Genomic DNA, 144,179 nt, shown 5'->3' on the forward strand with positions numbered 1-144,179 from the left:
AGGATTACTAGAATCTAGTTTCCTAACAAAGCAAAACTCTAAAGAAGGAAATAAAATCGCGCAGAAAACACTAGACACGGACCCCGTGCAGACCTCCGTGTCCGGGTCCGTGTACATACTGTAAATAATCTTCAATCGGAAACAAGGGACACGGACCCCGTGCCTGGGTCTGTCTTCAGGTCCGTGCAGGCACTGGAAAAGCTCATCTCAGGTTGTAAAGGACACGGACCCCGTGTGTAGGTCCGTGTGCAGGTCCGTCCAGACTCGGTCAGCTCTCTCAATGCTTGAATGACATTCCGTTGGCCTCCAAACGTACTCCCATGCATCACGACCCCTTCAGGCTTGCTCATGACTCCTAGTAGTGCCTCCTTGAATCTCTTTAGTCGACCCCTCGTGATTGGTCCCTCCGGCAACTGCAAAGGATCCCATGCTTTCCTTGAGACGTCCACGTTCGCATCACATATTGTTAGGAAATAACTTCCTACAGATGTTCAAATCCTATACTCAAGAAAATGAGACTAGAAGATTAGTGTTCACAACACCCTGTGATCACAAAATAATAGTTTAGAGACTACGAGAGGCATTTTACAGAAAATTAGCCGATCCAGTTTCGCAGTAAGCGTGGTGATTCAGGACAACTTCTGAACTTAAAAATGAAGGATTCTAGACGGTTTGGAACAATGCTCCAGTTAAGAGCAGATCAAGTACTCCTACCAGAAGATATAGAATGCCTTAAGATAACTCTACAAACAAATGAAGTAGAGTTCGAATCTAAGGTATCATTGGAAGATGTCAAAAGGAGGATCACAGAAAATTACAATGAAGATCCCTTGGCATGGTGGGACAGAAATCAACTCAAAGCTTGCCTCAAGATTAAGGAAGGCAAAGAATATGAATTTGTCTGTTGCAAGCCTATCCCAATGAATATCATTGATCAAAGCGATATGCAGATTATAATCAAGAAACATTTGGACCTTGGCTTGATCAAAGCAGGTATGTCACCATATAGCAGTCCAGGTTTCCTTGTAAGAAACCATGGTGAGATAAAACGAGGAAAACCCAGATTGGTTATTAATTATCTAGAAATTAATAAAATTCTGGAGTTTGATGGGTATTTTATACCAAGCAGAGAACATCTAATCAGTTGCATACACAATGCAAAGGTATTCTCTAAATTTGATTGTAAGTCCGGATTTTATCAGATTCGGATGGAGGAAAGAAGCAAGAAATTCACAGCTTTCTCCACACCTCAAGGACATTATATTTGGGAAGTGTTACCAATGGGATTGGCTAACTCACCCCAGATATTTCAAAGAAAAATGAATAATCTTTTTAAAGATTATTTTAAGTTTATGTTTGTTTACATTGATGATGTTTTAATAGCATCTAAAGATATGAATGAACTTGTTAAGCATTTGGAGATTTTCTCTAATGTTTACTAGAAAGAAGGACTGATTTTATCTTAAAAGAAAGCAATCATTGCTACAAGGAAAATTGAATTCATCGGAATTGAAATCGATGAGTCAGGAATAATTCTGCAAGAACACATAGTAGAAAAGGTGCAGAATTTTCCAGAAAATCTCAAAGAGAAGAAACAACTTCAAAGTTTCTTAGGAGTTGTTAATTTTGCTGGGATGTTTATCAAAAACCTAGCAAAACACAAGAAAGTGTTCAGTCTCTATTGAAAAAAGATGCAAGGCTTATATGGACAAAAGAACACACAGAAGGACTTATCCATTTAAAGGAGGTTTGTAAAAATCTTCCAAAAATGGCTATTCCTCAAGACGAAGATGATCTGATATTATATACCGATGCTAGTGATAATTGGTGGGCAGCAGTTCTTACTAAGCTCACACCAGATGGAGAACAACCATGCTGATATTGCAGTGGGTTATTCTCAGAGGCAGAAGCCATCAGATGACATATCAATGAAAAGAAATTTTATGCAGTAAAAAGAGCTTTTGAAAAATGTTCATTATTTTTACTTGCAAATAAATTTACTTTAAAAGTTGATAACACACAGGTAAAAGCTTTCTTAAGGAATAGAATTGAGTCTAAACCTGAGAAGTACAAGATTATTAAGATGGCAGGCACTATGTCAGAATTATATTTTTGATATTGTGATAATAAAATCTCATGAAAATATTCTTGCAGATTTTTTAACAAGAGATGGACAGCGGTGATATCGATTCCATCATCAAGATACAGAGGCATTTGAGGGAACACTTGAAATGCTTCAAAACGAGTTTAACAAGCTAGTCGTAAACGCAGAAGTTGCGGGAAGACTACAACAAGCCGATAAAAGAGTTGTCTCTGATCGAATTACATGATGTTTACAGGCATATACTTAGTTATGGTCTGTAATGCAAAGGCCTATCCTCCAAGGCATTGAGAAGCCATTGGTTTCCCAAATGGAGAGTTTTCGAGTACATGACTCTATACCTGTAGCGGGGGAATCAAATACCCCTTGCACAAGTGTTAAGTCGGGATAATCACCAGATGAGTCGGCTGAAACAAAAATTGAGACTCCTGATCCTTATCTTGAGTCATCAAGTCAACCCTTCACCTCGGGGATTGAAGAGGAAGAGATCAACCTTAGGCCTCGTATTGACAAAGACAAATCTAAGGTTGGTATTAATGAAGTTACAATTTCTCCATTTCAGGTTTACCAACAGAACTAGGAGAAATTAAAAACAAGAATTGGTATTAACTCAGCCACCAATAGGGTTGATGTTTCAGGGAAATATCCTAGGGTATGGATGAAACCTAATTCCTATCCTAAGGAGGTCAAAGCTTTGTATGAATCCGGGGCTCTCGCCTCAGTTTATACTACATCACCCAGCTTTCCGGAAATCTCAGGTTTACCAAAGTGGATCCAGGAAGCTATTCACGAGACTTGGGCGAATAATGATTATTTGTCCAGAGGAGATGTTTTGGAGCTATACTTTTTCAGTGCAGCACCAGAATCGACAGGGAAAGGTTCTCACGAAGCCTTTCATTTCATCAAGTTAAGGAGGCCAGATTCAAATATTCAAAAATTTATCAAGGATCCTCCAACAGAAGAAACACCCCTGGTTGCTTCAATTACTGAAGATGATATTTCTACCAGAAGAGCTTGGGGTTTATAGGTCTGTCTCACTGAGATGGACAAAGTCAAGTTTCGTTCAAATTTTATAATCATTCAGTGAACGGATCATTCCTGTTAAATACCATGATAGGAAAAACAACAAGTTTTGCAGAAGATTTTTTCGAGAAAAAGAGAAATCTTTTGTGGAACAGCAAGCTGTCGGCCAGTAAAGAAACTCGCCGAAAATTCTGTAACATGGTACACATAGGAAGATGGTCAGAAAACATCTGCCTTGAATGCCAAAACCAGAAGGAACCTGAATTCGGTAAAGGATTCAAACCGAGATCTGATCGGAAACACTTTACCGACACAAGCACAAGTGGGGATGAACCACATTCACGTTTTCCTCGAGGACTCCGAAAGCCAAAGATTCCTCGACAAAGTTAAAAGAACAGGTGAGCATCCCACCAAGAAAAGAAGGACCACGATGTGAAAAATCATGTGAGTGGAATTCAAGGACCACCAATAATAGGTGGAAAAGGACAATGAACATTGAATACCTAATTTAAAAAGGAAATCCAATGAATAAAAGCAAGACAACTGGTCCCAAAATTTTATCTATAAATAAGAACGAATGGAACCAGTAAAACACACTCAAACAAAACTTGAAGATGTATCGGCTATATCTAAAAGTTTTGAAAAAGAGAATCAGTTATAAGAGAAAAGAAGCAGAGGCTCTTAAATGGCTGGTTCAGCGGTTTCAGGAGAAAGAAGATCAGATCACCGCAGATCTCCTACATACTCATCGACACTGGTTTCTCAAAGAAATAAAAGAAGATGAGAAGCTAATTTCTAAACTAATAATCTAGAAGAAGACAAGTCAAAAAGGGACCACTCAACCACTACATGGTCCATATGCAAGCTGTAAAGGCTTATAAAGATTTGAAGTCCGAGTTTCAAATCCGAAGAAGCCTTCTATAAATAAGAAAGCAAAAGGAAGATGAAGGCATCGATCAACCTCTTCATTTTGCTTCAAAACATTTGTAATATTTCTCTTTCAAGTTTATGTGTGTAGTGAATTCAGCTAGTGTAAGTAGCTAAACAAGTTTCTCCTCCTCTACAGGAGGTTACTATGTATTAATAAATGTTATGTGTTTGAATAAAGAGATCTTTGTTCTTAGCCTCTCTCATGTATTATTTTTAAAATTTTATCTTTTACTGTACACTCTAAGGTAGGAAGCGAATTAGAGTTGTACCAAGTACTGCTGAAGGAATCTGCTTAGGAACCATCGGTTGCGATCGCAGTGGTTGGACTGTGAGGAGCAGTTCATAAAATCCGGTGGATATAACCCGGTGGTACTCTGGTCAAAAAGATATAAGATTTAGTTTATTTTACGGAAGCATGATGGGCCATTATTTAAAATAAAATCAATTATTTAAAATAAAGAATAAGGATATTTGGGGAAATGGGGAGTAAAAAGAAAGATGGTGGGGCTTTAGGTATTGAACCACAATTTCCCCTTAAAACATTTCTTTGCTCGCGAAAGACAAATATAATTTTATTTTATATCTTAATAGATAAATTATAATAATACCAAATATAGTATATTTTAAGATATTTATCAATAAATAGTAAAATAATATTATGTTTTTCTATCTATATCATTATGCTTCCGTAATATAAACTAAACATTGTATCTCTTTGATCAAGTATCCATCTGGTTTTATAGATTGCTCCTCACAACCTAACCATGCAGTCACAAAAAATGACTCCTGAAATAGATCCATTCAACAATGCTTCGTACAACCATATATCATTTACTACATCATGATATATAGTAAATAAGATTGATTTGAAAATAATATATGATAGAGACAGAAAGTCATGATTATTTTATTCAAACAAAAAAAATATTATTAAATAGTAACTTCTTGTAGAGGAAGATAAATGTGTTTAGCTAGTTATTGTAGTTGTAATTACAATACACATAAACTGAAAAGAAATATTATAAATTATATTTTGAAAGAAAATGAAGATGTTGAATGATTCCTTCGTCTTCTTTCTGCTTTGATATTTGTAGAAGCTCTTTCGAATATGAAACACTTACTTCAAATTTGTGAATTATTTTGTTTGACAGTTGTGACCGACAACATTTTGTGATATGTGGTCCTCTCAAACCACTAGTCAGTGGTTCGTTGTTTTGTGATGGTTGAGTGGATCATTCTCTACTACTGGAGTTGATGGATCACATGTCTTCTTTATTTTGTCGGGGAATATTTTGCTTTTGTATTGTCTCCGAGGAAAACATGACTCGTGTGGTATTTTGCTACTTGGACTTGTCTCCGCATTATGTTTTGGTCAAATCTGGGCCGAATATCATTCCCGAATTTCGGTTCTTTCTGGTCCGAATTTCGGACATATTTCATGTGACCATCTATCTTTTCACATGTGTCATGATACAGAATTTTGGGTGAGTTTCTTTACTCCCCGATAGTTTGCTATTCCACATAAGATTTTATTTCTTTTCAAGAGATACTATGTTATCATATGTCCAAAACAAGCTTAATCGTCATTTTATTTTTTTAAAATCTGATACTAATTTATTGATAATTAGGAAAAATGTTCAGAACAAAAGTTGTATATCATGAAAAAGACAAATCTCTAGTAAAAAATGGCTGTTTCTTATAGATTTATTTTTACAATTAATGCTTTAGTTTATGTGCATATTCATACCTTTTACTTTAAAAAAAGGAAATAAAAGAAGAAATTTTCTCATCTTCTTACTCAAATAAAATTGAAAAAATTAATCCCTAAAAAATTAAATAAAAGATATTATTTAAGCCAATTTGAATATATTCATTTAATGCTTAAAGAATGCAAATCATAAATGGTCATTGCATATATGGGGACTCTTCCTAAAACATTGCAGCAAAATCCCCTTTCGGCTACAGATGAAACCACCTCATTCTTGGGTGCAATCTTATTTATGTTTTCACTCATATATACAAAGAAATGCCAAAAAAATTGAAAAAAATAAAATCCTACTCTAAACTTGATGATCTACTCCATCTTTACTTCAAATATTCACCAACTGAATGAGGACTGCTTTGATCCAGACTGCTGAATGAAGTTGAGTAGTCATTCACATCAAGAAATGCAAGACTTAAATGGGATTCTGCACTTGAATCTGGATAAACTTCATCATCGTCGTGATTTTCTGAATAATCGTGCAGTTTTAGCCCGTTCATACATTCTTCGTCTCCTTTGAGGATCTTTAGTATCTGAAATAATCAACAAAGAATAAGGACAATAATCTTAAGACTGACTGAACAGTGGATCCAAAAATTCTTGTACTGGCGGCAACATGGAGAAGACAGAAAATGGATTCTGAGAATGAAGTTTACAGTTCAAAAAATCTGCACATCGAATTAAAAATTTTATTATTTGAGGAGGGCGTTTTCCCTCCAATGGATCTGAACCTGATGGTAGAGATGCCAAAGAGTACCATACCTGACACATTTTGGGACGCAGGCGTGCTGCTTGAGTTAGGCATAAGGTTGCTGTCAGAGCCATTCTTTGCATTTGAATCTCATTGATATTGCCATCCAAATTTGGGTCCAATATGCTCTTGAAATCGCCATTTTCTAGTTTGGGTTTTGCCTAAAAGCGAAAAAGTAATTTATATAATGCTCAGAAAAACTTAAAAACAGAGCAAATTTCAGTAAGATATCTATGCGTGTTCTTGGTTCTTACCCACATCACCAAGCTTTCTTGATCCTTTGAAATCTCAAGTCCAATAGGTTTCCTTCCGGATAACAATTCTAGTAGAACGACACCGAAAGCATATACATCAATCTTGTCACTTACTTTGCCATACATAAAATACTCCGGAGCAAGATAGCCAAATGTTCCGACTACATCACTATCTGTCAAGAAAGATGCCTTTGTAGGTCCCCAAATAGCCAATCCAAAGTCACTCAACTATTGGAAAAACAAAATATTGGCGCTAATAAACTTTTTAATTACTTGTAAAAATGAAAAGTTTTCTACACCAAGTTATGCCGGAGTACCTGTGGTTCTAATTCTTCGGTGAGAAGAATATTCGATGATTTAACATCTCTGTGAATAACGGGCCTTTGACATTCATTGTGCAAGTAATTTAGTGCTTCAGCAATTCCAAAAGCTATTTTAAATCTTACTGCCCATGAGAGTACTGAACCTCTCGTTCCATCAATACCTGATCCAAATCTCAGATATTAGTTGGAGTTCATGTAATTTTTTTTAGAATCAAGTTCCCCATTCACGTTTAACTTACCATGTAGATTCTCTTCCAAATTCCCTTTGGACAAAAGATCATAAATAGATACGAGATTGCTACTGCTTTCTACGCATATACCAAGCAAAGGTGTGATTCTTTCGTGCTTCACTGTGGTCATTATGTCAAACTCCAGTATAAAATCCTTCCACGCCTCTTCTGAAGATTGCAATACCTTTATTGCAACAGGTTTACCTTCAGGAAGAACCCCTTTATACACACTGTTACTTCCACCTTTACCAATCAAATTTTCTGTATTTATCCATACAAACATAGAAAAAGTGAGCCCAAAATGCAAAAGACATTAAAAGAAGAAGAAGAACTTCTGTTTTAAAAAAGCTACCTAAGGAGAATCCCGAAGTAGATTTCTGGATAAAATCATGGCTGAAAACTTTGCAGGACGCTGAATTTCGGTCGAGTATAAGTACCAAATCTCTCGGCAGCTCTTGCTGATGTGCTAATTGGTCCGGAGATCGGTGAGGTAAGTTCATTACCCACTGCACTACTGACATTTCTCTTGCTTCAAGTGCTGGTTGAGTTACTGAACTAGCTGTTTGGAGCAGAGGCCAACCAGGTCTTTCTTTCGTAAAATCCTCCACCGGCAAAGAAATTAAACTCAAGGAGCTTCTCCTTAGTTTTGAAACAGCGCTAACAATATCATCCTCTTTTCCATCATAACTAAGCCTGCTCGTTTCCGACATCTCAGATTCTCCAAACTCTGACAGATAATCTTGGAATGTATGGCAGCTTTTTTTAAAATAAAAACTTGGTTTTGGATCGTCACCAGGACCTGCAGAACAATCATAATATGTTCAGATTCCTGTTTAAAGCCAAACTGAATTGCATTCAATTTTGAAGAAAACAACAGACCTTCAAGGTGACCCATTGAACACCTGTTGAACACAACTTTACCATTGTGTATTGCCATAACCTCTGTGCTTTGAGGCAGCCGTTTTGCACAATATTTAGCAATTGAATTCCACCCCCTTAAAAAAAAGAGAAAAAAAACAGATATACTTTTAACACAGAATTACATGGAAAATACAAAGAATAAAAAAAGAAAGAAAGAAACATAGCAAAAAACCCAAAACTACTCACCCCAAAGCATTGTGCTTAGTTATCCCCACTATTACAGCAGTTGCAGCAAGTTTCTTAGCTTCTCTCACCAAAACTTTCCTGATTGAATTCCCTTTAACTACGTCAGAACACAGAGAAACCTGATACAGAATCACCATACAATATGAAGAATTAGTAAAAGGTGGAAAGAAACATCACAACACGGAATCAGTGTCGGCCCTTTTGCTTTATCCTCCCAATGAAGTTATCAATATCCAATAAAATGAAATATTATACAAAACAATGTGCTGCAAACATTAGAAAACTGAAACTAACCTGCCTTCTATCGCACAGACCTCGATAGTCTTCCAAATAATCATCCACCGCAGCTTTCTGTTTCGAAATGCAATCTGAAACCAAGAATTCGGTTCAGTTATCACACAAATCCTACACTGTACTGAAACACGAAAAGTTTCACAAAGACATGCTGTTTAGCTCCATTGTTGTTACCAGAATTTCTGCAGACATGAACAGCAACAACGTTATCTCCAGAATCAGCCACTTTCACAACTGCCCAATCCAGCAATTCTTGAGTATGTTCATCACATCGAATTCCCACAACCACATTCTTCCTCCCCAAATTCAACCGCATTTCTCCTTTAGTTTCTTGATCAAAGAGTACTAACAAAACATCCCCAAGCTCTTTCTCTCATTCAAACATGTGCTATAAACATGGAATACTTTAGGCCTTCTTTGAATGGCACACACTCCAGACGACGGAGAAAAAAAGGTATTGCTGTTCAAGTGGAAAGGGCTCTCATTTCTTGAAATCATGAAGCATACCCGTCATTATAAACCATCCCCAGTAACATAAAAAACAAATAACATAATCCAAAACTCCAGTTCTAAAGCCACGCATTGAAAAAATAAAATTGTAAATTAAAACCCAGCAAGAAACCTACTCGCCCTTTTAAAATACAAGTTGAATTTTCGCAAAAATCAAGAATAACCCGACAACAGGAGCTTACCTAAAGCCATCACCAATTATATTAAAAATCAAGAAAAGACCGCCAAAGATCAAAGATGGACCTACTTTTAACTAACAAACAATTTAAAATTCAAAGGTGGCGGATTAGGTGGTAAAAAATAATAAAAAAATCCTTCGTAAACACGTAAATTTTACGTATGCTCCGGAAAAATAACAAAGTAAAATAAAGGCCATTGTAAGATAACACGAAGGATCCTGGGAGCCAAGGGGTTTATGTATGTGAGTGGTCTCATATGATATGTCTCATTACGTGAGATCGATCAACTCTACTCGTATTTGAGATAAAAAGTTATACTCTTAGCATAAAAAATAATATTTTTTCATGAGTGACTCAAATAAAAGATCTTCTCACAAATACAACATGTGAGACCGTCTCAAACAAATTTTTGCTTATGTCCTGTACAGTAAATTCGATTTGCGGGAAACCCATGATATCCTGTCACATGTAACCACCGACAACAGAGGCGGAGAACTCTGAACCGGCTATTGCGGGGTTGCTTCACACCAACGACCTACGACGTCTTATGAAAAAGCGTAAAATTTCTGAAAAGACGGAATTGCCACTTCATATCCCTTAGTGCAAAGTCTACCATTTTGGGTAAAATTATATGGGCGACTTTTACATAGTTCAAAATAATTTCTTTTGTCCGAATGGACAAAAATATTACGCAATTATGGTACACATACAATTTGCCTCACAAACACATAAACTAGTATAACATCGAAATCCATATGCAAATTGTTGAATAAATTTAAAATTTAATGAATGAAAATTAATATAAAAAGTATATGAAATTCGAAACTATTGTTCCATGTGTTAGGAAAGAGCCACTTGGACTGGCGCTTTGCCCCTACGCGGCCCGGAACATGAGGGAGGCGTTTGGCAGCTCTGTTTGATAAGAGTTGCAAATATTCATATATCTTTGTCATCAAAAGATGTCATTTGGTCACATTTTCATAATTTGTAACTTAAATATCAATCCATCTAAATGAACTAACACAACATTAATTTTAGAGGATTAAACAAAAGAAAAACATTTACATTAATTTTGAAATTCCTTATCTTCATACTTCTTAAAACAGAGTTTGCTTCATTTTCTTGTTATAAAACTTGTTATTTGTAGTGTTACTTGTTACTGTAAGAAGTTGGAATTCATTGTATCTCAGAAGATGATTGTCATATCTCGTAAATACTATGTGAGAGACAAATTCGTCTTAAAGATAAAAAGTTATCTCTTGGCTCGACTTCTAATTTGCTAACATAGTGTTTTGAGTCTTGTTTTCTTCAAATTACAGATAACGCGAAGGAGTTCCGAAGAAATCCCTACTAACATAAATATTAACGACAAGTAGTGCAATCCATCTTGAATTCGATTATAGAAATCGATGAAACATAGAATTTGGTCGTTAAATTAACATCAGACGCTTATATAGCAAAAGTATGTCAGCAAATATTCTACTACAACGATTAACAGATGGACCAAAATACGTCGTTAAATAAACTTTTGATGTTGTCAGAGTAACTAAAACAACCATTACTATTTCGTTTCTTAAAGCAATTTGAAGCCGCCTTGATTGAGAAAAGTCTATATTGGATTCTTCAGTCAATGGAAAATAACTTTTCCTTTGGTTTTTCGAAATACCACAAAAAGAAAGATATTTCAATAAAAGGACTCGAAGTTGACAGAATATATAATAGAACTTCCATATATTTTGAAAAACGATTTTTATTATCATGAAGAAGTAAAACTTTTTGTTTTATTATCATGAATTATGTGTCTTGGTGTTGATATGAAATTCATCACTGACAAGTTTGTTATTACGAAGAATCGCAACTTAAATATGATTCAAACATATTTTTATTGTATATTTTAGTATACAATAAAAATTGCTGTTACGTCTCTGGCATATACGCAACTTTTTTGGGGTCAATAGCATTATTGCCCCGCTAGTATATTTATAGATTAAACAGGGTGAGCAATTTATAAAGTTTTGAGAAGTTCACTACTAGAATCATGTTTAGTGTTCTTTCCATTCGACAATTTGAAGGCTAAAATTGACTATTCGAAGAGACTTTCAATTGCAAATTTATAAACTCATATTTGAATTTTAGGAGAATCGCAATTGTACTGATATATTTAATTGTCTGGCATGGTTTTTTTTTTTAATAAAATTCTTATGACTTAATCGAAGTTTGTCAACTTAGAAACAAATATAAAATGTTTTTTTTTATGTATAATTAATTTGAAATTAAATTTTGTTGATTGAAAGAATGGTGTGTTGCAATTATATTATACCTATGAGTTAATCGAAGTTTGTCAATTATCTTTAGTCAGAGTCAGATTCAGAAATTTGAGTTTGGGGGGTTTGAACTTAATATAAAATGTTATATATAATTACCAAAACATTTTATATTATATTATTCAACGAATTTGTGTCATACAAGATTTTGAAACATAATTTCATCTATACAATAATCCGCATCTATATGTTTAGCTAAATTTCATTTGATATAGAGTGATAAACAATCGGCAAAAAAATTATCCTATATTTTATTGCGAAGAACCTTCTTCGCATGCTTCATTGCTAGAAAAGCTGGCTTAGTAGTGACGGTAGACATATGTAATATCAAAAAAGATTAATCAATCTAATCAACATAACTTAAACATTTGACCACCCACTCTTAGTCATTTGCTGACACAACTCAACAAGTGTATAAACCTTCGCATTCTGAATTACATAAAGTTTATAATATATTAATTCATACTCAAAGCAACGATGTCTTGATATGTGAAATATTCAAGATAAAACTTCGTTTCAAGCTTGAAAATTTCATCTATGTTAAATAAGTCAAATGAATTTTTATGATCTAAAGTTGTACTAAGAAAAAGAAGCTTCATTGATGACTTATTGAACAAAACATTTAACTCCATCAAGATGAAATCTATTCATGCATTAAAAACATCAAAGTGGTGATAATTCTAAGTTGTAATTTTCAGATAGAAACGACCGATCTTATATAGAAAATCAAGGCCATAGACATCAATTTCATTTCTCGAATGGAAAACTTTCACTTCATGAAGAAAATATTCCCATCCATATTCTCTATGTTCTTGAAGGATATTTTTGTTAATAGAGACAAATGTAATAGCAATCAAAATATATTAAGTTTTTTTTGAATAAATAGACAAAGAGTATTTTTTGTCTCATAATTTTATTCATTAAGTGAAAAAGAACACAATTTCAGAGCTTGTCATGTTTATGTAAATCCCTCAAGCTTCAGCCTTAGCTCTTCCGGTTGGAGAATGGTCACTAAGAACTTCAAAAAATTTGCAAGTTGCAGTATACATACCTATAAAGATTTTTGTTGAATTATAGTGAAAACTCCAATTAGTAGCTTCCCTCGCTACAAATTACCAATCTGATTGGCCCCATTTTCCATAATCAAATTATCCAATTGGTAACATATGCCCATTTTTATTTCTTTGTGCATTATGTAACTAAAAAATGCTCTTAGCAGAGGAAGTGACAATATTTACAATATTATCCAAATGAGAAAAGAATTTCAAAATAACACTGACATTCTTTACTTAAAAAAACCATTGTTAGTTGTAATTGATGGGAAACACAGTGGGCATAGTATGCATAGAGACAATATATGATGTCTGAAATCCACTCCAAGCACCACACATATTGCTAGCACCATCATATTATTGGCCTCTAATTTTCTTAATTTGGAGGTCATGATAAAAAAAACATTCGATATCTCTTTTATTAGATTGAATGAAGTAGTGTCACCAACATTTTTTATGACAAAAAATCTTTCTAAATCCCATGAATATTCACAAACCTCAAGATAATGATCATATTCTTCCGCTTAGATACATCACGTGCTTTTTCAACAAGAATACAGAAGCATTTAACTACAACTTCACGAATCATCCGTCGTACTCTATTGGTCATAATATGTAAAATCACTTTATGAATTCTGGAGTGATATTGGACATTTTTAGAGTATTTTCATGTACAACATCATTATTTCTGTACTCATTTTTTGCAAAACCTTAACCAATTCAAGAAAACTTCTACTATTAGATGAAAATAGAGCCAGTGAACAACTACAATTGAGATCCTCAAACGCAAACGATTTTTCTCTTTTTCTTCTTTAAATCGTGCACACATTACTTATCAATATATCATGAGAGCCTCATCAAATTTTTAGCTTTTCTCTCACATAAAATATGAGGTCAAGAAGCTGCAAAACCAATATGAGCAAGAAAAACACATTTTTTCGTTTACCCTTTTTCAGTTGTCAACTTCATCATCAACCAGCTCCGATATATTAGACGAATTAATGTCATTTAGGAAAAAAACAATAAAAACAATTTTTTATTTGTTGAAGGCGAATACTACAACCAATGAAATTTTAAAAATCATTTTTTCTGAAACCCACGATTCTGATTTCCAAATTTTGATACTCCAACATATCCGATTGATTAAGTCTCATATTTAGATATGAACATATTATCTCATATTGTACATTAACATGAGATTCACATGTATGTTTTTTTTCTCTCAGATATCGTTCAATACAAATAGAGGATGACCGATGATTGTCCCGAGGAGAGAAAATCGAAGGAATTTGGTTATTGTGAATTTGAGAACTTTCATGGATTGATGTTGTATTGTAGATCCCGTAGGAATTGAAGTGCTTTCATTAGCTTGACTATCTCGCTACTAAAAAAAAGAGAGGATATCTATGTCTTTCTTTTCTTTACAACATATGTATGTTCTATTTTTAAAATAGTTCAAGTTATATCTTTAAACAAGTAATAAAATAGTGATCAAATAACTAATAATCAATCAATGACTCGACAACAAATAATCAAGATTCAAGAATCAATGACTCATCAACAAATAGTCAAGCAATAATCAATCAATTATTCATCAACAAAGATTCAAGCAATAACAAACAAGCAATCTAAATCGTTTTCAATACAATATATTTTAAAACTCATCTGAGAATTTCATGACTTTAGATTAATACAACAATAAAGAACGACTTGAAGTTTTCGTTTTTCCCAAACACTTATAAATTATAATATAATTTAGTTTGATCAAACAATGAATAATTGAGGAGAAATAAAAAATTAAAATTTCATTGTTCAAGAAATAGCTAGCAAGCTCTACGAATATATACCATCCAAGCAAATTGACAGCATATTACTATTAGGTTTAGAGACCAAGTTTCTTTTAATAAATGAAATTAAAGCACTTCGTTCTTCCAACAAAACCTACTATTGCAAAACCTGCATGCATTAATATTCAGAAAATAGGCCTTGATCGGCTGGAATCTAAGCAACATCAACTAATACACTTGAGAAAATATTCAGAAAAAATTTCAAAATATTTGTGAAGTGATTGTGCCAAAACAAGATAGAAAATAATTAATGTATTTAGGTCTATCCACCAGAACGCTTCAACCCAAGTACCAATCGAACAAATAAGCGATTTTTTGTGTCTACTGTCTTTGATTGCTATTCGGCTGAATTCTGAATCGCATAAAATGAGAAACAACGTATGCAAGAGGCAAGGCCTGAGATTGGCTTTCTTAGGTAGAGATGAGCAAGATTTCGGTTAAACCGAATTAACCCACCGAACCAAACCAATTCAAAAATTCGGTTCAGTTATTCGGTTTTCAAATTAAAAAATTCGGTTATATCGGTTAATTCAGTTCGGTACGGTTTTCAAAATTTTGAAATCGGTTATTAACCTATATAATAAATACTATTATTTAATAAGTTTTTATTATTTATCAAATTTTATATGTATTTAAATTTTTATTTTTAAAATCAACCTTAATTCTAATCTAATTCTAAACGTCTTGGCTTTCTCGTTCTCACTTCTCTATTCTTCGCTCTTGACTTCATCCGCCACCCACCCATCTCTCGTCACCGGTCGAGACGCCGCCCGCCTATGTTATGTTATTTTATAAAAAAACATGCAGTATTAACTGTATTCAAAAAAACTTATACATTTGTGATGTGTGTGATTTTATGTTTTTATGCATTTGTGTAGAATGTAGTGTTAAAGAAAAATTACATATATAATTAAAGTTAAATAACAAATTTTTTTAAAGCTAATCGGTTTCGAACCGAATTAATCGATTTTAGTTCGGTTCGGTTTTCATCGGTTATGAAAATTAATTCGGTCGGTTCGGTAATGGATAAATATTTCTTCGGTTCGGTTTGGTCGGTAATCGAACCGACCGAATGTTCACCCCTATACTTAGGTAATGAAAGAAAAAAAAGAGATTAGACTACAACCCAGTATAGCCCTTGAGTACGTCCATATCTAGGCCAAATCATGACGACAAACTGGTTAGAGAAGGTTGATAGAGGGAATCGAACTCTTGACTACTGCCAACTCGAACACTCTCTTGAGGAAATTATGATGCACACTTCAATATAATAACAGTTGGAGGTTCATGGTAGAAAACAGTACGTGGTTTTGGACAACATTAATTAGTGCTTATATTTAGAATACTCTCATTAGTAGATTGAATCGATGCCAAAATGATTTTCGTGGGTCTTCTTGTATCTTACAAGGCCAGAATCTAAGCCCCGTCGAGCTAACATCTTCACACTTGGAAAACATAAGTTCATTCGATTATACCTCAACAGGCACTGCCTGAATCCATTTATATTGCGACACGTGGCACTTACTTTTATTATAAAAAATGTTTTTAAACCATATCAATCTGGAAGCTTCATCATGTCGATACTTTCTAATTTTCAGAAAATCAATACAAATAACTCTCAAACCCAAATCATTCCATGGTTAATTGAAATCTACCCCATGGTGGGAAATAAAGATCAGATCTAATTTTGTTCCCTCAACACCACACAATCGATGTTCCTTCGTAGATCTGAAGCTTATCTACTTTTGTTCTTCTTCGCTTTTTCCATCGGACGCCGCCTCTTCCACCATGCGCAGCCAGCAACGCTTCCACTGTGTGTCGCCTCTTCCTCGCCTACCCCGCTAGTTGTTTTCCATGGCTTCCACCGTGCTCCGCCATTAGCAACGCTTCCACCCTGCTCCGCCGTTAGCAACGCTTCTTCCTCGCAACGCTTCCACCTTGCTGCAGGTACAATGAAAACACAACTTTGGATCCCTTTATCTATCTGAAAACCTTGACTTAAATGATGATTACACATTTTGGCTTCATAAAGATGACCAAGAATATATTCATGACTTGGTACATGACCCATGCTCACAAACATTGAATATGTGCTTGTTAAAAATTTTCATTACATAATACTGTTCGATTCTATGTCATTGATGTTTTAATGTCTTCGATTATTGCTGGTGCAGGTGGACCTTTAGATTTGTACAATGATCACCATATTTGCACCAACTTTAGAATGTTTATTGATGAAGATAAAGATCAATGTGTGAATTCTCAGAGTTTTTCCAGATTTCTTGGTTTGCTAAAATATAAGGAGTGAACTGGTACTTGTTGATATGATCATAAGATTGTTTAAGAAGTGCATAGGGAGCTATGATTTAAATTGTTTTCATGTCTTTGTGGTTTGGAAGCCCTATGTGCAGAACCTTTCTTCAAACCGATAATTTGCCTCAAATTACTAGGACTCAATCTGATTTAATCCTTGTAGAGTATGGAAAATAAAGAAAGGGACAGTTTAATCCTTTTAGGAAATACTCATATTTACCATATCGCACATGCTGCTTTCATGATTGAGTCGAAAAGATTTGTTTATAGCAAAGCTAACTTGCTAAGATGGTAAATTTTTTTTTTTCGTGTTTTACATTACTCTACTGCAAAACTTTAAATTTATTCATGCTTAGTATTTACTTTATCTGAAAATGTTTTTAAAATTTAGGTGAAAACGTATGTTGTTTTTGCTGGAAAAAACCTGGTGTTTATGATAGTTGGGAAGAGGCACAAGTGCAAGTAAATGGATTTCGTGGGGCTTCCTACAAGGGATATTACAGTAAAGCAGAGGCATTGAGAGCATTTGATGAATATATGGAAAAACATTATGCCGCTTCAAGTTCGACGTCCACTGAAAGTTCGACGTCCACTGAAATTTCAACGTCCACCAAAAATTCTAGTAGAAAAGCCAAACATAACGAAAGAATTGCTAAATTGATAGCTGCTCAGGCAGACCTAGCCCGTGAGCATTAGAAAAATGCCTTAAAAATGATTGAGATTTCTGAAGAGCTCAAAGCAATACTTGAATCTATGAAAATTAGTGATGATGTCTAGTGTTTATTGCTTTTGATATGTTGGCTTAGTTTCTTAATGTACTAATGAGATTTTTATTATGTTGTTTCTTAGTTGTTTCTCAATGTACTAATGAGATGTTTTTTATGTTATTTCTTATGTTGTTTCTTAGTTGTTTCTTGATCTGTAAATGCATCATGTGGTACAGTTCTGAAAATGGTGTTTTATCGCATCTGAAAATGTGAGAATTTTTCATCATGTTGTTTCTCCTTTTTGAAAATGTGAGAATTTTCAATTGACATGAACATGTTTGGATAACTTCGTGGTGGTCATTGTTACAAAGTAGCGAATTAAGAAAATATTCAGGGAAAATAAACTTTGCAACAAAAAAAATTACAGACAATAAGGAACAATTGTGAAACAGAAGGCAATCTCTGATGTCCTTTATAACTCGGCCACGGCTTTGGATTCTTTTCAAACTATTTGCTTTTGGATTCCACCCAATCTTCCTTCAATTCTCATGACCAAATCCCTAAACAACGTAAATTTAATTTAATCAAATATAAAATTTTAAAAAATACCTATTTGATATTTATAACAATCCTAACTTTATGTCCTTGTGATGTAGGAGGAGCCCCAAACGGATAAGAATGTAAATTCATTTGAGAAGCTTCAAAAAAATTAGTATAACCTTCCTGCATTTTCATGACAAAATCTCTAAACATCGTAAATTTAATTTAACCAAATATAAATTTGTAAAAAATACGTATTTGATATTTACAACAGTTCTTACTTGATGTCCTTTTGATGTAGGAGGAGCCCCAAACGGATAAGATGGTAAATTCATTTGAGAAGCTTCAAAAAACCTACCTGGATTTTAAATATAAAAAAATATGTAATACAAATATGCATATAATTATGGAAAAAAACTAAGTTACCGTTTGACTTGAATATTGTATTTGGTCATTGTGCCCAGATACAGATGAAAATTGCGGGGATGCAAACTGATTTTGCGATAGTGAGTGTATGAAGTTTATTTCCCGTGTTTTGTTGCCATCTTCTGAACATTGCCCTCTTTTTTTTATGTTATTTCATGTAGCACATTCAAACCAATATAAACATCAACTAGTAGATAAAGTGTATAATATGATCATGTAGATGAATACCTTTTTTGCTCGTATGATCCTAGTGTCGTGTAATATTTGCATTTGTAATCCCTTTCGCTTTTGCGGTAAGAGGGTTACGAATGCATACTTCGCCTATTTGATCTTCACTCGGATCATCATCACACCGCTCGTTTATACTCAAATTCTGTACAAGGTTGGAGATTTCATCTTTTGCGGTGTCAACCAATGTATGTAATGTTTTTCTCGCACACTCATAGGGTTTGCTCAATGGACTTAGATCATATACCGATCTCATTATTTGGTTGACAAATTCCATCTGAGAAACATGAGCACCACCATCACCATCAATGCCACTTTCTTGCAAATCGGTGTTAACTCGACTTTTTATATTCTTCATCCATCTCCTCAAAATATAGCACTTGGGTATAACAGTAACATCCATGCAATTAAACACCATCAAAACATGTTTACACAAAATCCTCATTGTCTCAAACTTACAATAACTACACTTTATTTCACGACTTTGCTTATTGAATAACACATGCCTAACCATTGAGTTTTCATCATGAGATTTTACTTTGATCTGAATCTAATTCCAATAATTGCCAAAACAGGCTGGTGGTTCAAGAGATTTACAATTCAAAGAATTCACCATTCAATTTCAAATAACTGATAAATAGAAATTGTATAAACATCAGCAACATGAATCAACAAAGGATTGTTTTTCAAAATCTGTGGAGGCTTACCGTGACGACAACGATTATCCTCTGTCTTCTCTTTCGACTGCCAATTTTTCTGAATCTTTGTATAATTAAGCACAAATTCATACAAAGAACTCATCTTATTGCCTGTTTTTTTTAAAACCATATTCGTGACTTCGCTCCTGGAAGTAGCCAATAGTCTCGCACTGAACTTACCATTACTAAAATCAGTCGCCTATTTTTTCCTTATTATGTACATCTCATTCAACCTACTTATGACCATCCAAATTATATGTATCAATCATGTATTTCCATGTTGCCTCAAATTCATATTCAGATTCACAACAATTCATACATTTATACCACAACTTCTTGAAATTTGAATCACCATTTAAACTACCAAAGTGTGAAGGAGCATTCTGATTTATATGTCATTGACATAACCGGTGATGTGAATCTGGGAAAACCGTTTCAATGGCATTCATCATGGCTTGACAATGATATGAAAAGATAGTTTGCGGTTGGTTTCCATTCATAGAATCAAGAAATATTGTAAACAACCATTCAAAAGAGCTTTCGGTCTCATGTGACATAAATGCCAAACCAAACATAACATTTTGCATATGGTGATTGATACCAAAAATGGAGCACAAATCAAATTATACTTATTTGTTTTGTAGGTTGTATCAATCGACAATATATCACCAAAAAAATCATAATCAACAGCACATCTATAATCCCTAAAGAAAAAGTTCATCAATCTATCGTCCTCATCCAACTGAACGTTCCAGTAAAAGTAATTCTCCTTATTCTCCTTATCTATAAAATATTTAATAAGCGCAGTGGCATCTCCATTCTCAACTTTTGTATGTTTTTTCAGTCGACTCATATGATCATATGCATAATTTCTGATAAAACCTAAATTTTCTATCCCACATGCTTCATGTTCCATAAAAGAAACAACATTGGAGACAAATATTCCAGCATTTACCATGGCTTCTAAAGTCGATTTTTTTTGCATGTGATATATTGTGTGCCGATCTTAACTAGTGATTTTGATCAGATGCAAACATTTCATGGTTATGCTCCTCCACAAATCTACTCACCCGCTATTCACTTTCTTTTTCCCTTGCGATCTTCAATTTCGCTTTACAGTTAGTTTTAGTGATCAACTTTTGATAAACTAGAATCCTTTTACTAGAATTTCTTTTGTCTTTTGAACATTCACATGAACAGATAAATTCTTTGGACTGAAGTTCATTAGTATGAGAAAAACATCGTTGGTCACCCTTCCTCACATTAAAACCTTTGGCATGTGCATATTGACAATATAATAAATAGGCATCTTCCAAACTATTCACAACCGTATCCACTAGTAGTTTACTCTTCAAAACATCAACAACCGAATTTTCATTTTGTACCTCGAAGTTTTCAACCACGTGTTGTTCAGTTTGCTCGTCATCTTCTTGATCATAGTTTCCGTCCAACTCCTCAAGTGAAATTGGCTTGTTATCTTCCATATTCCAACTATGCAATCTGAAAAAACAAAAGGAAATAAAAAATAATGAATAATACCAGTTATTTATACAATGAACGATTTCAATAAAACAACACATTGCAACCACTTCTATAAAATCATCTACTACATCTTCTCAATGCCTTAAATATGCTGTCCCAAAATAAAAATAATTTATTCGCTGATTCCAATCACAGACACTTCTTAGTTTACTTTTATACAAAATATATAGTCAAAATTTGAAGTTTGAGTATTTAAAAAAATATTCACAGCCGACTCCCCTTTTTCTATGCACAAAGAAGCGTAAACAATGTACAGTCACAAAGAAGCGTAAACAAAAAAAATCAGTCTGATGGCGAATCGGAATGCCATGAACATTAATCCGTAAAAAAAAACTCACCTTTAATAGAAGCTGACGTCGTAACCGGTGGGAGGGAAATGGCGGCGAACGATGGATGCTTTTAGAGGAGACAAACGTTGAGGGAGAAATGTCTGGGAACGAGGAAGAAGTGTCCGTAAAAATTGTCGCACACTCCTTGTAGGAATTCTCGCACACTCATTGTAAAAAAACCCACCTTTAAAGGAAGTTGATGTCCCAATTTTTAATCAATTGAGCAACGTTGGAGGTGTCGACTAATCTTTGCCAAGAGACTTCCGTTGAGGAAGAAGTGTCATGGAGGGGTACATTATGTGTATTAAGGAGGTGAACGGCAGAAGAAGAACAAAGGAGAAACATGGTAGTCTACAATTCCAAAATAAAAGATGTACGTGGGAAGTGAAATTTTGAATTATTGGGCCAAACCCTAACCATAGTTATGACTTTTGTAATTTATTTATTTTTTTTGGTTATTTTTTGTTTAAAAATAAAAAGGAAGAAAAATTCCACGTGGCACAATTTGTGTAATGCCCGAGAATTAATCACTGTCAATCAAAGATTATTTACTTATAATTTAACGTGATTATGAAAGGGCCAACTGAGACATGATTTAAGATAATGTGCGGCCATTTATTCTGAATTTTAGAATGTGTTGCCGAAGCAACACCGCACCCGCGCCTCAAATTACACCGCACCCGCGGTGAGGAGGCAGTAGGGTATGCTATTTTTACAGAATGATCACCGCACCCGCGGTAAGAAACATAGCGCACCCGCGGTCGTGCTTCGGGAAATTTTATGTATTGGTACAGTAGGGTCACCGCACCCGCGGTCCTGAAGTTACCGCACCCGCGGTGCAACGTGTTTTGCAAAAATCGTGCCACCTCGCTGTATGCATGCCTTGATATATATATATATATATATATATATATATATATATATATATATATATATATATATATGTATCATTCCTTCGAATTTAGAAGGAAAGAAAGAAAAAAGAACGAGAAAGGCTTGTAAAATCCTTACGCCTTTATATTTTGATCCGTCCGTTCGATTTGAAATCTGACTGCAGTATTGTGCTCCTATCAACGTAGGCTACAACTGGACGTAAGTTTTACTACGTTTTGACATGTTTTGGAATTATGCTATAGTCAGAATTGAATGGAATTCATATATGATGTTCTTGACATGTTAGACATCGTAGAATCGAAGTCGGATTGAGAAACGGACTGTTTATGGAATTGTTATGAATTTTTAGGGTATATTGATTTATACCAGACAGATTTGAATTGTGATTGGATTACAGATTGTATTGGATATGGGTTATGGATTGCAACTGTGATTTGAGGATATTGTATTGACGGGGATATTGAAATTGTACCGTTATGCCGTTGATTTTGAATTAAATCCAGATTGATCAGATTGTTAGTGATTTGAAAGGTATATTGACATGAGATTATTGATATTGTCATTGCCAGACAGACTGTGAATTCAGGACTTCGACTGAGCCAGAAACCGACGAAAGAAAGGTATAAGTCAATGTGGTATTGGGAGATCGACTGAGTCGGTTTAGACTTGAGTTTACCTAAATCACATACTTTAATTTATTGCATTGATATTTGCATTGATTTGACTGATATACTTGTTCTCTTGAGTTATAGATAACAGGTATTAGACGAGTAATCTTGTGACAGAAGTGCCTGATAGTGGTGGGATCGCCACGGGCACATTGCACGATGTCACATGATAGTATAGAAATCTTGGGACGGAAGTACCTGACAGTGGCGGGATCGCCACGGACACATTGCACGATGTCTCAAGATGAGATATTAGCGATAGAGCTACAGTCCATGACGGTTAGGTCAGGACACCGGATGTTTGGTTATATCGAGTAAATAGTTTGGAATTCTTCTATTACGGAATTCGATATAGGAACACCATATTTGGTTATATCGAGTAATGGAATTACTGTTCCTTCTATTACGGAATTCGATATAGGAACACCACATCTGGAAACCGGGATCCCTAGACTAGGATTGAGTCTAGTCTGAATGATAGAGTTATGAACATTGTCGACAGTCTATGATTGTTTATGTTTCAGATTTTGATACATATATTTGTTACCTGATTACATGCTTTATATTTGTTGATATGATTGCATGTTTCGTTGATTTATACTAAGATTTATTCTCACCGGAGTTATCCGGCTGTTGTCTTGTCTGTATGTGTACATGACAACAGATGGGACAGGATCAGGGTCCAGGAGATGAGGAAAGATCGTGATTAGAGTGGAGGCTCCGGACTTGGATTAGAGATAGGGTTGGACACTTGATATTAGCTGTTTAAACCTTAGTTGAATAAATGTATGTGGTACAGAATTTGTACTTTTATATACTGAGAAGTATATATGTATGTTTTATGTCACTACGTTCCACATTTAAAAGAAAAAAATTTAGACCATGTTTTATAATTGATTAATTAGTCCCAATGATGATTAAGAACTTGATTAGCGTCCGGGTCCCCACAACATGTGGTATCAGAGCTGATAGATCTTTGAGACTGAGATAGGAACTAGTGAGCGAGGTAGTAATGTGTTTTCTTTCCTGCTTTTGATTGCTAGCATGATTTACTGCTTTATAATGCATGTTTATCTGTTTATCTGACTTGATTTGAAAACATGTATTATTGAGAAGGAATCAGAGCCGATTCTGGATCAGCAGTAAGATGATCAGAGGAGCACTGAAATAGAACTTTGGTTTGGGGTTACTAATCCTTTTGATTTCATATATGCCTCCGAGAAGAATGCCAGAACAGGGGAGTACCTCGAATCCTCCCATGGATGTGACTCCTACACCAATGGAGAAACTGTTGAAAAGGTTTCAGTCATTTCATCCACCGAATTTGAAAGGTACGGAGAATTCCGTGGAATGTGAAAGTTGGTTGGACGATATTGAAATGATGTTCGAATCGTTGGAGTATACTGATGAGAAGAGGGTGAAACTGATCGGACACCAACTGCATGACGTTGCTAAAAATTGGTGGATTACGACGAAACGGGCATTGGAACAACGAGGTACGGCCATTACCTGGAATGTGTTTAAGTCTGAATTTTATCTGCGGTTCTTTCCAGTATCTTATAGGAAGGACAACGGAGCCGAGTTTGCAAACTTGAGACAAGGCCAGTTAAACATTGAGGATTATATGTCTAAGTTCTCTACACTGCTCCGATTTGCTCCCCACGTAGCTGAACATGAGGAGGCCGTTGCGGACCAGTTCATAAATGGCCTGAATCCTGAAATCTTTACCTTGGTGAATACCGGGAGGCCAAACAATTTCACCGATGCCTTGAACAGAGCCAAGGGAGCCGAAGCAGGTTTGATGAGACAGAGAGAGGCTTCGTTTGTGCTTCCAGTACCGGGACAACAACAACCACATCCTCGATTTGAAGGTGGCAGCAGCAGTAGCAGGAAGAAGGATTTCTTGAAGGCTAGAGGGAAGCAATTCAAGAAATCGGGAACTAGCTCGTCCAGTTCAAGCGGCTCGAGACAGATTAGTCAGGGCCAGAGTTATACAGGACCGTACTGTAGCACTTGTGGAGGGAGGCATTCCACAGAGCAGTGCCGAGGACTGGTTGGCAGCTGTCGTATTTGTAGACAGCAAGGACACTTTGCCCGAGTGTGTCCCCAGAGGAGTGCCCAGGGATCACAGGCAGCTGAGTCATCAGGATCAGTAGCTCAGGCAGGTAGACGACCATTTGCCGTGCATACTTTTCAGCCAGCACCGTCTTCCCAGTCACAGCAGAGGCCAGGAGGGGGCCAGACAGTGAGCCAGCCTCCGAGACAGCAGGCCAGAGTTTTTCCTTTGACCGAGGAGGATGCACTAGATGCACCTGACGATGTAGTTGCAGGTAACTGTTTTATTTATGGTTATCCTGCATATGTATTGATTGATACTGGTGCATCTCATACCTTTATTTTGGAGAGATTTGCATTAATGCACACATTGCCTGTTGAGTCATTAGCCACTGTAGTATCGGTCACGTCTCCGTTAGGAACAGGTTTGATATCAGTAAAATCTGTTAAATCGTGTATACTGCAGTACGATGGGCATACGATTGAGTTAGACTGTATTGTGCTTGGTTTATCTGATTTTGACTGTATTGTCGGTATCGATATGTTGACCAAGTATCGAGCTACAGTCGATTGCTTCCATAAGATAGTTCGATTCAGACCTGAGATGGCTGAGGAGTGGAAATTTTATGGTAAGGGTTCTCGTGCTAGAATTCCTTTGATATCTGCAATGAATATGACTCGATTATTGCAGAAGGGAGCGGATGGATTCCTGGTATATTCAGTTGATTTACTGAAATCGAGCCCATCATTGGCGGATTTGCCAGTGGTATGTGAGTTTGCTGATGTCTTTCCAGATGAGATTCCTGGATTGCCTCCGATTCGAGAGATAGACTTCAGCATTGAGTTAATGCCAGGAACAGTTCCGATCTCGAGGGATCCTTACAGGATGGCACCGATCGAATTGAAAGAATTGAAAGAACAGTTGGAGGATTTACTGGCCAAGGGGTATATCAGACCGAGTGTATCTCCTTGGGGTGCTCCAGTACTGTTCGTAAGGAAGAAAGACGGGTCGATGAGACTTTGTATCGACTACCGGCAGCAGAACAAGGCAACAGTAAAGAATAAATATACATTGCCTCATATTGATGATTTGTTTGATAAGTTGCAGGGTTCATCTGTATATTCCAAGATCGATCTGAGATCTGGATACCATCAACTGAGAGTCAAGGACTCTGATATATCTAAGACAGCATTCAGAACCAGGTATGGACACTATGAATTTATTGTCATGCCATTTGATTTGACGAATGCACCGGCGATATTTATGAGATGGATGAACCGCGTCTTTCAGAAATATTTGGATGATTTTGTTATCATATTCATTGATGATATATTGATTTATTCAAAGAATATGATTGAGCATGCTGATCATCTGAGGACTGTGTTGAGAATTTTGAGGGCAGAGAAACTGTATGCTAAATTGACGAAATGCGAGCTTTGGCTGAAACAGGTTGTGTTTTTGGGTCACATTATATCGGGAGACGGTATATCAGTTGATCCCAGTAAGGTTTAAGCCGTGATTAGTTGGCCGAAACCTATATCTGTGCCAGAGATTCGCAGTTTTATGGGTTTGGCAGAATATTATCGTCGATTCATTAAAGATTTTTCGAGTATTGCCAAACCGATTACACAGTTGACTCAGAAAAATGCTCCGTTTGTTTGGTCTGAGGAGTGTGAGACCAGTTTTCTTGAATTAAAGAAAAGACTAACCAGTGCACCCGTATTGATTATCCCATCGGGTACTGGTGACTTTGTTGTTTATTGTGATGCATCTCACCGAGGATTGGGTTGTGTTTTGATGCAGCGGGGGCATGTGATTGCTTATGCCTCGAGACAGCTGAAACCCCATGAAACTCGTTACCCAATTCATGATCTTGAATTGACAGCCATTGTCTTTGCATTAAAGATATGGCGGCATTATTTATACGGTGAGAAATTCGAAATCTATTTTGATCATAAAAGCTTGAAATATCTGTTTTCGCAATCAGAGCTGAATATGAGACAGCGGAGATGGCTGGATTTACTGAAAGACTTTGATTGTGAAATCAACTACTATCCGGGGAAGTCCAATGCAGCAGCAGATGCGCTGAGTCGAAAGGTATGTGCACTATCCTTATCGACGATAGGTGTCTCGAATTTGATACAAGACTGCTGTTTGTCTGGATTAGTTTTTGAAACATATTGTCAGCCTCTGAGATTACATACGATTCAAGTTGAACCAAAGTTGATATTGAAAATCAAAGAGGCACAGAAAGTTGATCAGAACGTACAGAATTTGATTGCAATGGTCAGAGCTGGTCATCAATCGGAATATCAGGTTCGGAATAGTGTTTTGTATGTGAATAATCGTATTGTTATGCCCAATGTTTCAGATTTGAGACAGCGAATACTTTCAGAAGCGCACAACAGTCGTTTTAGCATTCATCCTGGTGGCAGGAAAATGTACAATGATTTAACGGCACAGTATTGGTGGAAACAAATGAAATCTGATGTGACTGAATTTGTAGCCAAATGTCTGAATTGCCAACAGGTGAAAGCTGAAAGAAAGAAACCAGAAGGATTGTTACAGAGTTTGTCCATTCCTGAATGGAAATGAGATCACATTTCCATGGATTTTGTGACGCACTTACTGTAATGCCCGGAAATTTAATCCTAGTAATCTAGAATTATTGATTTATAATTTGATATGATTGTGAAAGGATTAATCGGGACATGAAATAAGATTAAATATGACGGGTGCAAGTGTTGGACAGAAATAGTGGCGCCCGAGCGGTAAGAAATGACCGCCCGAGCGCCAAATGTGTAATCCGGAAGAATTGGACAGAAGATGCCGCGCTCGAGCGGTAGTTTATCACCGCCCGAGCGCCAGTGCGCGACATGCCGAGTGCTTGGACAGAATGTTCGGCGCCCGAGCGGTAGTTTTTGACCGCTCGAGCGCCGCCTGAATTGTATGGAAATGAGCCACGTTTCTTTAACCGAGCAACTTGTAATATATATACGTTTATCCTTCACTTTGAAGATTCAGAAGCAAGAATAATCGAGAAAAGGGTTCTGTTTTTGTGTTGAAAATCCTTACGTCTTTTCTGAGAAATCCGTCCGTCAGAATTTGAATCCGACTTCAGTACTGTAATCCTATCGACGTAGGCTACACTTTGACGTAAGTTTTGCTACGTTTTGACATGCTTTGAAATTATGTCATTGTCAGAATTGAATAGGATTCATATATGATGTTCTTGACATATTAGACATCATAGAATCGAAGTCAGATTTAGAAACGGATTGATTCTGGAATTGTTATAAATTCTTAGGGTATATTGATTTATACCAGACAGATTTGAATCGTGAATCGATTACAGTTTATATTGGATATGGGTTATAGATTGTAATCGATAGATGTTGAGATGGTATTGACGGGAATAGTGAAATGATACTGTTATGCCGTTGATTTTGAATTAAATTCAGATTGATCAGATTGTTATCGATTTGGGAGGTATATTGATATGAGATTATTGATATTGTGATTACCAGACAGACTGTGAATTCAGGACTTCGACTGAGCAGGAAACCGAGACTGCAACGAAAGGTATAAGTCAATGTGGTATTGGGAGATGGACTTGAGTCGGTTTAGACTTGGGTTTCCCTAAATCACATACTTTATTTTATTGCATGGATATTTGCATTACATTGATTAATGTACTTGTTCTCTTGTATTTAGATGACAGGTATTAGACAAGTTATCTTGGGACAGAAGTGCCGGATAGTGGTGGTATCGCCACGGCACATTGCACTATGTCTCAAGATAGGATGCTAGCGATAGAGCTACAGTCCTTGACGGTTAGGTTAGGACACTGGATGTTTGGTTATATCGAGTAATGGAATATATTACGGAATTCGATATAGGAACACCATATTTGGTTATATCGAGTAAAGGGTATTGGAATTCTTCTATTACGGAATTCGATATAGGAATACCAGGGCACTGGTTATATCGAGTAATAGAGATTATGGTTCCATCCTTTACGGAATTCGATATAGGAATACCACATCTGGAAACCGGGATCCCTAGACTAGGATTGAGTCTAGTCTGAATTATGATTGATGTCGACAGTTTGATTTGATATTGTTTATGTTTCAGATTTTGATACATATTCATGTTACCTGATTACATGCTTTATATTGTTTATATGATTGCATGTTTCATTGATTTATACTGGAGATTATATTCTCACCGGTATATCCGGCTGTTGTCTTGTCTGTATGTGTACTTGACAACAGGTGGGACAGGTCCAGGGTCGAGGAGATGAAGAGCTAGATCGTGATTAGAGTGGTGGCACCGGACTTGGACTAGATGTAGGGTTAAACACTTGACTTTAGTTTTAAACCCTAGTTTGAATAAATGTTGAAATACAGGATTTGTATTTTATATACTGATATGTATATATGTTGTATGTCACTACGTTCCGCATTTTAAAAAAAAAATTTAGACCCTGTTTTAATTGATTAATTAGTCCCAATGATGATTAAGAACTTGATTAGCGTCCGGGTCCCCACAGTTACCGAGATCCTCCCGAGGTTGTGATGCCATTTGGGTCGTGATTGATCGATTGACCAAATCTGCATGTTTTATTCCATACAAAATGACATATAGATATGATCAGATGGCCGATATTTATGTCAAAGAAGTTGTTAGATTGCATGGAGTGCCGAAGTCAATTGTTTCAGACCGTGATCCTCGGTTTACTTCACACTTTTGGCAGAGTTTGCAGCAAGCTCTTGGTACGAAGTTACATCTGAGTACCGCATATCATCCTTAGACTGATGGACAGTCAGAACGAACGATTCAGACATTGGAAGATATGCTGAGAGCTGTAGTGCTTGATTTTAGCACTAACTGGCAAGATGCATTGCCACTTTGCGAATTTTCGTACAACAATAGCTCTCAAACGAGTATTGAAATGGCTCCATTCGAAGCGTTGTACGGAAAGAAATGCAGATCCCCTCTTTATTGGGATGATATCTCTGAAGTTCCTGAGACTGGACCTGATATGATCAGAGATATGACTGAGAAAGTGAAATTGATTCAAAAGAAAATGAAGGCAGCCCAGGACAGACAAGCCAAATATGTCAACCTCCGAAGACGACCGTTGGTATTTGAGGTAGGAGACCGAGTATTCCTGAAGATTTCTCCTTTCAGAGGTGTTTTCAGATTTGGCAAGAAAGAAAATTGTCTCCAAGATATGTAGGTCCTTATGCAATTCTCGAAAAGATAGGAGATCGTGCCTATCGACTTGCCTTGTCGCCTTCATTATCAGGAATACATGATGTTTTTCATGTATCTATGCTGCGGAAGTATCTTCCTGATGATTCTCACGTGATTCAGCCAGACGAGACCGAACTAGATGAGACATTGAGTTATGTTGAAAAACCGATCCGGATTATCGATCGTAAAGAAAAACAGCTCAGAACAAAGACGATTCCTCTTGTGAAAGTTCAATGGACTCGTCATGGTACTGAAGAAGCAACTTGGGAGACTGAATCAGATATGAGACAAGAATTCCCAGAGTTGTTTCTATAATGTAAATTCTTATACAGTTCTGTATATACTCCTTATTGATACGAATGAAATGCCTGTGATTTCGAGGACGAAATCGTATCTTATGGGGGGGAGAAATGTAATGCCCGAGAATTAATCACTGTCAATCAAAGATTATTGACTTATAATTAACGTGATTATGAAAGGGCCAACTGAGACATGATTTAAGATAATGTGCGGCCATTTATTCTGAATTTTAGAATGTGTTGCCGAAGCAACACCGCACCCGCGCCTCAAATTACACCGCACCCGCAGTGAGGAGGCAGTAGGGTATGCTATTTTTACAGAATGATCACCACACCCGCGGTAGAAAATGGAGCTCACCCGCGGTGTTTGAGCGCACCCGCGGTAAGAAACATAGTGCACCCGCGGTCGTGCTTCGGGAAATTTTATGTATTGGTACAGTAGGGTCACCGCACCCGCGTCAGAAACGGGACCGCACCCGCGGTCCTGAAGTTACCGCACCCGCGGTGCAACGTGTTTTGCAAAAATCGTGCCACCTCGCTGTATGCATGCCTTGATATATATATATATATATATATATATATATATATATATATATATATATATATATATATCATTCCTTCGAATTCAGAAGGAAAGAAAGAAAAAGGAACGAGAAAGGCTTGTAAAATCCTTACGCCTTTATATTTTGATCCGTCCGTTCGATTTGAAATCTGACTGCAGTATTGTGCTCCTATCAACGTAGGCTACAACTGGACGTAAGTTTTACTACGTTTTGACATGTTTTGGAATTATGCTATTGTCAGAATTGAATGGAATTCATATATGATGTTCTTGACATGTTAGACATCGTAGAATCGAAGTCGAATTGAGAAACAGGACTGTTTATGGAATTGTTATGAATTTTTAGGGTATATTGATTTATACCAGACAGATTTGAATTGTGATTGGATTACGGATTGTATTGGATATGAGTTGTGGGATTGTAACTGTGATTTGAGGATATTGTATTGACGGAGATATTGAAATTGTACCGTTATGCCGTTGATTTTGAATTAAATCCAGATTGATCAGATTGTTATTGATTTGAAAGGTATATTGACATGAGATTATTGAAATTGTCATTGCCAGACAGACTGTGAATTCAGGACTTCGACTGAGCCAGAAACCGACGAAAGAAATGTATAAGTCAATGTGGTATTGGGAGATCGACTGAGTCGGTTTAGACTTGAGTTTCCCTAAATCACATACTTTACTTTATTGCATTGATATTTGCATTGATTTGACTGATATACTTGTTCTCTTGAGTTATAGATAGCAGGTATTAGAAGAGTAATCTTGTAACAGAAGTGCCTGATAGTGGTGGGATCGCCACGGGCACATTACACGATGTCACATGATAGTATAGAAATCTTGGGACGGAAGTACCTGACAGTGGTGGGATCGCCACGGGCACATTGCACGATGTCTCAAGATGGGATATTAGCGATAGAGCTACAGTCCATGACAGGTTAGGTCAGGACACCGGATGTTTGGTTATATCGAGTAAATAGGATTGTAATTCTTCTATTACGGAATTCGATATAGGAACACCATATTTGGTTATATCGAGTAATGGAATTATTGTTCCTTCTATTACAGAATTCGATATAGGAACACCACATCTGGAAACCGAGATCCCTAGACTAGGATTGAGTCTAGTCTGAATGATAGAGTTATGAACATTGTCGACAGTCTATGATTGTTTATGTTTCAGATTTTGATACATATATCTGTTACCTGATTACATGCTTTATATTTGTTGATATGATTGCATGTTTCTTTAATTTATACTGGGATTTATTCTTACCGGAGTTATCCGGCTGTTGTCTTGTTTGTATATGTACATGACAACAGGTGGGACATGATCAGGGTCCAGGAGATGAGTAAAGATCGTGATTAGAGTGGAGGCTCCGGACTTGGATTAGAGATAGGGTTGGACACTTGATATTAGCTGTTTAAACCTTAGTTGAATAAATGTATGTGGTACAGAATTTGTACTTTTATATACTGAGAAGCATATATGTATGTTTTATGTCATTACGTTTCGTATTTAAAAGAAAAAAATTTAGACCCTGTTTTATAATTGATTAATTAGTCTCAATGATGATTAAGAACTTGATTAGCGTCCGGGTCCCCAAAATTTGAGTGTATTCAGGCAGTGCCTGTTGATGTACAATCGAATTCCGAAAACATATAACGAAAAAGATGATTTGGACTAAACTTTCTGGTACCAAAATACAATCCCAAGAAATGGAAAAGCAAACACAGAACACTAAAGTCTTTACTAATTCTTTATTTGTTATGTAACCAATTTGTACCAAGATACGTTGGCCAAATCTTCAAGTTTTGACTCGAACTTTCATCAGATCAAGAAAAAATCTAAAACAAAATCTTCGATCATAGCAATTGAGTGTTGATGAACTCTCAAAGATTTGACTCCATTTTTCTTATAGAAGTTTCCAATTCTCTAAACACTTGCCGCAGCTATCTTTGAGCTTGAGGGATCATAGTTTCAGGTTCATCATGCTCGAGTCCAAAACTGAGAAGTTCAAATTTTGGACAGCTAAAAAATTAATAACTGAGTTATTTTCATTCATCTCTTTTTTATTTTACTTATTTAAAACTGAAGTAAAAAATATAGAATGTCAAAAAAAAAAAGTAAGTGTGAAATACTTGATGACGTGATTAATGTAAAGTAATCATTAATAATTTGACAACTTTTCTGACATAACCAGCAAAATAAGGTTAATAATGAGGATTTTGAACTTTGTAATTCATTTTCAGAATGATTTTTTCTGTTGGATTTGACAAGGAAATATTTTTTAAAATATCTTTCAAAACATAATTGTTTTATCTTTTTTTATTTTTTTTCATTAACTATGAATGAAGATTATATTAATAATCAATCAATTAATTAATAATAGTAATGAAATTATCTATTTTAATTAAAAAGCCAAAAGGAACCAATGATCACTCTATAACCCGCACAAAGAAAAACTTCAACATTGTGCTTGAATGCATAAAAAATAATGTTTGTACTTTAAATAAATGGAATTGGAATTTCAATATTGTAATGCCCGATAATTAGTCACTGTAATTAATGAGGATTGATTTATATTCTCATTTGATTATGAAGGGATTAATCGAGATACCGAGAAACGTATTTGAAAATGGAATTATGAAAAAATATGGCATGGAGTACCGCACCCGCGCTCAGGAAGACACCGCACCCGCGGTTCATGGACAGAAACTTGGGGCAAATTCCAGTAGCCTCACCGCACCCGCGGTAAGAAACACGACCGCACCCGCGGTGCAGGACCGCACCCGTGGTCGTCGAATTTCAGAAAATGAAAGTGCTGCCGAAGCATGAGCGCACCCGCGGTCTTGAAGCTACCGCACCCGCGGTGCAACGTGTTTTGCGAAAATTGTGACACCTCATGACATGCATGCATTGATATATATAAACTGAAATTCCTTCGAAATTATTCAGCAAAAATCAGAGAAGAAGAGGGAAGTTTCTGAAAATCCTTACGCCTTCTACGAGAAATCCGTCCGTCTGATTTTGAATCCGACTTCGGTATTGAGTTCCTATCGACGTAGGCCTGATAGTGGTGGGATCGCCACGGGAACATTGCACGATGTCACAAAATAGTATAGAAATCTTGGGACGGAAGTGCCTGATAGTGGCGGGATCGCCACGGCACATTGCACGATGTCTCAAGATAAGGATATTAGCGATAGAGCTACAGTCCATGACGGTTAGGTCAGGACTCCGGATGTTTGGTTATATCGAGTAAATAGGATTGGAATTCTTCTATTACGGATTTCGATATAGGAACACCATATTTGGTTATATCGAGTAATAGGATCAGAGTTCCTTCTATTACGGAATTCGATATAGGAACACCACATTTGGAAACCGGGATCCCTAGACTAGGATTGAGTCTAGTCTGAATTGTAGAATTGTAATTATGTTTCAGATTTTGATACATATTACTATTACCTGATTACATGCATTATATTTGTTTATATGATTGCATGTTTCGTTGATTTATACTGGGATTATATTCTCACCGGAGTTATCCGGCTGTTGTCTTGTATGTATGTGTACATGACAACAGGTGGGACAGGATCAGGGTCCAGGAGATGAGGAAAGATCGTGATTAGAGTGGAAGCTCCGGACTTGGATTATGATGTATAATAGGGTTGAAACACTTGACATTAGTTGTTAAACCTTAGTTTAGTTGAATGCATACAGTACAGGACTTGTATTGTATTTTATACTGATATGTATATGAGTTTGATTTCACTACGTTCCGCAATTTTAAGAAAAAAATTTAGACCATGTTTTATAATTGATTAATTAGTCCCAATGATGATGAAGAACTTGATTAGCGTCCGGGTCCCCACAACAAGTGGTATCAGAGCGATAGATCCTTGAGATTGAGATAGGAGTTAGTGAGCGGGGATAGAATGTGTTTTCTTTCCTGCTTTTGATTGCTAGCATGATTTACTGCTTTATAATACATGGTTGTCTATTTATCTGATTTGATTTGAAAACATGTATTATTGAGAAGGAATCAGAGCCGATTCTGGATCAGCAGTAAGATGATCAGAGGAGGACTGAAATAGAACTTTGGTTTGGGGTTACTAATCCTTTTGATTTCAGATATACCTCCGAGAAGAATGCCAGAACAGGGGAGTACCTCGAATCCTCCCATGGATGTGACTCCTACACCAATGGAGAAACTGTTGAAAAGGTTTCCGTCATTTCATCCACCGACTTTGAAAGGTACGGAGAATTCCGTGGATTGTGAAAGTTGGTTGGACGATATTGAAGCGATGTTTGAATCTTTGGAATATACTGAGGAAAAGAGGGTGAAACTGATAGAACTCCAACTGCATGATGTGGCTAAACACTGGCGGATCACGACGAAACGGGCATTGGAACAACGAGGTACGGCCATTACCTGGAGTGTGTTTAAGTCTGAGTTTTATCTACGGTTCTTTCCAGTATCTTATAGGAAGGATAAGAGAGACGAGTTTGCAAACTTGAGACAAGGCCAGTTAAACATTGAGGACTATGTGGGTAAGTTCTCTACACTGCTCCGATTTGCTCCCCATGTAGCTGAACATGACGAGGCCGTTGCGGATCAGTTCATAAATGGCCTAAATCCTGAAATCTTTACTTGGTGAATACCGGGAGGCCAAACAATTTTACCGATGCCTTGAACAGAGCTGAGGGAGCCGAAGCAGGACTGATGAGGCAGAGAGAGGCTTCGTTTGTGCTTTCAGTATCGGGACAGCAACAACCACCTCCTCGATTTGAAGGTGGCAGGAGCAGTAGCAGGAAGAAGGATTTCTTGAAGGCTAGAGGGAAGCAATTCAAGAAATCAGGAACTAGCTCGTCCAGTTCGAGTGGCTCTAGACAGACCGGTCAGGGCCAGAGTTATACAGGACCGTACTGTGGTACTTGTGGAGGGAGGCATTCCACAGATCAGTGCCGAGGAGTGGTGGGCAGCTGTCGTATTTGTAGACAGCAAGGACACTTTGCCCGAGTGTGTCCCCAGAGGAGTGCCCAGGGATCGCAGGCAGGTGAGTCATCGGGATCAGTGGCTCAGACAGGTAGACGACCATCTGCCGTGCATACTTTTCAGCCAGCACCGTCTTCCCAGTCACACCAGAGGCCAGGAGGGGGCCAGACAGTGAGCTAGCCTCCGAGACAGCAGGCCAGAGTTTTTGCTTTGACCGAGGAGCAGGCACTGGATGCACCTGACGATGTAGTTGCAGGTAACTGTTTTATTTATGGTTATCCTGCATATGTATTGATTGATACTGGTGCATCTCTCCAAAATAATCTCATACCTTTATTTTGGAGAGATGCACACATTGCATGTTGAGTCATTAGCCACTGTAGTATCTGTCACGTCTCCGTTAGGAACATGTTTGATATCAGTAAAATCTGTTAAATCGTGTATACTGCAGTACGATGGGCATACGATTGAGTTAGACTGTATTGTGCTTGGTTTATCTGATTTTGATTGTATTGTCGGTATCGATATGTTGACCAAGTACCGAGCTACAGTCGATTGCTTCCACAAGATAGTTCGATTCAGACCTGAGATGGCTGAGGAGTGGAAATTTTATGGTAAGGGTTCTCGTGCTAGAATTCCTTTGATATCTGCAATGAATATGACTCGATTATTGCAGAAGGCAGCGGATGGATTCCTGATATATTCAGTTGATTTACTGAAATCGAGCCCAGCATTGGCGGATTTGCCAGTGGTGTGTGAGTTTGCTGATGTCTTTCCATATGAGATTCCTGGATTACCTCCGATTCGAGAAATAGACTTCAGCATCGAATTGATGCCAGGAAGAGTTCTGATCTCGAGGGCTCCTTACAGGATGACACCGATCGAGTTGAAAGAACAGTTGGAGGATTTACTGGCCAAGGGGTATATCAGACCGAGTGTATCTCCTTGGGGTGCTCCAGTACTGTTTGTGAGGAAGAAAGACGGGTCGATGAGACTTTGTATCGACTATTGGGTGCTAAACAAGGCAACGGTAAAGAATAAATATCCATTGCCTCGGATTGATGATTTATTTGATCAGTTGCAGGGTTCATCTGTATATTCCAAGATCGATCTGAGATCTGGATACCATCAACTGAGAGTCAGGGACTCTGATATCTCTAAGACAACATTCAGAACCAGGTATAGACACTATGAATTTATTGTCATGCCATTTGGTTCGACGAATGCACCGGCGGTATTTATGGGATTGATGAACCGCGTCTTTCAGAAATATTTGGATGTTTTTGTTATGATATTCATTGATGATATTTGATTTATTCAAAGAATATGATTGAGCATGCTAATCATCTGAGGACTGTGTTGAGAATTTTGAGGACGGAGAAACTGTATGCTAAACTGTCGAAATGTGAGTTTTGGTTGAGACAGGTGGTATTTCTGGGACATATTATATCCGGAGATGGGATATCAGTTGATCCCAGTAAGGTTGAAGCCGTGATTAGTTGGCCAATACCTACATCTGTGCCAGAGATTCGCAGTTTTATGGGTTTGGCAGGATATTATCGTCGATTCATTAAATATTTTTCAAGTATTGCCAAACCTATTACTCAGCTGACTCAGAAGAATGCTCTGTTTGTTTGGTCAGAAGACTGTGAATCCAGTTTTCTGGAATTGAAAAAGAGATTGACCAGTGCGCCTGTGTTAACGATTCCTTCAGGTACTGATGACTTTGTCGTGTATTGTGATGCATCTCACCGAGGATTGGGTTGTGTTTTGATGCAGCGGGGGCATGTGATTGCTTATGCCTCGAGACAGCTGAAACCCCATGAAACTCGCTACCCAATTAATGATCTTGAATTTGCAGCAATTGTCTTTGCTTTGAAGATATGGCGACATTACCTCTACGGTGAGAAATTCGAAATATATTCTGATCATAAAAGCTTGAAATATCTGTTTTCGCAATCAGAGCTGAATATGAGACAGCGGAGATGGCTGGATTTACTGAAAGACTTTGATTGTGAAATCAAATACTATCCGGGGAAATCCAACGCAGCAGCAGATGCGCTGAGTCGAAAGGTCTGTGCACTATCCTTATCGATGATAGGTGTCTCGAATTTGATAGAAGACTGCTGTTTGTCTGGATTAGCTTTTAAAACAGATTGTCAGCCTCTGAGATTGTATACAATTCAAGTTGAACCAGAATTGATATTGAGAATCAAAGAGGCACAGAGGGTTGATCAGAACGTGCAGAATTCGATTGAAATGGTTAGAGCTGGACATCGATCGGAATACCAGGTTCAAAATGGTATTTTGTATGTGAATAATCATCTTGTTGTGCCGAATGTTTCAGAATTGAGACAGCGGATACTGACAGAGGCACACAACAGCCGATTTAGCATTCATCTGGTGGCAGGAAAATGTATAATGACTTGAAGACACAATACTGGTGGAAACAAATAAAAGAGGATATTGCTACATTTGTATCGAAGTGTCTAAATTGCCAACAGGTGAAGGCTGAAAGAAAGAAACCAGGAGGATTGTTGCAGAGTTTGTCCATTCCTGAATGGAAATGAGATAACATTTCCATGGATTTTGTGACTCAATTACCGAGATCCTCCCGAGGTTGTGATGCGATTTGGGTCGTGATTGACCGATTAACCAAATCTGCATGTTTCATTCCCTACAAAATGACGTACAGATATGATCAGATGGCCGATATCTATGTCAAGGAAGTGGTTAGATTGCACGGAAGTGCCGAAGTCGATTGTTTCAGACCGTTATCCTCGGTTTACTTCGCACTTCTGGCAGAGTTTGCAGCAAGCTCTTGGTACGAAATTACATTTGAGTACCGCATATCATCCACAGACTGACGGACAGTCAGAGCGTACGATCCAGACATTGGAGGATATGCTGAGAGCTGTAGTGCTTGATTTTAGCACTAATTGGCAAGATGCATTGCCACTTTGCGAATTTTCGTACAACAACAGCTATCAAACGAGTATTGAGATGGCTCCTTTCGAAGCGTTGTACGGAAAGAGATGCAGATCCCCTCTTTATTGGGATGATATCTCTGAAGTTCCTGAGACTGGACCTGATATGATTAGAGATATGACCGAGAAAGTGAAATTGATTCAGAAGAAAATGAAGGCAGCTCAAGACCGACAAGCCAAATATGCCAACCTCAGACGACGACCGTTGGTATTTGAGGTGGGAGACCGAGTATTCCTGAAGATTTCTCCTTTCAGAGGAGTTGTCAGATTTGGCAAGAAAGAGAAACTCTCTCCACGATACGTTGGTCCGTATGAGATTCTTGGAAAGATAGGAGATCGTGCCTATCGACTCACCTTGCCGCCTTCATTATCTGGAATACATAATGTCTTTCATGTATCAATGCTGCGAAAATATCTCCCTGATGATTCTCATGTGATTCAGCCAGACGAGATCGAGCTGGATGAGACATTGAGTTATGTCGAGAAACCGATCCGGATTATCGATCGTAAAGAAAAACAGCTCAGAACAAAAACGATTCCTCTTGTGAAAGTTCAATGGACTGGTCATGGCATTGAAGAAGCTACTTGGGAAACTGAATCTGATATGAGACAAGAATTCCCAGCATTATTTCACTGATGTAAATTTTATTCGACTTTTAATTACATTCTCTCTTAATGATATGATTTGACTATCTGTGATTTCGATGACGAAATCGTATCTTAGGGAGGGAGAAATGTAATGCCCGATAATTAGTCACTGTAATTAATGAGGATTGATTTATATTCTCATTTGATTATGAAGGGATTAATCGGGATACCGAGAAACGTATTTGAAAATGGAATTATGAAAAAATATGGCATGGAGTACCGCACCCGCGCTCAGGAAGACACCGCACCCGCAGTTCATGGACAGAAACTTGGGGCAAATTCCAGTAGCCTCACCGCACCCGTGGTAAGAAACACGACCGTACCCGCGGTGCAGGACCACACCCGCGGTGCAAACAAGACCGCACCCGCGGTCGTCGAATTTCAGAAAATGAAAGTGCTGCCGAAGCATGAGCGCACCCGCGGTCTTGAAACTACCGCACCCGCGGTGCAACGTGTTTTGCGAAAATTGTGACACCTCATGACATGCATGCATTGATATATATAAACTGAAATTCCTTCGAAATTATTCAGCAAAAATCAGAGAAGAAGAGGGAAGTTTCTGAAAATCCTTACGCCTTCTACGAGAAATCCGTCCGTCTGATTTTGAATCCGACTTCGGTATTGAGTTCCTATCGACGTAGGCTACAACTGGACGTAAGTTTTACTACGTTTTGACATGTTTTGGAATTATGATATTGCCAGAATTGAATGGAACTCATATATGTTGTTCTTGATATATTAGACATCATAGAATCGAAGTCAGATTATGAAACGGACTGATTATGGAATTGTTATGAATTTTTAGGGTATATTGATTTATACCAGACAGATTTGAATTGTGATTGGATTACGGATTGTATTGGATATGGGTTATGGATTGTAACTGTGATTTGAGGATTTTGTATTGACGGGGATATTGAAATTGTACCGTTATGCCGTTGATTTTGAATTAAATCAAGATTGATCAGATTGTTATTGATTTGAAAGGTATATTGACATGAGATTATTGATATTGTCATTGCCAGACAGACTGTGAATTTAGGACTTCGACTGAGCCAGAAACCGACGAAAGAAAGGTATAAGTCATTGTGGTATTGGGAGATCGACTTGAGTCGGTTTAGACTTGAGTTTTCCTAAATCACATACTTTACTTTATTGCATTGATATTTGCATTGATTTGATTGATGTCATTGTTCTCTTGAATTATAGACAACAGGTAGTAGATGAGTAATCTTGTGACAGAAGTTCCTGATAGTGGTGGGATCGCCACGAGAACATTGCACGATGTCACAAGATAGTATAGAAATCTTGGGACGGAAGTGCCTGATAGTGGCGGGATCGCCACGGCACATTGCACGATGTCTCAAGATAAGGATATTAGCGATAGAGCTACAGTCCATGACGGTTAGGTCAGGACTCCGGATGTTTGGTTATATCGAGTAAATAGGATTGGAATTCTTCTATTACGGAATTCGATATAGGAACACCATATTTGGTTATATCGAGTAATAGGATCAGAGTTCCTTCTATTACGGAATTCGATATAGGAACACCACATTTGGAAACCGGGATCCCTAGACTAGGATTGAGTCTAGTCTGAATTGTAGAATTGTAATTATGTTTCAGATTTTGATACATATTACTATTACCTGATTACATGCATTATATTTGTTTATATGATTGCATGTTTCGTTTATTTATACTGGGATTATATTCTCACCGGAGTTATCCGGCTGTTGTCTTGTCTGTATGTGTACATGACAACAGGTGGGACAGGATCAGGGTCCAGGAGATGAGGAAAGATCGTGATTAGAGTGGAGGCTCCGGACTTGGATTATGATGTATAATAGGGTTGGAACACTTGACATTAGTTGTTAAACCTTAGTTTAGTTGAATGCATGCAGTACAGGACTTGTATTGTATTTTATACTGATATGTATATGAGTTTGATTTCACTACGTTCCGCATTTTAAAAAAAAATTTTAGACCCTGTTTTATAATTGATTAATTAGTCCCAATGATGATTAAAAACTTGACTAGCGTCCGGGTCCCCACAAATATGGTGTTTGGAAAAAAATTAAATGTAATTTGGATTTTTATTTGATAATTAAAAATAATATTATTTATATTAAAAAAATTGTATCGCTTATATTTAAAATTATTATTTTTATAATAATATTTAAATAAATATTCATAATTTTTTTTATCAAGGAAAAAAATTATTTTGAGCATAAAAAAAATTATTAAATATTTTTTTATGAAATGGAAAATATAAAATTTATTAAGATGAAATTAAAATAAAGTTCCTAAATTTGATAAACTAGGTTTTTTAGTATTAAAAAATAATTTTTTTTAAAAGAAACTTAATAATTCGTTCAGACCATAAATACTTGTCGAAATTTGATTCCAGGCAAAAACTTGTGTGAGACGGTCTCACGGGTCGTATTTGTGAGACGGATATCTTATTTGGGTCATCAATGAAAAAGTATTACTTTTTATGCTAAGAGTATTACTTTTTATTGTGAATATGAGTAGGGTTAACCCGTCTAACAGATTATGATCCGTGAGACGGTCTCACATGAGACTCACTCTTGATACCAATACTTTATGTATTTAATATACTATAATCGTGTGAACTAATAACATAAATTCGGGATAAATGATATTTTACAAAAATTTTGAAGAAGATTTAAAATTTACGAATAAGTTATCTAAATTTAAGGAAAATTTATATTTTTAGTTATATAATTTTATTATATTTTATTCATATAATATTATTTTAGTCATGTATGATACGAATTTCAATTACAATTTGATTTTTTAAATTTTTGACAATTTTAATGTTTTTATTTGAAAATAATTACAGTACCTTTCAACGTCACATTCCCATTGCGCCTCAGTTCTATCAAAGGGACAATTAAAAAAGTAGGAGTGAGAAAGAAGTTATTTAAAAAATGAGGACTCTGACTTTTTTTTTAAGAAACAAGGAGTTGACTCCTGATTATAATATTAGTCGTAATTAAATTTTTAACTTAATCAATTAATTGTCTTTTTCTCTTTCTTCTCGGTCGACACACATATTTCTCAATTAAAATTTACGAACCATCTATCATTCACCCAGAAAAATTGGTCGATCAAAATTAAATTGGTCGACCAAGAAGACTCTTCTTGGTCGACCAAGAAGAAATTTCTTCTTGGTAGACCAAAGGACCAACATCTTGGTCGACCAAGAAGAAATTGGTGTTGGTCGACCAAGAAGAAAATTTCTTCTTGGTAGACCAAATGGTGGTATTCTTCTTGGTAGAAAGGACCACCATTTGATCTACCAAAATTTCTTCTTGGTCGACCAACAAAATTTTTGGTCGATCAATAAAATTTTGGGTCGACCCAAAAGATTGAAATTTTGGGTATGCTCAAAAGGCTAGAACTTTGGGTCGACCCAAGTTTGTACATAAATGCTACTTTGTCGACCCAAGTTAAATATGTGTTTCATATGTTAAATCATGTAATATTATGTAATGAAATTGTGATTCATATGTTAAAATATGCAATATAGTTGTGAAATTATGATCTATATGTTAAAGCATGTAATTGTTATTTTTATGTTAAAACATGTGATTCAATTGAAATTGTGATAACATATAATTGTGATTTTTATGTTAAAACATATAATTCAATTGAAATTGTGATTCATACGTTAAAATAGTAACATAGTTGTGAAATTGAGATTTATATGTCAAAACATGTAACATAATAAGTTAAAACATATTACATTATAGAACATACTATACTGTTGATTATGTAATTGTGATTTATATATTCAAAAATGTAACATAATTGTGAAATTGTGATCCATATGTTAAAACATGTAACATACTTGTGAAATTGTGATTCATATGTTAAAACATGCAACAAAGTTATGAAATTGTGATTCATATGTTAAAACATATAACATAATTGTGAAATTTGTGAAATTGTCATTCATATGTTAAAACATGGAACATAGTTGTGAAATTGTGATTCATATGTTAAAACATGGAATATAATTGTGAAATTGTGATTCATATTTTAAAATATGGAACATAGTTGTGAAATTGTGATTCATATATTAAAACATATAACATAATTGTGAAATTATGATTTATATGTTATAACATGTAACATAGTTGTGATTCATATGTTAAAACACTGATTCATATGTTAAAACATGTAACATAGTCGTTAAATTGCGATTCATATGGTAAAACATATAACATAATTGTGAAATTGTGGCTCATATGTCAAAACATATGTCACATACTTGTGAAATTATGACTCATATGTCATAATATGTAACATTATAGAACATGCTTGTGAAATTATGATTCATATGTCATAATATGTAACATTATAGAACATGCTTGTGAAATTATGTGATTCATATGTTAAAAACATGCAACATTGGTCAAAATTGTGTAACTATCCGTCAAAATTAAGTAATTATCGGTCATATTTTTCTTTTAATTATGGATTCATGTGTTAAAAAAAAGGTCGACCCAAAACAACCTTGATCAACCCAAAATCAACATGGGTCGACCCAGAGATCAATATGGTCGACCCAATAACAACATGGATCAACAAGGTCGACCTAGAAATCACCAGGGTCGACCCAAAACTGACCAACAACAAAATTCCACCATAAATACTTAAATCAAAATAAAAAAGATCAAGACATTGTCCAATAATTAAAAGATCAATACAATGTCGAATGATTATCTAACATATTACAATGTCCAATAATTATAAAAATCAATACAATGTCCAACAATCAACAACGATCGACCATTAACGATCGATCAACTTTGATCTTTGACCAAGCTTTTGATCGACCAATTCTTCAAAGAATTGGTCGACCAAAACATTGGTCTTTGACAAGCTTTTGGTCGACAAAAGCTTGTCAAAGACTAATGCTTTGGTCGACCAATTCAAGCAATGGTCGACCATTGTTTGATCGACCAAAATTTTGGTGGACCATTGTTTGGTCGACAACATGATAGACTACTGTTCCGATCAAAATGTGATCGAATTTTTTTTTCAACCAGTCGATCGACGAACAAAAATAAACAATAAATCGAAATAAACATTAATATTATCAGATTATATATAATCAAATTTAATGATATATTTATACTTAAAACACAAAGATATTTAAATAAATTGACTTATGAATCTTTTTTTTTTTTTATACTTCTTGTCCCAATCCCTTTTCCTTGAATTTCCCTCTATCAAATTGCATGTTATGCAGGCTAAAACCCTTGCCCAGACAGTCGTCACTTACTCAACGGCTGTATATCCACCCGCCGCCGCCGCCTTCCCAATGGGTGATTCCGCGGCCGACCCTAAATTCAAGCCTAACTCAAGCCCTGCGCCACCTACTTTCATGAGGGATGAAGCATATCTCCAAACTGTCATCAACAGGCGCATCGACCTTTTCCAAGCCATCCAAAATCAGCAAAACATCAATCGCCTCACCCTTTCTTCCGACCTTATCCGGTAAAACCCATCCCTGGATTTTCATTTCTTGATCATTTTCCTGAATTCTTTTTAATTTTTTGTTCTTGGCTTCAATTAGAATTACATTACCGGATGGAAAAGTGAAAGAAGGGAAGAAGTGGAGTACGACGCCTCACGATGTTGCCAAGGAGATATCGAAGAGCTTGGCGTCCAGTGCACTGATTGCGAAAGTGGATGGGGTTTTGTGGGATATGAGCCGGCCGTTGGAAGGGGATTGTAAGCTTGGGCTCTTCACCTTTGACAGTGACGAAGGCCGGGATACTTTCTGGCATTCGAGTGCTCATATTCTCGGCGAGGTAGGATTTGCTATTTCTCCTATGTGATCTTGTCAATCCTTTGAAATGAATACTTTGTATGTTTGATTGTTTTTACTCGTGATTGTAATAATGATTCATTGATGGTTTCTTTTGTAGTCTTTGGAACAGACGTATGGGTGTAGATTATGCATAGGACCATGTACAACGAGAGGCGAGGTGATACCTTTATTCTTGGATATCTTAACTTGATCGTTGAATCTGAAGTTTTTAGAAAGAAATGGTCTTTTGAGAGTTTTTTTGTTTAACTTTTCCTCACACGCCTTATTGAATATGATATACGGTTACAAAAGTCTCTGCTTTGATTGGTTCTGCTTTATATTTGACGGACTCCTCTTGGAGTCTTTATTCAAAACCAAATGATTTTGCTAATTAAGGGACCAACAGTACATGTTTATTCATGCTCATGTACAAATTTAAGCTGTGTGTGACCACCTCCATTGGTCACCCCTGGCTCCACCTGTGGCTTCCTTGCTCTCAAATATCATACAAACAAACTATTAGTAAATTGTCTTGAATCGGTTGTATGACTTGCAGGGTTTTTATTATGATGCGTTTTATGGTGATCTTGGCTTGAATGAAGATCACTTTAAGCAGATTGAAGCTGCGGCAAAGAAAGCAGTTGATGTATGTTTCTTTTTATTTTTTGAAATCGGGTATAGTTTAATCTTAGTGCCTATGTGGTTGTAATCACACCTGGCTTCTCTTAAAGGTAACACAGAAAGTTTTATGTTACCTTCAGCTCTCTATCTGCATGTGTGTGTGACCGTGTTTGTGAGTTATATTTAATTCTGCTCTACCTAAAAATTACCTGTTTTCATCACTTGTTCGTGGTATTTTAAATGTTCTATACTGTTCCTTGTGCATTAGGAAAAACAACCGTTTGAACGAATTGAAGTTACAAGGGATCAAGCTCTTGACATGTTTTCAGACAATCTATTCAAGGTCTATAAACTTGCAAGTTGTCATAGATTGTGCCAATGTTTTAGTTTTTGATTCAATATTTATTTGGAAATACGCCTTATATCTTCTCTCATTTTTTATCAGGTTGAAATTATCAAGGATTTACCTGAGGATAAAACTATCACCGTATACCGATGTGGTCCCTTGGTTGATCTATGTCGTGGACCGCACATACCCAACACATCTTTTGTGAAAGCGTTTAGTTGTTTGAAGGTGAGATCTGACAATATTCGCTAGGAGAATATCCACATTCATCAAGATTAAAGTTAATCTTTTTTATTTTTATATTAGGCATCATCTGCATATTGGCGTGGAAATAAAGATCGCGAAAGCTTGCAAAGAGTTTATGGAATATCTTATCCAGACCAAAAACGTTTGAAGGTGACATTTTCCTCTGTCTCTTAATGGCTAGCATACAAGATACCTGTTACTTGCATTAGACCATCATCCGTTCAGTGATTTTCTTATTGTCAATTCTTGCAGGAGTACAAAGCCATGCTGGAAGAAGCTAAGAAATATGACCATCGAGAGCTCACCAAGAAGCAAGAGCTTTTCTTTTTTCACCCTCTCAGGTAAGAATTTGAGACACCTAGCTTACTGCAAATATGCAGGCGAGTAAGTTCATGACTTCTATTAGATATTTGTTTTCTGCTATTTAGCCCTGGAAGTTGTTTCTTCCTACCTCATGGTGCTCGAGTTTGCAACAAGTTACTGGAATTTATAAGAAGTCAATATTGGAAGCGAGGTTATGAAGAGGTAAATAATGCAATTGTCCCTGAAACTACGAGGAACTATGCATGCTTATCATTTTGTCGCAACTTGTTTCCTTATTTTGATAGGTATGGTCTCCAAACATGTATAATATGCAACTCTGGGAAACATCAGGTCATGCTGCAAACTACAAGGAGAATATGTTTGTGTTTGAGGTTGGACTTTTGCCTTTGGTCTCTGCAAATCTTTGATATTTTTTTTATCTTTTTGAGGGAATAAGGTGATTGAGTTATCTTTCTTTTCACATTCACAATATTTTATGAATGTCTGGTTAATTAACTTCTTGTATTGAAATAGATTGATCACTTAATCAGTGATAGTTTATGATGTTTTGAGAAAAATAAGTTCAATTAGGTTACCTTTCCTATTACGATCTACTATTTTTATGCGTGCCAACATTAAATTTGAAGGGCCCTGCTACTTCTTAAGCAAGAGTGCAAGTGTTCTCTTTCTCGTGTAGTAAGTTAGAGTTCGATGAATTTCGGGTTATTTTTATCCGATATGCTTGATGAAAAGGTGTTTCTGAATACCATTGCAGGTTGAGAAACAAGAATTTGGGTTAAAGCCAATGAATTGCCCTGGACATTGTTTAATATTTGATCATAGAGTTCGATCATATAGAGGTTAGTATCGCATTATGTTCTTTTTCATCTTTTTGAATAGCTTGAATATGTCAGATGCCGTGGGATTGAGATGATTATCGAGGCATATTTACCTATTGGCTGGTTTTGTATTTATTTTCCTTACTGAATATGCTAACTAATTGGTGCAGGATAGTCTCTTATTAATATAATGCACATATTTTCTATTTATTTGTTGATTTTATTCACTTTCTCTATGATGTAAATATCATTTTTGGCTTGCACTTTTGTTTGAAAAGTGCAGCCTGTTCATTTTTTCTCTTCAGATGTGTTGATTACTTTTTTGGTAAATATTTTGGTCATTTTTTTTTTATGTGCTTTGGGTTTTGTTTCAGTATTTTCGTGGAAATAGTTAGTTAAATTTCTGAAAAAGAATGTGACAATTTGTTATAAACTTATATGTTACTTTGTTGTCAGAGGGAGACATTTTCTATCGAATGAGCCTTGTCATCTAATAATGTGTTGGTAAAAGTGGTGCCACATGATTTTGATTTTTTAGCAGTATATGAGATGTTTTAAATTTTATGAATTTAGTGAGTTGGGTTAGCAGCAGCCCATCATAACATATGTAGTTTTTGGCAGTAAAGAAAAAAAGACTTGAACATAATGATTTAATAAAGGAATTGTAAGAATGGGTGAAATTCATTTTCAAAGAAGAAACCGGAAATAAGGTAGATATATACTTTTCATTTTAGGGGCATTCAAAGTTGTATTTCAGAAATGTAATAAAATAATTCAATTTCCAATGTAATCTGATGTCAGTTACATGTGGAAGAAAAAGGCCTTGTCACGAGCTGGGCTCAAACTAGCACCTCAGCGAGGAAAAGATATACCCAGCTCATGGTTTATTAGAAGCCCACAAGACATGCGGCTGGGCTCAGGTCTCAGCCCTTGCATCTCGACACAGGACAAAGCGCAGCACTTTGATGTAGTGTGTGCATTAATTGTGAGGCCCTAGCCTTGGTATGCATTAAAGGCTCAATGCACTTTTTAAACTTGTCTCAGATGTATAGATAGTAAATCTAGTTGAAATGATAGTAAATCTAGGTGAAATGCACGATTATAGTTATTCATTTTTGCTAGTAGACTAATGAGTATTTCTTTTATGCTACTCAATATTTGCGAGGTACAATATTTGGTTATGTATTTGATTTTTTTTATATATATTTTTAATTTTTTTCTATATTATCCTTATGGCACCTCACTTTGATCAGGCGTTTGTCACACAATGTCCCTTGCTCATAAGCCCTAGAGTATCCATGTGTTTAATGAGCGTTGCTCTTCTAATGAGTCAATGACCATGACGCACCCTGACAAACTCCCAATCCTTCTGATCATTACAAATGATATTTATTTTAATTATTCCCTTATAATTTTACATTTCAGAACTTCCACTTCGCTTGGCTGATTTTGGGGTCTTGCATAGAAACGAAGCAAGTGGGGCACTTACTGGTTTGACTCGTGTCAGGAGATTCCAACAGGTTTGCTGAGAATCGTATTATGAATTTGGGTAACAAAAGATTGAGAAATGTTCATCATATGAGCATATCAGTTTTTTAGGTCTTTACTTTGATGCCATACAAGTTTTTGTTCTGTGACTGATTGAGGTAATTGACAACGGGGTTTTGGTACAGGATGATGCTCACATCTTCTGCAGGGAGTCCCAGGTGAGATATTTTCATGCACACTTCTGGCTGTTATTCATGTAAAATGTAATTTGTTTTTACTTTTTCTTGTAATCATCAGATAAAAGATGAAGTCAAGGGTGTTCTAGAATTCATCGGTCATGTGTACAAAATATTTGGATTCACCTTCGACTTGAAGTTATCTACGGTAATGGGATTCTGTTCATGACATTGTAATGTCCATTTTATTTTGACCATTTGGGCACATAGGACAAATAATACAGGTGATTTACTTCTATGCTATAATGCTGGTTGAGATTTTCGCACATATGTTGATGTGTCTCTCCCTATTTTCTTTTAAAGACATAGGGTCATGTGAAAAAAATAAAAGAAGGGACTGATAGAAACTCAAAATATAGGATAACAAGTACCCATTCCCTGAAAAATGAATGAAGTGAATGGTGGAAACTCAAAATATAGGATAACAAGCATAAATTCAACTGTATACTAGTGCTGTTACACTATGACATGATCAACTCTAGCTATTAAAGAAGAAAAAAGTAATAATATTATGGTTTTTGTGCTACAGAGACCAGAAAAATATCTTGGAGACATACTGACATGGGAAAAAGCTGAAGCTGCTCTTGCAGAAGCGTTGAATGAGTCTGGCAAGCCCTGGGAGGTAGTTTTTTCATAGCAGCGCATAAATTAAGTTGTCGCATTTTCCTTTCTATTGAAGATTTATTGAATCGGCCCTTGTTATGCCTGTATTATATTTTACTCCCTCGAACTAACCTTCAGATCCTTTATATTAGATAAATGAAGGTGATGGAGCATTTTATGGACCAAAGATTGACATCAGTGTTTCTGATGCAATGAGGAGAAAATTTCAGTGTGCAACACTTCAGGTTTACAGTGATATTACTGCCTAGTTTATTCTATCCCGATCCTCTGTATCTTGCCAGCAAATTACAAGTTAAGATGACCATGAATTATCAGGTGATCAAAGTGTCGTTAAAATGAGATGGTAAAATTAAACAAATTAAAATATGCTTTATCAAATTCAGTTTTTAATATTTAAAGATTATTTTCATTGTGAAGTGATGAACTTTTTCAGCTGGACTTTCAACTTCCTGCCCGTTTCAATTTATCTTACTCGGCAGAAGATGAAACTAAGAGGGAGAGGCCTGTTATGATACATAGAGCCATTCTTGGCTCTGTTGAACGAATGTTTGCAATACTTTTGGAGCATTATAAGGGTAAATGGCCATTTTGGATCAGTCCACGCCAAGCAATAGTTTGCCCTGTCTCTGACAAGTCACAGGCATATGCGCTGCAGGTTGAGTGTCTGAGCTTTTGTGTCTTTGATTTTCTTTCTAAAATTTACCATAGCTTATTGGGTTGAGGAGGGGACATGAACAAAAGTATTTTCCGTTATGGGCCCCTCGCAAAATCAAATAAAAACTTGAATAGCGCATTTGGTTACTAGTGTTTTTTAGTTGGATCTTATTGATCTCTGAAAGATCTTAGTTTTCTGATCCCTAGTAGGTATTTCCCTTAAATCTTTGAATTCCTATTGAATGTAGGTTCGTGACCGCATACATGATGCTGGATTTTATGTTGATGTCGATACAAGTGATCGAACAATCAATAAAAAGGTATGTATGGTTTGTTTCAGTTTCACGACGGTCAGTTCTTAGTATCTGATGATGAAGTGTTCCTTGTTCTGCTAAAAGCTTACTTGTAATCATTAACCTTACGAAATACTGTGAGTTCTGCTTCTTCTTGTCGATGTATGTGCTGACAAAACAATCTTGTGCTATGATGATCGAGCTTATACTTTCTATCATTTGATATTTTCATCGAGAGCCTCAGATCTGACCCCATTTGTCTCCCGTTGGGGTTCACCTTAGATAATGGCCTGTATACTCTTGAGGGTTTTCTTTTTTTTCCTTTCTTTTTTTTTTTTGTGGCAGCATGACTCATAGAGAGAATAGTATTCATTTCTAGTAGAAGATCGTTGACTATGTTCTAATAGACTAGAAAGGAGCCAGAAAAATTATCTGCATCATGGATCCATGTTATCCTCCTGCTAATTTCTATGAAATGCTAATGTTCCATGAGAAGCATAAAATCGATCTGTGAGCTAAACAAAACATCTGCCCGCAGATAGTAGACTCGCGATTCTAATTTTAGAAATTCAACATATGTCATGATGATTTTGTTAATTATGCTAACACATTGGTTGTGGGAACTTAAAGGTACGAGAAGCTCAACTGGCACAATACAACTATATATTAGTCGTTGGCGAGAAAGAAGTTGGAACTGGACAGGTGACGTCCGCATCCCATCGACATGTATCTGATTTTATCTTGTATAGAATATTTTATCAAGAAAACAGGTTTTGAAGGTGTCTGCTAGACATTGTGCATAAAAAAACCTTCAAGAACTCAGGTTTTGTAGTAGTACATGCAGACGAAAGATTTTCAAATTTTGGTGGAGAAATAGAACTTCCTGAGTGGAAAACAGATACTATTCTTTTTATGCGATCAAACATTGTTTAATTCATCCATTGTCAGCTCAGTGCTCCTAAGCTCTTTGTTTTGTATTTTAGTATTCCCTATATTGATTTCTTGTCTCTATTTCTAGGTGGCGGTCAGAGTTCGAGATAACAACGATTCTAACCTGAAGAGTATCGAAGATCTTTTGAATCACTTCAAGGATGAAGTGGCAGCTTATAGGTAGTGTAGTCCCTTTTGTTACTGAAAAAAAGAATCACGTATTCCCGCTTTATTTGCTATTGTTATTTAACTGTTCTTAATGAACAAAGAAATTTGGTGTACACGAATACATAATATATTTTTTTTACACTTCCATTTTGTAATTTTGAGTTGAGGATGTCGGGATATGATATATTTTTTACAAAAAAAAAACATTTGATTTTGTAAGCACGTTAAAGATTAGTCATTCAACTCTGCAGTCACGGCAATAAAAATTCTTCACGCACTTCCGTTCGAAAGGTTACATTTAGGTGACATCTTATGTGTTAAAAACATTCCTAATATTAAGGAAAGAGTACACAAAACAAACAAAATCGATTCAATTCTTTGCCAAAGAAATAAGAAGATATTGTTATACTTCGATAAGCTTTGGGTGTGGAAACCATTTAGCAAGCAAACCAGCCAAGTGTTGCAGCAGTGCATTCCAATTGTTCTTGTTATCGTTCATACCTTGTCACGGTGACTGGAATAATGGCTTTGAAAAAAGGCAGATTGAATTTTAGCTTTTGCAGTTCTGTGGAACTTGGCTGTGTGAATAACCGCGCGTACGGGAAAATCTTGAGTTATTAAAGACGGAGCTCGACTTCAAGCACAGAAAGGGAAGATGATATACTTCTTGTTAAACTGAGTTGGTCAGGTTTGTTGAGGCTTATCTGATCAGCAATTTTTGGTTTTCCATCGATGCAAGAGCAGCTTGTGTCGAGCCAAATCCAAAACAACAGCTTATTATGCTAGATCCCTGAGGCAATTCCAGACATGTAACTGAAACATTAATCTTGCAATGGTTTTTACAAAAAAAAAAAGATGATTCAATATGAAAAAATTATGCATTACCTGTTGTGTCTTTGCACTACATTCAATATAAGCAGTAGCTCCAATCAACTTCCTCAGCTCCTCTCCCTTGAAACGAAAAGCGAAGATTAAGTTTCTTTCGAAAGGGGCAAAATAAGTCATTCAAACGTCGTGGAAGAGAGAGAGAGAAAATCTCGATGCTAGTTAAGTCAGTCTGTACATAAAACGATGGCAGGAAGCTAAGCAAAACACTGGTTGATTACATCCTTACATGGGTTCATTCGACCTGCGGGCACTGCCCGCAAGGTCGATCCAACGGCTCGGATTTTCCCGAGTCAATTTTTTATTTTATTTTTTTACATGGAGGTGGCCCCGGATCACTCATGTGGAGTGATCCGGGCCGCAAGGTGAACAGAACCCCTTACATGTAGGGACACTACCTTCATGATAGAATCAAGGGTTTAAATTTAACCACACATACATGGGGTCCACTAATTTTTTTAAAATCATATATGTGTGAATCTTATCCATCCAAACCATGTGAGGGCAGTACCCCCACATATAGCATCGACTTAACCCAAAACACCTGTGCATTCATGATGGGAACAGCTCCGGGGTGATCTACAAAGAATTGTTTATCCTCTCGGAGATCTTAAAGGAGACAAGTCATGGTCATTAGCCATGAATACCAACCGAATGTAAATGTAAAAGTTTGAGTAGCTTAATTTGCGATCATATATTTTTTTGAAAATTTATTTGTGATAATATCTAAAAATGAATTTTCAAACTAATTTGTAATTAACTTTATAATTATCACTTTAAATTTATGCCCATGTTAATTTGGTTTTTATTGACAAGATTCATAACAATTTCATAAGATTATGTCTCTTGTGAGACGGTCTCTGTGAGACGGGTCAACCTTTCCGATATTCACAATAAAAGTAATACTCTTAAATAAAAAATAATATTTTTTCATGGATAACTCAATATGTCTCACAAAATACGACCTATGAGACCGTCTCACACAAATTTTTGTCAATTCACAAAACATATCCACATTTTGAAACAAAAGATGTATATGTATGTATATATATATCGTCTGACCTTATTTGAAAGACGGTTTCACATGTCTACGTTAGTGAGATATATTGATCTGATTTATATCTACAATAAAAATTAATATTTTTAACATATAAAAATATATATGTTGCAAAATTAACTGACAGTTTGACTTGAGTTTGTGTCTTGGAGCAACAGTCAACATGCAAATGGATTGAAGACCTAAAATCCATCAACATTTAAATAAAGTTTGCTCCATTAAATCAAACACAAAACTCGCTCTCATTTCCAAAAATAGCCTACGTCACCCGACTCATCCTCCCCGCCATTATATGTACCCTCGACATTCTTTATTTACCTTTCTTTGTGCATGGATTCTTCTACACATCTCCCGCCCCACCCCACCTCTCCTCTGCATAGAGAGAGCGAGGGAAGAGCTTAATTCATCCAAGCTCATCAAAGATATTTGCTATTCAAATAGATGGTTCAGGTCAAAAGGATACTCTTGTTTGCCTTCTTTTCTGTGCTGGTGGCCAATGTCTACAGTCACAAGAAGAAGGGGGGGCCCGTCGTCACTTATGACGGGCGCTCGATGATCATAAATGGGAGCCGGGAGTTGCTGTTTTCGGGTTCGATTCATTATCCGCGTAGCACTCCCGAGGTATGCATTTGTGATTACATAATTTCATTGTATGTGATTTTATATATGGAAACAAGTTGGGCATAGAATATTGAAGATTTGATCGTATATGTGTGTATATGTTGTTGCATTGTGTCTAGATGTGGACTGATCTGATACTCAAGGCTAAAGAAGGTGGGCTGAACCTGATACAGACGTATGTGTTCTGGAACATTCATGAGCCTGTTCAAGGACAGGTGATTTAGATTAAAATCACACCATTTTTGTGGTTTAAAAAATGGTGGAATTCTTGATTAGTTTAAGGTTCTTTTTCAGGAATCTCGCGTTTGCGATGTTCATATTCTTGTTTCTTGATGTTGCAGTTCAATTTTGAAGGGAACTATGACGTGGTGAAGTTCATCAAATTGATTTGGGAGCATGGGTTGTGGGTAACCCTCAGGGTTGGACCCTATGTTGAGGCCGAATGGAACATGGGGTACTGATTATTTCAACAAATGATAACCTCAAATTATTCATTTTTTTCAAAAAAAATTATATTTGATTCTTCTTCGAACACAGAGGATTTCCATACTGGCTAAAAGAGGTTCCCAACATCACATTTCGCTCCTATAATGAACCTTTTATGGTAACTATTCGAGCATAGCGGACTTGTAAGTTTCGTCTTCGTTTATCCTTAGAATATGACTTATGATTTTAAAGTGCAGTTCCACATGAAGCAGTACACAGAAATGGTCCTTAACTTGATGAAAAAAGAGAAACTCTTTGCTGATCAAGGAGGTCCTATTATCATGGCACAAGTATGGTTCCTTATTTACTATCAAATAAAATTTACTCCAAGGATTGAATAAATATAACTAATTCACCGTTTCATTACAATGCAGATCGAAAACGAGTACAACAACGTCCAGCTAGCATATAAGGAGGCAGGGTTAAAATATGTCAAATGGGCTGCAGATATGGCTGTTGGTTTATACAATGGTGTCCCCTGGGTCATGTGCAAGCAAAGGGATGCCCCCCAAACAGTGGTATGTTTCTGCTAGAATTTTTATCCTTTTTCGACCCCTTCTTTTTTGTGTTTAATGGAGCATTAATTTAGTACCATTGGTTCTTTGTTTCTATGATGTTGTTCTTTTGTTTCTTCAGATTAGTACTTGCAATGGAAGACAGTGTGGAGACACATTCCCTGGTCCAAATGGCCCTGACAAGCCTTCACTCTGGACTGAGAACTGGACTGCACAGTAAGTTGTTGAAGCCTTAGACAAGATCAAATCGATCATCGTCGAAGCCTTATGATTCAGTAAGAACAATTTTGGTTTTCAGATATAGAGTATTTGGAGATTCTCCATCCATGCGAGCAGCGGAAGATATAGCATATTCCGTTGCTCGGTTTTTCGCAAGGAATGGTACCCTCAACAACTACTATATGGTATGGATATTATCATGTGATATCAAATTCCGAAACTAAATTAAATTAAATTTTTATTCTTTTTTGAATAAAATCTTGATGCTGAACCTCTTGTAACTTTTCCTAGTACCATGGTGGAACGAATTTCGGCAGAACTAGTTCATCTTTCGTTACCACTCGTTATTACGATGAAGCTCCACTGGATGAATATGGTAATCAGACAGAGAGTTTACTAAAAAGTGAACTGATTTAAGAAAGCAGATCGCTTAATTTGTTTATCTGTTTATAGGTTTGAAGAGGGAGCCTAAATTTGGTCATCTGAGAGACATGCACAGGGCTTTCAGATTGAGCAAAAAGCCTTTGCTTTGGGGAACTCAACATGTTCAAAAAATCACCCCGAATCTCGAGGTAAAAAAACTTGAGACACGACATGCCAATTTGCGTCAGATCATTGATTTACCCACCCATTTCTCTTTTAAGATCACCACTTACGAGAAGGCGGGGACGAACATTTGTGCTGCGTTCTTGACTAATAACCACACTAAGCATCTGCAACAATCAGCTTCAGGGGTGTGGACTATTACCTACCTGCTAAATCCATCAGCATCCTCCCTGATTGCAAGACTGTAGTTTTCAACACTCAAACGGTAAAAGAAACTTGAATGTTTTTGTGCTCTTAGCTGTGAAAGGTTTAATTGCAGGACTCCTGATTCTTCTCTTTGCATACATCCGCAGGTTGTTGCACAACATAGTTCAAGAAATTTCCACGCATCAAAGAAAGCAAAGGTCACAAAATGGGAGATGTACAAGGAAAGCATTCCTAGTATCAAGGACTTGGAAGTAAAGAGCAAGACGCCTAAGGAACTGTATGGCTTCACAAGAGATACATCAGATTATGCTTGGTACAGCACCAGGTACGCACACATAAAAAGGACAGAAGGAAATGAATGTATGCTTTTATTTTAGAAGAAAAGGAGATGATCTTTATTGTTGATATTGTGTAGAATCTCGTTTGAAAGGCGTGACTTGCCAATGCGTGCTGATATCCTTCCAGTCCTTCAGATTGCAAGTCTTGGACATGCTTTGCTTGCGTTTGTCAATGGGGAATACATTGGTATTTTAATGATAAATCTGTAGTCATCAAAAACTTTTGCTGAAAATGAAAGTTCTTTCATCTATAAGGATTTCTTTATTGTTTTTCCAGGATTCGGGCATGGAAGCAACATTGAAAAGAGCCATGTTTTAAGCAAGCCAATAAACTTGAAGCCTGGAGTTAACGATATCACATTGTTGGCAATGACAGTTGGTTTCCCTGTAAGTTACTTGTTACATGGTCCACATTGGCTTTACAAATAAATATAAAGTGATCTGATAAAACCAGTTTTTTGGGTTTCGACCCTTCTATCGGGACTGGTGGCATAACATTAATAGTTTAATACATGTGTTCATTATTGACACGGTAGAATAACGACATGCGCAAGAACTATTATCAAATGACTCAAATCAGTATTGACAATATGATCATATTTGCATCAGAGACTGAATCAAGATATGTTCATTGAAAATGAGCTGTTGTGGATGTTGGTCTTTTAAGTTGTCGGAAAAATTACCTGTCTTCCATTTAATTCACTGATAGCTATGGGCTGACTAGTTAACATAATGACTTTTTCCATCAAATAAGAAAGTTTTTGTGAATTCAAGTTCTTTTCTTCATGTTTAACTAATGCATTTTTCTTAAAAAGGAGTTTTTCTAGGAAGATTAAATATTAATTTGAAATACAGAACAGTGGAGCATACATGGAGAGGAGGTTTGCAGGTCCAAGAGCTGTCGCACTACAGGGTTTAATGTCTGGAACTCTTGATATTACTATGAATCACTGGGGCCAACAGGTAACGCACAAATGACGAGTCAGACATGTAGAGTTTATGCAGTTGATTCACAACTTCGAAATTGAGTTGAGATGAAATAAATGTCCAGGTTGGTGTAGCTGGAGAGAAGATTGCAACTATACACAGAAGAAGGATCAAGCAAGGTTCAATGGGTACCTTCTAATGGGCCAGGCGGAGCCGTCACCTGGTACAAGGTAACTGATTATCAATAGAAAAGACACAAAATTATGAAGAATTTTAACGTATATAGATAGTTTTGAGTTCAAGAAAAGAGCAAGAGGTACACAATATGTGCTTTTGATCGGACAGGGATATTTCAATGCCCCAGAAGGTACCAGCCCAGTTGCTATCAGAATGACAAGTATGGCGAAGGGCATGATCTGGGTCAATGGCCAAAGCATTGGCCGATACTGGGTTTCTTACCTCTCAGCCATTGATAAGCCCACTCAAGAAGAGTAAGTTATCTCCCATGCAATGCAAATGTCCATGTCCCACAAACAAGATTGGAGAACTATATATATATTTCACGGTATCAACCACTTCAAGATGCTATTCGAATTTTCAGGTATCATATCCCAAGATCATACCTGAAGCCGAAGGGGAATCTGTTGGTGATATTCGAAGAGACAGGAGGGATCCCAGAAAAAATAGAAATCTTGACAGTGAACAGAGATACAATCTGCAGTGTGATCACAGAGTACCACCCACCTCACATAAAGACGTGGGAAAGGAAGAACAACCAATTCAGAGCGGTGGTAGACCCTGTGAAGGCAGCGCACCTGGTCTGCCCGGACAAGAAAGTCATCAGTGCCGTCGAATTCGTGAGCTTCGGAGAGACTGAAGGCGCATGCGGTGCTTTCATACCTGGGAAATGCGATTCTTCCAAGGCTCAAAAAGTTGTCGAAGAGGTATTAATTTTTCTCTCATTACATACGGTGCCCCAAGGGTGCAGAGTCGAATCTACCACCCCTGGGACAATACCATCTTAGTTAACATGGCACGACCACGACCACGACCATGACCACGACCACAATCACGACTAAAATACACACATTACAATACTTGTATTGTCTCACTAATTTGTTGGGTTGAACAACAGCAATGCTTGGGCAAGACCGAGTGCACGATTCCATTTGAAAGAGAAATGCTTGTCGATGCAGACAAGGATTCTTGCCCTGATATCGCCAAAACACTTGCTATCCAAGTCAGATGCGCACACTCACAGAAGAACAGTGCTTAAATCTATATTTTGTCGTAATTTAATGCCGGATTGCATGAAAAAACAAGGCGGGTGTTTCGACAGTTTTGATTTGTTTATGTTTCATTTTATTCATTCGATACTAACAATTAGTAGTATAGAGCAATCTTTGGTAGCATCGAAGAGTTTTCACAACTGTCATATGTGCTTTTGTCGATTAGAATCGTAATGGAATATCATTGATCCACAACAAATATCAACAAGCCCCCGCCTTCATCAGTTAATTGTTCCCAATACATTGCTATATTTATGTTTAAAGTAATAAAGAATTAGCATTTCTAAGAATATGTAATTTACCATTCAATCAATAAACATGAGGTGAGACCTAAATTTTGTATCGAATTAGTTGTATTCGAGCTAGATTTTTTATTTGAATTTAGAAAGTTTTCGTATTTTCTCTCGTATTTTGGTTCTTTTGAAATATTTGAATTTGTTTGCGTGTTATTCTAAAAATAAGTGCTCAAAATATATTCATTTATGTTAGTTATCTCACGTGGATTGGATAAAATATCTGGAAGTTGTATATATGGTCTTGGACAATCTTTTCCCTTGAGTTAGCTTTTGGGGTTGAGTTAGGTCCAAGTTTCAATCTTAACATGGCATTAGAGCTCATGTTCCATCGTTAAGTGTTGGACTGTCCATAGTTAGATCACCCGTTCTGCCCATAATTAGGTTATTTGTAACCTTGCGGGACACTCTAGATGCCCATTTCTGGGCGTGAGGAGAGTGTGTTAGTTATCCCACATCGATTGGATAAAATACTATATATTGTCTTGGATAAAATACTATATATGATCTTGGACAATCCTCCCTCATTGAGCTAACTTTTGAGTTTGAGTTAGTTCGAGTTACAATATTAACAATTTAACATATAATTATTTTATATTAATAAAATAATAAAAACTCGCGAATGTGGATATGTTTCATAAGATTGTAAACAGATCAAATCGACTCGAAAAATATTGATTTTTATTTGAAATTATCGAATTTAAGCGCTATTATTTTGTTAGATAATAATGACAAAATTCTGTCAAAAAAAAAAAAAGATAATAATGACAAAACAAAATGGTGAGAGCATTTATCAGTTAACAGAATGTGGGCCCAATATGGGCCCAAGCCCAAAGCAAAAATCCGTAGCTTAACACTAAGAAAAAGACACGTACGCTTTACTCGTTTACACTCAACCCCGCAAAATGCTCATCCGGTCTGGGAGATCCAAAATGTCAAATTACCGGAAGGGCAAAACAACTCGATGTCGGCTAAATCGAACAGAGGACAATAATGTCTTTCTACACCTTGGGCAAATAAATGTACTTGAAAATGTAATAATAATAATAAAACAAACAAATAAATGGGGTGACGAGAGAGGAGAGGTGGATGGATTGTCAATGGAGTTTCTTTCTGGAAGATGCTAGGTGGAATAATTGAGATTTAGAGTGATTTTCTTGTTTTTTTAGCTGCGTTAAGTTTGGATTCGAGTTCCTGAAATTTCACTTCAAATTTGAAAGATAGGCGTATTTGTAGATGGGATTTTTCAGCACAGTATTCGGGCTTGTTGGATTTGGTGTTGGGATTTCATCTGGTCTGGTGATAGGATATTATTTGTTCGTCTACTTTCAGACCAGCGACGTTAAGGTGTTAATCTCTCTCTCACACACACATTACGGTCATATACTGTGATTTTCGTTCCGTTAATTGTGAACTGGTTGGTTTCTTATGGTTTAATGCAGTAGCTCGTTTAATAATGATTCCAAACATAGATTGCTTGAAGTTTCTGTTACGGATGTTGTGATAAATTCATCAGCAATTTTGTTTAGTTTCATCGGATTGTTTCTTCTGTGGTGAGAAAGTGAACAAAATTGAGGTTTGCAAACGTTAAGATATATTAGTTTTTGGTCATATCTAGTGGGCTGCAGATGTTTAGTAGACTTTGCATTGGAGCAAGTTGCTTGTTGTTAAGGGAAAATTTTAAATAACACGAAGAGTTCCGAAGGAAATGATAAAAGTTTCTGACTGTTACTTTCATCAGGATCCTATCGTTCGCCGCTTGGTTGAGCATGACTCAGAAAATTTGCATGGACTGCTTCCTGAAATACCCTTTTGGGTTAAAAATCCAGATTATGATCGAGTTAGTTGTTCGTGACTTCAATAAACTCCTTTTGCATTCATTTTTTTCACTTACATGTTGCTGTCTGGTTTTTGTTGTTCTTATGTCACTTTGTGAACTGGAATAAAGATGGATTGGCTCAATAGGTTTATTCAAGTTATGTGGCCTTACCTGGACAAGGTATTGATTTGAGTTTATATGGTTTGCAAATGCTTGCATGGTGTGTAAAATTCAGATTATCAACTTTTTCTGCACTGATTATCTATACATCTTACAGGCAATTTGCAAGACGGCAAAAAATATTGCTTCTCCTATCATTGCTGAGCAAATTCCAAAATATAAAATCGAATCTGTTGAATTTGAGTCACTAACTTTAGGGTCACTGCCACCTACATTTCAAGGTCAGTTAAGCTATTGCTATCATTTTAGTCCAAGTATTTTACTGTATTTTCCCCGTTCATAAGTTGACTTGGGAAGCAACACCTACATTGATAATATCGTGGAAAAGGTTACTCAAAACAACCACTTTTGTGCTTCAGAAACTTTTAAAACTTGGGTTATAAGATAATGGCGATTGTTGAAAGCTTTCCATTAGTTGATGAGTGTATTTGTGCATAATTTGTAAAAAAATGATAACCACAGAAAAGTTCTTCAACTGTAAAATTAATTTTGAGTCTTTCTAATGTTGGATTCAGTTATAAGAATGTCTTTTGGAATCTGAGAGTAGGAGTTTCTTGTGTTTATCTAAAGCAACTCTCTAACATGAGGGATGATGGTTTGGATTGATTTGGATGTATCTCTATCTCATGTTTGTGTATTTGTGATGGTTCATAATCTGCAATGTTATGGTATTTGACTAAGTGTGGTGTGGAAGCTATTTTACTTGCTGGACTTGAGGAAAATTGTCAATTTACTTATACCAGGTATGAAAGTGTATCTAACCGAAGAAAAGGAGTTGATTATGGAGCCTTTTCTAAAATGGGCAGGGAATCCTAACATCACAGTCGCTGTTAAAGCATATGGATTAAAAGCCACAGTTCAGGTTGCCTGCTATTTAAGTATCATGGGTAGTTCACAAAGCCTACATTGTGTTATCCAACATAGAGTCGGTCATTTAAGGGAAATTCTGGAAAATGGTGATTCATGGAATTACTTGGCATGTGTGGTTGGAGAGAAACAGGAGAATTTTCCAAGATCTTGACGAAACTTCAGAAGAATGTTGGGGGAAAATAAAATTCAATACAGCAAATTGGATTAGACTAGATAAAAATTTTCATGGATTGTCTATTTCTGATATTTTGAGAGATTGGTATTATGTGTATTGCTAGAAGTTTTAGAGGTTACGATTAGTGGACTTCTAGTCCGCTTAATGTAATATGGATTTATCATTATTAATAAAATATTGTTTCCTATCAAAAAAAAAAAAAAAAACATAGAGTCGGTCATTTGACAAATAATCTTATTATTTTCTTTTTAAAAAAGGTTCTTTTAATGTCCCAGGTTGTAGATTTGCAGATCTTTGCTCAACCACGGATCACCCTAAAGCCTCTAGTTCCCAGCTTTCCGTGTTTCGCTAACATTTTTGTGTCTCTAATGGAGAAGGTTGGTGATGAAATATTTAGTAATCGAGACACGGGGGTTTACAGAATAACTACATATTTTGTTGAGCAACTTCAAAAGTATATTGAAAGGCTGTTGAATTTGTTTTTGTCCTCTTAGAAATGCTTATGTGTTATGGTATGTTCCGCTGTTAATATTTTTTTCGAGACTCGTCTCTAAGTTAGGGGTGCTCGCTCATTCATGTGCTCAGCATAATGACTCTAGTTTATTAATGTTTTTTGTTCTCTGTTTCGGTTGCTTTGCAGCCTTATGTTGACTTTGGGTTGAAGCTTTTTGGTGCTGATCTCATGTCAATACCAGGTCTATACCGGTTTGTGCAGGTATTTAAGCTTCTATACAAGTGTGCAATCAAGCATTTCTCATTCTGAAAAGAATGTCAATTTCTAGTAGCATGCATGTTAATGGAAATAAGCTCTAGATTTTGGGTACATTTAAATTTTATTTGCCTTGCATTAGTACTTAGAGGTCGCTATGCATGCAGCTAGTAATGTAGCTTTTAAAGGTTATTGGTATTAAATTTGTATTTTTCTTGATTCTGATCTTAACATTGTTAGTATTTTCTTATTATTCCTGTGGATTCTTGTGAATGACCAAAGTGAAAAAAGAAAGATGTCAGTCACTTGAGAATAACTGCTAATTAATATAGCGTTAGTTTCTAGTAATGCTAGAGAATTTAATTATGTGTGCTAATCATAGAGTGAGTTTTTCGTGGGGGAATTTTTTTTCCGGCAGGAGCTTATCAAAGATCAGGTTGCTAACATGTATCTGTGGCCTAACACCCTTAATGTGCAAATTCTGGATCCAACAAAGTAAGCTGGGTTTCTCTCTTTTGTATTTCTATATGAACATTCTAAAAGTCTTGCCTTCAGTAGAGTCTATATGTTTTTCTTTGTGAACTTTCAGAGCTATGCAGAAGCCTGTTGGTATCCTTCATGTAAAGGTTTTGCGAGCTACAAAGCTGAGAAAAAAAGATTTATTGGGCGGATCGGATCCGTATGTAAAACTGAAGCTCACAGAATCAAAGGCTCCATCAAAGAAAACAGCAGTGAAGCACAATAATTTGAGTCCTGAGTGGAATGAAGAATTCAGCATTGTTGTAAAAGATCCAGAAACACAAGCATTAGAACTCATTCTTTATGATTGGGAAAAGGTATACAATTCCAGTGGCAAGTTAAAAATGTTTGTTGCTGATGTTTTTATGTGTAACTCGAGCTTTTTATATTTATTCAGGTTGGAAAACATGACAAGATGGGTATGAATGTAGTTCCCTTGAAGGAACTTCCCCCCGATGAAGCAAAAGTTATGACACTGGATCTTCTCAAGAACATGGATCCAAACGATGTTCAGAATGACAAGGTGCGTGGGCAGATTGAGGTGGAGTTGACATACAAACCTTTCAAGGAGGAAGATATGCCTCACAATACTGAAAATTTAGGAGAGGTGCAAAAGGCTCCCGAAGGTACTCCAAGTGGGGGAGGGTTGCTAGTGGTTATAGTCCATGAAGCTCAAGATGTCGAAGGAAAACACCACACTAACCCTTATGTCCGTATCAATTTCAAAGGAGAGGAGCGAAAAACAAAGGTTTGCAAGAACTTCTTTCTCCTATGGTGTCTTGTTATGTGTGTATGGTGCAAGAAGTTTCTGTATGCGATCTTGATCAGAACTCGGAACTGGAAATGCATAATGATTCTAAACCCTGTTGGATACTCCCTGACATCCTAGTTTTCTATCTCCTCATCAAATAAAAACTCATAATTTATTTACTGGGAGCAATTTTACCCGAATTACATTCCATTGATGCTTCTAAAATTTAAAATCCAGATTTGGTCCTTTATATGAAGATTTTAGTTATTACAGTGTAGGTGGAGCTGTAACAGAGGTTCTTTTTACGTGGAAAACTCGTTTTTACGTGGAAAACTCGTTGAATCTTTCTCTTTTTTTATTCCTGCTGAGAACTGCCTACAAATTATGCTGATTCTTGCTTTGTTGTGGACAAAGTATATTCTGGTCTGGCTGTTCTAATATTTTATATCCGTTGATACAGCAACTAAAGAAGAGCAGGGATCCGAGATGGGAGGAAGAGTTCTCTTTCACGTTGGAAGAACCTCCTACGAAAGAAAGGATGCGTGTGGAAGTGTGCAGCACCTCGTCTAGAATTGGCTTGCTGCATCCTAAGGTATCTCAGGCACCTTTCTCTCTTTAATGTGGAGTAAATTTGGGGCTTCCGTTTTAGCTGCACTTGCGAAACTAAATGCTAAACCACGATCTCATTTATTGAAAAATATAGTTGTTTGCTGATGATAAATTTTTGAAGTAGAAAGAGTACAAAGTTTCAAAACGTATAGTGCTTAGCATGTATCACCTGTGGTACATTGCTTTGCATTGTTATTATCAAATCTTTATTTTGATAATTTGAGGAACGGTTTTCGAAATATATCTTGGAAGTATCTACACTCTCCTGCACTTCATGTTTGAGATTTCACTACGAGTGTTTCTATTGGAATGCAATTTAAACAGCCATTTCCTTGACAATCTGTTGGTGAATCGAATCCAAAAATAAAAGTAATGAATACATGTATTTTTGATTCTTTGTATTTATTGAGAAAATCTTGATTTGCCATTCAAACTCAGGAAACACTGGGCTATGTTGATATCATACTGGCAGACGTCGTCACCAATAAGCGAATAAACGAGAAATTCCACCTTATAGACTCCAAGAACGGGCGACTCCTAATCGAGCTGCAGTGGCGAGCATCTTAACCTCGTCATTCTGTTCCCTTCTGGGAAAGTGAAATAACCTCTTGTAAGCACAGTTTCTATGTTACTGCAGAGGAAAATTCGTGGAAGGACAAAATGTTTCGAGCTTGTTTCCTGTCATTATATATGTTGGTTGTGTACATTTTGAGTTGCATTTCTGCGCTTAATTCACTCACTGGTTCACGTGCTCTTCTTGCGTATGCTTTTTTATGCAACCTTTCAAAGACATAACGTTTTCAATTAAATGATTGTGATGTATACTACTTTAATTAACTAAATTTAGTTTTATTTACTTACAAAGGAATGTGAAATATTTTAAATTTTAAAATTATTTCATTAAGTTTTTGGTTTTCCTCCCAAATATTATAATCTATTTCACCAAAAACGCAGTTTTCTTTATGGTAGTAGTTTTTTTTCCCCCAAAATATTATAATATATTTCCCTGAAAATATACATAAATACTACTGATCATACGCTAAATAAAATATTTATATTTAAAATTTCAATTTACAGACTCAATTTCTTGCAAATTATATATATATATATATATATATATATATATATATATATATATATATTATATTTTAATTCTTAAAGAATACCGATGAAATTTAAGACAAATGTTATAAATATAAATAAAGAGGAAAAGCGTGAATCAGAAAGCGGTGATATTTAAGTTGACCAAAAATGTGGAAAATAAAAGCTGAAAAAGCATGAGTTTTATTTTTATATATATAAAAATAATATATATTAGATTTATTTTTAAAATTTTACCTTTTGTTATCTTTTTATAAAATTTAAATTTTAAATATTTGATAATATAAATTATATAAATAAAAAATCTTAAATGCACTTAAATGTTCTTTAATGGTTGGTTACTCTTGCTAGTAAAAAAAAAGTAATTTTTTTTTATTGTTTGTGTGACCTTTATTCTATCGAATAACTCTATATAATCAAAATTGACAAAAATTTGTGTGAGACGATCTCATAGATCGTATTTTATGAGACATATCTTTTATTTGGGTCATCCATGAAAAATTATTACTTTTTATGCTAAGAATATTACTTTTTATTGTGAATATCAGTAGAGTTAACCACTTTCAAAGATAAAGATTTATGAAACCGTCTAATAAGAGAGCTATTCATCAAAATTTTAGTAAAAATTAAAAAAAAAAAATTCATATTGAATCTCGTACGAAAATCGTTTAATTCTGTAAAACAAGGTTGATCTGATCACTTTATCATGTTTCACGTTTTTTAAACCTTGCTTTATAATATTCTTTTTCAAGACATTTTCTAAATTTTTAGAATTGTTTTTTTATAATATAATTGTTCTTAATATTCATGCAAATTTAAGTGCTAAAGATATTATTTTAATATTTTTTGTGGCACAGTATTTAATACACACCCAGTAGGGTAGTAATGCTATACATTTAATTCTCAAGGAGATATTAATATAAATATTATTGAGTGGCTCAGTCAACTTCTGTAATTTTCCAATGGCTAAGCCAATCGTCGACTCTGAATATCTCAAGGAGATAGAGAAAGCTCGCCGTGAACTCCGCGCGCTCATCTCCAACAAGAATTGCGCCCCTATCATGCTCCGCTTGGCGTATCTTCTTCGTTTCTCCTTTCTCTTTTGAGGATTTATTTGCTTGTGTCGATTGAATTGATTTTGTTGAAATTTAATCAGGTGGCACGATGCGGGGACGTATGACGTGAAGACGAAGACTGGAGGTCCCAACGGTTCCATTCGAAATGAGGAGGAGTACACTCATAGCTCTAACAACGGATTGAAAATCGCTATCGACTTTTGCGGTTAGTTTAATCTTCATTATTGATTTTATCACCATGCTATCGGTTATCCTTGGTTAATTGTGTTTGTTGCTGTTGTGCTTAACTTACTACAGCTTGTGGCATTATATTAGGTTGAGGAAATATGTATTTTGCTTACCGAACTAGTCAGCTAACAATATTTATGTGTAAGATTAGCAAATCGAAGAGTTGCTGATTCATATCTTGGTTGATGCTTGTCGTATAACCGATGTCCGGATTTTTTTATGTGGTGGCAGGATTTAGGTTGATTTTATCTGCTACTCATTAAAGCTCGCTTACAAGTGGGTCTCCATATGAATCTAGGAAATCAGTAAATTATGAATTTTTCTTGATAAAACGTCTATTGCAATTGGTTGGATACCTAGGAGTATTTATCATGATAGAAGAATTTGTTTGACCGGATTACGACTTTCATAAGTTTGGCGTATTTTAAACTTGTTAGAAGTTTCACAATTTTGGATTTGAAATTTGACATTTATCTGCCTGCAGTTGTGTTATATCAATTATATATTTTTGGACGTTAGATTTATCTGTTTGTGGTGGTATAGTTCAGCCTTTTTTTCCAGGATAGTTTTGATGTATAAATAACAGTCATATTAGTTGTTCTCTGAAACCGCTAGTGTTTGGGTGGGTATTTGATTGCAGAAAAAGTGAAGTCCAAATGTCCAAAGATTACATATGCTGATTTGTATCAGGTATTTTATACCTTTGCTGCCTGTTAGTGTTCAATTACTCATCAAAATGTTAAATCTAGGAAATAAATCCTTCTGTTTCAAATGATTTAAAAGAAATCAGACTTATTTCGCCTATTGATGTAATATTACATTATTAAAGGTGTATCTTAAGGATAGGGAAATCAGTTAGTTCTGATTCTGAATATTCTTTTCATGCTCTTATCTGTAGATGCATTATCCAAGAAAGAATATAAATGATACAGACAGACCTCAAAAAAGAAAAAAATGCTACATACAAAAAGAACGAGTTTAATTCAACATTTAGTGTTAGCCGTTAGTAATAATTGTATGTCGGTTTTAATTCAATCATATACCTGCCTTTTCACATCTGAGGAAGAGTATGGAATATTGAAATCCTTTTAAATGGTTGATGGTTTGTTAAAACCGGTGGACATAATTGATTTTGCAACAATTTACTTCGCCTGGCCTGCTTAGTTTCAGATGATACTGCACTTATCAACATCTTTCAAGAAAAAGATAACTAATGGTAGATGAATTGAGGGAAAATTGTTCTGTGCTGACAAAGCATTGATGCCTATAGCTTGCAGGTGTTGTGGCAGTTGAGATAACTGGAGGCCCCACAATTAATTTTGTTCCCGGTAGAAAGGTATCGCCTATGTTTCTTATTGTGAATAATCTCGTTTTCTTCTAGAAGTGAAGTCTTCCAACCCCCTTTGAATTCCCTTCTATTGGAAGTTATCTTCATAAAATCGTGAAAGTGCTGTTTTTTTCCACCTCCATGTTTATTCAGGATTCAAAGATTTCTCCAAAGGAAGGTCGACTTCCGGATGCTAAAAAAGGTCAGATACATTCTGAAGCATTTGTAATTCTTAACCTGCTATGTTTGGATGTTAATTTTCTGTTATGTACCACGCGTTTTTGTTTTTATGCACCATTTGGTTGAGATGCTTCCAATAACATCTTGTATGTAAACTTCAAACGTTTTTGGAATGCATTGTGAGTTCATGCAACTTTCCTGTGTATGTATTTCTCTTCCAAGGACTTTCGTTGCGTGATCTGGACTCGTTGACTTTAAACTGATAAAATTTGTTAGTTGTTTATTTAATCATTCTAGACTGTACATTTCAGAATAAAAAATATACGGTGTTTCACCAATTCTCACTCTAATATAACCTCACTGTTCAATGATAATATGCCGAGAAAGAGACTCCATGTGGAGAACAATCTTGGATTACTGCATAAAAACTGAATGTGCCCCCCCTGTCCTGTATATTTAAGTTAAACTTGTGATTATTTTGGTTTTTTATGTCAGGTGTGCCACATCTGAAGGAAGTATTTTATAGAATGGGCTTATCTGACAAAGACATTGTGGCCCTATCAGGTGGCCATACCCTGGTAATTTTATTTCAATTCTACGGTGCAAACTGTTACAAAAACCTTAATCTGATATAATTTTGGTTGATTATTGTGACGTAGGGAAGAGCACATCCTGAGAGATCTGGCTTTGATGGGCCTTGGACTGCAGAGCCACTTAAATTTGACAATTCATATTTTGTGTGCGTCTTAAAAGTCAACAAAGTTTTTTTCTAAACTACCTTTGTTTATTTTTCCTTCATTTGCTATATCTTTTTATTAATGAAACCAAACTAGGGAGCTGCTCAAGGGGGAAAGTGAGGGCCTGCTAAAACTTCCAACTGATATTGCTTTGCTGGATGATCCTGAGTTCCGGCGCTATGTTGAGGTCTATGCTAAGGTATCAGGTTTCAAATATGATAAGTATCTCATTTGTGTTTTTAAGATGGTCGGGTTTGTAAGGTCGAACATTCAACAAATTTGACGCTGTTGGATGTTACCAAATTGGCTCAAAGTTTATTTAGGGCAAACCAAAGGAACTAACCACTTCTTGCTTGTTAGGAGCTTGTTCACTTTTTAAGACAATCTAGAACAAAAAATTTTGCAATGTCAAAATCTAGCAATCTGAAGCAGTATTTTGCCATCACTTTACTCTGCACTTGACCTCAGAGCTGATTTAATGAATTTGCAAAATCTAACCAGAATCTCTGATAACCTCTTCAAGAACAAGTAAGCCTGGAGTTTTTTCGATGTATTTGATTCCCAATGATGGCTTTAATTCGATGTTTAAAAATTTTATCGGCTACTTGCCGCCATTTCCAGCGAAAAGAGAAGAAGAAATATGGCACGAAATAAGCTAGTTCTTTCCGAATCCAAGGTTCTGTGGCTATTATTTTTTTCTTGGAGAACCTATATTTATGTCGCTCTTGCTACTCTATAACTGGAGAATGTAAATGAACACCCACGAGAAATAGGAAGTTCTGATACTACAATTCAAACAGCTATGAGGCCATACCAGGCTAGATGCAATTTTACTTCCTCCATATTGTCAACATAATAGCTGATCCTTCAAGAAACAGTGATCAGCAACTTTGTTTTTAGCTTTAGTAACAGTTAATCTACTGTTCTGAATATATGTACATCTCTGCCTTTGGATGCAAAATTAGTCTATGGATGGATTAAGGTGCTGGGATTATGTAATCGAAAGAATAGTTTAGCATATGTTATTTCCTGATATTAATGTCTTGGTAACAATTTTCTATCTTGCTCACATAATCAATTACATGCAACGGTGTGTTCGCTCACATTCTGACCGAGGGAGGCAAACTTAACTTCTAGAGCAGTACCGGGGTTGATCAAATGTGAAATTCTCTCACAATCTATTAACTGATACCCTTACATGCGTGCTCCAACATGCAGGATGAAGATGCCTTCTTCAAAGAATATGCTGAATCACACAAAAAACTTTCTGAACTTGGGTTTAGTCCCTCTGGTTCGAAGGCAATCGTGAAAGATGGCACTGTGCTTGCTCAAAGTGCTGTTGGAGTTGCTGTTGCTGCTGCAGTGGTAGTACTGAGTTACTTATATGAAGTTCGTAAGAAGACAAAATAAATCAGTTCATTATAACATTGACCAGAGGTCTTATCTTCTCGTAGCCGGGTAATTCTATATCCAATTATGTAGGCTGCCCGTTGAAATAACATAATGGAGCTGTATGTGCCTTTACATATTAGTAGAAAAGAAAAACATACACGTAATGACCAGTTATTATATTGGCATTTGAGTTGATATTCGAACTGACGAAATCAAACCTCAATGGTTATGGGTTCTGAGTTGGTACTATCATGAGAAGGAATGCCTACATCTATAATTTCAATTTTTTTTGTTGACTGTTGCTTCTCGTGTCGTGCTTCTTAGCAAGCCATAAATCAAACCTTGTCACATTTCTAAATTTCATCATCAAATAATGGCTCTAAACCTACTGGAATATTTCTATGCTAGATGGTATTCAAGGACTTCTATGATCACATCGATCATGTGTCTAACTTGTGGTTTGCGAACTCATTTATTCGATACAAGTCGACACAGAAAAATACATAGAGATTATGGGGTGTACCAAAGTAAAAGTATAGTAACAAGTCTACGGACTGAGCCTACTTAGTTGTATCATGTAACGTGAAAACTTGCTATATTCTTAGGCTGTACTTTGATTGATGGATTTCAGATGCACGATTTTAAATTTTTTGATGTATATGAACGAACAAAATTGCTGTGAATTTCAACTTCATAGTAATATGTATGACGGATTGAAACACCCAAAATGGGTGTGATTTGAAATCCATTCCTCTATTGTTTGGTCAATGACTCAATTCGCTCAGCTGAACCCATTCATGCATGAGATTCTCACACACGTTTCTGCTTCGCCTAATTTTTGTTCCGACGGGTTTTGACCACCAAATTAGCTAGGTAGGCAAGCATTTTTTTTAGGACAATCCCTGTTTAGCCTTGTTCAGAACCAAGGCACATGATATTCACAATGTATTGAGTTGGCCGTCGCCTAACTACGTACCATACACGTCCTAATCTTCCTTAACCAATCCAAGTGTAATAATCTCGTCGTGCTTTCGGTTAATCAATACTTTCGGCATCACTATTTCCATAAATTCAACTCTAGCTAATCCGTCGCCATGACGAAATTCTATTTGCGACGAATTAGAAGTGGGAGATAAATTAAGAGAGCTGGTTTATTTCGAGGAAACAATCCATTTTTTAATTTTTTTTTTTATAATTTTAGTCCTTTTAAGTATCAAATAAAACTTCAAAAAATGGTGTACATTTGACATCTTCATATGATAGTTTAGTTTCTGCACACCACTGAATACCTTTAACATATATGGGATCCGAACATCAGACGATGTATACTGTACGAGACCTGTTTTTCTCAATATATATTGTAAGGACCGTGTATCGTTTTATCGTAAATCCTTTGTGATTATCGATAATTAATGAAATTGTCATGTAATTACGTATTTGATGTATATCATGACAATGAAATTGAGAAAATGAATATTGAATATGAATTGACGTTGTAAGAGCTCGATTGGAGAGGCTGGACGCCAATATAATACCAAAACCAACATTTGGTATATGTGGCGCCCGGGCGGTAGAAAATGACCGCCCGAGCGCCAGTGTGGAATGTGGGGTGTTCTTGGACAGAACATGCCGCGCCCGAGCGGTAATTTGTGACCGCTCGAGCGCGGTACATATTTGAGACGGGGGCAGAATGTCTCGCGCTCGGGCGCGAGAATTCTACCGCCCGAGCGCGAGAGCGGTGGAGTGATAAGAATGAGCTTTCTTTCTCATTTTCTTTATTTCCTTCGCTACATTTCGAGAATAACCGAGAGAAATCGAGTTTCTTTCTTACAAATCGACTTTGAAACGCTGTCCAAACGCGAAACAAATTATATATTTGTGATCGTCGCGTCGAGGGCTTCTGACTGAGGTAATTTTCTTCTGGTTTCAGCAGCTTTAAATATCAAAGTGCTGGAATAACATGTATTTGAAGTTGAATTTCTGATATGTAGTAGAATAACCGACAATAAACTCGTATTCGAAGTCGGAATTGAATAATGATATGATTATGATTTGATATGAATTATTGAAGTTTCAAATGATATTTGAAACTCATATTAATGGTTTTGGAGCGTGTTATTGATTGGAATGAGTATGTTATTGATGTAGATCAAGTATTATATCAATATCTTCAGACTACATCAACTGGAACGAAGAATTGAGGTATGTTGCGACCAGGTAACATACGACAGATATCTGTATTATATGATATATGATTGGATGGATTGGATTGGATTGGATTGGAATACGTGTCTATGTGCCTATTTGATGATTTGATGTGGCATACATGACATTGAGATTTGAGTATCGATGTACAAAATAAATGTTTTGTTAACACACATCATTTTATGCATACATCGATACATGACATGCACGTTGAGCTATGATCCTTGGATACCCTGATATGATTTGATTGGATTCCGGGGTTTGTGAACACAATCGCTATGCCGGTATTATATGACCCGTAAAGCATAGACAATTGTGGCCCCATATGATTGGATATGAGATGTGGGATTGATGGCGCTTCGTCGATGCTATCATATGTGTATTCCCATATCGGCCGGTGTGCCAGCTCGAGCATTGATTTGATTTGATAGCGATTCGATTGATTCTGACATGTGCTCAGTGGATGGGCATTTGACCTGATACCTCCACGACATACATGCATTGCATACCATATATCATTGTTTAGATATCTGTGGTATATATGATTGGTTTTTCCATACGGAGCTTTGCTCACCCCCAAGGGGGGCTGTTGTTGTCTTTGTGTGTGGACAATGGCAGGTACTCCAGGATATCAGGAGACCGGAGAGGGTACTTCTGGAGGGAGCCACTGTTGAGTTGAGGTTTTATATGTTGTTCCCAGTATATATGTATATGTATCTATATACCGGGGCATGTCCCGAGGATATGAGTTGTTTGTATGTGATTGGTTTTGATTATGTATGGGCGTGTTTTATGATTTGAATTTAGATACTATTTTAGTATTTAAATATCAGAAGAGATATTTTGGGCTCATTGTAAAGAAATTTTAAACTCGTTTTCCGCTGTGATTACTTAACCCTAATCAAATTGTGTTGTAATAACGATTAGGAGCTAAGGGCCCCACATATATAGTAAACCATATAGAAAGTGTGGCTAAAATCGAAAAAACAAAAAACACCATGCAAAACTAATAACATTTTAGATCCCCCCATTTTAAAAAATTAAGCATAAAACCCTCCACCAGAGAAGCTGAAATGTGTTTGATTTTTAAAAAACGAAAGACTATTAATTTTTTAGTATATCTATTGTGAGACGGTGTCAAGAATCTTTATCTGTGAGACAGATCAATCCTACCGATATTCACAATAAAAAGTAATACTCTTAGTATAAAAAGTAATATTTTTTTCGTGGATGACCCAAATAAGAGATCTGTCTAACAAAATACAACCCGTGAGACCATCTCACACAAATTTTTACCTTAATTTTTTTATAAAGTTCTATATCTTTTACAAAGAGTTGGTGTAATCAATCCGTAGAAAATAATGTGGGCCAAAAAGAGCAGTATCATCTATTATACCAAGTTTTACACAACTATTTATGTACCAACACTCTAGGACTAATACAAGTACCAAACTCATATTTACTCAATTTCCCTTGTTTTATTGTGAAATCTAACTCGTTTCTTTCCCAACACCATCGATAGAGATTTTTATATATGTTTTGGCAATTTGACGTTAAAAGTTGGAAGCACTAAAAAGTAAAAAAAGTAGGTAAATATGACACGTGAAATTACCAAATTGGACACCTCATGACCTCTACCCCACCCCCACCCCCCACCCCCCCTATCTCAAGGTCTCAGTCATCAATACCAAATTGATGGGAACGTGCAAGGGATGGTGATTCATAGGTTCAAGTTGTTTTCAAGGTCATATTGTCACGAGTCTTGTGGTTCGTCGGGGGATCGAAAATAGCTACGTGTGATGATCGTGGTTACCAAATTAATGATATATTATTCATAGATATTATCAAATTAATGAGTAAAATGACTTGTTAAAACATCTTAGGTTAAGCTCGCACGTTTTATATGATTCGTTATCTAATAAAGTTAGTTCAATCGACACCAGTTCTATTTAATCCAAGTACTTATGGCCTGTACAAAAATCTTGGGTTCGAAACTGGAGAGAGCTATCGTTATGGCTGATTGCAGAATCTGAAAAAAAAAAAAAAAAAGGCTTATGGGCCTTCCACTTCAAGACCCAAAACCTACTTTTTTGTATGCCAAAATTGTTGGATCTCGATTTTCTCGTGTCCAAACGCAACGGAAGTTTTAAAATGTTTATTTTATTTTGACAATCAAAATATAATTGCTTGAGCACTCGTATGGTTTTATGATTAAACATTCATAGGGCGTTAGAAATTTATACTTTTGGTGAATTAAATCACTAGGCTCCAACTAATCCGGTATTGTCGGATTTAGCTCTTGATAAATCCATACGAACTTTCTTCAAGAACTCCTTCCTTCAATCTTCAAATCAGGTCCACGACTAGAAGATTTGTTCTTCTTCTAATTTTCACTAGAAAACTAGAGGAGATTTTACAATAGAGATCAAAGCTTGAGAGGCGGCTCAAGACCTTGAATTGCTTCAAGGTGGCCGAAAATTGAGAGAGGTTTTGGAGGATGATTTTCGAAAATATCAAGTGGTGGTGGCTAGGGTTATGTCCTCTCAACACCCTTTTATAATTAAACCATGACCTTAATACACATAATTAATATTAATGAGTTTGATTAATTAATTGGACCATCCAACTAGTTTAATTAATCCATTAACAACTTTAATTATTTAGTAAGTTAGACTTGTATTCTTACAAAAACTTTATCCACGAAGTTTTGGTGACAGGAAAAAAAGTGGAAAGTGAACCAAACGCCACACACACCCACAACCATACTTGTTGCTTTTGCTCTTTCTTTTTTCTCATCTCTAATTCCACCCAACCCCAACTTATCTTCTAGAAGGCCTATAGAGACAACAATATATCTATCTTGTGAATCTTGGAACACCAACAACACATACAAGGCTCAACAACTACTCGATATATACATTTAAACACACTTAAAAATTGTGTTATATATGTTTAATTTAAGTTCAAAATAAATTTACAAAAAGATGGTATATCATGCAATGGACCCAAGCCCGCACAAACTCAATCGAACAACCAGTTCTGTAGTAATTATTTTATATCCGTCATCGCAAATTGATATAAATGTGCATTGTATTAATCTATTCTAATTTTTTTTCCCTAGATAAGGTGTATTACATCCACATTTTGTCTTACCAAAACTTTTATGATTCATTGAATCTCATATCCATTAATCTTTTTTATATAAAAAAAATAGATCCAAGAAATGTAAACATGGTTGTCCATGTTTTAGGTAGACCTTACTACAAATGACATTAAGGATGATAATGATATAGTTCCAACAACACAATAGACAAGGGTCCCAAATTAATTTATGAGGTTAGGAGAGATTTTTTAAATGGTTAAGTTTGAATAGGGACACGTATTAATGGAAGGTGGTTATGAGCTGGAAATAATCAGACCTTAGTTTTGACACCTACCGATTTTAAATTGAGCAAAAACGTATGTGAAAAGGTCTCACGAGTCATATTTTGTGAGACAGATATCTTATATGGGTTATCCATGAAAAAATATTACTTTTTATACTAAGATTATTACTTTTACTGTGAATATCGATAGGGTTGACACATCTCACAGATAAAAATTCGTGAGATCGTGTCACAAAGGACCTACTCTTTTAAGTTTACTCACACATTTCTAGTGCCACTTTAAAATTGATTATTCCTCACTTCCATCTGTACCTAAAATTAGTTCTATTTGAATTGATCCGGAAGGTAGAGAAATTGTACCTCAAGCTATAAATTATAATGCTTAATTAATTATATAATCTATAAATATTATTTTTAAAATAGTAGACGTGGCCATTGTTATATATATATATATATATATATATATATATATATATATATATATATATATATATATATATATATATATATATATATGTCATTTACCTAAAAAGGTGTTTTTTTTACTCCCGAAATTTGTTTTTTTTAGGCATCCAATTTAAAACTACGTTGAAGGGTATGATACACTATAAAAAAGAATTTCTCTGATATACTTTGGATATTAAATGAAGTAAAATATTATATATGACTTCATAAGTTTACATAGATTGCTGAAGTAACCCACGTATTTTATTGAACATGATTTTAATTTAATGAAGTAATTGTTAATTATAACTACACTAATTTAATAAATTTATGAAGTATTCGAAATACATTTAACTTCATATTTTTTCATATGTTAGTGAAGCAAAAAATATTTTTCACTTCACCAAAACTACTAAATATACAATATTATCACAATATCTACAAAAAAAAGTGCATAAGATTAATAAAATCGGTCATCCAAAAATCATCTACAATTCAAAAAATTGACCCAAAATATGGTTTACAAATCATAAAATCATTTATCCAAAATTATTAGTAAACATGGATTAACTTAAAAGAGTAGGTCTCTTGTGAGAATATGGTCTCACGAATTTTTATCTATGAGACGAGTCAACCCTACCGATAGTCACAATAAAAAGTAAAACTCTTAACATAAAAAATAATATTTTTCATGGATGACCCAAATAAAAGATATGTCTTACAAAATACGACTCATGAAACCATCTCACACAAGGTTTTGCCAACTTTTAAAAATTCAATCGATGACAAAAAAGTGTATCTTAAAGGATCCACATGTACAACCAAAAATTATAATTCTTAATTAATTATATAATTTATAAGTTTTATAATTAAAATAGTACGTAGATGTGGCCATTATTATTATTATTATAATCATAATTGTGTTATATCATTGACCTAAAAAGGTATTTTTGTTTACCGAAATTTTGTTTTTTTAAAGCATCCAACTTCAAACTACATTGAAGAGTATGACATCGGGTATAGGTGGCTTATTTTACCTGCCCAATAGATTTTAGAACATATATATATATATATATATTCCATACAACTAATACCACATCATCAAAATTCAAAAGTCATCCACCCTCTCTCCTCCCACCAACTCACATCTAGAAGGATTTATTAACTCCTCAAAGCTCAATCCCCATATATATATATATATATATATATATATATATATATATATATATATATATATATGAGTGAATCTCATGTGAGATCGTCTCACGTATCATAATCTGTGAAACGGGTCAATCTTACCCATATTCACAATAAAAAGTAATACTCTTAGCATAAAAAGTAATACTTTTTCATGGGTGACCCAAATAAGAGATCTGTCTCACAAATACGACCCGTGAGACCGTCTAACACAAATTTTTTCATATATATATATATATATATATATATATATATATATATATATATATATATATATATATAAAAGCTAATAGGGTCATCGGGCTTTAAGAAAATTGGACAAAATTTTATGTATAAAAAAAAAAAAAAACAACTGAGCAACACATGGCTCTGCCAGTGTGTATACACACACACGGTGAATTCTATACTACGTCGAGTCAATTACGGTCATGTTATTAGGACTGATATAGTGTGGAGCCCCGTACAAATGAATTATGGATAATCCATTTGATGAATTATACTAAACTGTTTTTATCATTCAAATAATATTATTATTTTATTTAAAAAAAATTGTATATATATATATATATATATATATATATATATATATATGTGCGCATGGTAAAGGGGCTACATATGCAACTAAATCGATTAATAAAGAGAGAGCGGAAGAAAAGGGCGGTAAGAATACTAAAGAAAGGAGAGAGACCGCATGCTTATATTATCATGGGGAGGTCTCCATGTTGTGAGAAAGCTCATACGAACAAAGGAGCATGGACTAAAGAAGAGGATGATCGTCTCATTGCTTATATTCGAGCGCACGGCGAAGGATGCTGGCGGTCACTGCCTAAGGCCGCCGGGCTCCTCCGATGCGGCAAGAGCTGCCGCCTCCGATGGATCAACTATCTGAGGCCCGACCTCAAACGTGGAAATTTTACGGAAGCCGAGGATGAACTCATTATCAAACTCCATAGCCTTCTTGGCAACAAGTAAGCCCAGTTTATATGATTAGTTTATTTCCAATTTATCCAAAACCCTCATTCTGATATTAATAAGAATAATTAATTTTTCCCTTTTTCTATTGTGTGTTACAGGTGGTCTGTGATCGCTGGGAGATTGCCGGGAAGGACAGATAATGAGATAAAGAATTATTGGAACACTCATATAAGAAGAAAACTTGTGAGCAGAGGAATTGATCCAACAACCCACAAGTCAGTGAATGAAGCAGCAGCAGCAGGAGAAGCCGCGGCTATTAATTCTTTTTCTGGTGTGGCGAACTCGAAAGAAGAAATAGGCAGAGTACTCAAAAATCCCATTTTGATGAACGAAGAAAAAAGCCAGGCGATTCAAGAACAAGAACAGCGCCCTGATTTGAATCTTGAGCTCAGAATCAGCCCTCCTTATCAACAAGAACCGCTGAAGACCATGATTTGCTTTGGATGTAACCTGGGAATCAAGAACAGCAAAGATTGCAGTTGTAGCGACGGTAAATTAATTATTGAGAGTGGCAGTAATTCTGGTCATGATTTTCTTGGGATCAAAACTGTGGTTCTGGACTACAGAACTTGGGCATGAAATAAAAATTTGTTCTGGGAATTGAGCCTTTTCTTTCTTTTGTCCTCTCTCCCCAGAGTGCACGAGTAATCTTGGTGAGAAATTTCTCGTCTGTATAATTTGTTACAGTGTAGCTTTTTTTGTGCCGAAAGTTGGTGTAATCTCGTGAATATATCCCAAAAAGACTTAGGCCATTGTGTGGAGAGAATTGGAGAAAAATAAATATACATTTTGTTCTTTTTACGAAACTACAATTTTATTATATATAATTTGGACAAAGTTTTTTTAAAAAATAGTACAAATAATTAAGATTGTTGGCTCTGAAGTAGTGATGTGAATCTAACCAGCCACTATGCATTCCAAGAATCAATCCCGAGAGGACGCTTGAAGATGTTGAATGTTGCCCTTCATCCAACCAATGAAAGTTTGGAAACAAGACTCGAAGGATTCGGGTTGCATCACAATCAAGTAGAAGCTGACCGAGGTTACACGGACGTGTACACAGACCTGTACACGGGGTCCGTGTCTCATACATTCGAGATTGAGATTTACAGAGCCTACACGGACCTTCACCCGGAGGCCTACACGGGGTCCGTGTCCTTTACGAATTGGAGAGAATATTTTTCTTAAATTAGAGTTTTAATTATTTTGGTTAGAGTTTTAATTATTTTGTCAAGTAGATTTGATATCTTTAAATACGCAATTTTTATATTTAGGGTTTTGTTAACTATATATAAGTTAGAATACCATGTAAACTTTTAACTTTTGTTCATTATTGATTTGATATCAAATTGCGAGATTTTCTCTCAACTGAAAGCGAAAGCTTTTATACACTTCGGTGTTTCAAAATCAAACTTATCAAAAGATTTATCTTTTGTGGCGTTTGTCAATCGAACATCACGAGGGTTGCCAAGGACGGGTTCTTTGGAGGTTCTCTTGAACGAGATTGTTTCCATCGTTGATCAATTGTTGCTAGACTGCGTGATCTAGATGCGATTATCACACCTATCAATTACTTGTCTCAAAGATCGGGAAAACACACGAGTCTTATTATCGTAATTAAATAGAGGGTGCGATTGCGTTATAATCGTGTTTGCTATTTATTCGTGTCAAGATCCATATCAAGTAGTGAGATCAAATAGTAATTTATCATGTAAATTGTTGTCTTATTTATGATGTAATAGCTCTTTTTGTGATAATACTTTTTCTATCTTTATTTAAAAAAAAAAAATTGAGTTGACACATCTGTTCTAGATGTTAATCAGTGGCCTTTAATCAAATAATGACTTGCATAACCATGGATTATATGATAGTGAAAATTGCAATTTAGTTATGTATACTTATTTGGAATTTTGGTTATCAACTTGTCAATTTCATCCTTAGTTATATATCTATCAATTTTTGGTAATTTAGATATCGTACACGTTAGTTATATCGATGTCATATCAACGCACATTTGTGTCATATTAGTGTCATGTCACAAAAAAAGAGTAAAGTTGTTTTAAAGAAACAAATATAGTAGACTGAGACGAAAAATTTGACAATATAAATAATTAAAATTGCAAATAAACAAATATATAAGACCAAAGTTTCAAATTTTCTCGTAAAATATGTTGGTATGTTTTAAAAACCTTTTTTTAGCATGATAACAGGGATGCAACAGATTTGCTATTGGAGGAGGTGGAAAGGATAAGAAATGATAAAAACTTGAGTAATACGGTTTTATGGATCTTATTTTATGAGGCGGGTTTTTTATTTGGGTTATCCATAAAAAAATAGTATTTTTATGCTAAAAGTATTTTTTTATTGTGAATATCAGTAGTGTTGACTCGTCTCACAGATAAAGATTGGTGAGACTGTCTCAGAAAAGATCTACTCGAAAGAAATTGGGCAAACCAATATCGATGTTAATCCAATAATAAAATAATATATAATAATATTCTGATTGATATTAAATTGTTCTATTGTCGACCATTGACTGTAGACCGTTCACCAACTTGCATCACGAATTGGTCTTTCTAGCCGTAGCATACCAAACTTGCATTATTTAAATTTAATGCGGATAATTTATTAATTTATTTCCCACTCACTCGCATTAATTAGTTTAATCTTATTTTAATGCCCTTTTTTTTTGACGTTTTGAGTTTGGTTTAATATTATTACTCCTAAAATAAGTTTTGAGTTCAGGTTTAAACCACCATTTCATAGTGATTTCTTATTAATAATTAAGTTTGAATTAAAAATTCTCACTCACAAATATCAATCTTCAACAATAGGTTTAGTTACTTTACATTCTTGTAAGGATAAATTATATTCCATGATATTATTGTTGATTTCTCCTTAGATTGAGTTCAATCTACACTAAAAGCGTCATCCCAAACGAAAATCAAATGAGTAGGTCTCTTGTGAGACGGTCTCACGAATATTTATTTGTGAGACGGGTCAACCCTACCGATATTCACAATAAAAAGTAATATTTTTAATACAAAAAATAATAATTTTTCATGGATAACCCAAATAAGAGATCCGTCGCACAAAATACGACACGTGAGACCGTCTCACATAGGTTTTTACCAAATCATATATAACTATCATTGTCCCTAGTTTTTTTTTTTTTTTTTTTTTGGTGAAATCATGAATATATCTCATCCCATGTGTTTGGACCAACGATGTGTTGGGATTTTATAGGCTTAGTGAATGAAAATTAAGCGAAGAAGTTGAGGAAAACTCGAAATGTTAGCATCGGTGTTCGAACCCGAACTCACAACATGCGAATGTATTGCTTGTAAATTTTACAGGCAACATGGACTGGGCTGGGGTGCTGCCTGGAAAATCCAAGCAGCGTGAGGTACTTTACCTGGATTTCCCAAGCAGTGACGAGTTGTTTTCACGAACATGAGTGTTCATATCTCGAGTTGAAAACATTAAACACATGATCTAGGATCCATTTAAAATATTGATCAGTAGGATTGGAAGGTGATATCCCATGGATGAGCCCATTACTTCTGGCTCATCCCTAGCCCAAATGAAAGACATGCTTATCAAGGGCCCAGGTGTTCTATTATAAATATCAGGTTTGATTGTTAATTAATTCATTCGATATTGTTTTCAGCAGCACTCTTAGCTGCTCCCCTCATATATCCTCAGTCACTGACTTGAGTGTTGGAGGGGCTACGCCAGGACACCCTCCTGGCCCCCTCTTAACGATTTTCTTTCTTATTTCAGGCCCAGGGTAATTTCAAAACCCGCGTCTGGATTAGTGACACTTTCTGGAATCGGACCCTAAATTTCCCGTGGCATTTTTTCCGTCATGCATTTTTCTTCTTCATATTTATTTCTATACAAAATAAAGTACTATCTTGGGAAAAGATTACTACAGAATCGAAGTACCGAGATGGAACAAATTCCTTTTATGGAAAAAGTTTTCAATACATGCATCAACTCTCATTCGCTTCAGAAATCATTCACCATCTTCAGATTTTCAATGTATCGCAAACAACAATCTTAAGAAGAATCTTTCTACTTTGTGATACATTGAATAATCGAAAAATGACATTTTCATCTACTACAACAAATGTCCCAATGACGCAAGGGGAAAACCAGAGTAGAATGTTTCTAGACTTCAAATGGTAAGACTCAAAATATGTTGTGAGCCAAGTGCAAGAACTTCAAGTAATCTTGCACGAGATTCATGCAGAAAAATGGTCTAACTAAATTGTTCCAAGTTGCTACATCGATTGAAAAACTCCTTTTTTTGAAAAAGATTTCAAGAACTACATGAAACACAAACGAAAAGAATAGGGCTTGATGATTTGATTGTACGACCATGGATCAAGGAGGACAACCAAAATAAAGAAAACAAAGGCTACAAGTTGAATGCAAAATTTAAGGTTGTGGAGTCAGGTTACAAAGCTGCAATGTCCAGCTTGGCAGCGGACGGTGCTATTTTTTTTTCTTTTGTTTTTAATTATTATTTGTTTTCTTTTAGAATTGACTGATATCTTATCTGATAGAAAGAGACTTGAGGCCATATACAAGAAATGAGAGTTGAAACTCAAATTCAATAATTAAAAATATAGATAACCTTAAAATGAAGAATCTATCAACCAATTTTTATTTCAGAAAAAAAAAATGGCTTGTAAAATATTAGGTATGTAATTTATTTTTTTGTTTATAAATTTATTTATGTATTTAAATACATGTTGGATTAGTTTTAGAAAAAAAAATTGTTTATATATCGGTCCATTTATTTTTAAATTTAATATTTTACTAGTAATATGATTACTAAAAATTATTAATAATAGTTGAAACATGAAAATTCTTGAATTTTTTCTTTTTTTATGTTTTAAAACTTTAATTATCTATTATTATTATTGTTTATTAATCATATTACCAGTAAAAATAAAATAAAAATAAGTAAACCCGCACAATTACTTTCCTTTATTTTTTCCATATTGGCTTTTAAAATATTATGTATGTAAATTATTTTTCAAAAAAAAATTATCTTATTGTTTTTAATTTTTTTTTTAAATACGTGTTGGTTTATTTTTCGAAAAAAAATAAACAAAATTGTATGTACATAGGTCCACTTATTTTTAAATTTAATTAAAAAAAAATTTATTTATTATTAATTATTATTAACATTATTATCATTTATTAATCATATTACTAGTAAAAATAAAATAAATTAATAAGTAAACCTACACATATTCTTTCCTTTATACGCATTTCTTGATCAAATATTTTTTAAAAAAAATAACATTATCATGTGTATTTGAAAACACTCAAATACACTTTGAGTCATTTACAAAAAATAAAATTTGACCAAAGTTATTCTACAAAATATCTCCATATTTAAGTAAATAAATATTTTTCAAAACAATAAAAAGTTTAAAATTTATTTTTTAAAAAATAAATTACCTAATATTTTACAAATAAAGATTTTTTTGAAAAATGTAGTGATTGACTTATTTTTAAATTATTTGTAAAAAAAAAAAAGGAAAAAATAAAACCATCACAGTGATGTAGTTATTGGTTTGTTTCTTGAAAAGGAATTCTACTGTTAATTTGGTAGTGTTTATTTCCAACTCCAGCAAATGTGGACTCACATGTAGGGATATCAAAAGGGTGGGTAGTGGATTTGAGTTAGTTCGGGTCTGGTCAACACAAAAGCACAATACAAAAATTCTCAATCCGAACTCTAATCAACTCGAACCCGAACCAACTCGATTTGATTTTTTAAATTTTTAACAAAATAATTAAATAAAAATTCAAATATAGGCTCTCTTGTATTAACTTGCGAAATCAATATATATATAATAATTAATATCATAATCAAAATAAATCATAATATGTAATTGAAAAACTATATATTAGAAATAATGTTTATAATCTCAAAATAACTTCTTCAACAAAAAATATTATTTAAAATACATTACTCTTGTAATTTTCAAAGCAAAGTATGTTTTCAGTCACATGTTGAAACGTCCCATGTTCTTGTGTTTAAAATGTACTAAAAATTTCTTTTTTTTTTTTTTTTTGAAATTTCGGTCCTTGAAAAATATTTTAATAAAAATATTTCTATCCATGTTCTAGAACATTCGCTAGCTAGCATTTAAAAATCAATTGCAATCGTCAAAAATAAAATAATCGCATGAGTTACCAAACCTAAAACGCAATAGCCGTGAAACGTATTTTCCTCTCCAAAACCACTCTAAAGCATAAATAAATGGTTTTAAAAATCTTTTAACGTAAAATCATAATCCCTAATCATGAGTGCGGAAAAACAGTAGAAGCGCTGGTCATCGGGTTGTGTGCACCTTCAGTCCAGTCATCTCATGCGTCAAGCCCTCCCTCAACCTCACCTGCATCCATCACACCTAGTGAGTCTAATGACTCAACACACCAAATCTCTGTAACGAGTAATAGATATAAAATCACATGCACAGTGAAAATACTTGTACTTAAAATATCATTTCATGAAAATGCATAAACTTGAGCATGAACATTTTCGTAAATATTTTCCTGAAATGCATAACATGAACTTGAGCCTTTACCTTTTTCCTTGATCATAACATGATATAATAACATGACGTGATGACGTGATTTCTTTCATGATCGTAACATTATCTTTTTCTTGATTGAATTCAGATCGTTAATTGTGACTTTCCTGACGTGACATGACATGACGATGGTACCATCTACATGAAACCACAGTACTGGGCGGCGGGGACATCAGCGACACAAAATCGTCAACTGAGCCTTGGCCTAATCTTGATCATAACCTCAATTCCTGAATTCCTCATAGTCACAATTACTTCACTTTCATCGATATTTTCATGTTTTCATCACCTTATAAAATTATGCATGAATATATTTTCTTTTGAAACCAAGCATGCACCATGTATTTTAAATGTCAATTTTAATTATAAAATTTCATGGACATTTAAAATAAATCATAAATAAATCATGAACAATTCATAAGCATTTAAAAATGCACATAATATCATAAAAACTGCATTTAGGGCACTGCCAGGACCTTACTGATTTTAGGTGTAAAAAGATCGTTTTACCCCTGGACGTGACATTTTACGTTTCTGACTTTTTTTCTTGATTTCTTGATTATAACATGTCCCAAATATTTATTTAAGCTTACATGAATTTTCTCATATTTTTATTTAGCTTAAAACGCGGACTTTTTAATTTAATCTTGAAACGTGACGTACTAATGCGTTTAAATCCCGAATTAAACCAAACCTTAGCATAAAATTCCCAAATTAGAAATTTGGACTTATAATAATTAATTAAGCTTAAACCTAATTTTTCATGATTTTATAAAGCTTAAAACTAGGCATTTCGCTTAATTCGTTCGTTAGCGTTTCGTGCGGCGATTAAATTCCGAATAAATCCAAAACTCGTTATTTTGATCCCAAATTTTAAACATAGCATTTTTAGTATTTATTCTACCCTTAGGAACCATAACCCCCAGCCTTGGACCCACGGTTCTATTTTTGCTCTTAAAATTCGAAATATAGACACCTAAACAAAACCACCGAGCCATCTCCCAATTTACCCGAGCCACGCCCGAGCCACCTCGAGCCAAAACTTAGCTAACCCATCTAGGTACCCTCCTGAGCAAGCCCAGCCCAAAAACAAGACCCTAACTCGCTCAAAACCTGCAGGAACTAGACCCCCTTTATTCTGCCTGTGTGCGTGAGTGGTGCTCTTCATGTATTGGGTTCCCTAGTTGTCTAGGACTCTACCAGCCATCTAACCACCGACCACCCATGCCCCTAACCTTCCCTGGACCACGCCTAGCCCAAGCCCCGACCAACCCACGCAACCAGAACCCACGCACGCAGCCCTGAAGCTTGACAGCAGCATCACGCGCAGCACATGCTGCTATGCATGCCTCCCGTCTTCTGGGACCAGCAGCTAACCAAGCCGCCACATCCCCTTAACCATCCGTTCCTTCACTTACCTAGGACCCTAAGGACGCACCCTGACCCAGCCCAGGCCCCCCCTGGACCGAGCCCACAAGTCTGCGAAATTCACAGAACCCACGCCTCTCCTTATAAGCATCTCTCGGGTGGCTTTGGGGAAGAGTCCTTGTGCTCTTGGGCTCTTCCCTAGCCCTCTAACTCGATTCCTAGCATGGCTAGGACTCCTTCCTAGCCCCTAACATAAACCCAGCAGTGACCCAAGCAAGCCCATGCATCGATATTCCCTAAAACCGGGCCCCAAGATCAATACGTTCCGATTCGGTCCCGACTTGTTTTTATTAACAGTTGGCTTGTTTCTTTGGTGATTGCCGTGAGTCTAGTGAGTGTTTTAGGCCCTTATATCATGCATAAACACTACTAGTTCATACCTAAGACCATGGCAGCCCCATAGTTTTAAAATCATGAAAACATGCATCACGATAGCAAAGCAAATAAACAAGGAAACAAACAGCAGCTTTCGGTTCTTCAAGCCACAGCCGAGATTCCTTTGAAAATAAATCTTGGATTCATGCATACATAATTCAAACAATAATATGACATGATGGATGAGAAAAAGAGATTAAGGTGTGCCTTTGCGTTATAAACGCTCGGTTAAACGACGATGACGAAGAACGGAACGAATCGAGGCTTGTTTCCCCCTTTGAACCTCACGAAAACTATCTGAATCTTGTACTTTGTGTGCACAACCGTGATATGTGTGTGAGGCGGCTGAGTGGAAGTATTTTCTGAATTTAATATTAGGGTGGCCGTGAGTGGGGAGTTGTATTTTCAGAGAAATAAACCTCCTAAGCGGCCGATCCATCCTTGGAGAATAGGGTTGAATAACATTTTATACACTAATTAAATTATTAATTAGGCTTTAGGCCTAACAAGCCACAATTAAGCCCATTAGTTAAATTTAGGATTTAATAAAATAATAGCAAGGTTTTTCTTTAATTAAAAATGTGAATTTATTAGCCGGGTAGCTAAAACGCTCGCATTTTAGTTGAAAAACCAACACCGATAAAATTAGTCACGGCGTATAAAATCACCTCAAAATTCTTTGTTTTCAAAAATATGAGAAAACCAACACCCTTATATTAAATAATTAAAAACAAATATTTAATAAAAACATTTTCCATATTTTTCATCCATCGGTCTCCGTTCCTCGATCGCAACTCGAATAACCTTTTAAAAATACAGTTTAATGCAACCATGCAGAAAATATATTTTAAACATGTCAAAATGCACCACATAAATAATTCATGCAATTAAAACATTTAATTAAAAAATACAAAAGAATTTAATACTTGCATGCATATGGTTCGCGTGGACTTTAAATTTTCGGGACGTTGCAATCTTCCCCCCTTAAATTGAATTTCGTCCTCGAAATTCGCTTATCTTTAATAACCCAAAGTTTGTACTTAGTTATAGTATCCCAAAAATCCACGCTTCCGCTGCGCTCTCTAATAAAACTTAAATTCTAGAATGTCCTTACGTCTTCTTTGATCCCAATTAATTTTCCTTCTAAATCCTTATTTGCAAATGACAACTTAAAAGACCCAAAATATTCATCAACTCATCAAATTTCAATCTTAAAATCCCAAACGCATCCGCTAACGCTTAGATTTTCAAGCTTAATATTGATTCATCCTTAAAACCCTTGATTAAAATTTCTTATAATACTAAAACCAAGATGTCCCAAGGTTCCAAATATTCTTAAAAGTCTAAATCCTCAAAACTCTTATCATTTAAACCATTTAATTATCGCTTATTGCTAAACTAGTCCCCAAATTCCTTAATATTCACAAAATTAATTCTTAATTTCCTCAATAATTATCTTAATTGGTCCTTAATTTCAAAAATCTTATTATTAACCCATAAATTTTTGGCGTTCTTAATTTCCTTCTACAGTTTCCCATGACATATTTTTCGATAATTTTAAACTTAATTGTCCAAAAATAAATTTCCATAACCAATTTTACTTTTCATCAACTTAAAATCCCAATTTATCTATTTTCTTATTTCCAAAGTCGTTGTAATCCTCGAGTAATTATTCCTTATGTTTAATTCCCAAAAATTAATTCAACTAATAACCATGAATCCTAAATATTTTCTTAGAAAATCTAAGATTCCCAAAGGCATTCATAATATTCACGATTAACTTATAGCCCAAAAATAGAACGTCGATACTAAAACCCAAAAATCAAAGTCGTCCAATTCCACAACAAACCAACATGCGTTAAAATAAAATAATTTTTCATTTCATAACGTAACACAAATAAAAATTCTAAAGCATATAAATCATGTATCTTCATAGAGCCAATAAACATGTGACGTAAACATTTAATTCATGTACTTATGCAGGTAATATCATGAAATCATATAAAGCATGTAAACTTACAATTTTGAGGCTTGACGACTGATCTTCCCGGCGCTGATGGTGGCACAACCCTTTACAGGACCAAGGCTCTGATACCAACTGAAACGTCCCATGTTCTTGTGTTTAAAATGTACTAAAAATTTCTTTTTTTTAAAAAAAAATTTCGGTCCTTGAAAAATATTTTAATAAAATATTTCTGTCCATGTTCTAGAACATTCGCTAGCTAGCATTTAAAAATCAATTGCAATCGTCAAAAATAAAATAATCGCATGAGTTACCAAACCTAAAACGCAATAGCCGTGAAACGTATTTTCCTCTCCAAAACCACTCTAAAGCATAAATAAATGGTTTTAAAAATCTTTTAACGTAAAATCATAATCCCTAATCATGAGTGCGGAAAAACAATAGAAGCGCTGGTCCTCGGGTTGTGTGCACCTTCAGTCCAGTCATCTCATGCGTCAAGCCCTCCCTCAACCTCCCCTGCATCCATCACACCTAGTGAGTCTAATGACTCAACACACCAAATCTCTGTAACGAGTAATAGATATAAAATCACATGCACAGTGAAAATACTTGTACTTAAAATATCATTTCATGAAAATGCATAAACTTGAGCATGAACATTTTCGTAAATATTTTCCTGAAATGCATAACATGAACTTGAGCCTTTACCTTTTTCCTTGATCATAACATGATATAATAACATGACGTGATGACGTGATTTCTTTCATGATCGTAACATTATCTTTTTCTTGATTGAATTCAGATCGTTAATTGTGACTTTCCTGACGTGACATGACATGACGATGGTACCATCTACATGAAACCACAGTACTGGGCGGCGGGGACATCAGCGACACAAAATCGTCAACTGAGCCTTGGCCTAATCTTGATCATAACCTCAATTCCTGAATTCCTCATAGTCACAATTACTTCACTTTCATCGATATTTTCATGTTTTCATCACCTTATAAAATTATGCATGAATATATTTTCTTTTGAAACCAAGCATGCACCATGTATTTTAAATGTCAATTTTAATTATAAAATTTCATGGACATTTAAAATAAATCATAAATAAATCATGAACAATTCATAAGCATTTAAAAATGCACATAATATCATAAAAACTGCATTTAGGGCACTGCCACGACCTTACTGATTTTAGGTGTAAAAAGACCGTTTTACCCCTGGACGTGACATTTTACGTTTCTGACTTTTTTTCTTGATTTCTTGATTATAACATGTCCCAAATATTTATTTAAGCTTACATGAATTTTCTCATATTTTTATTTAGCTTAAAACGCGGACTTTTTAATTTAATCTTGAAACGTGACGTACTAATGCGTTTAAATCCCGAATTAAACCAAACCTTAGCATAAAATTCCCAAATTAGAAATTTGGACTTATAATAATTAATTAAGCTTAAACCTAATTTTTCATGATTTTATAAAGCTTAAAACTAGGCATTTCGCTTAATTCGTTCGTTAGCGTTTCGTGCGGCGATTAAATTCCGAATAAATCCAAAACTCGTTATTTTGATCCCAAATTTTAAACATAGCATTTTTAGTATTTATTCTACCCTTAGGAACCATAACCCCCAGCCTTGGACCCACGGTTCTATTTTTGCTCTTAAAATTCGAGATATAGACACCTAAACAAAACCACCGAGCCATCTCCCAATTTACCCGAGCCACGCCCGAGCCACCTCGAGCCAAAACTTAGCTAACCCATCTAGGTACCCTCCTGAGCAAGCCCAGCCCAAAAACGAGACCCTAACTCGCTCAAAACCTGCAGGAACTAGACCCCCTTTATTCTGCCTCTGTGCGTGAGTGGTGCTCTTCATGTATTGGGTTCCCTAGTTGTCTAGGACTCTACCAGCCATCTAACCACCGACCACCCATGCCCCTAACCTTCCCTGGACCACACCTAGCCCAAGCCCAGACCAACCCACGCAACCAGAACCCACGCACGCAGCCCTGAAGCTTGACAGCAGCATCACGCGCAGCACATGCTGCTATGCATGCCTCACGTCTTCTGGGACCAGCAGCTAACCAAGCCGCCACAGCCCCTTAACCATCCGTTCCTTCACTTACCTAGGACCCTAAGGACGCACCCTGACCCAGCCCAGGCCCCCCCTGGACCGAGCCCACAAGTCTGCGAAATTCACAGAACCCACGCCTCTCCTTATAAGCATCTCTCGGGTGGCTTTGGGGAAGAGTCCTTGTGCTCTTGGGCTCTTCCCTAGCCCTCTAACTCGATTCCTAGCATGGCTAGGACTCCTTCCTAGCCCCTAACATAAACCCAGCAGTGACCCAAGCAAGCCCATGCATCGATATTCCCTAAAACCGAGCCCCAAGATCAATACGTTCCGATTCGGTCCCGACTTGTTTTTATTAACAGTTGGCTTGTTTCTTTGGTGATTGCCGTGAGTCTAGTGAGTGTTTTAGGCCCTTATATCATGCATAAACACTACTAGTTCATACCTAAGACCATGGCAGCCCCATAGTTTTAAAATCATGAAAACATGCATCACGATAGCAAAGCAAATAAACAAGGAAACAAACAGCAGCTTTCGGTTCTTCAAGCCACAGCCGAGATTCCTTTGAAAATAAATCATGGATTCATGCATACATAATTCAAACAATAATATGACATGATGGATGAGAAAAAGAGATTAAGGTGTGCCTTTGCGTTATAAACGCTCGGTTAAACGACGACGACGAAGAACGGAACGAATCGAGGCTTGTTTCCCCCTTTGAACCTCACGAAAACTATCTGAATCTTGTACTTTGTGTGCACAACCGTGATATGTGTGTGAGGCGGCTGAGTGGAAGTATTATCTGAATTTAATATTAGGGTGGCCGTGAGTGGGGAGTTGTATTTTCAGAGAAATAAACCTCCTAAGCGGCCGATCCATCCTTGGAGAATAGGGTTGAATAACATTTTATACACTAATTAAATTATTAATTAGGCTTTAGGCCTAACAAGCCACAATTAAGCCCATTAGTTAAATTTAGGATTTAATAAAATAATAGCAAGGTTTTTCTTTAATTAAAAATGTGAATTTATTAGCCGGGTAGCTAAAACGCTCGCATTTTAGTTGAAAAACCAACACCGATAAAATTAGTCACGGCGTATAAAATCACCTCAAAATTCTTTGTTTTCAAAAATATGAGAAAACCAACACCCTTATATTAAATAATTAAAAACAAATATTTAATAAAAACATTTTCCATATTTTTCATCCATCGGTCTCCGTTCCTCGATCGCAACTCGAATAACCTTTTAAAAATACAGTTTAATGCAACCATGCAGAAAATATATTTTAAACATGTCAAAATGCACCACATAAATAATTCATGCAATTAAAACATTTAATTAAAAAATACAAAAGAATTTAATACTTGCATGCATATGGTTACTGAAACGTCCCATGTTCTTGTGTTTAAAATGTACTAAAAATTTCTTTTTTTTTTTTTTTTTGAAATTTCGGTCCTTGAAAAATATTTTAATAAAAATATTTCTGTCCATGTTCTAGAACATTCGCTAGCTAGCATTTAAAAATCAATTGCAATCGTCAAAAATAAAATAATCGCATGAGTTACCAAACCTAAAACGCAATAGCCGTGAAACGTATTTTCCTCTCCAAAACCACTCTAAAGCATAAATAAATGGTTTTAAAAATCTTTTAACGTAAAATCATAATCCCTAATCATGAGTGCGGAAAAACAGTAGAAGCGCTGGTCCTCGGGTTGTGTGCACCTTCAGTCCAGTCATCTCATGCGTCAAGCCCTCCCTCAACCTCACCTGCATCCATCACACCTAGTGAGTCTAATGACTCAACACACCAAATCTCTGTAACGAGTAATAGATATAAAATCACATGCACAGTGAAAATACTTGTACTTAAAATATCATTTCATGAAAATGCATAAACTTGAGCATGAACATTTTCGTAAATATTTTCCTGAAATGCATAACATGAACTTGAGCCTTTACCTTTTTCCTTGATCATAACATGATATAATAACATGACGTGATGACGTGATTTCTTTCATGATCGTAACATTATCTTTTTCTTGATTGAATTCAGATCGTTAATTGTGACTTTCCTGACGTGACATGACATGACGATGGTACCATCTACATGAAACCACAGTACTGGGCGGCGGGGACATCAGCGACACAAAATCGTCAACTGAGCCTTGGCCTAATCTTGATCATAACCTCAATTCCTGAATTCCTCATAGTCACAATTACTTCACTTTCATCGATATTTTCATGTTTTCATCACCTTATAAAATTATGCATGAATATATTTTCTTTTGAAACCAAGCATGCACCATGTATTTTAAATGTCAATTTTAATTATAAAATTTCATGGACATTTAAAATAAATCATAAATAAATCATGAACAATTCATAAGCATTTAAAAATGCACATAATATCATAAAAACTGCATTTAGGGCACTGCCATGACCTTACTGATTTTAGGTGTAAAAAGACCGTTTTACCCCTGGACGTGACATTTTACGTTTCTGACTTTTTTTCTTGATTTCTTGATTATAACATGTCCCAAATATTTATTTAAGCTTACATGAATTTTCTCATATTTTTATTTAGCTTAAAACGCGGACTTTTTAATTTAATCTTGAAACGTGACGTACTAATGCGTTTAAATCCCGAATTAAACCAAACCTTAGCATAAAATTCCCAAATTAGAAATTTGGACTTATAATAATTAATTAAGCTTAAACCTAATTTTTCATGATTTTATAAAGCTTAAAACTAGGCATTTCGCTTAATTCGTTCGTTAGCGTTTCGTGCGGCGATTAAATTCCGAATAAATCCAAAACTCGTTATTTTGATCCCAAATTTTAAACATAGCATTTTTAGTATTTATTCTACCCTTAGGAACCATAACCCTCAGCCTTGGACCCACGGTTCTATTTTTGCTCTTAAAATTCGAAATATAGACACCTAAACAAAACCACCGAGCCATCTCCCAATTTACCCGAGCCACGCCCGAGCCACCTCGAGCCAAAACTTAGCTAACCCATCTAGGTACCCTCCTGAGCAAGCCCAGCCCAAAAACGAGAACCTAACTCGCTCAAAACCTGCAGGAACTAGACCCCCTTTATTCTGCCTCTGTGCGTGAGTGGTGCTCTTCATGTATTGGGTTCCCTAGTTGTCTAGGACTCTACCAGCCATCTAACCACCGACCACCCATGCCCCTAACCTTCCCTGGACCACGCCTAGCCCAAGCCCAGACCAACCCACGCAACCAGAACCCACGCACGCAGCCCTGAAGCTTGACAGCAGCATCACGCGCAGCACATGCTGCTATGCATGCCTCACGTCTTCTGGGACCAGCAGCTAACCAAGCCGCCACAGCCCCTTAACCATCCGTTCCTTCACTTACCTAGGACCCTAAGGACGCACCCTGACCCAGCCCAGGCCCCCCCTGGACCGAGCCCACAAGTCTGCGAAATTCACAGAACCCACGCCTCTCCTTATAAGCATCTCTCGGGTGGCTTTGGGGAAGAGTCCTTGTGCTCTTGGGCTCTTCCCTAGCCCTCTAACTCGATTCCTAGCATGGCTAGGACTCCTTCCTAGCCCATAACATAAACCCAGCAGTGACCCAAGCAAGGCCATGCATCGATATTCCCTAAAACCGAGCCCCAAGATCAATACATTCCGATTCGGTCCCGACTTGTTTTTATTAACAGTTGGCTTGTTTCTTTGGTGATTGCCGTGAGTCTAGTGAGTGTTTTAGGCCCTTATATCATGCATAAACACTACTAGTTCATACCTAAGACCATGGCAGCCCCATAGTTTTAAAATCATGAAAACATGCATCACGATAGCAAAGCAAATAAACAAGGAAACAAACAGCGGCTTTCGGTTCTTCAAGCCACAGCCGAGATTCCTTTGAAAATAAATCATGGATTCATGCATACATAATTCAAACAATAATATGACATGATGGATGAGAAAAAGAGATTAAGGTGTGCCTTTGCGTTATAAACGCTCGGTTAAACGACGACGACGAAGAACGGAACGAATCGAGGCTTGTTTCCCCCTTTGAACCTCACGAAAACTATCTGAATCTTGTACTTTGTGTGCACAACCGTGATATGTGTGTGAGGCGGCTGAGTGGAAGTATTATCTGAATTTAATATTAGGGTGGCCGTGAGTGGGGAGTTGTATTTTCAGAGAAATAAACCTCCTAAGCGGCCGATCCATCCTTGGAGAATAGGGTTGAATAACATTTTATACACTAATTAAATTATTAATTAGGCTTTAGGCCTAACAAGCCACAATTAAGCCCATTAGTTAAATTTAGGATTTAATAAAATAATAGCAAAGTTTTTCTTTAATTAAAAATGTGAATTTATTAGCCGGGTAGCTAAAACGCTCGCATTTTAGTTGAAAAACCAACACCGATAAAATTAGTCACGGCGTATAAAATCACCTCAAAATTCTTTGTTTTCAAAAATATGAGAAAACCAACACCCTTATATTAAATAATTTAAAACAAATATTTAATAAAAACATTTTCCATATTTTTCATCCATCGGTCTCCGTTCCTCGATCGCAACTCGAATAACCTTTTAAAAATACAGTTTAATGCAACCATGCAGAAAATATATTTTAAACATGTCAAAATGCACCACATAAATAATTCATGCAATTAAAACATTTAATTAAAAAATACAAAAGAATTTAATACTTGCATGCATATGGTTACTGAAACGTCCCATGTTCTTGTGTTTAAAATGTACTAAAAATTTCTTCTTTTTTTTTTTGAAATTTCGGTCCTTGAAAAATATTTTAATAAAAATATTTCTGTCCATGTTCTAGAACATTCGCTAGCTAGCATTTAAAAATCAATTGCAATCGTCAAAAATAAAATAATCGCATGAGTTACCAAACCTAAAACGCAATAGCCGTGAAACGTATTTTCCTCTCCAAAACCACTCTAAAGCATAAATAAATGGTTTTAAAAATCTTTTAACGTAAAATCATAATCCCTAATCATGAGTGCGGAAAAACAGTAGAAGCGCTGGTCCTCGGGTTGTGTGCACCTTCAGTCCAGTCATCTCATGCGTCAAGCCCTCCCTCAACCTCACCTGCATCCATCACACCTAGTGAGTCTAATGACTCAACACACCAAATCTCTGTAACGAGTAATAGATATAAAATCACATGCACAGTGAAAATACTTGTACTTAAAATATCATTTCATGAAAATGCATAAACTTGAGCATGAACATTTTCGTAAATATTTTCCTGAAATGCATAACATGAACTTGAGCCTTTACCTTTTTCCTTGATCATAACATGATATAATAACATGACGTGATGACGTGATTTCTTTCATGATCGTAACATTATCTTTTTCTTGATTGAATTCAGATCGTTAATTGTGACTTTCCTGACGTGACATGACATGACGATGGTACCATCTACATGAAACCACAGTACTGGGCGGCGGGGACATCAGCGACACAAAATCGTCAACTGAGCCTTGGCCTAATCTTGATCATAACCTCAATTCCTGAATTCCTCATAGTCACAATTACTTCACTTTCATCGATATTTTCATGTTTTCATCACCTTATAAAATTGTGCATGAATATATTTTCTTTTGAAACCAAGCATGCACCATGTATTTTAAATGTCAATTTTAATTATAAAATTTCATGGACATTTAAAATAAATCATAAATAAATCATGAACAATTTATAAGCATTTAAAAATGCACATAATATCATAAAAACTGCATTTAGGGCACTGCCATGACCTTACTGATTTTAGGTGTAAAAAGACCGTTTTACCCCTGGACGTGACATTTTACGTTTCTGACTTTTTTTCTTGATTTCTTGATTATAACATGTCCCAAATATTTATTTAAGCTTACATGAATTTTCTCATATTTTTATTTAGTTTAAAACGCGGACTTTTTAATTTAATCTTGAAACGTGACGTACTAATGCGTTTAAATCCCGAATTAAACCAAACCTTAGCATAAAATTCCCAAATTAGAAATTTGGACTTATAATAATTAATTAAGCTTAAACCTAATTTTTCATGATTTTATAAAGCTTAAAACTAGGCATTTCGCTTAATTCGTTCGTTAGCGTTTCGTGCGGCGATTAAATTCCGAATAAATCCAAAACTCGTTATTTTGATCCCAAATTTTAAACATAGCATTTTTAGTATTTATTCTACCCTTAGGAACCATAACCCCCAGCCTTGGACCCACGGTTCTATTTTTGCTCTTAAAATTCGAAATATAGACACCTAAACAAAACCACCGAGCCATCTCCCAATTTACCCGAGCCATGCCCGAGCCACCTCGAGCCAAAACTTAGCTAACCCATCTAGGTACCCTCCTGAGCAAGCCCAGCCCAAAAACGAGAACCTAACTCGCTCAAAACCTGCAGGAACTAGACCCCCTTTATTCTGCCTGTGTGCGTGAGTGGTGCTCTTCATGTATTGGGTTCCCTAGTTGTCTAGGACTCTACCAGCCATCTAACCACCGACCACCCATGCCCCTAACCTTCCCTGGACCACGCCTAGCCCAAGCCCAGACCAACCCACGCAACCAGAACCCACACACGCAGCCCTGAAGCTTGACAGCAGCATCACGCGCAGCACATGCTGCTATGCATGCCTCACGTCTTCTGGGACCAGCAGCTAACCAAGCCGCCACAGCCCCTTAACCATCCGTTCCTTCACTTACCTAGGACCCTAAGGACGCACCCTGACCCAGCCCAGGCCCCCCCTGGACCGAGCCCACAAGTCTGCGAAATTCACAGAACCCACGCCTCTCCTTATAAGCATCTCTCGGGTGGCTTTGGGGAAGAGTCCTTGTGCTCTTGGGCTCTTCCCTAGCCCTCTAACTCGATTCCTAGCATGGCTAGGACTCCTTCCTAGCCCCTAACATAAACCCAGCAGTGACCCAAGCAAGCCCATGCATCGATATTCCCTAAAACCGAGCCCCAAGATCAATACGTTCCGATTCGGTCCCGACTTGTTTTTATTAACAGTTGGCTTGTTTCTTTGGTGATTGCCGTGAGTCTAGTGAGTGTTTTAGGCCCTTATATCATGCATAAACACTACTAGTTCATACCTAAGACCATGGCAACCCCGTAGTTTTAAAATCATGAAAACATGCATCACGATAGCAAAGCAAATAAACAAGGAAACAAACAGCAGCTTTCGGTTCTTCAAGCCACAGCCGAGATTCCTTTGAAAATAAATCATGGATTCATGCATACATAATTCAAACAATAATATGACATGATGGATGAGAAAAAGAGATTAAGGTGTGCCTTTGCGTTATAAACGCTCGGTTAAACGACGACGACGAAGAACGGAACGAATCGAGGCTTGTTTCCCCCTTTGAACCTCACGAAAACTATATGAATCTTGTACTTTGTGTGCACAACCGTGATATGTGTGTGAGGCGGCTGAGTGGAAGTATTTTCTGAATTTAATATTAGGGTGGCCGTGAGTGGGGAGTTGTATTTTCAGAGAAATAAACCTCCTAAGCGGCCGATCCATCCTTGGAGAATAGGGTTGAATAACATTTTATACACTAATTAAATTATTAATTAGGCTTTAGGCCTAACAAGCCACAATTAAGCCCATTAGTTAAATTTAGGATTTAATAAAATAATAGCAAGGTTTTTCTTTAATTAAAAATGTGAATTTATTAGCCGGGTAGCTAAAACGCTCGCATTTTAGTTGAAAAACCAACACCGATAAAATTAGTCACGGCGTATAAAATCACCTCAAAATTCTTTGTTTTCAAAAATATGAGAAAACCAACACCCTTATATTAAATAATTAAAAACAAATATTTAATAAAAACATTTTCCATATTTTTCATCCATCGGTCTCCGTTCCTCGATCGCAACTCGAATAACCTTTTAAAAATACAGTTTAATGCAACCATGCAGAAAATATATTTTAAACATGTCAAAATGCACCACATAAATAATTCATGCAATTAAAACATTTAATTAAAAAATACAAAAGAATTTAATACTTGCATGCATATGGTTCGCGTGGACTTTAAATTTCGGGACGTTACACATGTAACTTGAGAAACTTCCCAGAGGTTACTCATCTCATAATTTTCTCAAATCGAACACGTTTAACTATTGAATTTTGTTAAGCGGCAAGATCCCGAAAATAATATGTACCTTGATGATATGATTAGTAATTATCAATTTTTTTAAGTCATAATCAACTGTACAGTTTCGTTCATGCAAAGTTTTGGAATCTCTGTTATTCCAGTATGAGATCGATTTATTCATGTTCTCTTCATCTAGAAGTCAGTTATTAGCTGCTCATTGTTAGTATAACTTCTTGGCACTAACGATCACAACTTGTCTTCTTAGACTCAGGAAATCGCACAAAGTCATCAATATGTCTTTTCAACGCAAATGATCTTTACCATTCAACCTTACTGATTGTGTCTTTGAAATAAGATGTCAATAATTTTAATTTGGAAAAAAAAAAATAGCTACAACATTATTCTCGATGCTCTCAATTTAATTTAAATTAGACATAATTCAAACACGTATAAATAAAAGATAAATAAAGAAATTACTTGTGTGAGAGAGATATACACAACGAAAAATTGAATATGAAAAATTTGAGAAACCTTCAACGAATTGACAGAAGCTTGATAATCTTTGAGTGGGGGTATTTTTTGAATTAAATCAAAATATTGGGTCCCGTGGCAATTTAAGTGAATGTCATAGGTCGCACCCCCACCGCCCCACCACCAACTCCTCACTCTCAGGGAGGTGGTTGGCAGCCGCCCGACGTATCCACCATGTTCTCAATTGCGGCGTTTGGGCCCCAACCTGGCCCAGCCCACTCACGCTTTCTACATTTGGGCCCACTTAAAGTCTCTTTTCTTCTTACCATGTCCATCCATGTACATAGAGGCAACTATGAACCAGTTCGTAATCACCACAAAACAAAATTTAAAAAACAAAAATTTATGTGAGACGATTTCACAAATCGTATTTTTTAAGACGGCTCTCTTATTTGGGTCATCTTATGCTAAAAGTATTACTTTTTATTGTGAATATCGGTAGGGCTTATCGTCTCACAAACAAAGATTCGTGAGACCATCTCACAAAAAATCTACTCAATATAAAATATCTTGTAGGGTGAACAAAATAATTCACCAAAGATAATGTATACATCATAATATAATAATTAAGTCACACCATTTTTTTAAAAAAAATCAGCTGTATAATAAAATATTTGAAGTATATATTTAAAGTTTTTAAAAAACATCTCAATTTTACGAGACAAATCTTTTATCCATAAAAATATTATTTTTATATAAAATATTAATTTTCACTACATGCATGTATCAATTCGATCTTATCTAATAAATTATACTTGGATCGTTCCAAGTGTGTCCTAAAATTCTCAATCTCATCGACTTAGTCTTCGTCCTTGCATTTAATTAGCAAACGGACATTGCATTAATTATATTTACCAGCCACTAACATACGCTGAAACTGACCCTAAAGTAAAGATCAAAAACTTATGTGAGACGATCTTACGGGTCGTATTTGTGAGACGGATATTTTATTTGGGTCATCCATGAAAAAAATATTACTTTTTATGCTAAGACTATTACTTTATATTGTGAATATGAGTAGGGTTGACCCGTCTCACAGATTAAAATCCGCGAGACGGTCTCACATGAGACCAACTCAAAGCAAAGATACACAATATTATACAGTTGAACGATAAAATCTCAGAATAAATGATATCTTCAGAGACTGAATTAAGTAAACTAAAATTTGAATTTTCCAAGTAAACTACTAATTCTTACTAATTAAGTAAACTAAAAGTTGAATTTTCCCACCAAAAAGCTACAATTTTTATATATAATATCTTGAGAGACTGAATTAAATATGTCAATGATCGATATCTAAAAAATTAGATTGTTGTAAATTTAAAGTGTTAATTAAATATATAACTCGAGTATTTCATGAGCCATTTATGCTTCCAAGTGATATATATTTTCATTCTTCTTTTTTGTTTTTATATAAGAATGCTTCGATCAAGACATATTTTGGTTGATCAGATGCTACTTTGTTATAAGAAAGTAAACAATATCATATTATTGTAGAGATATGTGACTTCTATCGTATGACAAATGATATCAAAACCAAGTTGAAATCGAGCTATGTGGGTGGAATCCCTGTAAACTTAAACTAAAGAGTTGATCACTAACAGTAAATCTGTGACGAAATCTAAGCAGCCAATTCTCAAAAAATTTCACGTAAGACATGTGCTCCCAATGCAATGGAGATGATATGATCCTCCAATTGGAGAAGATGGACAGACTGACTTGAGGGGCGATCCAGACCATGAAAACAATTGTGATCCTTTGTTTAAGAAGAAGATTGTTGAGCATTCAACTAAAGCACACATTAAAAATATATGGATAAAATATGTGTTAATAAGATTTAATGACGTCTTTATCTGCATGAAATATGGGTAAAGTCAAAAAATAAATTCATTACAGCTAATATCTAAAATAAACAATAACATATCATTATGAATTTATGCGACTTTCACGGTATAAAGGTTCGATATATTTTCTTTAGTGTCACCACAAGACAAAAAAAATATTATTGGTTTTTAGGATAGTAAGAATTCAAATTACTCTTTGGCCGTCTCCATATGTTTCTTCAGCCATAAATTTCATAAAAGGGAAAACTATAAGCACGAAACATCGAATTTATCCATTATTTTTATATAAGAAACCGAAATTATTTATTGGTCACTATTTTCAATAAAAAAAAATCAGAATAATGAATTAAATACAATAATCAGATAATTCTTAATGTGTTGTCGGGTGTGAGATATGCCTTGTGCATAGGATAGCAAGAGCATGGAAGGGAAAAAGAGTACTTGACGCGTTATGTACAACTTACAAGTAACAAAACATGACGGTGTCAAAATACGACACGATCCGTCAATCTGATACGACCCAACACGAAAAAAATCAGGTTCGGGTTGGGGTTTTTCGGGTTCAGGTTGGGTGGGTTCGGGTTAGTACCATGTTAGACGGGTTTCGGGTTGGGTCGCAGGTTGACTCGCGAACTTTTTTTTTAAAAATATTATTGGACTTATGTGTATTGGGCTTGGTCCATTTGAATGAGAAATTAGATAAGTTTGTGGATGATAAGTGGGAAGTGTCCCACATAGGAAAAAGAATATGGCATTGGTGAGTTTATATTATTTTACACTTTGTGAAGGTGTAACAGAGGCTCTCTCTTGCGAAGTGGTGCAAATCATGGGCCCGATTTGCAGTGGAAAAAAGGCTTGGCTTGTGTGCAAGCGTACGAGCGCGACCTGGGTGCGTCGGATGTCGGACCGATCAAGGCAAAATTTCCCACCATGGCTTCACCTGGATTTTGCTATATTTTTTTTCTCGAAATTTCAGTTATGAACCGACTCTTCATATGACCTGCGTAACTGTTGGTGCTCCAGCTGGGTTGGCCTTTCAGATGACCAGCTGACCTTTGGCCTTTCGGATGACCAACAGTGGCTGTTCATATGGAGCCGGAGAGTGCCTATATATAGAGGGAACATAGTCCTTTGAAATTTAAACCCAACACACTCTCCTACATTCTGATATTTTCGAAGCTTTGCTTGTTTTCTTGTCTCTCGGCTGCTGCTTCCAACGGCTGCTGCTCCTCTGTTGTTCGTCTACTCTCGTGATAAAGTTCAGGTACATTTCAATTCGCCGTAGTCGTACCTCGTGCTAAAGTACTGCTGGTTGTTCCGTTGTATCCTAGAAAACAGACGTCCGAGTTCATCCTCGAAGCACATCCCAGAGGGGACGAATCTGTTTTAAGGACACTGTATTCATACAGGCCTCAGTTTGCATTATTTAAGCATTGTACTACTGTTTTGTTTACGATACTAGCTCCTGGTTTTTATTAGACCTTTCTGTTTCCATATATATTTTGGATAACAAATATTACCTATATTTCTATATATTGTATATTTGAACAAAATTTATTGTATATTTATATGATAAATTTTTATCATTTAATATTTATTTTGCATATTTTTATTTTTTAACAATTTTTTATTTGATTTAGTAAATATACTTTTAATTTTCTAAGATTAAACTTTCAAATTTAAATCAAAAATTTTATTATTATGTGTTTAAATTAAAATATTATTATTATTTTTTGTTTTTTTGAATTTTTCTCATTAATTTTTTTTAAAAAATTTAAAAAAATTAATAAAATTCGAGGTTAGGCGGGTTAGACGGGTTGAGTCGGGTTATACGGGTTCGTGTTCGGGTTGAGGGTTTTCGGGTTGCTTCGGGTTCGGGTTGGGTTCAGGTTGAAAAAAAATAAAAAAATATTCTCGGATTGACCCGAAACCCGACCCAACACACCTGATTGACACCCCTCACAAAACACATGATTAACATATTAATGGGCTCCATAGGCCCATAAAAGGTCAAAGGCCTAATAAAGCCCACTTCTAGTGGTGGAGAGATCAAGCCCATTGTTCTCTTCTCAATTAGTATTTGTCTCCTCGTCCACCACTCAAATGTTTGACATAAACAATTTTAGTATTGTCACATCTTTGTTATGTTAAGAGATTTTCTCTAAAAATCATAGTTTTACACGTATATAAATATGATAAACAAAAATACAGTGACATAAACACGTCTCAAGAGAAAAGATATCTCAAGTTCGATTCAAGGCGGTAATGAACAAACCTCACATCCCTTTATTATTATAAAAGATCTGAAATACTTCATGTTAACTAAATAAATTTTTATACTTCAATTTCAAAGTTTCTGATCAATGTAGTAATTTAAAATCCATTTATTCTAAATTTTTTTATTTGAAATATTCATATAATTCTAAATCAATCAAGACAAACCACGTTCCTGTTGAGATTTTGTAGTTACACCATGATGGACAATGCGAATATATTGGTAAAAAAATAAAATATCATGTAAGTTTTGGAGTTAACAGACCCCTATCCATTTGGATGAATAGGCTTGGATAGAAGTAACTTTTGTCTTATTTGTTCATAATTTAATTTAATATTGCCACCGTGAAATCGTATGTAATTTAAAAATGATTCCTAAATATATTTTTTCCCTCAAAAAGCAAACGTATATTGACAAAAATAAAAATATTTCAATGTTTCGAAGCGAAACCAAAGTAGAAAGAGTTGGGTCTCATGTAAGACCGTCTCACGGATCCTAATCTGTGAGACGGGTCAACCCTACTCATATTCACATTTAAAAGTATTTTCATGAATGACCCAAATAAGAGATCCGTCCTACAAATATGATCCATGAGACCGTCCCACACAAGTTTTTTGTCAAATAGAAAACCGTATTATCTAATTTCTAAATTTCGGCGTTTTATGATTTTTTTTTAAAAAAAACCCATTATTGATTTAAAAACTATTAATGAACAATATTCAATTTGATTTCAAATTCATTAATTTCAAATAAAAAATATAAACAAATTGAATTGATTCATGAATATTTTCGATTCCACTCAAATATTCGATATTATCGTATTCAAGCCGAAGTCAAATATTTTCGAGTCAAACTTAAGCACAAATTATTATGTTGGATAATTTACAGTCACCTACGATCTTTAATATTTTATTAATATGTTATATGTTATTGAATAAATATCTTTCAAACCATTATTTTTTAGTAACTCGTGAATATGTTCAAATATTGAGCCCAAACTCGAACCTTAATCCGAGCAAAATAAATATTAAAATTTATTGTGCTTCGGATAAAACTCGAGCTCGAGTTATGTTCAAATATACAGCCTGAAAAATCCTTAGTTACTACTCTAATCAATCACAGTCTGTCATATAATAAATCCTGTGAAGACAACAATCAGGTTTCATGATATAATAGAGTAATTTTCACCCCACCATAATATATGTTTTGAAAAAATAAAATTGGTAAGGAATGGACAGCCCATGGGCGCAGTCATTTTTGTGACCTGCAGCATATCACAATCTGAGATTGAAGTAATAAAAGTGAAGGCGCCAAGCATTTAAATTAAACAGAGGGACTAAGTTTCCTTTGTCGAAGGGGCTTTCTTGGCAGCCTCAGCAGCGGCTTTCTCAGCTTCAATTTCAGCAACAATGGCATCAATTTCAGCTTCTTCAAGCTGCCGCAGCCCAGCTTCTTTAGTCATCACCGCTACTTCAATGTTTTTTCCACCACTCTCAACAACCTTCAATGCCATACATAATAAAGATTGTTAGTCTACAATCTATTATGCCCGAAAAATAGGCTTCAAGTAGCAGAAAGCAAATTTCAGTGAAAAGTAAAAGTACATCATAAATAATTGCCACTCCCCTTCCGGCTTTCCACAACACGAACAACCTTCTGTGGAGCAACCACAGAGAGGGGCATGGTATAGATTATAAAAGGTGTCATTTTTAAAGATAAATCATAAGAGGTAACTGTAAACAAAATTGATATCTTTATCAAGTTAAGTTTTCAGTACATATTAATATCAAACAAGGAAGTGTGCGGTAAGGGAGATATCATTAATGTATCCCACAAGTTCAGAAATTAGATTTCTACAAAACGTAGCCTAAAAAAACACATCAAATCATCACACCCAAATAATCAATCAGGTAAAAGTAGAATAGAATCACGGTTCAATTCGCATTCAAAAACAGTATTATTTGAGTAGTATGAATGATACAAGAAAAGCCCAAGGAATTATGCAGGGGACCATATACGACCACCAAACTAATTGGCAAAGACATAATGGGAATGCTACTCACTATAGAAGCTTTTTATCTGTCAAGTGCTTGTCAGATTTTATTCAAATATAGCGAGCCTCGTATAAGAGGAAGATCATCAAACTTTGCTAACCTATTTCTAACGCAAACACAGTTTATAGTGAAAATTAGCCTAGCAATGCTTATGGAACAAGTAGCTAGAAATAGAATCTTCCAAATTGACAAATCCATTACTGAGGAAAAACAAAAATTCAATCTAGACTGTGTTTTATAGGGATCACAAAATATCCTCCGAGCATATAAATAATTAGTTCTGTGGAGATGGTTCTTGCAAAACCAAATCCTGGTAACAGATGAACCATATGTAGTCCCACAAGTTTTATGTTAAAAAATAGATGAATTTGCCCTCTACAGCTGTTTCAATTGGGTTCCTTCAAACTAGAGCTAATACAAATTACCCCTGAAGTTGTTTACACTAGTATAAGACCTATCCATGACTAATTAGTGGTGTTATCTATCAAATGCTTATACACTAATGCATTATCACTTATCAGAAACTTGAGAAAAGAATTTCAGGAAGCTCAATTCTGTACCAGACAGTAATAATAGGTTGAATCCTCAAAAAGAATCAAAGATTGGGAAAGGTAGCAAGTACAACACAATGGAGCCTAAATAGCACTTAGGAACGGAATAATGTAAGAACACAAACATGAAGTCACGCCAAAATTAATAATTCACCTCTAGCAATGCACGAATGGCTAACTTCACAGTCTCTTGGCCAGACGTTTCCTTGTAATTCTTCTCCAGGAACTCCCGTATAGAGTTTGAGTTCCTCCCAGTAGCATTTGCTTTCCATGCCGAAAATGTCCCAGATGGATCTGTCTGATAGAGTGATGGGGTAGCTGTGTGTGGATCAAATCCAATAATCAATGTTGAAAGGCCAAAAGGCCTCACACCACCACTTTGTGTGTACTTTTGCTGAAGCCCAGCAATGTACCGAGTTATGTATTCAACTGTTACAGGATCCTCAATAGTAAGCTTATGGCTCTGGCATTCAATTCGTGCCCTGTTGATGAGTACACGAGCATCTGCTTTTAGCCCAGCGCAGGCCAGTGCGATGTGATCGTCTAAATTCACAATCTTCCTCACTGATCTGAAAGATGCAAGTAGGAAAAAACAACTTTCGATCTTATACATTTCAAAGCATATGGACATCAATTCTCCATTAAAGAGAGGACAAATAAGTCAAGATATTATTTAATGCTCAGAATTACGAAAGAACAAAACCATTTGAGTTACATATAAGCTGAGACTTGGCAGGTGAAGCATGTCCAAAAATCGTGATGAGTTAAGAAAAATGTTTTTGAGTCCTGTATTCTCAACTAGTAACTTCAAGTCTCATATCAAATTCACTACTTTCATTACTTCTTTCTCAAGAGCCTAGTTAACTCAAAAGACTCGCCCGTAAACAATTTATTCCTTTAAAAATGAATATATTCATTTTACATTTAATCTAGAATTTTGAAATCAAAGTAAATCACCATAAACACATAATTTCCACCCTAAACGCCTAAAATCTCAAGCATATACATTTTGTTAACCTTAAGTACAAAATCACCAAGAATAAAAACAATTATCAAAATAATAGTCCAAAATTGTTCGTAAATGTGAGAAAAATAAATTATATCGACCTAGAATCCTGAAGCTTCGGAGTAGACTTCTTCTCGACAGCGAGTACAATGGTGTCAACGCCTCTAACACCTACGACGGCGTTACCTTTACGGACGGCTTCGAGAGCATATTCCACCTGGAAAAGGTGGCCATCCGGCGAGAACACCGTAATTGCTCTGTCGTAGCGCGCCATTTGTCACTCTTCTTCGCGTGTGCAGCTGCGATTATCTCCGATCTGTCCTCTGAACTAGTTAATTTGAAGCCTACACTGGGATCGAACTTGCTCGACACGAAAAGAAGCATAAGTTATGGGCCGCCAGCTCACTTCAAAAGCCTTTGGGCTTACAAAGTGATTTTATTTCAGGCCCATTAAAAACATGAACTTCGGGCCCTTTGATTAAATTTACATGTGCTTACGTCGTATCGTGGCCTATTGGCTTCGTTGAATCTTTGTTGGCAAATGCCACGATGTTTAGAGATAAGCGGGAGCAAACGCACCCAAAAAAGGAAATTAAAAAGGCTTGATCATACTCACCGACCGACCCCATCTGCCTTATCAATTGAGAGTAAGTTTTTTGTGAGACAGTCCCGCAAATCTTTATCCGTGAGATGGGTCAACCTTACCGATATTCACAATAAAAAATAATACTCTTAGCATAAAAAAGTAATATTTTTTAATGAATAACCCAAATAAGAGATCCGTCTCATAAATACAACCGTGAAACCGTCTCACACAAGTTTGTGTCTTTAATTGTTGCTAGTATTTTACGACCCAGATGATCTACATAGTATTATTTTATGTAATTAACTAGTAAAATTATTAAATATTAATAGTTGAAAATTTATTAAAATTATTGGTATACACATACATAAAATCGAAATATATATGTGCACTAATCTGCAAACCTTACACATCATATAAACATGTAGAATACTGCAGATATGCTCCAACAAACCTGGCTTTTGGTGGGATTTTTCCCAAACTTCACACATTACGACTAACTCAATTAACGATCGAGGCGCAACGTCTTGTAATATATATTGCTTGGACTTATTACGGACCCCTCCCGGACACAAGCAACACGTGTATCATGATCATCTCATCCATTTTTTTTTTTTTTTTAAAAATCCATGGCTTTAATCTTATTTGGCTTAATAGTGGAAGTTGAACGGGCAAAGCATTATCTCTAAAGAATCATCGAAAAAACGAATTGGGAGAGGCGATTGGTGGAGTAGAAATAAGTAGTGTTGCACGCCGATTCTCCTTCACTGGTCCTTTCGAGCTGTACCTGAGACTCCACTCCACTCCACTCCACTCCATACAGTGGCCACTCGATTTGTGCAACACGTGTGGATGTTATCATGTACACCTAGGCTTGGTGCCATGAAAGGAACGGTTGATGAGATGTTAGCATAAGGGTAGTACCCTCACACCACATCTAAGGGTTTAATTTTGATTTGGCCATGTGGGGTCTACATAAATTTATGGACCCCACATATCCAAATCAATTTTGGACCCTTGGATCTAGCATTAGGGTACTACCCTTATGCTAGCATGAAATAATCCGAAAGGAACATTCACAAATAATTTTCGCTTTGGGAGAAAAATATGATGTAGTGGTGATACTCTAGAAGTGCTCGGGCCATCTAGGAATTCGGGCTGTGATGAAATTGAGAAGTTAAAGAAGCACCTGACCAAGATCAGATCACCACGAGCACGGGTTGACCTATAAGCTGAGCTCGGGTGGTGTAAGTCCGGGTAGTGTGACGAGTCGGAAAACAGGGCTTCACACCATGACCATCTACCCGAGCAGTTTGGTACATGTGTAACTCTCGGATTCATATGTACGAGATGCCATGATTTGATATCATTTGCATGTCTTTCGGTGCATGTATGGATGTGTGATTAGATCAGGATTGATATGTGTTGTCAAATTAACAGTGTCAGGGAGCATGATCTGAGCAACCATCTTGCCGTGAGTAAGCAATCAATCACTGAAAATAAAGTCATCATTGACTTTTCCTTTATAAATACCAGTTTAATTGAAAACAAGATATTTTTCAAGAGAAAACATATTCTCTTTATAATTTCCTTTGCACAAAACATTTGACTGACTTGAGCGTCAGAGTGAGCACGCTAGAAAACCTCTCGACGTCCCATTAACGTTATTTGCTATTTTAAGTGTGCAGATTCTCCTGCCAGATACTCTCCGTTTGATCTCCAGCATACCCAAAAAGAAATCCATCCGGCCTGGTATAATCGTCCACTAAACTAAACCCGATTTATCCGGTCGATATCATGTAGGTTTATATATGGAAGTGATAGGGACCCCTCCACTTCCCATTTTTACTACCAACTTGATCATTAATCACATTAGTAAACAATGAATCAGAATAGTTATACAATATATATTATATGATTAGCAAGAAGTACGTACTATTGAGTAATTTCTTTGTTAGCATGAAACAACAAATTCATGTCTAAAAATCAAAGTAGCAAAATTATTACGGTTCTAAAAATCTCCAGAAAATAAATAAATCGTTGGCATGCGTGTTGTTCGTGTAGCATAAATCCCACAAACGTTGACGCCCTATTTCCCTTGATCTCCATTTGCATTCTAGCTACAACGAATGCCACGTTATTCCTAATGCTATAAAAACCCCACTAATCCTTTCTCAATCAAGCATCCAATCTCGTCCATGTACTAACTATACAACTTGTTTTACATTCTAGACCAAAAATCAATCATGTTGCCAAGAAGTCGAACTCTTCCTGCAAGAATCTACAATGGAGTTGTAAGCAACAACTAACCTCGTACGATTTTATAACATTTCGGGATTCCTATGATTATAATATTGGATTTTATTTTATTTTTTCATGTGTGTTAAAGGTTGAAGAAAGGCATGATGTCCGGCATTACATGCAAGTTGAAGTCCAGCCTAAAGCTCAAAATAGCGAGGGCCAAGCGATGAAACTTCAAGCCACTTACTCCAAGTGCTTCGACGATGATGGCCGCCTCAAGAGAACTGGTTTTTAATCTACCTGTCTTGCTCATTTCTTGTATTATTTATTGTGTTGATGACTGTATGTATGCATTCACTGGTCATGAGCAAGAACAAAATATTTCACAAGATCTAATAATTACATTTAAAACTAATAATCGAAAATGAAATCTGTGTAATGCTTTAGCTCATGGGAAACCAACTAATCCACACGGTGACGACACTTATTATCCTATGCAGGCAATTTGACAACTGCAACATCACATATTATCACCGCCGTGATCGGTTCGGGGGTGCTTTCGTTGGCGTGGGCAGTTGCGCAGCTGGGTTGGGTCGCAGGACCTATTATTATGTCGCTATTTGCTTTAGTCAGCCTTTATTCATCAAATCTCCTATCCAGGTGTTACAGGACAGGGGACCCTGTTACTGGGCAGAGAAACTACACGTACATGGATGCTGTGAAGGCTAATTTAGGTCAACCATCACTTCCATCCTTGTATTTTCTTTATTTTTGGTGTATTAATTTTGTTAAGTTTGGTGGCAACAACTTTTTAAATGCACACCAGGTGGGAAAAAGGTTCAGCTTTGTGGCTGGATTCAGTACGGGAATCTGTTCGGTGTGGCTATTGGCTACACAATTGCTGCTTCTGCCAGCATGCTGTAAGTTGGCATGTCTACATATATATATATATATATATAGCTTACATAACTTATGTTTCTACAAAATAATTATTCAAATAAGGATAGAGTTGGAGTCACTTTGATTTCAAGACTAGTTCGTTTTGTGTTTGATCCCATTTATTGTTTTCTTATAAAGGGCTATAAGAAGATCAAATTGCTACCACAAGCACCACGCAAAGGACGGATGTCATATGTCGGGCAATGGATACATGATAACATTTGGAATCATGGAGATTTTATTCTCACAAATACCCGACTTCGACCAAGTATGGTGGCTCTCCATAGTGGCAGCAGTCATGTCCTTCACATACTCTGGTGTAGGTCTTGCTCTTGGCGTCGCCCAAGTTGCAGGTCTATGTACACAATATCGAATCAAACTAGCTAGCAACTTGAACAAGAAGCTAAAAGTTTAATACATATTTTTTCAGAAAATAAGAGCTTTAAAGGAAGCCTTACTGGAATCAGCATCGGGACTGTGATGGATTCTGGAGCAGTGGTTACTCCAATGAATAAGCTATGGAGGGGTTTACAAGCTTTGGGAGCGATTGCCTTTGCTTATTCTTATTCGATGGTCCTCATAGAGATTCAGGACACAATAAAATCTCCACCAGCAGAGCAGAAAACCATGAGGAAAGCAGCTTCCATAAGCATCGGTGTGACAACCATATTCTACATTCTGTGTGGATGCATGGGCTATGCTGCTTTCGGAGACAAGGCACCCGGGAATCTTCTCACAGGTTTCGGGTTTTACAATCCATACTGGCTGGTCGACATAGCCAACATTGCTATAGCTGTCCATCTAGTTGGTGCCTACCAGGTAATTAAAACAAAGATCAATCAGAAGTTCACGACTAAATCATTCAATTTTTTGCTCAATTTAGTTCCTACATTACTAACAAAATGATGAAAACGCAAAAACTTTAGGTCTATTGCCAGCCCTTGTTCGCATTTGTCGAAAAACGGAGCGCGCAAAAATGGAGCAGAAGCAACTTTGTGACGGCGGAATATGACATACCTATCCCATTTTATGGGGTGTATCAGCTGAACTTTTTCCGCCTAACATGGAGAACTGCCTTTGTCGTTTTGACGACCATCATAGCCATGCTGTTGCCGTTTTTCAACGACGTGGTTGGGATACTCGGAGCTTTAGGATTTTGGCCCCTAACGGTTTATTTTCCGGTGGAGATGTACATTGCTCAAAACAAGATTGGGCGGTGGACGAACCGGTGGATCGGGTTACAGATACTAAGCATGGCTTGTCTTTGTGTTTCTATAGCAGCAGCAGTTGGATCTGTGGCTGGTGTTGTCCTTGATCTCAATACATACAAGCCCTTCAAAACGAGCTATTGATATGCCTGAAATCAGACTTGAATGAATGTATTATGAACTTTGTATCGTAAAACTACTCGAACTTTATCGGAATCCAAACAATAGTTAGATTTACAATAAGAGAAAATGAATTGTCAAATAAAGAGAGAAGATCAAGTGAAGGAAAGAGAAAACCGAGCACTCAAATGTGTCTATGGCATGTAATGTAAGTCAGACCAAGTGAAGACAAAAGTATAGAAATCATCATCCCTTGGATTATAGACAATCAGATGGGCAGTGATGTAGCACTCAAGCATTGAAAACGGTGGAACTACATTATTTACCTTTTTAATACTTACATCTATAGCCTGAGATCGATCATCGACAAATGTTCCATCCTTATGACGATGTGTAATTTGAAACACCTCCTAACAATCAGTTTTTCACTTTAAATCTGCTTCCTGGACAAACAAGTTGAAATATCCTAGGTTCGTAATATTAACGAATGAAATATATTTTTTGAAACTCACCAATTTCAAAGTATGCTAAATTATAGAGCGTGATCCAGCAGTGTGTTTAGTAACTCCAGTGCCTGTGCCAACCACCTCACTATTACTTATAGTTTTAGCTGTCTATGATTTTTTTTAAAAAAAATCCATTTTGCCATGCTCCAAACAATCTGCCACGCAGCCCATACATCAATAGGAACTTTTGTTGGCGGATGAATCTTTTTTCTCCATTTGTGCGACAGTTTTTGTATAGTTCTCGACAATACAAATTGCAAGTTAACTTAAATTGTTTCCTCTTTCCCATGTTGCCATGTATATATCTTCTACAATGTTTAAACCAACAAAAACAAAAAAAATATTATTTTTCTACTATTATTATTAGTATTTAAGTTCTTACCAAAAATTATTTGTAGTAAAATTCTTTTCCGTCATCACCTAAATGTCCCTAGGTATGGCCAGATGCATACTGTCGTATTTTGAACTTAGAAGTGATATATGCAGAAACCCATACATCAATAAGAACTTGTGTTGGCGGATGAATTTTTTTTTTTCCGTTTTTTGTAACAGTTTTTTGTATAGTTCTTGATAATACAAATGTAATTCCTCTACCCATGTGACTGAATAATACTACATAGTTCGAAGGAGAGATTTAAAGCCTCTATGTATAAAATAAACATGATTATAAAGGATTTAAAACCATCAAAGCTATGATAAAACATAGATAATGCACAGCAACTCTTACGAGAGACCTAGACTGGTTTGGCCAACAAAGGTCATAACAGCCGAACAAAAGCTTGGACAAATTTTCCCGGACTTATAATTGGTGTAGCAATTGTTCTCATTTATGTTTGATGAGAGAACACTGCCAATATTCATTACAAGAACAATATCCCGCGGCATCGATCTCTAACAATAAATTCTCTATCACAAACTTTGGAGATTGCCTTCATATATCTAGCTGACAATCATCACAAGTTTTCAAGTTTTTAACTATCCGAATAGAAGTCCCAGGAAGAGTAATCATTAGTCCAAAAGCAACAGCTAGTTTCTCACTAAGCCGAGCTACTGCGTGTGCTTTATCTTCCTCACTTATATCAAATGAAACATGGGAAGCGACAAGCGCGGATGGTGTTGGACGAGATGAAAGCTCAAGATTCTTAGGTTTGGAAAGATTATTGGAGTGAAAGAGAGCGAATACGTGGGGAAATTAAAAATACTTAAGTTTTATTAGACACCACCTCATATTTCAGTCTCAAATTAGAGACCGAACAAATACATCGGTCTCAACTTAAAGACCTAAATAAAAACTTCAGTCTCTCATTTGTGACGAGAATAAAAATCACGCTACAAAAATAATATAAAATGAAAGGAAAATAAATTTAAAGACAGGATATTCTCATGGAGGTCTCTCAATAGAGACCACGGTATAAACTCGGTCGCTATTTAAGGACCGCACTTTTGCCACTAGTCGCAAAAAGTAAATAAATAACTTTTTTAAAAAGAGTAAAATAATTAGTGACTGAAATCACTAACTTCGGTCTCAAGTTAGAGATCGATATTACTTTCGGTTTCTAATTCGGTTACAACTCCACGTTTCTCTTATAGTGGTAGAGATATATACGAGAAGAAAAATACGTAAACTCTATAATATAACTAAGAGCATGTCTTTTGCGTTACGGTATCAATGATTAAGATTCATAAGACGAGTTAACTTGGTGTATATTTAGAGTAAAAAATAATATTTTTGACATTAAAAATAATTAATGTCCGAGTTAGATTAGAAATTCATATCACAAAATTGACATGAGAGACAGTCTCATTGGAGTTTTGTTTGTATAATTAATCTCTCATTTTATTTTACATAATAAAATATTAGTACCAAAAATTATTTACACACTATTATTGTGTATGTAATAAGTTTGCATATGATCTATGACATTGAAAACCTTTGAGATAAAATAGATGTAATGCTGAAAATAATCCTAACCTCGAAGAAAAGGAAAGAACACAAGGTAACTTATTTTTTAAAATCAATTTTTTTATGTGTTTATCAATCAATAACCCACGAAATGAATTTTCATAAACATATAAAATTGAATCAAATCGATCGAGTCTAAAAAAAAAATCAAAGAAAAAATTAATTTTAGCTGTCGTGCAAAAAATCAAATTACAATTCTTAAGGAGTTATTTGGAGAGCTTTTGATTATTTTAAAGTGATTATTTAGATATTATTTTGAAGTTGGGGAGAAGCTAAAACAGATAGTGTTTGGAAATAGAAGTATAAAGCGAATACGTTTGGCCGATCAGAACAGATTATCCGGGCTCGATCCTGAAGTTAACAAACGTCTATTGTGGCGATCAGGCCGAAATATGTAGGAGAATTAGTCGTGCAAGTGGCCATAATATTCGGGATATTAGTCGGATTCTGGCGGCTAACGAAGTCATGAAGGTAGAAACGAAGGTCATGTGAGGGAGTTTTCTATACCAAATTTTCATTTCTTCGGGATCCTTGCCAACGCCTGTAGGCTCATTATGCCCATGAACCACTGCTACTGTATATAGGTATACATCAAACAAAGAATTAAAATAGAGGCCCTCTTCTCCATTTTCTCCCTATGCTCCTTTGTAAATTATCTGCCATGAAATGCTAAAATGTAGATTTATTAGAAGTGGCAAATGATTCAAATTGAAGCGCAGAATAGAAAATTCTCAAAGAAAATTATAAAATCATGAAAAAGTACAATTTATATATAGAGCAGACATCAAATGAAAATTACATAGAAAAATTACCTGTGAAAAATGCCGAAGGATCAAGGGAGTAGACCTAAGTTTCAATTCATAGAAGACGCCTATGCAGCAGTGGCGGAGCCAGAAATATGGCTCCGTCTGGGCTGAAATTTTATACTCTAAAATATTTTAATATTTTAAATTGATCTATCTGGGCTAATATCATATTATTCCAAAATTATACAAAATTTACATATATATTTTTTTGAAAAAAAAATTGGAAAGCCCGGGTAAACAACCATGTGGCTCCACTTCTGCTCTGCAGAGAACATATATTTCCGTAGGAAAGAAGAACTTAAAAGGCAAGCGAGTCATTTGCGTATGGCTAACATTTGTAGACCCACAACCTGTCACGATATAAAAATACGAGGGATTCACATGATCGAAGAACAAATGTCTCTTATGTTGAGATGTGCTGATGTTTCAAAGATTCCCATAACAATGGAAAAGTTTTTTTTATTCAATTTCTCAAAATTGTTGAAGCATCGGGGGATGCACTTTACAATGAGCTTAAATCTATTTTGGGAATATTTGAATTTGATTTTAATGACTTGAGAGGTAGAGTTATGATAATGGTTCAAATATTAAATGATAATAAAAAGGTGTACACGGTAGAGTACTTAAATAGTATCATATAGCATTTTATACTCCATGTGGTTGTCATTATCTTAACCTTGCCCTTTATGACATGACAATGAGTTGTGTTCAAGCCAAATCACTTTTTAGAGTGATACAAAGAATTTATAAATTATTCTCCGGTTCCACAAAACGGTGGGAGATCCTTAAATATTTTGTAAAAGAGTAAGTCTTATATGAGACCGTCTCACGGATCTCAATCTGTGAGACGGGTCAACCATACCCATATTCACAATAAATAGTAATACTCTTAGCATAAAAAGTAATACTTTCTCATGGATTATCCAAATAAAGATCCGTCTCACAAAATACGACCCGTGAGACCGTCTCACACAAGTTTTTGTCTTTGTAAAAAGGTTACTATAGAGAAGGACTTACCTTAAAATCATGGTTGGATATAGGGTAAAGCCTTATTGATAGCAAAAAATCTGTAAGATTTCAAGCTCCTCAAGTAAGAAATTCAATATTGCATTTAGTAGAACATAATGGCAATGCAAAAGCAGTCAGTCATGCTGGGCCTTTAGCAAATGGCAATTCAATATGGTTTGAAGTATTGCACAAGGTAAACAACGTCAGCAAGATTCTCCAAAGAAATGATATAACTATTGATGAGAGTATTAGTCTCTTAAAGAGTTTGATTATCTTTTTGAAAGAACACATAAATTAAATACTGCTTTTGAAGCCGCAAGGAGTGAAAAACTGGAAAGATTGCTTTAGAAATATAGGTTGAACCCGTGTATCTTGAAACTCATATTCGTCATTTAAATTTTTTTTGAAAATGATTGAGATAAACCAATACAAAGAGCTGAGGAATATTTTCGATAAATTATTTTTTGCAGATAGTTGATAATGATATTTCTTCACTCAAGACAAGATTTGAGAAGTTTCAAAAATATGAAGAGACTTTAGGTTTTTTTTTTTTAATTTAACTCGAACAAGTTAAAAAACTCAAATTATGAGAGTTTGAACAATTCATGATGTGCTGTACTTGAAGATTTTTTGAAACATTAAGATGTTTATGATATTAATGCGCTTGATCTATTTTCTGAATTGTAGTTACTTAGAAAAGCATTTGTCGGATTGTATTAGCAAACCACTTCAAGTCTTGAGGCACCATTTCTTCTAATGATGTTGATATGATATATGTCAATTTGTATCAGAGTTGTTGCCAACAAATAAAAGAATGACCGATAGCTTCTACAATATGAATAAGTTAGTTAAGTTTTTAGGTTTGCTTGCAGAAAATATTGATTGTTGAATTAACAATGGCATGATTTTGGAAAGATGGTAGTGAACTTACTGAATGTAAGACGTGCAGCTAACCTCGTTATAGGCGACACGATCGTGAACCAAGGAAGAATAAAACAAATACATCTTGGTAAATTATGTATTATTTTCCATTAACCCCAAGACTCATGCATCTGGCGCAACAACAATACAGATGGGGTGGCATCATGAGCATGTGCATGGAGAAGATATAATGTGTCATCCCTCACTCTGCTGCACGGAAGCACTTAGACAAGAAATATTTTATTTCGTTAGGGAACCACGTAATGTGAGGTTAGGACTTTCAACTGATGGATTCCAGCCATTTGGGTAATCGAGGCAACAATATTCATCGTGGCCAGTCATATTAATGCCATATAACGTCCTACCCCATGGATGTGCATGAAAGACGAATACACTTTTCTTACGGTGCTTGTACCGGGTCAAAGAACTCGAAAGACAAGATAGATGTGTTCCTACAACATCTGATTTCTGAACTTAAGGACCTATGAAGTATAAGGATGGAGGCTTATGTTAAGTTGCGTGTTGTCTTGTTATGGACAACTAGCGATTTCCTGACACACTCAATGTTGTCGGGATGGAGCATGGCTGGTAAGTTAGCGTGTCCACATTTCATGAACGAGTCAGATACATTACACTAACTCATAATGGGAAGACGTCCTGGTTTGATAATCATCGTAATTTCTTTTTAGGCGAAATACGAAAGCTTTCATAAAGAATCGGGAGGCTATAAATCATCCACCACACATTAAGTTAGGAGAAGAAATCAACGAGAAAATAGACAAATATAGGTTTGTATCAGTAACTAAAATGAGTTCTGATGAATTAAATAGATTTTCAAGATATATAAATGTGGTTGGACGAAAAAGATCATTATTCGAGTTGCCATATTGGAAGGATCTACTCGTTAGATATAACAAAGTAGACAAATTTTTTTATGACATTTTCAATTTTGTGATGAATGTTCCAGGAAAAACAAAAGATACCTCAAAGTCACACGAGGAATTGAAACTATGGACTTGTAAATGAAACTTTCATTGGACAAAAGATACCTAAGAGATTTGTGTTATATACGAGGATTTGGCATATATGAAACTTTCATTATATAAATTAAATCTTTTATTGGAAGTTGGTTGACATACTGATTTTGTGAGGCCCGGGGCCGAAAAGGGGGGGGGGAGGGGGGGTGATCGCCGGTACCATGAGGTTGCATGGATAATGAGCGGCTCCTGGCAAGCTTCTAGGCGGAGGGAACATGGTTGAACCGATCTTACAACAGAACGAGAGGGATTCCGAAATTTTTCTGGTATGAGACTGTGCAGTTGAAGAGAGCTTAAAAGATTTGATAGGTACTACTCATATCAAGAAGGTGCATATTTTTTTCGGTAGCTCATCACATAAGAACTCCAAAGTGAAGCGTGCTTGACTTGGGGAAATTCTGAGATGGGTGACCCTTGGGAAGCTTCCTGGGGTGCGTGTGAGTGAGGACATAAGTACGCTGGAAAGATCCGTCTTGGTACAGTAAGGACAACCGTCGAATCTGGGGCATTACAGTTGGTATCAAAGCCGACCTCTCCGAGTACGATGTGGCTCGGGAACGAACCAAGCGGAAGCTGGTGGGCATGTGAGGCCCGGGGCCGAAGAGGGCGGGGGTGATCGCCGGTGCCATGAGGTTGCACGGACAATGAGCGGCTCCTGGCAGACTTCTAGGCGGAGAGAACATGGATGAACCGATCTTACACCGGAAGGAGAGGTATTCCGAAACTGTTCAGGTATGAGACTGTGCAGTTGAAGAGGGCTTAAAAGATTTGATAGGTACTACTTATATCAAGAATGTGCATCTTCTTTTCGGTAGCTCATCTCATAAGAACTCCAAAGTTAAGCGTGCCTGATTTGGAGCAATTTTGGGATAGGTGACCCCTGAGAAGTTTCCTAGGGTACGTGTGAGTGAGGACATAAGTACGCTGGAAAGACCCGTCTTGGTATAGTGAGGACGGTCGTCGAATCTGGGGCGTTACAGATTTAATTTTCTTCATTGAATATAAATTGAATGTTAAGATGTTAATTAGCTCATATATTACATATTAATAAATAATATTTTCTTTTACATATGATAATATGACCGCAAAAGTCACATAAACATCTCTGGCTTCTACGATGGGGAGGAGCCACATACTAGATGACATGATGCCATAAACAATATATATTATGATGTTTGTTGGGGGATGAAAGAGTTGTCTCTATGGCCTTAGCTCTCCTAGGAAAAAGTTATGTTCCTCTTGCAATGTCTACTTCAATGGGTAAGGATCATTCAAGCAACTCATCCGCTGATATAGAAGACTTGAGAACAGAAAATGCTGAGTTGAAAACTCGTATGATGGAATTATAGGAGACGAGTGCAAAGGATACGGATTTGAGAGGTCGTATGGAAGACTGGAAATAATGTGCACATTTATGTCTCCTATGTTGTTTTTTCAAACATTAGATCGTTCTTATGATTTTCTAGTTAATTTCTCAACCATAATTGATTATGATGAGACTCAACCCTAGTCGCAACCATATTAGTAGTTCAAGTTCTAGTTTTTCGACGGATGGACTTGGAAACATGAAGGGAAAAAAAGTTGAAGAAATACTTGATTAAGATGTCTGAATTGGAGTCTCAGTACTTCATTCTGTACTTCATTTTTTAAGCCTGAGACTACGTCTTTTAACTTTATTTGACAATCAACATGTGTAACATATCAAATTTCTGCATTTTTCTAAATATTCAAATTGCATACAACCAATTGAAATTGCATAACAAAACACGTAGTCGTCACTCGTCACATTTGGTAATAAAGAACAAGAAATTGCATAACACTAGGGATGTAAATGAGCCGAGCCGAACAGTATCAGGCTCGGGCTCGGCTCGTTCAACTATTTTCTCAGCTCGGGCTCGGCTCGGGCTCGTTACGAGCTTTTGGTTTCGAGCTCGGGCTCGGCTCGTTCGGAAGTTATGAAGCTCGGGCTCGGTTCGAGCTCGGCTCGAACATTTAGCGACGGATTTTTGAAAGACCGTCGCTGATTAAATCAGCGACGGTTTTTAAGCGACAAACCGTCGCTGATTAAATCAGCGACAGTTTTTAATGACAAACCGTCGCTAAATGTTCAGCATAGTTTAGTTTTCTTATTTAATCTGCGTGGTTCATCTTATTACTTCAGCATGAAATTATTTTTCTTATTTTTTTACTTCGTCAACATTGATATACCGAAATAAAATATAATAAAAAAATATAGTGAAGCCCGTGTTTTTAAACATCCGAAGTAAAATATATTATTTTACTTCGCTTGTGTTATTACTGAAGTTATTGGTAATGTATTACTTCGTAATTTATTATTGCTGAAGTAAAGCCTGCCGAAATAAAATCCGATTTTTCTACTAGTGATTATTGCCATAACATTCACATTTTTAATATAACTAGGTAAAGATACGTGCGACGCACGTGAAAATACATTTCTATTATCAATAATTGTTCTTAAAGAAATGAGATCAGAAGAGATTAATTTACAAAAAATTATATATTAATGATTTCATGCTATATTAGTCGATAGATATGAGTAATGCTATGTGCAACCAAATTTGTACAATAATTCTTACAATTCAAAAAAATCAATAAAAATTTCATTTATCAAAATCTCATGATAAATTAAATATAAAATCTCATTAGATAATAACAAAATCTCACGATATAATTGTTGTAAATATCGCAGTACTATATATTAGTTGTACCTTTAGCATTATCCGTAGGAAATTCAATGTAATATAATTTATACTATATGTATTATAAAATGATTGCAAAAGATATTTGTTTAAAAAATTTTATGTGTTATAAATCTAAGGTTATTCTTGATTGGAAGGATTTCAAATCCATGGATTTCAATACATTCAAATGTATTTTTGTTATTTAGATATGTAATATAATAAACTTCAAATCCACTCATTTCATGTTTATATAGTAGTATTTCATGTTAGTTATGATATTGTTCAAGTCCACCAAATAATAATGTTATTTGAAATTTATTCTACTTTATATAAATAATAATATGTAAATAAGTAATGTGTAGATTCAAGATTTGATATATTGTTTCATTGTTAATAATAAAATTATAATTCTAATCCATAAATTTGAAATCAATTTATCCAAGCACATTCTAAATAAATTAATAATTGTTGAAAAACATATTAGTAATAAATATTATAATTTTGTATAAATTAGACATTGGAAAAAATATAATATAAAATTGATATCACAATAGGTATTAAAATTAAATTTGAGAGAAGAAAAATGTAATGCCCGAGAATTAATCACTGTTAATCAAGGATTATTTACTTATAATTTAACGTGATTACGAAGGGGCCAACTGAGACACGACTTAAGATAATCTGTGGTCATTTATTTTGAATTTCAGAATGTGTTGCTGAAGCAACACCGCACCCGCACTCATGGTTAGACCGCACCCGCGGTCGATGTCCAGTAGGGTAGCAATTTTTGAAAAACTGAGACCGCACCCGCGGTGAGAAACAAGACCGCACCCGCGGTGCAGGACCGCACCCGCGGTGCAAACAAGACCGCACCCGCGGTCGTGCAATTTCAGCAAATAGATAAGACTGCCGAAGCATGAGCGCACCCGCGGTCTTACACCTACCGCACCCGCGGTGCAACGTGTTGTGCAAAAATGGAGACACCTCTTAGCATGCATGCACGAGTATATATAGCCTGGAATCCCTTCGAAAAAGCATTGAACAATCTGAAAAAGGGTCTGAAGAAGAAAGAAGAAAATCCTTACGCTTTCTGCGAGAAATCCATCCGTCTGATTTTGAATCCGACTTCGGTATCGAGTTCCTAGCAACGTAGGCTACAACTGGACGTAAGTTTTACTACGTTTTGACATGTCTTGAAATTATGATATTGTCAGAATTGAATGGGATTCATATATGATGTTCTTGACATGTTAGACAGCGTAGAATCGAAGTCAGATTAAGAAACGTACTGAATATGGAATTGTTATGAATTTCAGAAGGAAATTGACTAGAATTGATATCAGATTTGTACGGTGGTTGATTGTAAATGTTTGGAATTGATATAGACTGATATAGTATTATCAGTAGCGCAAGATTGTACTGTTATACTGTCAGAATTTGATAAAACAGAGACATTGTGATCTGATTAGAATATTGATACAGAATATTGGTATTGTCATTGCCAGATTGAACATTGACAGACTTTGAATCAAGACTTTGATTGTATCAGATCGACAACAAGAAAGGTATAAATAAATGTTGATTCGGGATTGCACAACTCGAGTTAGGTTTGACTTGAGTTTCCCTAAATCACATACTTTATTTTATTGCATTGATATTTGCAGATTATCAGATTGATATGTTAATCTATTGACTTAGAACAGAGTCAGAGTCCGAGTCTAGGGCAGATCAGCCTAGCTAGGGCAGAACCGCCGAGTCTTTCTCAGAACCGATAAAACTCTAGACTTACGGTGTATCGATGAACTTTAGATGTAGATCGACGTCTATCGTAGACACTCGATACAGAATACCAGAGTCTAAATTAGATTGGGATCCCTAGATTTGAGATAAGATAAGATTAGATCACGAGTCATTGATTCATGTAATCAGATTAGATACATGTTTTGATGTTTGTTTATGCTTTTATATATGTTTTATATGAATGTATTTAATACATTGTTTATACTGGGATATTTATATCTCACCGGAGTTATCCGGCTGTTGTCTTGTTTGTATGTGTGCATGACAACAGGTGGGACAGGTACAGGGTCATAGAGGTGAAGACAGATCGAGATTAGAGTGGTGATTCCGGACTTGGACTAGAGATAGGGTTTAAACACTTGATAGTTAGGTGTTGAACCTGAGATGTAAATTATTGTATGATGTTTGATATTTATACTTTTATACTGATATGTATAGGAGTTTGATTCCATTACCTTCCGCATTTAAAAAAAAAAAAAATTAGACCCTGATTACTATAATTGATTAATTAGTCCCAATGATGATTAAGAACTTGATTAGCGTCCGGGTCCCCACAAAAAAAGTATAATACATAACGTTGACCACTTATTTTATCACGTGTTATTGATTTATGAAAAATAAAAATATAATATACATAATATATTCTAAACCTTAAATTAAATTATTGCGTCAATTTTTTTCTTCTTTTATATTTTCAATTTATATTGCTTTCACGATTTTTTTTGTCATCAATTTTTTCTTCTCTTTGAAAAACAATATTCTCGCCATCTTCATTAGCAATCTTATGAGAAGAAATGTATATTCTTCTCTATTTGATGCCTCTACAAATCTCCACACAATTAGGTGTTTTCTGGAAAAAAAATTTGTTCATCAAGCAAATAAAATCAAAGAATTTTGTTATTTCAGTATTCTACAAATTATATTTATTTTTTGTAAATATTTTAACTTAATCTACAAGCAAATAAAATCAATGAATTTTGGTTATTCTATCTTCTAGACAACTGACAAAATATGATTTAATTAATATTTTATTATATTTATCAAAAAGTGTTCAACTCTTTAATGATATAACATATTTATGCAATATGTTATTTAAATACAAAAATTCAAAATTAAGATAACATAATTTTTTTTATATTTCATACTATATTATTGGAAGTATTAAATTTGTATATATTAATTTTTTTCTGAGAAACTTCTTGCATATATAACTCATTCAAAAGATTATAGATTTACAAAAAAAAACAAATCATATTCAATTTAATATTTTGTGAAAAATATATGTTCACTTCATCTACAAGCAAATAAAAACAAATAACTTTGACTTTAATTCACACTTTTATAATATGTATAGATTTTTAATTTTTAATTTATTATTATTTATCATACATAATTATTTTAATATTATAACTCATTAATTATCTCAAATTCGAGCTCACGATCTATCTAAACGAGCTGAGCTCGAACCCGAGCTCGTGAACCACTTAAACGAGCCGAACATCATTAATCTCAAGCTCGGCTCAACAAAATTGTCGAGCCCAAAATAAGGCTCGGGCTCGGCTCGATAAGCTTTACGAACGAGCCCGAACGAGCTTTTTAACGAGCCGAGATCCGAAAAACTCGCGAACAGCTCGGCTCATTTACATCCCTACCTAACACCAATTGAAAAGAGACGCAAATAAATGAAACACAATACTAACATAACCGTACATCCAAGCATGGTTTTTACATATTGTGGAGCTCAAATTTATTCGATTTTCCAGCAAGCGTGCGTATGTGGGAGTAATCAGACGTAAGAAACATAAATAGTATATTCTAAAACACCGTAGAGTGTAGTAGAGTTGACAGAGTAAGTGCTGGTGATCGCGAATCCACGTGCCATGCGGAATACTCCGGTGCCGCCAATTACCGGCAGCTCACGTGTGGCATTCATTATCTGATTTCTTCCTGCAATAGACAGTGTACTTCCATTATACTGACCGGACGTGAAAAAAAAGTTAAGGTTCATGGTTAATGCCAGTATCTCCAAGTCCGAGGAAGTGATCAGCCCTTGAACCCTGCCCAGTTCCTCCGAATCTCTTTCAGGCCGGACTGTCAGCAGATCATCCACTACGCTAACCTGGCCGAAATTGGTGGGCGAACTGGAAGTGATGGAAGATCTTGCTAACCCGTATACAGTTTGATTTGGACCAGCTAAAATGTCTTGAATGAAGAAATGGAGCTTGGCTACCTTTTCCTTTTGATGGATTAGGCTTCGAAACCATTCTAAATCGTCATCCGGCCCTCGTTTTCTGGCGAACGAATTCGGTATTGATATCACCAATGCAGAAAGCATCAAGATCACAACTATTAGGTTGGCCATGCAATATAGAATTTTACTAGCAAGGAAAGATTACAAGTAATTTGTGTATAGCAAGCCGGTGGATGATAAAGGGATTATATATATAGCAACTGGGAAAATTTTAAATGGATTAATTAATTTTCACGCAAATAAACATTCAAGCCGGGATGGGTTCCGTACCCACAAGAGACTTTTGCCTACGAGAAACTACAGAAACTGCGGCAACGAGATTGTTCTGAAAAGCACGCTTAAGCTTGAAGTTCGACAAAAACGCCCCACTTCGGAGAAAAGAGGTCAAACGGTAGTTTGATAGTATCGTTTGACCAAATTAAACGTAATTAAGACGTTTAATTAAGCTTGCTTAAGCACAATTAATCGCATGTGTTTATTTATTTATTTTTTATTTTGAATTTATGTCTTTTTATTTTAAATTAATAAATTAGGATTATAATTTAAATGTTTATTTTTCAATTTTAATTATGATTAAGCGTGTCTAACAATGATTTGACAAATACTTAGCAATTTTAATGTAGTCTAGTTGCAAAAACAAATAAAGATTGTAATTTTGAGATTTTTATGTTTTTATAAATATGAGAATTAATGTATCTGACTTAAATTTATCATATTTATGTATTATTTTATCTATTTATTGGTTTGAGATAATTACATTTACACTAAAAATAAAAAAAACGCTTTTTCACGCTTAAGCACGTGTTAATCTCGCTTAAGCTTGAAAAGCTTGGAGCTCGACATCTACGCTCCGGGACGCTTCACGCTTTTAGAACCTTGGATTTTACCCATTAAGATATTCAATTCTTATCCTATTACTTTGTGGAGCCTAAAAATAAGATTATAGATTTTTCTAAGAAACATCGATTTCTACCAAGGATTTGATTATTTCATAGAAATAGTGATCAATAATTCATTGAAAGGGTTACATTCATAATTTATGATTTTAATTTTGAATTGATAAATTTTCTTGTCATGTCTTCACTATTTATGTTTTGACTATATCATTAATTTAATCGAATCATTGTTATCACTCTAATTTTATATTTTTTATTTATTTGTTTAATAATATTTTTTGTCGATATTTGACTTATTATTCGCTTGCTTCGTTGTTTGATCAAGAGATCAAGAAGAGATAGATCAAGTATTGTTTCAAAAATATCACAACAAATTAATATATAGATATATAAAGTAAGTCTCATTTGAGACGATATCATGGAGCTATATAAGTGAGACATGTCGACATGAAAAATAATATTACTGTTATAAAAAATAATAGTTTTTAATGAGTTTGGAGATACGTCTCACAAATTTGAACTATGAAACGGTCTAATAAGAGCTTTTGTTTAATATGAAATCTGACTTGAGATGGAGTTCATTTTCTTTTTGTTGCTTTGGGTGTAAATTAACCAAAATTTCAAAATAATAGATTTTTATATCTAATTAAATTGTAATAGGGATATAATATGAACTTTTATATGAAAATAAATTTTTGGTTGTAAAAAAAAGTAGATATATAATGCCAATCACCACACATAATTAATAATCAACAAATCATGACACGTCAAATTTTCCCCACTTCTACACGAAAGTATGCGACCAAGCTGCATGATTCACGATTGATTAACTTTTACAAGTTTATATTTTGTCAAGGAAAGTAAAAGTGGATATAATAAAAATACTAACTCATTCAAATCATCAATATGAATTCAATTAATATATATATATATATATATATATATATATATATATATATATATATATATATATATATATAGACACACACAAATTTACTAAAATATTAGATGAACATGCAATATCTTAGTGTGAAGTGGATGCAGAGGTAGACAGCATATCAAAATTATATATATTGTATATTCAACTCGATATATATAATTTTGATATACTGTTCACCTCTAGATCCATTTTACACTAAAATATTGCATGTTCATCCAATATTTTATTAAATTTGTATGTTATGTATATTTTTCACATCTTAATAAAATATTATTTATTTTTATCTATATTTTATAAATTTTAAATTAAATAATCATAAGCTCACAATATAAAAAGTTATCATAAGGTTGTTCATCAATCAACAACCCACAAAATGAACTTCCGTAAACATAAAAAATTGAATCAAACCGATTGAGTCTAAAAATAAAAACGAATCGAAGAAAAAAATAATTTTAGCCGTCATGCAATGAATCTGAAAGGAATATTTTATTTCTATTTAATCTATATTCCATGTGTATGAAACATTATAATTTTGCATTCCTAGACTAATTTAAGTGATTATACGATAAGATCTTTTCCATATATTTAGATGAGTGAGTCTCATGTGAGATCGTCTCACGGATCATAATATGTGAGACGGGTCAACCCTACTCATATTCACAATAAAAAGTAATATTCTTAGCATAAAAAGTAATACTTTTTCATGGATGATCCAAATAAGATATCCGCCTCATAAATACGACCCGTGAGACCAGTCTCACACAAGTTTTTGCCTATTTAGATTTAGGATCTATCTCTAAGAAATAATATGATAGCCTAAAATAGAGTTCAATTCCTAATAAACTCTTTATTCTCCTTATTTATAGGATCTTGAGTATATATGGAAAGAGATCAAGAAAGGTGAAAGAAGATTTATATAAAAAGGAGATATGAAGAGAAGAAGGGTGTGCTGAATAAAGAGAAATATCAGGCTTGTTGTAGGATTTCGGAGTTGAAGATTTCGGCGTACATGCATTTGTGAGTTATTGATTCACGTCACAACAGTGTTGCTGATCGGTGTTGACAACACTCGAAAAATAACACTGACGCAGAGTGTTGATTGAAGAGTGGTTTTGTTTGTTTTAAGCAATACGTGTTTTTTAGTTTATGCATCTAGTTTTGATGTGGTTTATTTTGATGCATTTTTAATTCCTTGGAGTGTCAAGGAATCTTGTTTTAGTATTCTCACTAGTATTGTTTTGATGTAAACAACTTACATAATCTTCTAGTGAATTTTTTGTTATGAGGCTTCGCACAAGTATTTGTACTTGTGCATAATTTTTAACTGGTGTTTATTGTTTAAAGTTTACATGGGTGTTTAGAATATATTTCCGCTGCATGTTCTGTCTTTGGTTTTGACAACACCAGAGCACAACACTAACTTTTGGTACACACACTATAATATTTTAATTTCCTGTACGTTTATGAACAACATTCCTTACAGAATAAAATTAGAATTCTTAGGGAGTTTTTGGAGAGCTTTTGGTTATTCTAAAATGACTATTCTAGAGATTATTTTGAAGTTGGTGTTTGGAAATAGAAGTGTAAAGCTAATACAAGCTAAAGTTTCGGTGTTTAGAAAATAATTGCTTCCAAACTTATTTTTTTATTTAAATGACAACCATATTCTTAAATTATATAAAATTGACCTATTTTAATTATCTAAAATTTGATACTCACACAACAATATATTTATATAATTATATTATATTATGAATAATATATCAAAATTAATTTATTTTAATAACATGAATACTTGAACAAATATATAAGATTAATAAAAATAAAAATATAAAAAATGAAAAAAATTATAAATACACAAAAAATATGTATAAAAAAATTCTGGAAATGCAAATTATATAGAAAATTCAAAATATTATTTAAAAAATAAATGTGATATTGTGAATATTTTAAATATATAAATGTCAACTTGTAATTTTAAACTTCAAATAAAAAACTAAAGTAAGAAAAAACATCACTTTTGCTTCTAGCTTTTGGATACAAGTTATAATTTGTAACTTGAATTTGACATTCTTAAGCACTCAAAAACACTTTCACGCGGCTAGAATTTAGGAAGTGCTTCCTAGAAGCTCACCTACGTCTGATTTAATTGCTTACATAAATCACAGATTTGTTAAGAGTATGAGATTCCTTCGAAATTGGGCATGCTAGGGATAACTTTGTTCTTATGTCCTTCAAGTCCACATTTTCTTGAATCAAGACTAACTAGGCTAGGCCCAACATTGAATTATTATTATTATTTTTAATTTTTTTCGCTCTTATGTGAAATCAAACTCATGCTTCACGTGAAAAATGTTTATGTCACTTCACTTCGGTGACGATAACATGAATTACTCATTCAATGGATTTTATTTCATGGTAACACAAAGAAAATAAAATTATTTTTCGTTCACTTTTCGTTCTTCCGAGCTTTTTTTAATGAACAATTTCGAGATTTGAACATCCCATGTTTCGAAAACAATTTAGATTTATGCAACATGTGAATTTATTCAAGTATAAATACCAGGTAAATTTGAATTTTTGATTATGTATATTTGTCTTTTTGCAATTTTAGTTTTCTGTTTTATCAAATTAAATTTTAGTCATGCATCTTTACTTCTTTTTGGCAATTTTAGTTTTTTTCACCAGGAGTGCTGATGTAACATTATATTCGTCAGCATCACATTAATTTCATATCAACGTCACGTCAGAAAAACAACTAAAATGTCAAAAAAAAAAAAACAAATAACAGACTGTAATTGAAATTGACAACAAAAAAATCAAAATTGCACCAGGTTCTTGGTGCTTCTCGGTGGTAACATTATCAAGAATGGGATCACTCACGTCGAGATTGAGAGATTTGATGGAAAGACGGACTTCCCCATATGGAAGAAGATGATGAAGGCAAGTCTGGTACAAATGAAATTTGCTAAAGCTCTTGAAGGGGAAAAACATATGTCAACATCTCTCACACCCGATCAAAAGGCAGAAATCATGGAGCAAATATACGACACTCTCATTCTGCATCTAAGTGATCGTGTTCTACGTGAAATAGATAAAGAAACCATTACAACAGGTGTATGGGTAAAATTAAAACAGCTGTACATGACGAACACTCTTTACGATCGAATACATCTCAAAGGCCAATTATTCAGATTCAAGATGATGCAAGAAAAATCCATTGAAGACAACCTTGATGAATTCAATAAAATCATTTATCGCCATGGAGAATCTTGAAATCAACATCGAAGATGAGGACAAAGCGGTATTGATTATGGATTCTTTACCCCAAATCTTATACGATCTCTATTGACACAATGAAATTCTCAAGAGACAATATATCTCTTGATGAGGTGGTGACTGCCATTAAAGCCAAAGAAAATCAGGAAAAGAAGGGAAAGAATGATAAAGATGGCGAAGTGTGAGAACCCAAATTTTTGGGCACGTAATTAATTAAATATAGACATGTATAAGAAATTATTTTCGAGTTATAATAAATTCGAATATATAAATAATACATGGAATTAAAATCCAGTGTAAGATACACGATAAATAAGGCTGGATATCAATCAAATTTGGAAGGAAATATTACATACAAGGTAGATTTTCTCAACAAGGAAGCATATCAATATTTAAGGATTATCTCGAATTTATGGAAGGGGCATCTCCAAATTATGAAATGTATCAATAAAATTATAGTAAGATTTTACTACCCCTCTATAAATAGGAGGACCTCCCATTCAAATTTCACACCTCAATTTTGGAGTTTTCTCTCTATATTTTCAAAATTCCTCTCCAAAATTCTGCACGAATCATCAAAGTTCTGTTCAAGTTCAGAAATCCATTTCTCTCGCTCGGGTGCTTGGAATCCGATCTCCACCGTTCAGAATATTCTTCCATATTTTTTGAATAACACATTCAAATTTGGCCAAATCCAATGGTTAGTTGTTTGTTTATAACCTTCGTAAAAACACTGATCAGATTTTAGGCGAGAAACAACATACGCACGGTTGTTTCGTCCATAAGCAGGTTAAAACGACTTCAAACTCGATCTCCACCGTTCATAACTTAATTAACTTACTTGGTAACAGTACTGTAAGAGTTAAGTCCGATCCAACGGTTCAATAAGGTGCAAGAAATTTTACAAGACGGCTGAGTTTTTGGTAGAGGTGATGTTGCATTTTCGAAGCATGATTCTTCTATGGTTTCTGAGTTCTTCACTGTGTTCTTCCAGTCTAAGGTAAGTGGGCTTGTTTTAAATCCTTAATTTCGATGCGCAGTCTTCTTGTTTTCGAAAAATTCAGTCGAGCACCGTCATTATGTCTCTACGTCATTTTTTGTGAAATTTTGGTACATTTACGTGTTGGCACCGTGAGGATTCACTGAAAACGTGTGGGAATCCCAACATATGGCCCTTCACGGTGGGATAGAACTGTTTTAAGGCCTCGCTCCTTTAGAGGATTAAAAATTAGGGACTGATATCAGTAAACCATAGAAGGTGGAAGAATCGCAGTGCTGTTATGATATGAATATGATGATATGTTATGAAAAACATGATATGTTTATGTGTCATTTTCGAAAATTGTGTAAATAAATTTATGTTGTGCTCGAACTGCCCCCGCTTGGTGAGTGACGACCATATCACTCACCCCTTACTCTACCATCCCTAGACAAATCAGAAGAAGAAATAAAGAAAGAAGAATCAAACACCTGTTTTGGGGCTGATAGTTGACGCATGAAGAATTTTAATTAAGAAGATGTTATTGTGGGTTTTTAATTCAAGTTATAAACGCTTCCACAGATTTTTATCGTTTTAAGAATCTACGTTGTAAAAATAATCTTTTGATTGATTATGAGTAATAAACTGGTTTTTTGTTTATACTGTACTATGAGGCTTTTTGTTTTCAATTGTGTGGTTGTAAAATAACGCCGGTGTCGACTAACTCCGGTCTCGGGGCGTGACACAAAGGGTTGATAACGAGAGCAAGACCAGAAAGAAATGCAAAACTTACAGGAAAATGAGTAGAACTAGATCAAAATCTCGAACAAAATTGAAGTGCTTTCATTGCCACAAAGAAGGGCACTTCAAGCGAGACTGTATTGAGAGGAAATTCAAAGGAAAAGCAAAGGGAAACGAGCCAAATGATCAAGCAATGATCTTTGATGGGTATTATAGTTATGAAGTGCTAACATTCTCAACATCCCACAATGAAAGCTACTGGATATTAGACTCCAGGTGCACATATCACATGTCTCCAAACAAGGATTGGTTCGAGCAACTAGAGAATTATGAAGGAAGTAAAGTGGTAATGGAAAATGATGCAGAGTGTACCATTGTTGGATTTGGATCAACAAAGATCAGAATGATAGATGGTACATGTAAAACACTTACTGATGTACGATATGTCCCTGGACTGAGGAGAAATCTGATATCACTTGGAAGTCTAGATGCCAAAGGTTATTCTTACAAGTCTAAAGATGGAGTAGTGAAAGTAAGATCTGGGTCTTTGGTTATCACGAAAGGAATCAAACAAAATGGCCTATATGTGTTACATGGAAACACAATTTTTACACCCTCAAGATTAGCCACAGAGACCCAACCTGATATGACCAGGTTATCGCACTTAAGGCTAGGACATGTGAGCCAAAAGGTATAGATGAGTTGAAGAAACGAGGTGCTTTTGGAAGTGATGATGTTGATAGACTAAGATTCTGTGAGCACTGTATGCTTGGAAACAAATTAGAGTGAAATTCGATATTGCCAAACACACAAATAAAGGGACAGTAGACTACATACATTTAGATATTTGGGGGCTTGCAATTGTCAATACATTAGGTGGAGCCAAATACTTCATTACATTCATCGATGATTACTCAAGGAAGGTGTGGCAATATGTCCTGAAACAGAAAAGTGAAGCATTCAAAATCTTTAGACAATGGAAAGCTCTAATAGAAAACCAAACAGGAAAGAGAATCAGAAGAGTTCAGACTGACAATGGACTTGAATACCTCAGTGAGGAATTCACAGAATACTACAAGGATCAAGGAATTGCAAGACACCGGACAGTCAAGTGCACTCCTCAAAAAATGGCATTGCGGAAGGGATGAATAGAACCATATTGGAAAGAGTCTGATGTATGCTAAAGTTTGCAAACATATGAAAGAATTTTTGAGGAGAGACTACATCTATAGCAGCCTACTTGATCAACAGATCACCATCAACTACTCTAAGTTTCAAAACACCTGAGGAGGTGTGGTCCGAAAGGAAAACTGATTACTCTAATATGAGGATCTTTGTTTTTTCAGTCTATGTGCATGCGAATGAGGGGAAGCTTGAACCAAGATCCAAGAAGTGTATATTCTTGGGATATCCTGATGGAACCAAAGGATATAGATGCTGGGCCAAGGATGGTGTCAAATCTAAACTTTATTTACTAGCAAATAAGGATGACAATTTCGTCGATGTTCGATCTCAGTACACATCGTCACAAGGATGGCAATTTTGTCGATGTTCGATCTCAGGCAACAAATGTAAGTATCAAAACTTTATTTATTAATAAATAACATATTCCGTTTTTTGGTATGGAGGTTTGGTGTGTTGTCAATGTTTGGAGGACTAGTTGGTATTATATGTCTCTGCTATCGACCTTGCGAGTGATTATGCATTATATTTGTCTCTACATGTTCTTGTCGAGATTTCTATATATTTCCATCTACGTTAATGTTTATAATTTAAAATTTCTATTGTAAGTTGTTTGAAATATTGGTAGTTAAATATTAAATAAAAACTAAGCTCTAAAATGGATAAGAAAAGTTTTAACATCCACATTGTGGTAATTGGTAATTACACTGACTTTGAATTTTTTATTTTTATTTTTTTTGCATTTATGAAACTTACATTATATAAATTAAAGCTTCTATTGTAAGTTGGTTGAAATACTGATTTATTTTTCTTCAATGAATATAAATTGAATGTTAAGATATTAATTAGTTCATATATTACATATTAGTAGATATATTTTCTTTTACACAGGATAATATGACTGCAAAAGTTACAGAAACATCTCAGGCTTCTACAGATGAGATGAGCCACATACTCCATCACATGATGACATAAACAACATATATTATGATGTTGTTGGGTGATAAAGAAGAGTCGCCTCTATGGCCTTGGCTCCCAGGCAAAATTTATGTTTCCTCAATGTCTACTTCAACCGGGTAAGGGTCATCCAAGCAACTCATCCGCTGCTATATATAGAAGACTTGAGACAAAAAATCCTGAGTTGAAAGCTCGTATGGTGGAATTGTAGAAGATGAGTGCAAAGAATACGGATATTTGAGAGGTCGTATGGTAGACTTAGAGGAAACAATGTGCACATTTATGTCTCATATGGTGTTTTCTCAAACATTAGATCGTTCTTATACTTTTTTAACTTATTCTTTACCTATAATTGATTCTGATGAGACTCAACCCTGGTCGCCACCATATTAGCATTTCAAATTTTAGTTTTTCAACGGATGGACTTAGAAACATTTAGATGATTATGCATGTTTTATAGAATGGGATAACATATGTTTTTGGTATGTTTCATACTTAAATACAACACAACAAAAAAAACGCAAAACGACAACGGATATTATCCATTGTCGTAGCTGCCAGAAAACCGATGTAATTGACAATGTTGTTGAAAGTGCGCTCAACGACAACGGTTTTAAACCGTTGTCGTAGCTACCATATTGCGACTGTTTTTTCAAAAAACCGTCGCTAATTAGCGACGATTTTTACCATCGATAATTAGCGATTGTTTATGATATACCGTCGCCAAAATTAGCGACGGTTTCTGATAAGTTTAGTGACGGTTTAGGTATAATCCATCGTTAATTTGTAAGTAAAATAAAAAAATTACTTTTATAACTTAATAAATCTACCAAAAAACCTTACAATCTGACTAAGCTAATAATATTCATTATCTTAACTAACATTTAGAAATTTACCAAAAATTGAAGCGAAAAAACTTACCCTAAATCGAAACTAAAATCGTCTAATAGAGAAAAATTAATCGTAGATGTGGACGGTGCGGAGGAAAAAGGACCGAAAACGCGAGTATTTATAGACAATTTGCGACCGTTTTTGGTAAAACTGTCGCTATTAGCGACAGTTGTTTATTAAACAACGACGGTTGTTTAATAAATCTTCGTTAACCAAAACCATCGCTATTAGCGGCGGTTGTTTATTAACCGTCGCTTTTTTGTTTAAACATTCGCTATTAGCGACGATTTTTGTTCAAACTATTGTTATTTTATAATTTTGTGACGATTTTATTAAAATTGTCGCTAAATATTCTCCAAAACAGTCGCTAATGAACAACGGTTTGCTAAAATTGTTGTCGTTTCTCCAAAAAAACATGCTAATCCACAACGATTTTCTAAAATAATTGTCGTTTGTCCAAAAAACACTCTAATAGACAACAGTTTTATAAAACGTTGTCTTTGACCCCAAAAAAAGGCTAAAAGACAACGGTCAAAACTGTTCTTTTAGCGTTTTTTGGGGGTCAAAGAAAACCGTTGTCTTTGCTTAAAAAATGGTAAATAACAACGATTTTCATTAAAATCGTTGTTAAAAAGTTAAAGACAACGGTTTTTTTGAAAAATTGTTGTCTTTTAAGTGTTTTGTATTCATTATTTTCTTGTAGCGATAGTTTGTATAAATATTTGTGTTGATGCGGTGTTGTGGTTAAGATTACTTATATTATGTTTTGGTTTTCTTTATTGACTTTAATGATTATCATATTGTGTTGTAATTGATTGTTTGGATTGTGGATAGAGATAGGAGAAGGCTGCCGCACGAAGGTTAGGACCCTAATTTTGAAACCTAATTGGAAACTTGATTCATAATTAGAGACCGAATTTAATAAATTCATCTATAATTTAGAGATGAAACAAAACATATCAATCGCTAAATTAGATACCGAATTTATCATATCGGTCCCTAAACTAGAAACCAATGTTATAAATTTAGTCGCTAAATTAGAGATTGACTAGTTAAACTGGTCTCTAAGTATTAGTGACCCAGCTCATAGTCATATAATTAAGAAAATAAAAAATCTAAAATAGAATAAAGGGAAAAAAAGTTGACGAAATACATGATATTGAGATGCCTGAATTGGAGTGTCAGTACTTCATTCTCTACTTCATTTTTTTAGGCCTAAGTAGGAATGTAAATGAGCCGAGCCGAGCCGGGCCGAACAGTATCAGGCTCGGGCTCGGCTCGTTAAACTATTTGCTCGGCTCCGGCTCGTTACGAGCCTTTGGTTTGAAGCTCGGGCTCGGCTCGTTCAGAAGTTATGAAGCTCGGGCTCGGCTCGAGCTTGGCTCGTTAATGGCTCGTTTATCTTGTTTAATGAGCCTGGCTCGGGTTCGGCTCGTTAAACAAGCTCGTTAAGCGAGCTCGTTTCTGCTCAGAAAACCTCGCGCATATGCGCGCTCTGTCGTGCGCATATGCGCAAGAAGGCCAGTAGCTACGATGCGAGAACAGAGGCACTCGCACATATGCGCGAAAAACCGTCGCTATTAGCGACAGATTGTTTGAAAAACCGTCGCTGATTAAATCAGCGACGGTTTGTTAGCGACAAACCGTCGCTAAATGTTCAGTATAGTTTCGTTTCCTTTGTTAATCTGCGCGGTTCATCTTATTACTTCAGCATGAACTTATTTTTTTTATTTTTTTACTTCGTCAACATTGATATGCCGCAGTAAAATATAATAAAAAAATATAGTGAAGCCCGTGTTTTTAAACATCCGAAGTAAAATATATTATTTTACTTCGCTTGTGTTATTACTGAAGTTATTGGTAATGTATTACTTCGTAATTTATTATTGCCGAAATAAAGCCTGCCGAAGTAAAATCCAATTTTTCTACTAGTGTTATAACATTGTAATTTCTGTAAGATACACTTTAGAATTTTGAATAAATGAATATTATATATATAAATATAATGAATTACGTGGGCCTATATAATTTTGGACAATATCATATTATAATATGATACTATATAATTTATCACGTACGTGGCCTTGTATTTTTGGACCTCACAATGCTAAGGTTTCTTCTATGCGGCGACATTAGATATCTAGTCGGTTGCCTTTGATGTCTGATATTCAGTTTATTATATTAAAATATTTTAATTTTTTTTATATATTTACTTTAAAGTATAATTATTTTCAAACCATAATATTTTTAAATAATAAAATTATATACGTATAAACATATGTAGAATTAATTAGGAGTGAGAGTGCATACGCTAGATTCATTGATGTAGCAGCAATAACAGATTGAAACTTTTGAACTTTTGTCTCTACATACGCTAGAATTAATTTCTACGGAGTGAGAGTGCATACGCTAGAATTAATTTATATCATTGAATTAACATATATTTATATCATTGCATTAACAATCCAACAAATATGAGTTTCTTAAGTAGACTAAATTTATTGCCGTAGCAGCAATATTCAAACACACCTGAGAGGCTGAAACTTTTGAACTTTTGTCTCTAATTGTTTTGCCCACTGTATTTGGAGATGAAACCACAGAATCAGAGCTAGGGTTCGCGACCTATACGATCTCCAAACTCTCGATTCACGCCTCAATCAAAGTCGACCCAGACGGTACAAGGATTTTCAGCCCTCGGCGTCGGCGGAAGAACGGAGAATCGTCGGAAATTGTACGCGGTTTAGAGGTGGACAGGAAAGGGGTCTCGCTACCTATACAGGCTCAAATCTACCGATTTCTTCTTCGATAATGGTCGACCGGACCTGGGCTACGACCGGAGACCCTCGGCGGCGGCGGGCGGAGGTCGGGAGGCGCGGATTCGGGGGGAATAGGTGAGGTTACGGGAATAACCGAATAGGATTTTGGATTTGGAATAGATGAGGATGAGGTTACAGGAATATTCCATTATTGCCATAACACACATTTTTAATATAATTTTTAATTTATTATTATTTATCATACATAATTATTTTAATATTATAACTCATTAATTATCTCAAATTCGAGCTCACGATCTACCTAAACGAGCCGATCTCGAGCCGAGCTCGTGAACCAGCCGAGCTCGAGCTCGAGCTCACGAGCCAGCTAAACGAGCCGAGCTCAATTTTGAGCTCACGAACCTATTATCGAACATGTTCACGAGCTAACGAGCCGAACATCATTAATCTCAAGCTCGGCTCCACAAAATTGTTGAGCCCAAAATAAGGCTCGTGATTGGCTCGATAATCTTAACGAACGAGCCCGAACGAGCTTTTCAACGAGCCGAGATCCGAAAAGCTCGCGAACAGTTCGGTTCATTTACATCCATAGGCCTAAGACTACGTCTTTTAACTTTATTTGACAATCAACAAGTGTAATATTTTCTAAACTACTATTTAGTGTTATTTTATGCAATTAATGATAAAAATTAGTATGTATTAGTTTTTGAATAATTTTTTTAAAATTATTGATATAATATAATGAATATATTATAATTATAATTATACAAAATTATTATATCAAAATATTAGTGTCATTTGAATAACGCTATTTTGTTGTTAAAGTAACTTATTATCTTGGTTAAATGGGCTATAAATAAAGAAAAAAATTTAAAAACTCTTATATTATTTTTTTTATCAAAATTTTAAGGAATAAATAAACATTTTTTTAAAAATTCAAACTTTTTGTCATTTATTATATGAATAAATTTTGATTAAAAAAAATTATTTTTTGGATATGTTAAAAATATTTATATTAAAAAATATATTTTAAAGTTCTATTAAGATACATAACAATAATTACAACAATTTACAGACACTCTTTTAAAAAAAAATGAAAAACATAATATTTTATAAAAGCTTTTATATTTTATTTAGTATGATAGAGAGTAGTAAACATAAATTCTATAATAGTAACACACAACTTAAAATCATAAGTGAAATTAAATAGAATGATATAATCAATACATATATTTAAATACAGTTTATAATTTCAAAAAACATCAAATTTAAATTTAATTTAAAAATAAATTGAAAACAATTCACATTTAGTTACATATTTATTTCCTATTTGTTTCAAATATTAATGTAATATGTGAATACATTAATAATGGTAATTTTTTTTATAGCATATTAGTTATGACAAAAAAAATTTGTATATATGTGTGTGTGTGTGTGTGCATGCGTTTGAACCATATAAAATAAATGAAATATAGATAATATCCTTAAATGAAAAATAAAATGTATGGAAAAAATAACAATAAAATTTTGATAATGAAAAATACATTTTAAACTTTAATTTACGTTGTTTTCATATGCTGATAGATCATATCAATGAATTAATCAGAGTTTAAGCGCTAAATATATTTTTGAGTGATTTAAAAGTAGTTTATGTTTTCAATTGAGTTCAGTTTCGATTTGAATAAAGAATATAAAAAACACATAATTCATAGATTACATTTGAATTGATATAAAAATAAATTAAATTCAAATTTAAACAAATAAAGGAAATGATATAATCAATTCAAGCAATTATTGAAGTTTATATTTTAAAATTTCTTTAATCACATTTGAATTTTTTTTAAAAAATATATATAATTCTTTATTACAAAAATATTAATAAAAATCACATAAAATTAAATGTTTTCAATCATTTATTGCAGTTCACCTATTTCGAGTTTAATGATATATATTTCTTTTTTTAGAATTATCATTTTGGCGGGAACTTAGTACTTTAGGCAAAAACTCACCTTATATATATTTTTGAATTCAAATTATATTCACCACAACCTCGTTGGTATGAATAATGCGATGGAACCAAGATATTAAATAATGTTATTAAACCGATGTCAAATTTTTAATGCTATTTATTTTTTCAAGATATTTAGATTTAAATTTGAAATTAAAAATGAAATTTATATTTCCAAAAATTCAATTTTAAAACTGAAATTTAAAAAAGGTTTTTATATGTATTACGATAATTTTATTAATTTTCATACTTCAATCAATTATAAAATATTTCAAATAGTGTTATCCAATAGGCGTGGGAACTTGGAAAAGAAACTTTGAAAATATAACCTATTTTATTTTTATTTTCAATAGAAAATTGTAATATTATTTAATATATTAGCAAATAATTTTTCTTTTTTTATTTCTATATTTAGTAAAAAAAATTGGCGGGAACTTTGCTTTTATATATATAGATATAGATTTAAATAAAGAAAATAGAAAACATATAATTTACAATTTACATTTAAATTGATATAAAAATAATAAAATTCAAATTTGAATTAATAAAAGAATTGATATAATCAATGCAAACAATAATTGAAGTTAACTTTATTACAGTATTTCGAGATTCATTATATTTTAAACAAAACTCATCTTTTAAATATATATATATATATATATATATATATATATATATATATATATCTATTATCTATTATATTTATATATATTTATATATATAAATAATAAATAAATATATAAATATGTAACTTTATATGTGAATTTCCATTTACCTCCTTATTAATTACTTGTGTTACATTAATTTCTTAATTTAAATGTGTCTTTTTTTAATTAAATGTGTCTTTTTATCTCCTTATTAATTATTAATTACTTGTTTACATTAGTTTCTTACTTTAAATGTGTCTATTTTTAATTATATGTGTCTTTTTTAATAAATATGTGACTTTATATGTGAATTTTTCTTTAAATCATTTTCCATGTTAATTTAAGATGAAATATGTTACTTAATAGTATACTTAACTTTTATTTGTGAATTTTCTTTTTTACCCTTTCATTTGTTTTATATTTTGTCATGTTCATGGGAGTCTTTAAGTCATTTTTAAATGTGTCTTATTTCCTCCTTATTATTAATATTTGAAATATGTGTAATTATTAGTATTTAATTTTTTTTGTCTACACACATTATTGTTATTTTTATCCAATGATATATTTTCATTATGTAAATTAGTATTTGGTTTTTTATCCCTACCCACATTATGATATGTTATTTTTAATCCAATGATTTAGATTTTTTATTTATCTTTTCATTATGTAAATTAAATTAATTAAAGTTTAAAAATAACTCATTATCGAATTGTGAATTTTCTGTGGTGTCTTATTAATTTTTTTTTCATGTCCTCGTTAATTTGTCTTTGTGACGTGGACTATAACTTATATGTTTAAAAATATTTTTTCCAAATGTTTATATTAAAAAATACTTTAATAAAAATTTTAAATCTATTTACATATGACTGTTTGTTAGAATTTATGTGTTTAAATTAAAGTTTTTTGCAACCAAAATTTTTTTGCGGTTTATATTTATAAATTATTTAAATAAAACAGGGTAAAAAATCGTTGTGATTTGAGCCGTCGATTTGGGTTGGGTCTGTCGGTTTGGCCTGCACCGCCACACAGTTTAAGTGAGTTGGGTTGAAATTTTGTCGACTCATTTAAAGGTGAGCCTAAATAAGCTCGCACAAGTTTATATTAAATATCTATATATATAATATTATCGATTTCAGTCACGAATTCTTGATATAAAATGGAAAATATCATTTTGATTTCAAAATTGTGATATTTCTGTGTTGTCCAAAAACTTTGGGTTGTTGAGACATTTTGGCAGTCACTCAAAATTGTGGGTTCGTCAACATATTATTTTTAAGTTAGCTTTATCAGTACCGTGAGGGTAAATTTGTTTATTACAATATATAAATATTATCGTCTCTTTAAATTAATATTCATTTTTATGTTTGACATGTAATGGCTTTTGGTAAAATGAGGAACAATAAATTCAAACAAACGAATACACAAAAGTCTGGGGCGAAACCAGAATTATATGGTAGCGGGAATTAATATATAAATTTTTTGTGAATAGATCGATGTTAAAATACATAACAAATCCTATATCATAATATATAAAATTTCAACCTTATAAATGAAATAAATCAAATATATATGAAATATACAAAATTTCATTACATATACAATCAATTTTTATTATCATTGTAAATTTTTGTCAAACTCAGTGATTGTGAATTTAACATCTATTAAATCAGCAAACTAAAGAGCGTGTCAATTAAACTAATTGAGTAACCATATATAATCTTGAATTTCCTAATTAATTTTTTATCTCGATAATTTGTTTCATTTAATATTTTAAATTATAAGACACCGTTACTATAACTAAAGTCACATTTTTTTTAAATGTTCATAAGGACTCAATCACCAACTCATATGGAAAAACATTTATCTACATAATATATTGAAAATATTCTAATTAATTCAGTGCATGTGCTGAAAATTTTATAATTAATTAAGAAAAATTCATTTACAATAATCATATTTAATCTTTTTGGACTAACATCATTTATTTCATAAGATATTCATCGCAATTATTTATTTGTACGTTAATATTCAAATCTGAATTATGATGTATATTGTTTTTCTAAAAGTTCTTAAATAATGATTTAATAAATTTATTTGACAGTTCAATAGTAATATTTTAAAATATATTAATTTTATATTGTATGTGTGCAACACTTCTAATAATGATTATAAAAATTTAAAAAAAATTCTAAAAAAGAATTAGGTATAACATAAAAAAATTACACAATTAATCAAAAGACAGAAAA

At 35.0% G+C, this 144,179-nt stretch overlaps 10 protein-coding genes and 3 long non-coding RNA genes across 13 annotated transcripts; 7 read left to right on the plus strand and 6 right to left on the minus strand.

Annotated features, from left to right (window-relative positions):
* Positions 1 to 5,912: 5,912 nt before the first annotated feature.
* LOC140814714 (protein kinase STUNTED-like) lies at positions 5,913 to 9,664 on the minus strand. Its single transcript, XM_073173788.1, has 10 exons — positions 8,950 to 9,664; positions 8,776 to 8,849; positions 8,482 to 8,600; positions 8,254 to 8,369; positions 7,727 to 8,173; positions 7,384 to 7,635; positions 7,139 to 7,305; positions 6,822 to 7,049; positions 6,579 to 6,728; positions 5,913 to 6,349 (listed from the first exon to the last, which is right to left on the minus strand). Exons 1-10 carry the CDS (start codon positions 9,089 to 9,091, stop codon positions 6,140 to 6,142), a joined length of 1,905 nt encoding a protein of 634 aa, XP_073029889.1. The 5' UTR covers positions 9,092 to 9,664; the 3' UTR covers positions 5,913 to 6,139.
* A 6,715-nt stretch (positions 9,665 to 16,379) lies between these two features.
* On the plus strand, positions 16,380 to 17,596 carry LOC140814863 (uncharacterized). Its single transcript, XR_012114185.1, has 3 exons — positions 16,380 to 16,745; positions 16,862 to 17,291; positions 17,392 to 17,596. It is a non-coding gene; the product is annotated as an uncharacterized lncRNA (long non-coding RNA).
* A 1,324-nt stretch (positions 17,597 to 18,920) lies between these two features.
* LOC140814416 (uncharacterized) lies at positions 18,921 to 19,346 on the minus strand. The gene has a single exon (XM_073173386.1). It carries the CDS (start codon positions 19,344 to 19,346, stop codon positions 18,921 to 18,923), a length of 426 nt encoding a protein of 141 aa, XP_073029487.1.
* Positions 19,347 to 45,104: 25,758 nt separating this feature from the next.
* Positions 45,105 to 52,646, plus strand: LOC140813734 (threonine--tRNA ligase, mitochondrial 1-like). The gene is made up of 20 exons (XM_073172400.1): positions 45,105 to 45,387; positions 45,467 to 45,704; positions 45,822 to 45,881; positions 46,260 to 46,349; positions 46,593 to 46,667; positions 46,770 to 46,898; positions 46,977 to 47,066; positions 47,169 to 47,257; positions 47,345 to 47,441; positions 47,525 to 47,611; positions 47,995 to 48,079; positions 49,484 to 49,578; positions 49,732 to 49,764; positions 49,844 to 49,930; positions 50,312 to 50,404; positions 50,538 to 50,630; positions 50,840 to 51,061; positions 51,309 to 51,380; positions 51,984 to 52,055; positions 52,372 to 52,646. Exons 1-20 carry the CDS (start codon positions 45,134 to 45,136, stop codon positions 52,465 to 52,467), a joined length of 2,157 nt encoding a protein of 718 aa, XP_073028501.1. The 5' UTR covers positions 45,105 to 45,133; the 3' UTR covers positions 52,468 to 52,646.
* A 2,076-nt stretch (positions 52,647 to 54,722) lies between these two features.
* Positions 54,723 to 59,616, plus strand: LOC140815209 (beta-galactosidase 13-like). Its single transcript, XM_073174332.1, is given in 21 exon segments — positions 54,723 to 55,014; positions 55,134 to 55,229; positions 55,356 to 55,468; positions 55,552 to 55,618; positions 55,698 to 55,790; positions 55,875 to 56,018; positions 56,137 to 56,231; positions 56,314 to 56,419; positions 56,526 to 56,610; positions 56,688 to 56,806; positions 56,879 to 56,939; positions 56,942 to 57,045; positions 57,134 to 57,312; positions 57,403 to 57,512; positions 57,603 to 57,712; positions 58,181 to 58,288; positions 58,377 to 58,394; positions 58,396 to 58,482; positions 58,598 to 58,743; positions 58,854 to 59,196; positions 59,388 to 59,616. Coding segments are annotated over 21 exon segments (2,505 nt in total). The 5' UTR covers positions 54,723 to 54,834; the 3' UTR covers positions 59,529 to 59,616.
* On the minus strand, positions 59,202 to 59,497 carry LOC140815210 (uncharacterized). The gene is made up of 2 exons (XR_012114298.1): positions 59,302 to 59,497; positions 59,202 to 59,248 (listed from the first exon to the last, which is right to left on the minus strand). It is a non-coding gene; the product is annotated as an uncharacterized lncRNA (long non-coding RNA).
* Positions 59,617 to 60,888: 1,272 nt separating the features above from the next.
* On the plus strand, positions 60,889 to 66,219 carry LOC140813804 (synaptotagmin-1-like). The gene is made up of 12 exons (XM_073172553.1): positions 60,889 to 61,181; positions 61,576 to 61,674; positions 61,783 to 61,833; positions 61,931 to 62,054; positions 62,577 to 62,695; positions 63,154 to 63,255; positions 63,519 to 63,593; positions 64,006 to 64,082; positions 64,177 to 64,423; positions 64,504 to 64,854; positions 65,318 to 65,449; positions 65,905 to 66,219. Exons 1-12 carry the CDS (start codon positions 61,071 to 61,073, stop codon positions 66,031 to 66,033), a joined length of 1,617 nt encoding a protein of 538 aa, XP_073028654.1. The 5' UTR covers positions 60,889 to 61,070; the 3' UTR covers positions 66,034 to 66,219.
* A 1,239-nt stretch (positions 66,220 to 67,458) lies between these two features.
* On the plus strand, positions 67,459 to 71,914 carry LOC140813918 (L-ascorbate peroxidase 3-like). The gene is made up of 9 exons (XM_073172730.1): positions 67,459 to 67,642; positions 67,724 to 67,848; positions 68,512 to 68,561; positions 69,142 to 69,207; positions 69,352 to 69,400; positions 69,874 to 69,956; positions 70,038 to 70,117; positions 70,212 to 70,314; positions 71,334 to 71,914. Exons 1-9 carry the CDS (start codon positions 67,530 to 67,532, stop codon positions 71,523 to 71,525), a joined length of 861 nt encoding a protein of 286 aa, XP_073028831.1. The 5' UTR covers positions 67,459 to 67,529; the 3' UTR covers positions 71,526 to 71,914.
* On the minus strand, positions 70,665 to 71,327 carry LOC140813919 (uncharacterized). Its single transcript, XR_012114042.1, has 2 exons — positions 70,902 to 71,327; positions 70,665 to 70,848 (listed from the first exon to the last, which is right to left on the minus strand). It is a non-coding gene; the product is annotated as an uncharacterized lncRNA (long non-coding RNA).
* Positions 71,915 to 79,350: 7,436 nt separating the features above from the next.
* On the plus strand, positions 79,351 to 80,390 carry LOC140815221 (myb-related protein 308-like). Its single transcript, XM_073174345.1, has 2 exons — positions 79,351 to 79,707; positions 79,813 to 80,390. Exons 1-2 carry the CDS (start codon positions 79,355 to 79,357, stop codon positions 80,291 to 80,293), a joined length of 834 nt encoding a protein of 277 aa, XP_073030446.1. The 5' UTR covers positions 79,351 to 79,354; the 3' UTR covers positions 80,294 to 80,390.
* A 25,693-nt stretch (positions 80,391 to 106,083) lies between these two features.
* LOC140814804 (proteasome subunit alpha type-7) lies at positions 106,084 to 108,926 on the minus strand. Its single transcript, XM_073173902.1, has 3 exons — positions 108,653 to 108,926; positions 107,700 to 108,114; positions 106,084 to 106,441 (listed from the first exon to the last, which is right to left on the minus strand). Exons 1-3 carry the CDS (start codon positions 108,823 to 108,825, stop codon positions 106,277 to 106,279), a joined length of 753 nt encoding a protein of 250 aa, XP_073030003.1. The 5' UTR covers positions 108,826 to 108,926; the 3' UTR covers positions 106,084 to 106,276.
* A 2,208-nt stretch (positions 108,927 to 111,134) lies between these two features.
* LOC140814113 (amino acid permease 3-like) lies at positions 111,135 to 113,939 on the plus strand. The gene is made up of 7 exons (XM_073172991.1): positions 111,135 to 111,428; positions 111,524 to 111,662; positions 111,876 to 112,109; positions 112,202 to 112,295; positions 112,453 to 112,667; positions 112,745 to 113,133; positions 113,241 to 113,939. Exons 1-7 carry the CDS (start codon positions 111,381 to 111,383, stop codon positions 113,664 to 113,666), a joined length of 1,545 nt encoding a protein of 514 aa, XP_073029092.1. The 5' UTR covers positions 111,135 to 111,380; the 3' UTR covers positions 113,667 to 113,939.
* A 12,125-nt stretch (positions 113,940 to 126,064) lies between these two features.
* On the minus strand, positions 126,065 to 126,927 carry LOC140814577 (dirigent protein 21-like). Its single transcript, XM_073173597.1, has one exon. The coding sequence runs from the start codon at positions 126,745 to 126,747 to the stop codon at positions 126,172 to 126,174; it is 576 nt and encodes a 191-aa protein (XP_073029698.1). The 5' UTR covers positions 126,748 to 126,927; the 3' UTR covers positions 126,065 to 126,171.
* Between the last annotated feature and the right edge of the window lie 17,252 nt (positions 126,928 to 144,179).

Source organism: Primulina eburnea, chromosome 15, assembly GCF_022965805.1.
Source record: "Primulina eburnea isolate SZY01 chromosome 15, ASM2296580v1, whole genome shotgun sequence".
NCBI lineage: Eukaryota > Viridiplantae > Streptophyta > Magnoliopsida > Lamiales > Gesneriaceae > Primulina > Primulina eburnea.

Excerpts from the sequence above, each read along its gene's own strand:
- LOC140814714 (XM_073173788.1), bottom strand. The coding sequence starts at position 9,091 with ATGCGGTTGAATTTGGGGAGGAAGAATGTGGTTGTGGGAATTCGATGT. Across the intron at positions 8,370-8,481 it reads ACTAAGCACAATGCTTTGGG|GGGGTGGAATTCAATTGCTA; the intron begins GTGAGTAGTTTT and ends CTTTTTTTTAAG. Across the intron at positions 6,729-6,821 it reads AAGAAAGCTTGGTGATGTGG|GCAAAACCCAAACTAGAAAA; the intron begins GTAAGAACCAAG and ends TTTCGCTTTTAG.
- LOC140814416 (XM_073173386.1), bottom strand. The coding sequence starts at position 19,346 with ATGAGGATTTTGTGTAAACATGTTTTGATGGTGTTTAATTGCATGGAT.
- LOC140813734 (XM_073172400.1), top strand. The coding sequence starts at position 45,134 with ATGCAGGCTAAAACCCTTGCCCAGACAGTCGTCACTTACTCAACGGCT. Across the intron at positions 45,388-45,466 it reads CTTTCTTCCGACCTTATCCG|AATTACATTACCGGATGGAA; the intron begins GTAAAACCCATC and ends GGCTTCAATTAG. Across the intron at positions 45,882-46,259 it reads CATGTACAACGAGAGGCGAG|GGTTTTTATTATGATGCGTT; the intron begins GTGATACCTTTA and ends TATGACTTGCAG.
- LOC140813804 (XM_073172553.1), top strand. The coding sequence starts at position 61,071 with ATGGGATTTTTCAGCACAGTATTCGGGCTTGTTGGATTTGGTGTTGGG. Across the intron at positions 61,834-61,930 it reads TGTGGCCTTACCTGGACAAG|GCAATTTGCAAGACGGCAAA; the intron begins GTATTGATTTGA and ends TACATCTTACAG. Across the intron at positions 63,256-63,518 it reads TTGTGTCTCTAATGGAGAAG|CCTTATGTTGACTTTGGGTT; the intron begins GTTGGTGATGAA and ends GTTGCTTTGCAG.
- LOC140813918 (XM_073172730.1), top strand. The coding sequence starts at position 67,530 with ATGGCTAAGCCAATCGTCGACTCTGAATATCTCAAGGAGATAGAGAAA. Across the intron at positions 69,401-69,873 it reads ACTTCCGGATGCTAAAAAAG|GTGTGCCACATCTGAAGGAA; the intron begins GTCAGATACATT and ends TTTTTATGTCAG. Across the intron at positions 70,315-71,333 it reads ATGTTGAGGTCTATGCTAAG|GATGAAGATGCCTTCTTCAA; the intron begins GTATCAGGTTTC and ends TCCAACATGCAG.
- LOC140815221 (XM_073174345.1), top strand. The coding sequence starts at position 79,355 with ATGCAACTAAATCGATTAATAAAGAGAGAGCGGAAGAAAAGGGCGGTA. Across the intron at positions 79,708-79,812 it reads CATAGCCTTCTTGGCAACAA|GTGGTCTGTGATCGCTGGGA; the intron begins GTAAGCCCAGTT and ends TGTGTGTTACAG.
- LOC140814804 (XM_073173902.1), bottom strand. The coding sequence starts at position 108,825 with ATGGCGCGCTACGACAGAGCAATTACGGTGTTCTCGCCGGATGGCCAC. Across the intron at positions 108,115-108,652 it reads CCGAAGCTTCAGGATTCTAG|ATCAGTGAGGAAGATTGTGA; the intron begins GTCGATATAATT and ends TGCATCTTTCAG. Across the intron at positions 106,442-107,699 it reads CCATTCGTGCATTGCTAGAG|GTTGTTGAGAGTGGTGGAAA; the intron begins GTGAATTATTAA and ends ATGGCATTGAAG.
- LOC140814113 (XM_073172991.1), top strand. The coding sequence starts at position 111,381 with ATGTTGCCAAGAAGTCGAACTCTTCCTGCAAGAATCTACAATGGAGTT. Across the intron at positions 111,429-111,523 it reads CAAGAATCTACAATGGAGTT|GTTGAAGAAAGGCATGATGT; the intron begins GTAAGCAACAAC and ends TGTGTGTTAAAG. Across the intron at positions 112,110-112,201 it reads TGCTGTGAAGGCTAATTTAG|GTGGGAAAAAGGTTCAGCTT; the intron begins GTCAACCATCAC and ends AATGCACACCAG.
- LOC140814577 (XM_073173597.1), bottom strand. The coding sequence starts at position 126,747 with ATGGCCAACCTAATAGTTGTGATCTTGATGCTTTCTGCATTGGTGATA.